We start from the raw sequence: 144179 nt of genomic DNA on the forward strand, positions 1-144179 counted from the left end.
GGTTTCCACGTCAAAAACTTATGGTGTTCTTGTGTGGAATGTTTTTCATGTAATGTTCTTGTTTATTTCATTCATTATTTCTGAGACACTGGTTATGATGTTTTATCAGAAGTTTATCAAAGGTTACTGATACTGATAAGAATTTGCTTAAGAAAGTTCTTGATCTGATTGATAAGGTTAATGAGTTGGTGAATGATCAAGTTTATGTGATTGCTTTGGTGGTGAAAGTATTGATACATGATTTGATTAATGTAATCTAATAAAGAGGTTATTAGATCTGATTATAGAAGTTGAGATATTTATTAAATGGTTTCAGATTTGAGATAAGTTTGTTTTTGGGTTTAAAGTTTCAGTTGGTATTAATACTGATTCACCCCCCACCCACCTCTCAGTATTAACTGGATCCTCATAGGATTAACAATTGGTATCAGAGCTTTGGTCCTTTGTGTGCAGAAAACCTAACCACTTGAGGAAAAGATTCTGAGGAATTCAAGATGATGAAGAAAGAGGTTCCCAAGTTCAACAACAAGAACTACAAGATCTGGAAAGATAGAATGAAGATCTACATCAAAGGTCTTGGTGCACAATATTGGAAGCAAGTTGAAACAACATATGTTGCTCCTACCACTACTCCCTTGACACTAGATGAACTCAAAGAACAACAAGATAACATGCAAGCCCTAGAAGCTATTGTAAGTACTTTATCTAATTCATAATATATTGATGTTCAAGGATTGGAAACTGTAGGTGAGGTTTGGGAAACGTTAGAGACAATCTATGGAGGAGATGAGCATGTTCAAAGAGTCAAAGATGAAATCTTGAGAGGAAAGTTTGATGACATGAGAATGATTGAAGGAGAGAATATTGGATAGTATGGTCAGAGAATCAAAGAAGTTGTTGGCGGCATAAAGAGTGTTGGAGGTAAAATAGAAGATGATACAATAGTAAGTAAGATGCTCGGAATCTTCAATCTTAGTATGATATAAGAGTATCCGCAATCCAAGAACTTAGATCTATTTCAAAGGATAAGGTAATTGTTGATTCATTGATTGGTAAGCTTACAACTTTTGAGTTAAATAGTTTTGACAATAGTGTGACAAAATCTACTAAATCTGCCTTTAAAGCTTCTGTTACTGGTTCATCTGCTAGAAAAGGAAAAAATATATGTCAAAATCATGAGTACAGTACAAGTCATGGAAGTAACCGGGAAAATGAAGATAATGAAGATCAAGTGATGGAACTTGAGGCACTGTTAGCAAAAGATTTCCAAGAGGCACTAGTAAGTATAAAGGAAAGCTACCTTTGAAGTGTTTCTATTGTAGTAAAATTGGTCATATTGTTGCTAATTTCCCTAACACCGATAAGAAAAAAAAGTTTAGATGATTCAAAGGAAAGGGCAAGAAAAATTGTTATGTTGTAGTAGATGAAGGTGTGACCGATGAGGAGTCAGAAGAAGAAGATGACAATGAAGAAATTGTGTTTGTAGTCATGAAGGAGGAACTTTCAGATGAAAAGGCACTAGTATCTCATATGGAGAATAGTGATGAGTGGATTATAGATAGTGGCTGCTCACACCACATGACTGAAGACAAAAGTAAGTTCATAACCCTTAATGAATTTGATGGAGGTGTTAGATTTGGAAATAACTCTCCTTGCATAGTGAAAGGTAAAGGTTCAATCTCTCTAAATGGAAAGAGTGATGCTGATGATGTATTTTGGGTTGATGGTCTTAAGCATAATCTTTCAAGTGTTGGTCAGCTCAATGATAAAGGTTATTTGCTTGAGTTTAAGAGTAGAGTCTGCAGGATACTCAGAGGTAATGGTGAATTGATTGCTATCGGGAAGCAAACTAGAGGTAACTTATTCCATTTGAATAGTAATATTAATAATTGTCTGGTTGCAAGAATGGAAGACAATTGGTTGTGGCATAAAATATGTTGTCATGTTAATTTTGATAATTTGGTTAAGATAAGCGAGTCAAGTGTTGTAAGAGGATTACCCCAACTTGTCAAATTTGATAGTGCGATATGCAAAGATTGTCAAATCGGTAAGGTGACCTCTATTTCTTTCAAGAGCAAGAATTGTATTTCTGAGAATGCTTTAGATTTGGTACATATTGATCTCGGTGGCCCTATGAGAACAAAGAGTTATTATGTTGATAGGTATTTCATGATCTTCACCGATGACTATTCTAAAATGATGTGGGTAACATTTTTGAGAGAGAAATCAAAAGCATTTAATAAATTTAAATCATTTAAAGCTCTGGTTGAGAAGGAAACCAATAAGAACTTGAAGTTTTTAAGATCAAACCGAGGTGGTGAATTCACATCTGATGAGTTTGTTAAGTATTGTGATGAATAGGGTATAAAAAGACATATATCTGCTCCAAGGACACCACAATAGAATGACATAGCAGAAAGGATGAACAGAACAATAGTTGAAGTTGCAAGAACCATTTATTACAGGGTAAGGTATCCAAAATGTTTTGGAGAGAAGCAGTCAGTACTGCTATATACACATTAAACCAAGAATTGGTAAAGAGAGGTAACAGTAAGACATCATGTGAGCTATGGTATGGAAAAAATCCTTGTGTTAGTTATTTTAAAATCTTTGAAAGTCAATGTTTTATCAAGAGAGATAACTACACTGAGAAGTTTGATGCAAAATCTGATGAGGGAATTTTTCTTGGTTACTCTTCTAAGAGTAAAGCATATAAATATTACAATAAGAGAACTAAGAAAATTGTTGAAAGTGCTAATGTGAAAGTTAATGATCCATCTAATAAGTCTAAAGGTACAAGCAAATCAGAACTTGGAAAGGATGATAATGAGGAAAAGTTTGTGATCATTGAACCGAAAGAAAAGAATAATGAAGAACTGACAAATGTAGAATTGGATGCTCAACCGGTGAGCGATGACAGTGAGGAAGAAGATGAAGAACTTGACGAAGAAGATGCAGAACTGACATAGGCAATACCTCGATATATTAGATTGAATCATTCACAAGAGTAGATAATTGGTGGTAAGAATGCAAGCATGCAAACCAGGAGAAAGATTTGAGAGAACTCATGTTTAATATATACAATTGAACCCAAGATAGTTAAGGAGGCACTAAAAGATGATGATTGGGTGAATGCAAAGAAGAATCAAACATGGTCACTTGTTCCTAGACCGGAGGATAAGAATGCAATTGGAACAAAATGGGTCTTTAGGAATAAATTGGATGAAGAAGGAAGAATTGTAAGAAACAAGGCAAGGTTAGTCTGCAAAGGGTATTCTCAAGAGGAAGGTGAGGACTATGGTGAAACATTTGCACCTATTGCTAGATTAGAAGTTATAAGGATGTTGCTGCCATTTGCTACATATAAGGGATTCAAAGTTTACCAGATGGATGTCAAGTCAACCTTTCTAAATGGGATTCTAGAAGAAGAAGTATGCATTGAACAATCAAATGGATTTTCTTTGACTGATGATAAAGACATAGTGTGTAAATTTCATAAAGCTCTATATGGTCTTAAGCAAACACTGAGAGCATGGTATGAGAGATTACATGCACATTTGATCAAAATTGGATTCAAACGTACAAGTGAGGACAGTAATATTTATTTGAAGACAAATGGAGACAAGATGTTGATAGCAGAAGTATTTGTTGATGACATATTTTTTGGTGGAAATGATGATATGTGTATGGACTTTGTTGATATAATGAAAAGGGAATTTGAAATGTCTCTAATCGGTGAAATTAAGTTATTTATTGGCTTACAGGTTCAACAACTGGATGGTGGTATCTTTATTTATTAGACCAAGTATATCAAAGAGGTGTTGAAGACTTTCGACATGGAAGACTGCAAATCGATAGGAACATCGATGGTGACTAGCTGCAAGTTGTGAAAGGAAGATGATTCCCCTGTTGTTAGTGAAAAAGAGTACAGATCTATGATTGGCAAGATACACTATGTTGTCCATAGTAGACTAGACATTGCTCATGTTGTTGGATTAGTTGCTAGATTTAAAAAAGAGCCTAAGGAGAGTCACATGGTGGTTGTGAAGAGAATTTTTTGGTATCTCAAAGGCACAATAGATTATGGTTTATGGTATCCCTATAAAGGGAATTTTACTTTGGATGTATTTACTGTTGTTGATTGGGCAGGTAATGTGGATGACCAAAAAATATCAACCAGTGGAGCTTTTCTACTTGGAGGAAGATTAGTGGCATGGATGAGCAATAAACAAACTTGTGTTTCTCAATCTACAGCTGAAGTAGAGTATGTAGTTGCATCCATGAATTGCATGCAGACAATATGGATGAGACATGTGCTAGAAGGATTCAAGATACATATGTCAGAACTAGTGGATATCTATTGTGATAATACAAGTGTAATCAACTTTTTTAAGAATCCTGTACTTCATTCTAGAACCAAGCACATTGAATTGAAGTATCACTTCCTAAGGGAAAGAGTTCAAGAAAAAGAAATGAAGATGGAATATGTGAAGAGTAAAGATCAGTTAGCTGATATCTTTCCTAAGCCCTTACTGAAGGCTACCTTTGATTTTCTTAGAGGTAAACTAGGGGTTAGACCCCTACACCAGAAGAACGAGAATGATGGAGATCCATCAATCCTGTGGATATCACTTTTATTTTTTCACTAAAGATTGATGAAGGTACATGGTACTCCTTTGGGGGAGCAAGTCTGATGTAAAGTTTTGATTTAATGTTGTGTTATAATTTTCTAATTTATGTAGCAGAGATGATGGAAGAAGCAGCAACAAAATTGAAGTCCAGTGATGCATTTACATCTTTGGCATTATTGTCAAAGGGGGAGAAGAAATGAATAGACATCAGATATGGTAGACATGTGAGAAGTTGAAGATCAGATTGAGTCAAGCATTGGTTAAGGGGGAGATGATAAAAGTTGGAGAATTGGTAGGTGATATGATATCGACAAGCAAGTTGTAGATGATGATGTTACTCTGATTGCATATTTGATTGGTGTTGCCATCAATGCCAAAGGGGGAGGTTGTTGGCATTTGGCATAACTGATACAGATGCAGGTGATGCAGTTGAAGATGGATGACTACACCAGTAAAGGATAGAAGTCTATTTGTGATGAAGAGATTTAGATTCTATGAAAAGCTGACATGATCAGTTATTTGTGTTGTCATTGCTGGCAACTGATGTCAATTGATGCTCTTGATAGTCCTGATGTCTTGTTTTGTCATCTAGTGATTTGGTTTACTGGTAGACAGGGTTTACCAATAGATAACTAAAGTCTATAAAATAGGACTTTAACCGATAAAACATAGTTGTTTTGATTGGATTGGTTGATCAGTGATGATTGGAGTATATGACCAGAACCGAAACTTGTGAAGATTACCAGAAGGCGTGTTTCAAATTTCTGATCAAGTTTTGCTAAGGTTTTAGTAGGGTTTAAGGATCGGTGAAGAAATCATCAAACCGGTAATGATTTATGTTATGATGGTGATCGACAACGAGTCTACATGTAGTTGGTAACACGACACAACCCACGTGAAAGATTTAATTGTTGTTTTGGCGCGATTCAAGCAAGAATTTCTTGGGAATCATTGAAATGCTTAGTAGAGTATTTTGAGGATAAATATCAGATTTTCGTGATGCATTATGATCAACCAACGGTTGATATTGCATTGTAATGTGTTGTAATGATCTGTATAATGATATGTGATTATCTCTTATGATTTGAATTATAAATTCATGATGTAATTAGGTTTTGTGGCCAACCTAGTTGAGATGGCTATTTAGGATGACACAATTGATGTTTATTGTGTTAGTGGTCTTAGAGATTGTGTTAAGTTGTCCAAGTGAAGTGTGAGATCTTCTTGAGAGTTGTAGAGTGTTGTGTATAACTGGATCTGATCAAGCAAGAAGAGAAGTGCAAGTAATAGATCATTCTTTCATTATTGTTCCCTAATAGATGCAACAGGTTAAATCCCTTAACCGGGCAAGTCCTAACAGACCTTAAACATTTAATTCCCCTAACAGGGAAGCTCTCAAAAGAGTGTTAAATCCTCTCATGAGGTTGATCCTAACAGATCATCAAGCTCTTAATCGGGTTGCAAGGAAAACCCCCTAATCGAGTGACTCCTAATAGGATCTGCTCCTAACCAGGCGTATTGTAAGCTCCTAATAGGGTGTACTTCATAAAGAGTACAAATACTTGTGGGTACCAACTCCCATCGTGGTTTTTCCCTATTTGGGTTTCCACATCAAAAACTTATGGTGTTCATGTCTGGAATGTTTTTCATGTGATGTTCTTGTTTATTTCATGCATTATTTCTGAGATACCAGTTATGATGTTTTATCAGAAGTTTATCAGAGGTTACCGGTACTGATAAGAAGTTGTTTGAGAAAGTTCTTGACCTGTTTGACAAGGTTAATGAGTTGGTAAATGATCAAGTTTATATGATTGATTTGGTGGTGAAAGTATTGATAAATGATTTGATTAACGTAATTTGATAAAGAGGTTATTAGATCTTATTATAGAAGTTGAGATATTTGTTAAATGGTTTCAGATCTGAGATAAGTTTATTTCTAGGTTTAAAGTTTCATTTGGTCTTAATACTAATTCACCCCCCCTCTCAGTATTAACAAGATCCTCATAGGATTAACAGAGAAGTCTAACATGCATGAAACAAAAGACAAGTCGAGGAGGGACACTACAGGCCCGTAGTTGAGATGACACATCTTTTACAATGAGCCACCTAGGAACAAACATTGGTAGGATTTCATCATTCAATATATCTAAGAACCATTTTTCCCTAAATTGTATCATTTCCAACATTCAAAAATTTCTTTACCAAGGCACTCTTGCATAGCGTATAATTTGATTTTTTTACAAACAATCCTTTTTGAATCATGCAGTAGAAGGTAATGTGAATCCCTAACTTATTCTCCTAAACCCCTAAGAGCCACTCATCAAGTTTTTTTTAGCAGACAACTTATTATTATCCAAGGCAATAAGAAAAATTGCAACATTTTAAATCTTTGTTCTTCTTTATTCAAAGCCTCAAGCATATCAAGTCATTTAGAATCACAACTAGGGTACTAGGGCATGGGGAAGAACACTTACCATTAATGCCTTTAACTTCACTATTTTCATCAGGCACTCCATTACTATTGATATCAAACTTAGCTTATTCTAGAACTGTCTCTCTACATTCACCAACCATCACTTGAATGTTCTATAATCCACAATACCACTTTCTTTGGCAATAATATTTTTTTGACCCTTGAACTTACCTTGGGTTGTCCCCTTGAGATAAAATCTTGTCTAGACATTAAATGCCCTAACTAGACACCATAAATAGTCAGATTTATCAATTCAAAATTTTTAAAACAAAAGATACACCTAAACTAGTACGGGAAACACAAAAAGAAGCAAAACAAAGAAAAACCAATTTCCCAAAGCCCTCCAAAAAGAACTTAGGATGATACCAAGGCCAACCAAAGGAATAAGAAGATTTAGAAGGCTAGAGCAAGGTCAAACTAGATCAACAATGGGAGGCGACTCTTCACCTCCCCAAGACTTGAGAGCAGCCTCAACCTCCTTTAGTTAGCAAATGATATTTGATGTTTCAAAAATGAAGAATGAATTTTGAATGATTATAATTATTTTTTGGTTCATAATTCTACACACACTACCTAGTCTATTGTGTAGGGTTATGATCTCTGGTTCATAATTTTTTGGTTAGATCCATATTACTTTTTTGGAGATAATTTTTAGGAGTTATGATTATGCTTATTTTTAAATGCTTGATAGATGCTAATCATTGGATATTTTTCTTCTATGATTGCTAGTTCCCAAGATAGGGTACTCATATTAAGGAGAGTATACACTACCAACATCTAAATCTATATCTAGTTTATATATTTCTAAAATATATAATTTTCATGTTGTTTGCTTATTTTACTCTTTTATGCATCCTCATAGTAGTCCATATGCGAGTAAATATGGGGGCACTATATAATGGTAAAAATTGCTTTCCCATGCAATTGTCCTTAATGTTTTAGACCCATGATAACTAGGTTATCCTTTATGCATTGATTAGTGTGTAAATTGGTATATTTTTATGTGGAAGTTGGAAAATAACCTTATCATAGCCTATCCCCAAATATCCTTAGAGTCTAATGTTGACCACTAAATCTATTATTCGCCACCCTAGTTAAGGTTTTCAAGTGTGGAATTAACCCATATAATTTTCATGCCTTTTGCAAAACACCAAAATTTAAAATTTAGACCTTGTCACCCTTTTCCTACTACTCATTATGAACCAACTAAATTGTATATTATTTCAAATTATTTTAAATTTATGTAATTAAGGATTGATCCTAATTCTTTTGATGATCTAGGAAGAATCTACTAATAATCAACTAATCAAATTGCAAAGGGAAATCTAATTGTCACATTGATGTTGCATCCACATCTTAGGAGAATAATGCATGATTCTTTGTTATCTTCACTTCTTGTTCATTATCATTGAATTGACCCACTAAGGGCTTGACCAAAGGAGAACTAGTCCTTGCTTAACAAATTCTTAGATGATAAGCACTTGAACTATTTTCACAAACATAGGTGTAGTAATCATTAAGAAAAATGTCAATTACATATGTAAAAGATGATCACATTCAATAGGTTCAAATTTACAAGTTAATGTTTACTTTTACACATAGGTTTGGTTCCACACTCGTAGAAGCACCATAGAAGTAGACTTGATAGTCATACACTCATTATTTCAATTCTACAATAGTCATCTATTAAAGCTTAATTTTTTTTTGATAGAGGATTTTGTATCATCCACAAGATTATTTTAGCCACCTTATATGGGAGCATGAGCCTTGGGCTAAAGCCTCTCCAATTGAGAACCAAGGATTGAGAGGCGTTTTTCCAAATTTTTTTGAGGCATGATCTCGATCTCATCCCTTAAAATGTCAAGACCTTGTTGCAAGGTGTGCGCCCTTGGTCTCCTTTTGCTGGGCAACGTAGTGCTCGAGTTTGTGACATGGCTTAACCGCCTCCCATGGATTCATTAAATCTCGCGGTTGTATCTGACATTAACATGTCGACCTTTTAGTGCAACAACAAGTGTGTTTCTAATAGACCTTTTAGTCAACAAGACTTGATTACTAGTAAACTCATCTTCAACTCTTCAACTTCACCAATAGATAAAAAATCCACTAACACTAAACTTTAATTTTTTTCTTTATTCACAAATTAATTTATAAAATCTACAAAAGAAATCGAAATTTATAATTTTTTATATAATTTCAATATTATTACATTATCTCTTATCAATCCTTATATTAATTTTAATATTGTTATTAGTCTCAACTCTTTATCCTAATATTCTCTATTAATTGTTATTATTTAATTAATTAGTGTAGGATAGATCTTTATGAAGGTACGATTTGTCTATTTCCTACAATGGGAAACAGCTTCTCGAAGAATATTTTTAACGCCCGACAAAGTAGAAAGAATCTCAACCGTCCGATCAAAATGGCCTGGAAAACATCGAATGCTTTCCGCTCTCGTTTCCTCAATAATAAAAAATAATAACGTTTTTGATCTGGATTGCTACGGTTCTGAAAATAATATGAATAAAAATATACGTCGTCGTTTAGAAGGATTCGAACCTTGAATCTCTCCAACGCAGGGGCTTCAAAACAAAATGAAATGCAATTGATCGGACCGAAAGTGCGAATAAAATGCAGAGAAAACAGAGCAAATGATTATTCTTTTGTTCGAAGCTTTTTCTACATTTGAGTTTTTTTTAAGGATTTGTCGCTGCTGTAGGTTTTTTCAGGGAATTACAAGAAGGCACTTATTTACGAGGTAATTCAACTCCATTTTAGCTATTAGCGCGATTTTTCTACAATATTTCAAAATGTTGGGGGTTAACAATAAAATGTAAATATATTGAGCTGCTTGTGGTTGGAATGAACAGTTTTTATCAGTTTTTTTTGGCTTAATTTGAAAATTTAAAGAATTTAACGGTGAACTCTGGTTTCTGTAAAAATTTCCTGTGAAATGCGAGTTAATTTTCATTTTACCTTTAAAATAGAACTCTCTGCTCATTTCTCCTCTGTAACGTCACTTCGAGATTTTTTTTTGAATTGAAGATCTAACAGATTTTGAGTCTTTTGATTTCGATTGTATTATTACAGACGGTCTAGTTTTGGAAATGTGAGGTTCATGTTTTATACAGCATTTAAAAAGGTTTTGAGACCTTTTGATGATTTCAGTTTCTTCGTAGACATAATATTTAATGTGATTTGACTGATGGTCCTTGCTATATTCCTGGTGCTGTGCCGTTATTATCGCCTAAAAAGCAAAATTGCTCCTTATGTGGCTGAGATTGCTTGTAAATGGTTGTCCCACACGTTCTTGAACTAGAACTGTTTGCAACTTGCTATGTCCGCGTGGACAGTACGAACTTGCTACACCATTACTTGTATGTTACAAAACTTGCTATACCATTACAGTACGTTTGCTTTTAGTGATAGGTAGAATAGAATAGAAGAGAAGAATTTTAATGATTTACCTATCTATAGGTGATATTGAGTACCAAACCGTAATCTGCATTTTCGTTTATCGCTTCTACTTATTATCTTTACATTTTAGCGGGTCTCTTAACGTCTTGCCTTCACTGATGTACAATTCGCATACAGAGTACTGTAGTCTTCATGATTCTGTTAAAGGATTCTCTGTGTACGTACCTAATTATTATTATTGATGACAGTAAAAGACAGAGTGGTCGCCACAAAAAGACACACACTTTCTAAGATTGATCCTCTTTGTTATAGAAGGATGTCGCTAAAATATAAATGCATGCCTGAAATTTCAAACCTATGGTTGGAAAAAACAAAATTCGTTGACGACTGCAAACTTTTATTGTGTTAATTTTACGTTTTTTATTAATATTAAATAATTTCAAAACAATCTCAGTACCAGTTTATCAATTTTTTTATTGATGATGGTTATAGGTATATCGAGTGGTTATGTATAAATATTATATAAATTAATATTATTTATTTTTAAGATCTTTGTGAGGCTTCTATTAGGTTGGGGTTTGATGAGGGGGGCTTAAGATCTATTTCTAAAGAGCGAAAGATCTCATGAAGTCAACAAATTTTTTCTATAAGATTAATTGGAATCTTTTATTAAAAAATAACAGCCCTAGTTTAGGGCTGTAGATTTGAGCTAGTGGAAAAGGTGAGGGGCTAGAAATTGCCCCACTAGCTTAGGCTTTTTCCTGCCACTTGTCAATCATATGAAGTTTTTCAATTTTCATCATTTTTTTTTAATATTTGCTTATAAGACACATAGAGATGGTTTTCAATTAGAGGTTATGTGGTGAAACTACTTTTATATGTTAATGATTTGATCCTAATTTCTAAAACAACTCATGGTTTAAGAGAACATTTGAAGCCCTTAGAACACTTTTGTTGGGAGGTTGGAATCCAAGTGAAATTCACCAAGACCAAGCTCATGATTTCCTCAATTAAAAGAAAAGATAAGCAAATCACCTTTCTTTTTTAAGGCAATATGTTGGAGATAGTGAAAAAAATACAACTATCTTGGGATTGACTTTCACTATAAGCTTAGTTAGGAAACTTGTAGAACAAAAAGGATTTAGGGGGGTTGGAAAGCTTTATACTTACTTAAAAATAGGTGTAAAAAAGTTGAACTTTGGGATTGGAAAACCAAGAAAATCATTTTCAATTTACTAGTCACACTTATCGTCCTTTATGGTTGTGAAGTGTGGTGCGACAATATGTCAAACTGCAGTTAGAGACAACTAGAAAGAATTTAGAAACATCTAATAACAAGCAATCTCAAAGTTAAAACCACAGTCCTATAGGAAATTCTATAAGTTGAAGCAAGTACTTTTCCATTGGAAGCATCAATGCTAACTCGATCGATATGTTACTTAAGGAAGGTTGAAAACACGGATAAACATCGCTGGCTTAACATGGAGATGCTAGATCAAAGGAAGAAAACCCCGATGAAACATAACAACAATTGGATGAACAAGTGGGGTATCAACTTGCATGAGTGTTCTAGCACCAATGGTGAAATAAAAAGTTGTGTGATCAAAAAATTTCAAACTACCATTTGGACAAAGCAAATTGGGTGAAAAAAATCACAATACATTATAGAGTTTAACCCAACAAAAGACCACAATCATAAAAAAATGATTAGGGGCAGCTATTAAAGGGAAAGTGAGGATATTAGTTGCACAATTGAGAACAAGATCACATCATTTTAGGTGTGAGATTGGTAGGTGGAAGATACCCAAGGAAACATGGGAAGAAAGAGCTTGCATATTTTGCAATAAGGGGTTAGTGGAAATAAAATGACACTTCATCATAGAGTGCGTGACTTATGAGGATATCCGTACTCAATATGAAAATGGTTTGAAGGTAGACAATATGCACCAATTATTTAAATAATTTGAAGATAAACTAAAGTTATTCATCTTAGTCCCATAGACTATTTAGTCTCATGGACGTTATTAAATCTTTCATTCATCCATTACTCACATGAATATAATATACTAAATAAATAAATTCAACCACCAACTTCATAAATTTCAAAGATTTAACTTTTAAGCCTAAACTTCATGAGACCATCTGTTTAAAATAATCCTAAAATTCCCCAGCAACACCCTAAGCCCGCTCCATGTGACCCCACCCAGAAGAATAGAAAAGAAGAATATAAGATTTTGAAAAAAATCAAATCTTCCAATCCGACATTTCATTGAGTTTTCATTTTTTATTTATTTTCTTTTCACATGCCAAATTTTTTTATTTATTTGCTTTTCACATGTCAAAATTTTCTACTTATAAATGTATTACAAAATAAACATTTGTATTTTAATTACTTTTCACATGTCAAAATCTTTGGTTTCATTACATATATCAAGTTTTTTTGTTTTTTTTTTACTATTTTCTTCATTTTGTTAAAATTAGTAAAACTTTACTTTACTTTTAAAATTGTTAGATTTTAATCTTCTATAAATTAATGGGCTTGCTTCCTATTATCTCTTCTTCTCTTGAATAATTTAAAAAAAAACTTTTTCCATTTTTAATATTTTTTCGTAGATAACTTTCATTACAAACAATCATTAATGTTGTGTGTCTATCATAATTGTGAAATATAATTTTATTCAATTATTTCAAAAATATATTATATTTTATATATTTTTACGCCGAAGGTGTTTCATTATATGAAACGCACCGGCTAACTTTAGGCATTCACGACACAGAATGCTGGAGACGGGTTGCAAGACGATGTAAACAATCCTGACCGTTAAATTTTCACTGTTTTCATTTGTCAAAACAAAATATTGGTGACGTCACTGCAGTCTAATCGCTGTAATAGCCTGCACAACTACGAATCAACTATAGATAGGCCTCCAGTGCCCCTGTCTATATAGCTGGAATCGAAAGACAATCTTGGAGCAGGTCGAGTTGGATAACCCCAATCAAATGAGATCTTCACTACCCCGATTTCTTGAAGTGCAATAAGCAATGCCACGTCAACTGGTAAGACTACGGATCTATCATTCTATCTCATCTTCTGTTCATTGGTTTTCTTTAGGCCTATATGTTGCCCGTCACATTTTTCTATTCACCAATACAAAACTGTTTTTGCGCTTGGGGTTTTTATCGTTCTACTCCAATCTTGCTGTTAACTTGGGGCCACGTTTTTTGATTTCATGATCCATTCACAGTGCTTTCAAAAATTCACTAATAAAAATAACAATTATAATTTGTTAAAAACGGTGACCTTTCCATGTTTGTCCATTGTACATCCTTCAAAAAATAAGTAGTATAGATACTTGTGTTGAGGAAATTTAATACATCTGGGCTCTCTAAATATTTTGGAAAATGGACTGACATTTTGGAAAATGATCTATGTAAAAGATTATAATCCTTTAAAAAGATATTATAGAAAGGTAAGAGAGATATTAAACAAATAATACCTGAAAAATAAGAAATTAAGGATTCACACATAATGTATGTATTTATTATATATTTATATTATATTTAAGTTATTAATAATAAATATTATACAATTTTTGTTAAATAATAATGTATACATTATATAAATATTATTTAAAATTTATTTAATATTGCATGATAATTATTGGATTAGTTTAATATTATTTTTTAGAATTTGTAAATAATATATAGATATAACTAAACAAATCAAATAATATAATGCTTATTAATTTTAAAACTTGATTATCAGCACACAAATTTCCTTTTATTAAAAGCGTGCGAGGTTGCATGGGCCTTAGGAGAACTTAACATCAAAATGTATCAACATTTAAGAACATCTAATCAAAATAGTATCTATATACCTAGGTTGTATGTCAAACTAGAGAAAAGCTAATATGAGTATATCAAAAGTAATGACATAATCTAATTTGAGACTCCCAAAGGTGTAAAAAAGTGTAAACAAGAAAAGTGAGAAAGCAAATATATTGGGTCGTTCATAAGGGATTCAATTCAACAAACATTTAATAACATATTAAATATTTAATGAAAAATGGCGAGTCTTATGCAGCTTGCAAGTGGCTTCCTCCCTTTACCCTCTCTCTAATCAAAATTCCAACTTACCAATTAGTGGGTGTCTCTCTTCATCTCCCTCTTCCCTCTCTATATCTCCTTCTCTTTTTCCTCTCTCTTTGTTCTTTATGTCTCAATCTATTTTATTTTTTGGCGTGTTTGTGTGTGTCTATATATATACATCTCAAGTTTGGTTTATATATCTCCCTTCTTGCCCCTTCTCTCTCCCTCCTCTCCCTATCTCCCCTATTCTCCCTCTCCATCCTCTGCCTATCTCAATTTCTCCCTCCCTCTATGTGTCACCCCTCTCTCATTCTCTCCACATTTCAATCCCCTCACTCCCTCCCTATCCCCTCTATCTCCCTTCCTGATGTACAATTTATTTGAAGCTATCACTTCTTCATTAAGATCTTTGTTGCACAAACAACACCATTTGATAAATAGCCTACCAATTGATCTCGCATATGACACAAATGTATGAAAAATAATTATTTCTAATTGACCCTCCAAATCTCTTCAACATACATATCTCCCTCCATCTCTATCTCTTTGTATCTCTCTATCTCCTTATTACTCTCTATCTCTCTCCCTATCCCTTTCTATCTCTCCTTCTATTCCTTTCTATCTATTTATATAACACTCACTCTCTTTGGGCTCTCTATATCTCTTCCTCTCTCTCTATTATTTACTCCTACTCTAAATCTCTATTTCTTTATCTCTATCCATATATTTCTCTACCTCTATCTCCCCATCACTTTATATATCTCTCTTTCTTATCCTCTCTCTTTATATTACCATCTATATGCATATCTCCCTCTCTCCTTATCCTTCTATCTCCCCCTCCCTATTTATTGACCTATCTCTCCCTCTTCTCCCCATTTCTCTCTTCATTTCTCCTCTTCTCTATCTCCATTTTTTACCTATCTCTTTCACACACACACACTCCCCCTCCATCTCTCACTCACTCCCTAGCCCTATTTATCTCTCTATCTCTACCTCTCTATCTATTTGTCTCCCTCTTCCTCTCCCACTATATCTTTATCTCTACTTTCTCTCTCTCTCTCTCTCTCTCTCTCTCTCTCTCCCTATTGCAAACATAACACGAGGTTACATTTCTTATGAAACCTAATCATCTTCTTGATTTAGAGGCTTTATTGTATTTGTGTTTGGATCACTCTAAGTGGATGCATAATTAATTTTCTGCTATCACTTATCCATTGAGACCTTTTCTAAACAAATAACATCATTTTTCAAATGTCCTTCCAATTTCAATCTCATACACTACACAAAAAAATTCAATAACTAACCTTCCACACCTCTTCGGCGTACCTATTGCACACCAAGATGCAATTGCTAGTTTAAAATTTTAATTAAATTATTGTAAGTTCAGCCCATGTTGCCTACCACATGCATCCCGAGTAAATCCAACTTAAATATCCCAATCTGTACAAGCGAAGAGTTTGCCCAAAATTTCATCCTAAGGGCTATACTTCTGCATACTTTCATTGTACTTGACCCTGAAAAAGCCAAAATACTGTTTCGACATTTAACTCCGAAGGACGGGACGCAATTGACAAAGTCAATGCTAGATCGTGTGCTAATTATGGCAAGGAAATAAACACATGAAATCTTTTCCTATCCACAATGGTCACTAGTTCGAATCCCTACATTTTCACGGCAAACTCCATGCAAATCTACACCTTTGGTCAAAGAAGGTTTGCTTTTGTTATGACAAGGCACTTTTTGAGAGAACTAATCATAAGGCTTCCTGGAGAGGAGTAATCGTATGATATGCTTTTTGGAGAGGAGTAAATCGTATGATATGCACCCAACTTCCCATGGCCATATATCATTTGTTTTTTCCTGATCTCTATCCGGGAGACATCTGTCATCAAAATCATAATAAGCCCATCTTGAGGGATTTTTTTCCTGTGGTCTAAACTAGGTACTGTGTTTTTGTTAACTAGGTACTGTGTTTTTGTTCACATTTCCCCTGAATTAAAGAAAATCCGTATTTCATGTGAAAGTATAAAATTTGAATAAAATACCCATTAAATTAATACACATCAAGTGGCTTTTAGTTATATGATCGCAGTATTGCAGTGTGTAACATGACATAATCAGAACGAATACTTGTTAGGTATGTCTGTCACATTGTGTTTTAATCTCACTTTTGTGCGGAAACAGCGGGAGTGTGAAAATATTTAAACAGAAAGAATCTCAACTGTTTGATCATTCGAATGCCACGTAAGTGCCGGGCAAAAAAATATTTGAATAGTTTTCGGCAGGAATTAAAAATAATAATATTTATGAGCCGAGTGATTGCTCGTCTAGATCATGACCTATATTTTTTCTATTTTCATTATCTAATGCTTATAATTATATAGGCTATTTCGTTTTAATTTGAAGTTATTAATATTATTCTATATTACCGTATATGAAAAAAATTACTAGACGGAGATCATCGTGAAGGCAGTGGGGAAATTCTCTGTATGTCTCCGTTGGTTTGGACCGCTGGATTATCTGGAGGTGCTCCGTATTTAATATTCATAAAGCTGTCGTCCTCTGCAAAGTAGGGGCGTCTGTCTTTTATTATTTCATTTTTAAAGCGTAAAACATCTGATCGGACTGAAAACTGCGATTCAAACGCATCAAAAACAGAGTAAATAAGCGCTTTTCGTTTCGAAGATTTTTCTGCATTTGAGTTTTTCGAGGATTTGATGGCCGATATAGCTTCAGTTGAGTAAATTACAAGAATACAGTAATTTACGAGGTACTTTGCCTCCATTTTAGCAATTAATCTGATTTTTTCTCAAAAGTCAATGCTGCTAATCTACTATGAAATTTGGTTATTAGACGAAGGAAGTTTTAGGAGAAATTTGTTATCCATTTGATAATCCTAAGAAATTAATGGGGAAAGCCAAGTTTCGGTAATTTGAATCTAACTCATTTGACCACAAAAATTTCAGTATGTGAGATTAGTAGATTTTGAGTCCGTCGATTTCGATTGAATTTTTACGGATTGTTTGGATTGTGGAAATGTGCGCATTTACATTTTTTGAGCAATTTAAATAATACGAGAACTGATCTCAACAGCATTTGCTGATTTCAGCTTCTTCGTAAACTTCTTGATTAAAACGATAGTATGTTTTATTTCAAGCATTTGAAATTTATTTTGCCTGGGCAACTGATATAAGTATGATTTTTTGTTGATTTTGGAAATAGTTTTGGCTGCTCTTTGTGCTGAGCCTGAGGTTTGAGATTCCTTTCCACGCAAGCTAGGCATTTCTGGAGTCTTCAGGAGTGATCTTTTAACATTTAAACGTCTTAGGCTTGCAAGACGTATTTTTCTTGGATGTCAACATGAGATTTTTTTGCCAGTTAATATTAACTGCCATTGGGTGTAGGCGTTGGGTTTAAGCTCGATAATGGGTATTTTCCAGATTTCTTTCTCTCCATATCACTACAGTTTGTTGCAGCTTGATGCTATCGAACACATATTTAGACCGCAATTCTCCGGCCGTTAGTTATGCTCCAAATTAGCTTTCTTTTGAGATTTCATTCACTGTTCTGAAGTTCAGGACTGGAGTTCTAGCTTTTATCATGGGCATATTCTCAATCTATACGATTAGGTTGAAACACTTTAAAGTACTTCGGGGAACTTAGAATAGGCCAAATTTAATATCACAAATGAACAGAAACTTTCTGTCCTGGATTCAGGAACTGGAAATGCTTTTCAATCTTATATTTATTTCTCTGAACCATGGTATTGCTTGTAGCCTCATGGGTGTCCTAACTTTCAAGTTTTAATGTTCGTCTCATAAAATGATGTAAGATTCATTTCTTTTTAAACGAGAGAAGGAGAATATTCCTCTTTATTGTGCACATTTTGAATATTGAATTTTTTTGGTTAGTCAATTTAAACCTTCTAATCTGAATGAAAGCCCTAGTCTGAGCTTTCTTTAACACTATAAACCATTTCTTGCTGAGTTTACAACCCAGCTTTAAGCTGCATGGCTGCTGTGTAGAACTTTCCCTAAATATTGGATACAGGAGCTATTTTGAAAATATCCGGACCTTTTTTGTCAGTGTCAATTAAATTTTGATTGGATTGGAATTATTTCTGAGCTTGGATGATCAGTTCTTTTTTTCATTCTATTCAAGGACCTGAATCACTCATCAAGGAGTTATGAAAACTACAAGCTAATGAATTTACTCCCAGCTCCTTTTTCTACAGCCGAAATTTACAATTATCATGATTTAAATGCTACAGAGACAAATGATCAGACTGGAGATTCCGTAGAAAATTTGAACTTCTAAGCAAGTCTGAACTTTTAGTCTGGGTTGTGATTAGGTATATGAATTTTAAGTTTATCAAATCTGAATATATGCTCTATCTTTGCTAATGTTCCACAATGCTGCTTGTTATCTTGAATCTTAACTTACAGTTCACTGCTTTTTTTTTCGATAATTAGATTATTTCAGAGTATTAATCTTGATTGTCCCATATTGTAAACCATTTTGTGTTGTACTGTTTTAACAATGTTATGCCATTTTAGTGTTTGTGATATTTCATTATCATTTGGCCTAGGGTTATTCTGACTATTTTAAGCATTCTCTTACTAGTGAAATCTTGTTTGCTGTGCTAGTGCCTTATTTGCTGACAATGGGAGATCAAAGTGAATTCTTATGAGTAAAACAGATCTATCAATGGCTGCAATCTTTGAACTGAGTAATTCAGAGGAGATAGTAGAAATATTATCTGCCAGATCATATTTTTGAAGCGAGATTGGCTGTTTTGTTTATATTATCTATCTAAAAAGAATTCAAGTTTGCAACTTATAGCCTGGATACTATTTTCCCAAGTTTGGTCATGGTAATTCATCCTGCTGAGCATCAGAATCTTTATCTATCACTGTGATGAAATGAATTGTTTTGCAATAAAGTGTGGTCCTTAGCAGCTCATGGTACATATGACATTTGTTACGAATTAAGGTCAAATGGATAGAATGACATGTTCAGTGATTTGTTCTTGGTCAATCAGCTGAATGCCTGGCTTTTCTTTGCCATGGTTATAATATATGGTTGGCTGTGTTCTCAGCTTCCACACAATGCCCATCTTTTTTGTTTTCTTGTATTCTCATTTTCTTCTCAGATTTATCTTGAGATCCGTTGGAGGTCTGCTCATTGCAGGACAGCTGTTTTACTTGTATCATGACAATAGCATCTAGTGGCATCTCCAAAGTTCTCTCTGAAAGGGATCATAGTATCCAAGATCACGTGAGAAACCATGCACATTTGACTAATTTTATTCATTTGAAGAATCACATGCATATGGACAAGTCAAAAGCCATGTTGGATAAGCAATTTTCAGGGGAGAGCTCTCTTATGAAAGATTTAATCACTCTTCGACGGTCACGATCTCTGCGGGACCCCTCTACAAGTCCGTCATTGAATTCTCCTATTATGGGCTCTGTAATGAAGAAGCTACAAAAGGAGAGTGCAATTAATCTAAATAATCTTCAAGGCATAAAGCCATCTGTTGGTGATCATAGGAAAGAGCCGAGAAGGGCAGTCAGTGCCTCACCACTTTCTCAAAGTGACACATCAAGGCAAACAGCATCTGTATTTGCAGGATATGGTGTGAAAGATTCAGTTGAAGACGATAGAAGACTAAGGAGAAGAAGGAAACTCATTGCTAATGCTCTTGCTGATAGTAGGCTGAGAAATAGAGACTTAAAAAGTAGAGGAAGGAGAAAGGGATGGAATGATGAAAAGTGGAGAAGCGATTCTGAGCTCGCAAGGAAGCCAAAAGTCAGTAATTTGAACAGAAAAGGGTTGCCTTTGAGGGATGTGAAGAAAGATGTAGTCCAGAAAGAAATAGAGGTAGGTTCTGCAATTGGTAACAGGGATAATTTAACTCCTCAGTTTCACTTACATGTTTCAGCTAGTGGGGTTAAGAAATCCAAAAAGTACAAGTTAAAACGGATCAAAAGACCTCATTTTCACAGCCCTAAACAAGGACAGCATCATGATACTCCATGTCTATCTGATGCTTTGGATTCTGTTGGTCATAGAAGGATTAGTACTATAGATTATTCAGACTCACATAAGTCTGCAGTTCAAACAGGAAATGAGAAATCAGCAGTTGGCAATGCTCCTAAAAAGGGCTGTGGGATTCCGTGGAAGTGGTCTAAAATTCATGATAGAGGCAAGAGTATCTTGGACATGGCGGGTAGGAGCCTATCTTGTGGGCTCTCGGATTCAGCCACTCGAAAACTTGAAGGCCTTGACTCACAAAGCCATTCCAGTTCTCATCACGAGCCTTCTACTGCATTAGAAACATCTGATGCCTCTTCCTTGTCCTATGATTCAGATTCTGAGTCTCTTCCTTTATTGATTGAGCCAAGTGCATCTCAACAAAGTGCAGATACAGATGCACAGGGAGGAAAGTTTTCAGGTGAGTTGGATCTCTATGCTGACCACCAAGTACATGTGAGACAAAACAATGATATAGATTCAGAAACCAGATCAACAGGTAATATCAGACATGGACGAAATAGGAAGGGTGGTGGTTCTTCTAAATATGAAGAAAGGAATCAGAGCTTGTCTCAGAAGTATGCTCCCAAGACTTTTAGAGAGTTGGTTGGGCAAAATTTGATAACTCAAGCTCTTATCAATGCTGTAGTCAAAGGGAAAATTGCCCCAATTTATGTGTTCCATGGGCCTCATGGAACAGGTAAAACTTCATGTGCTAGAATCTTTTCAGCAGCCATGAATTGTCATTCTATGGATCAGTCTCACCCTTGTGGACAGTGTCATTCATGTTTAGCTCAGAGTCTTGGAAGGAATTCACATGTAAGGGAAATTGGTGGCATTGGAACACTTGGATATGATTGTTTTCAGAGTTCCCTCAACAATGTGGCTATGCATCCTCAATTATCTCGCTATCGAGTGTTTATAATTGATGATTGTGACATTTTGTCCAGTGATGAATGGAATGCACTTTATAAAGTTCTTGATGAAGTTCCTTGGAATACAGTTTTTATTTTAATTACATCAAAACTAGACCATATACCTCATGCCATTCTCTCCAGGTGCCAGAAATATTTGTTTCCAAAATTGAAGGAAACTGATATTGTGAGTAAGTTGCAGATGATTGCCTTACGAGAGGATTTAGAAATTGACAATGAAGTGTTAAATCTCATTGCATCAAGGTCAAACGGATCCATGCGGGATGCTGAAATGACACTTGATCAATTGAGTCTTTTGGGGCAAAGGATATCTCTGTCCTTGGTTCAGGAGCTTGTAAGTATGTGTAATCCTCCAATTATCTACTTTACTTTTATTGCAATGGTCAGCAAAGGAACTGTGTCAAAGAATAACCTATATTTTCCTTAGAAGTCATCCTTCTGTTAAACTTAGATAAACATTGAAAAATGCAATGCCAACTTGAAGTAGAGTTGTTTGTTGCTTTCCAGTTGTTTATTGTCCTTATCTGATAGTTTATGCATTCTCATGTATTTTAAGATACAAAAGATAAGCATTTCCAATCACTACGACATATGCCCAAAAGAATAGTCTTCCTTATATCCAGACATCCATAAATAAAACTTAATAACATTAAATAAAACTTAATAAGATACAGAAACAATGAATAAGGCAGAAGGTAAAAGGATATTTTTGAAGGCATTGAAATGTGAAGATCAAATTAATTTAGCTTTTCTTATTAACAAGAGAAAAAAATAAAACAGAGGCAAAAGGTATTTTTATTTTGTTGTTTTGTGTTTAGATGTTTATTGGATAATGAGTGATTTGAAATTCTTTAGAATCAATATTCTACTTATGCCTTTCAGAATCTGAGCAGTTAAAGTGACAAAAGTTTAAGAGAAGGCATTAAGTTGATTTCCCTTTTCAGTGTTTGTTTTTCTTTTAAAGGTCACATCTCCTCTTAAAACAACGTTTCTCCTCATTTTTGGGCCTGTGACAATAATTGCAACTTTCTGTTTGTGATTTCTTTTAATTCGACTGCTTAAACTATTTATAGAATTTCAATCCCAGCTTGGTAGATACTTGAAGGCATGTCTCTCCTACTGAAATGAGAAAACCTCTGGACAAGACTGCACTAGGGATCGAATGATGAATCCTTACACCACAACATCTTAAGGGAAAATATCACAAACGAGTAAAATACAAATATGAATTTGAACCAAATTGATGGCTCTGCTGCCATATTGATATGAAGTGCACATGATAGAGAATACAAGAGAAGAAAAGTACATATGCAGTGTGCACAAGTAGGACGCTGCTAACATATGCATCCACATGTAGAAGTTTTGCAAAGTATGCACAAGACGAGCAGAAAATTTCTTAAACATGTATAAGCATGAACAAGCACAAGCATTAGATTTCTTGGAGCATGGAGAAGAATTCACAAAATGCTTGAATCTTGCAAAGATTGAAATATAAAATGAAATAAGAGCAAACAACTAAATAAGAATAATGTATCATGTAGTGCGGGTACATGACTATTTCTAATATTTAAATATTCAATAAATGGTTGTCCCTGCAAACATGTCAGCTGAATATACAAGCTGGTGCATTGTCATTGTTGCATTAAAAAAACTATATACTTGCGAAAAAAGATGGCTTATTACATAGCAGAAAATATTATGTGCACGTGTAGGCCTATAGAACAAGAAAACTAAAAAGTCATGATTAGTTTATTCAGTAATCACTACATTTGCAATTAATCCTTCTGTGTACCATATGTGTTCAATTAAAATTTGGTTGGTAAGATGATCCTCACGGAGATCTATTTATTTGAAGATCTTGTACAAGAGTTATTGTGTAACCAAGATTCTGTTGTTGAATGGTAATTGGGCTGCTTATACTACCATTATTTAACAAGGATAGTTAGCTGCTTCTGTGCTTTGCCGTTGAACAAAATGTGCATGACTGGAAACATCAAAACTTTAATCTGGCGCTGCCCATGATAGAGTTCTGTACCTATTAGAGAAAGCTTCCTTCTGAGATATCCAACATCTCCAATATTGACTATAAGCAATGAGGTTTGAAAAAACAAGAGAAGTTGAACATAATTGAAATGCAACTAATTTATGATTAAAACCATATATTCATCTGATAAATGCTTTCTATTAGCAAGGTATAAGCCAATTGCCAATCACATAAATAATTTGTTTTTTGTTTCCAGTAATTGGGATGAATGTGAGCATTTCAAAGATCAAGTAGACAGGGTGTTTGATAAAATTGCCAATTTTCTTGCATTATCAATTGAAATTTTCCACTTATTGTTTGACTTCCAATAAGGATTTTATACACTAGTGCATCTGTAACACGCTAGTTGCACTTCCTTTCAGGTTGGGCTGATACCAGATGAGAAATTGGTAGACTTACTTGATTTGGCTTTGTCTGCGGACACTGTGAATACGGTGAAGAGTTTGAGAGAGCTCATGGAGGCAGGGGTGGAACCGCTGGCTTTGATGTCACAATTAGCAACATTAATAACTGATATTCTTGCTGGCAGTTACAAGTTACATAAAGAAAGACACAAGAGAATGTTTTTTCACAAACATACATGTAAGTGATTTTTAAATGACTAGTATGTTTGTGCTAAGATTAATATCTGTTTTCAAACTATATTCTAAACATGGTTCTTAAAGTTGCCATCTTATTAAATCACAAATATGGATTACAAATTTAAGAGATCTGCACAGAGTACAGAGGTAGTATCTAGAAAGACATGCATACTGATTCTGATAAGTGGTTACAACTTACAACTTTATTGCATTTATTTAACACTTGAAAGTATTTAAGTTGTGCTTAAATTCTAACATTTGAGTGAAACCACTTATTAATTTTGGCAGTATCTAAAGAAGAGATGAATAGGCTGCGACAAGCTCTTAGAACTCTTTCTGAGGCTGAGAAACAGCTTTTATTGTCAAATGACCGAACGACATGGTTGACAGCTGCTTTGCTACAACTTGCTCCAGATCCATCACATAAATTTCGTAGCTCTTCTTCAGGAACCAGTGCCATTCAGAGCCCTGTAGCATATGCAATGGAAAAAGAAAAAGTTGGTCGAGAAGTAATTGGTGTTCTATGGAATAACCTGGAGAAGCATTCCAAGTCAATACAATATGCAAAAGGTTCCCCCATGTTTGAAAGTGGTGGTTCTGGCATGAGGGAGAGGATTCCTACTAAGATATCAAGAGAGTTTAATTTAAGCAATCATGCAGGAAATGTGGCAAAAACTCAGTCTTTGGAGATTGCAGGAGGAAGGAAAGACATAGCATCTTCTGAACATAGTGAGAACGTCATATTACATGGTGAGACAGATGTGCTGATATGTTTGTTTGTTAATTTTTATGTGAACTGTAAAGCAGATTGGGGATGATCTGTAAGTACTTGTCAGAACTGCACGATTTTTGCAATTAGTACTAGGAAACTACATTCTAGCACACTTAGCAAATCATCCTTGTACAGAACACATAAATCTATTTATTTATTTATGAAAAATGCTGATATAGCATTCATGCATTTGCTCTGTAAACATGCATTTCTTTGAAAACGTTACGAAAATAGTACATTTGAGACTACCTTCTACTGTAAATCATCATTTGCATTGTAGTATTAATAGAATGTGGAACAGATGCTGAGTTATGTAAGATATAAATTCTGAATATTGGAGGTTTTGTTCGTCCTTCATTTCAGGAAATAACAGCCACTGCTCTAGGAATCTACTTCTCTATTGGATTATTAGGAAAAGTAATTTGTCTATCCATACTAGAAGTATATTACAGCGACTTTGTTAAAAAAATTAATAATAAATTGACATTGTGGCTTTGATCTTCATTAATTTCTTGTTATATAGTGGGTCACCCCTTAACCCGTCATTTCGTACTCCATAGACCATACTGGTTGAGGTTCAACTATTTTAGGTTCACCCTCGTCTAGCTATATATGCATGAAAAAACATGACTTTGAAAAGAGCTACATACTTCATGAACAAGCTCAGAACCTTAAAATGTGGATGGGGATTTTGTTGTTGAACTTGAAACTATAGTGCCTAACTTAATTGTATGCCACAGCAAATTGTAACTGCCCTTGATCATTGAAATGCCGCCATATAGTTTTACATCTTACTTGCTGAGATTTAATTTATCAAGTCTCACTGCCTGTTTAGATGGTAATACTAAACATGTTCCTAACTCGATCATACAAATCCTTGGGCACAATTGCAAAAAGATATCCTCTTATTCCACTTCAAATCTCTCCAGTATGGAATTGATCTAGAAAATAGAAACTCGGGGAATTCTTCATATTAGAAATCTTTTGGAAAGCAGATTTATCTGGGTTAGTCTAATTTTAAGCTTGAATGAATTCACTTCATGTATGGCACTGGCTTTGATCATTAATTTAAAATTAAAGATCTCAACAGAAAAGTCATCTTCTTCCTTGGCTTTGGCCAATCAAGAAGGATATGGGGCCAAACTGACCACACACAAAGTAGAATGTCCATTTTTGGGCTTTTTGCTAAATCCAAAACATCAAATAGTACCTCAAAATGCAACTAATGTAAACCAACTACCAAACTGCCAAGCTTCTGAGATAGGCTCAATTGCAGCTGATCTTGAAATCATAAACCATGGCATTCCAACTTATGTCACTACTGTGTAGGTCCCTGTTGTGACCTTTTCACACATTGCCCCATTGCTAATGGGGACCCCCTCTTTTCCTGCTTTTTGTGTTGTTAGGTTAGGGTTTTGGCTGCTTAGTTGGCAATTTTGTGTTTCTTGTGCCCGAGTCTCGGAGTTTTGATCATGCCTAGTGCTATTTAGGGTTTTGAGGTTATAGGATCAAGTGTGTGAAAATTGAGATTTTTTCATTTTTTTAATTATCCTAGTTTTGTCTAAGTGTAGACCCTTTTGGAGCGTTAATGTGTTTTTAAATGTCCTCATTGGTAATTTTAAGTGCTAAGGTGTTTTCAAACCTTTTGGAGTTGTTTTCTCGCTCCTAGGGAGTTGTTCAAGTTGATTTCACGGTTTATCCCGATGGATTTCCTTGTGTTACGCTCCATTGTTTGGTAAATTTGCCTAAGTACAGTTGAGTTTTATTGAGTTTCGAAGTTTCTAAGTGATTCTGAGTGGAAAAATCATCATTTTCCGGATGAAATTCTATATTCTAAGGTTTAAAAGGTCAAAATTCCATACTAGAGGTGCTTTTCCCCTCATATTCCTGACTACCCATGGTTTTCCCCTCTTAGAATCCAGATTGGACATGGATTTCCCTTGAAATCCATACTTGCTCCATTTTTCCACCACTGTGAATCCATACTAGGGTCGTTTTTCCCCTGGAAGCATTAAATTTGACTAATTTTAAGAATACCCATGTTTTTCCACCAGGGAAGTATGGATAGGATTGCGGATGACATTCCACACCTGGGTCGATTTTCCACCAGGTCTTTTGTGACAAGTTTCGAGGATTTTTGTGCAGACTCCTAGTCCAAACTAAAGGCGGTTTTCCAGTGAGAGCATTTTTTACGGTTTTAAGTCCGGATTTTCATCTAGATTGAGGTCGATTTTCCACCAAGGGGTAGTTTGAATGAATGAAGTGATTTTTAAGTCCGGATTTTCATCCAGACTGAGGTCGATTTTCCCCTAGCCCCATTTTTTGTGCATTTTGATGGATTTTGTTGGGAAATTTTATCTAGACTAGGATTGATTTTCCCTTATAGGGAATATTTTGATGTTTTAAATGATTTTGATGGGATTTTTTAATTCCTACTTGGATTGATTTTCCCAAGTGGCTCAAATTTTGATTTAAATTGCAATATTTTAATAAAGCGAGCCTTGTTTTAATTGTTTTTTAATAAAGCAACGATTATTTAATAAATTTTAAAAATAATTAAATGATTTGCAATAAGCATTTAATGTTTTAACTTTTAACCTTCTAGAAGCAAATCAATTTCACCCAAGCAAGTAGAAGAACAAAGTGTTTTATCCCACATTGCTTGTGTGGTGAAAATTGGTGATGAAAGCAAGTTTAAAGAGAGGAGTCCAGTATTATTTTATTATTGAATTTGCCAGGTGTCTCCATGCAAGGGCGATTTTCTCTCTTATTGGCGATTTTTGATGAAGTGTTTTGGAGAGGTGTTTGATTGAAGACTTATATTTTTCCTCCATTTTTCCATCTTGGCAATCCACTTGATTGCTGCCATTGGAGTTTATTGATTCCATTGTTTTCAGATTTTCGATTTTGGAGAGCGGTTTTTTCCTAAGTGGCGACTTTCTACTTTGGCAACTTTTGGTGATTTTAGAGGATTCTTATTGCGATTTTCCCTCAAGTCCGCCATTCAACTTGCTGTTATCAGACCTGATTCAGACTGATTGGAGTGCATATTGAAGATCATGTGCCACGATTTTGGTAAAGTTCGCCATTTTTGGGTGAAATCCATGATTTTGGTGAAAGACAATTTGTGTTGAATTCCTACACTCCAAAGTTTGAAGATTTTCCCTGATATCGTGTTGGTTATTTGCTGTTCTCAGACCTACATTGTTGGCAGATTGCATACATATTGAAGACATGTTTCAGATTTGAAGGTGGTGCCATAGCTGGGAAAATACAATTTCTATTTGGCAAGTGTTTTGTGACATATTTTGGTGGATTCATGCATGCTTGATACTGCCATTGCTTCCTACTTGCTTTCATTGCCTCAGATCTGAGCCTAAAAGCCATTATTGCAGCAGGGGTGACCTCCATTGTTGGCTGTCCATCTATTTTCAGACTTAAACTATCATTGCTAGCCAACTCCAAACTTAACGATTTGCCTTTTGGAGAGTTTTCAAGTCATTTTCAGTCAATCACTTGACCAGTTGAGGGCTGTTACAGGTCTGCAACTTCGCCATGGCTGCTTGTCCTCAGAAAATTTACCTTTTACCAGCCATACCATTTTTCCCGGATTTGATTTGCTTTCATTATCTAAGTTGTTTTCCATCAAATTTATGCACATTTAGGTGATTGCAACTTATTTTGCAAGGCTAATTTGTACAGTTGCAGGTTGTCTTCAAACTTTGTTGACCTCCATTGTTGACTTCGGAAGGTGTTCTCAGACATAATTTTGTGTGAAAACACAATCTTTCACGCCTTTCCTTAGTCACTCTTGATCCGGTATACTCCTTTGCACTATAATTTGCACAAAATTTCTAAGTATAAGGAGGTGTTGATTTCATGAGGGTTTCATACCCTACTCTTGTCATACTTTGTATTTAAAATTGTTAAAATCTCCCTAGAGGGTGGACTATTTTCTTGATTTCCATACCCTAATTGATCTAAATCATTAAGAAGTCAGGAATTTTATTAAGAATATTGTATTTTTTTTCCCAAGTTCTTACTTCAAGCTTCGTACAGGTGCGATGTCGAAGTCTGGATTTAAGGAAAGAAGAGAACAACAGAGAATTGTGGAGATTGGATTCTATCCAGAATCCAAGATGTCATCCAGATGGAAGGAGATTGCGGATACGAACATGCATTTCCTGAGCCTGAACCTGATGCGACAGCAGATGTTCAAAGTTGGAAATCAGATTCCTTCCCCGGCATATGTAAACATTATGAAGAGTGGTATTTTTCAAGCTGCTGGATTCCCACAGTCCATACAGTGCAGTAAGCTTATCCTGGAGTGTGCACGATGTTATGATCCTCGCCCGCGAATGATCAAGACTCCTAAGGGTGTTGTCATTGCCTACCTTGTTGAGGATGCGATTGCTGAGGTGTTTGGAATTCCACGTGGAGCAGATATGAAGAATTTAACTAAGGATGAATATGAAGATCGATACACGAAGAAGATGGATGCGTGTAAAAATGTAGTGAATAAAGAGTGGATGATCGAGCCTAAGCTTCATCATTCCAAGGCTCCCAAGACACTCATGTGCACAGACTTCAAAGAGGAATATAGTGACTTAGTATTCCTTCTTAATCGAGTGATGGGGATGCCGCAGGGTGCAATATACGATGGATGGATGTTCTATTTCATCTAGGATTGTCTTAGAGGGACGTTGATAAATTGGTCTAGAATCATAAGTGACAATTTGGACTTCCAGCTGAAGAATGTAGAGTAGTCCAAGTCATTCGCCATGACTTCCTACTTGGTATACTTGCCTGCACGGTTTGTTACATACAAAGGATTGATATGCAAAGGTAAAATCAGGAATGGGCAAGGACAATTCAGGAGTTATGAGTGCTATCCCTAGCTGAACATGTATAGAATTGAAGATTATAAGAGAGTGAATGATGTATTCACAATGTACACGCGGATGTTGCAAGGCGAAATCCACAAGAGGTTGTCCAAGGAGGCAACAGAGCTAATAGAGAAATATAGATCGTGATATATTCAGTTTCCCACTTTCACATACCTTAGGATTCATGGGTTTCAATTTGAACCCTACAGGCTTCCTAGGTATCCTTCCGACAAAATGATCTTGTTGGAAGTGGTGAGACAACTTCTAGAGTTTGATTTTATTCAGAAATAGAAGCATAGGACAGGCATGACATTCCCTATTTCAGTTGGGAAGACATTGGAGGTTTGCCAGTCTGCCTTATCCGCTAGCATTGCGAGTGAGGAGCTTGTATTCTATTGATTTGCAACCTTCAAGAAAAGAGAGATTTGATCCAGATAAGAAAGTTGGAAGGATCAGGGGAGAGAAGTTCATCCACAAGGTAGACATAGAAGATTATTGGGCCAACCTGATGGACGAGCAGGCAGTGAAGAGACGAATGTGGTCCAGAATGTCAGTGGATTTCATGAGGAAGTGTGGATTTTTCCTCATTCTTGATCAGGTGTTAGATGACAAATATCATATGCATCCACAATATGAAAATGAAATGAAGAAGGCAATCTTATTGCCTAATTGGTCAGAATCAGAAGAAATAGATTTAAAGATATTGATGAGAGAGGTCTTAAGTTTCTCTCGTACATGGGTGGATATTCAGATGAATAAGTTAGTTGACATGGGCGTTTCCTTCACTTATGAAAAGATGAAGCTGGAAGAGTCTACTTCCGAGGATGATCAGAGGACTATCAGTGATGTCAAGATTCATGCAGATAAAGAGAGTCAAGCTCCCAAGAGAAGGAAAAACACACCAGGAGGAGTCAAGACCAGGGGGAAGAAGATTGAGGAGGTCAAGAAAAAGAAACAAAAGACTATCATTCCTTCACCCCCTCTTAGTGTCTCATCAATTAAGGAAGTTGAAATAACAAAACAGAATAAGGAGACCCAACAATGTTCCAACACAGTGATACTACTAGATAATATTTAGGATTTACATGCCACAACGACATTTGCTCCACCAAATGAGAATGATGATCAGCCGGGATCCCCTACCGTCCTTTTGGAGGTTAGTTTGGGAAATGAGGTATATGATTTGACCAAGAGTAATCTTGATGGTGACGATGATGTTATTGCGGCATTGAGAGGACTCGATCGAGATATGTGTCTCGATGATGGTATGGAGATGGCCGCTATTCCTGATTGGCTGATGAAAAGTATGGAAAAGAGAAGAAGATGATAGAGGTATAGCCTATTGATAACATTGATGACTACCTAGATAGGAGCAATAAGGAGCAATAACCCAAGAGAGATGAGATTTTGTCGCACATAGCTAGAGATGAGACAGGAATGCGGATTGCGCAGGTGGCTGTTCCTATTGGAGGTGTGACGATAGGCATTGCTACTCCAATGGATTTCCAGATTACTTCAGTTGCCCTTGGCCGTACTACAAGAGAGCAAGAGTTTCAGGAGGTTGGTGATAACCTTAGGGCGATCAACGCAAGGTTAGATAGAGAAATTGAATAGAAGGAGAAGTACAGAGAAGAGAATATCAGACTTAGAGAGTATATTGCGGGGATAAGGCGTGAGAATCCCACCCTTATTTCCCCTATTGTAGTTGATCATGGACTACATTCACACTATGAGGCAGCAAGAGATACACTCTCAGAGGTGGAGAAGTGGATTGAGAGTTCAAGAAAACGGGCAGATGATTTCCTTAGTTTGTCCAAGCATATGATAGGACACCAAGGCTCATGTTTAGAATCCAGTATTTGGAGGGAGTTTGGGAAGAATTCCAGCCTATTCAGGAGAAGACTATTCCACACCTCAGAGCTTTGAAGAAGATTCCTACGTCCACATTGATCAGCGAGAGCATTGTGCACAGTGGAGACAAGTACGATTTCCATGGCTGGTATTGTTCATTGGTTGTGAAGAAATCAACTTATGAGAACGCCTAGTTGAGTTGTACAGAGATGGAAGGATTGATTGAGGACATTCAGATGAAGATCCTTGCCTCGATTGAGGAGTTATTGGGTGTTGATATTAGTGATGCGAGTGGTTTACACTTTGCCGAATTAAGAGACAAGATGAAACTTATGTATTTTTGTCAGTTGGGCTCTTTAAAGAAGAGTCAGATTGATGATTTGGTCTCTTTGTTGATTCATGTTCATAGTTCGTAGAAGCTCATGCCAAATTGGGAGAACACTTTGGACGCTTGCTCGGATTCATTGGATGTGATTGATTTGCAGCAAGATACCCTACCTAGCATTTCCATGGAGGAGTTAGATTTTGTATTGGCTAGATTCTTGTAGTATGCTAGGAGAGAGAGATGCAGGGAGGAATCTTCTAGAAGATTCCCTATTTGATGACTAGGTATCTTTTTATTGGGCCATATGTTTGTGGCACCATTTTTTATGTAAACCCTAATTAGGGCAATTCTAAGGTTTTGTTGGCATGATCTTGGCCTTTGATTTAGTTTAAATCTTGGTCATCCATTTTGTAAGAGACTCTATATATACCTCCTTGTCTCTCATTTGTAAGAGAGAGTTTTTGTAGAATTGTTGGTATATGCTGCAGCTATTTGGATCTAACTCATTGTTCAATTGTTGGTGATTTTGCTCTTCAAATGTTGTCTTTGCATTCATGGTTCTCAATTCCTCCAAGTTAGATTAGAATTTATTTTCATGTTTATTAGATTGAGTGAAAGATTTGTTGAATATATTTGTGTGGAATCCTTAATCCATACCACTAGCCTCTTGCCACTGGTAAGTGCGCTTTGTGTGATCGACTAGAAATTTGAGTAAGCTTAACTTCAACTATTACGGGTCCCTTGACAAGCATCAACTTGGATGGTGTCAACGTTTGATGGTGATAGTTTGAAAATCCTTGAGTATACCTTAGACGGTTGCACTAAGCTTGTGTCAATACCTGTCTGTGAGACCTTGCCTAGTTTGATTCCACTAAATTTGTTCATCATTTCCTACATTCCTAGGCCTAGAATAGATTTCCTGAACCCTATTCCTTTTGCCCATTTTTTAGTAAGAATTAAGTCCGGAACTACATTGCTAAATCCTAAGTTGTCAGCACACCTATTCCACATATTTCATGATCGAAGAAGATAATCCTAACATTTGTGTAAGTCCCCAAGTGAACACAACAATTCACATCGACCATTGAGTTACCCACTCATCAAGACCTGACATGTAGAAACCTTGGAGCCATTTTAGTTGATCTTACCCTTAGCATTTGAGGTGATTTTGTTCAAGAGAGGGTAAATTACTTTGGTATTTTATTTTGAAATGTTATGTGCATAAAACACACATCAACAGTCCCCAAATCTCTAATGTAAGGATAGTTGATAGAATATTGAGCTGGCTTAAAATTTGCAAGTGCCACCCGTCTACTCTTACAAATAACTTCCCTGCAAGAACAAGTCCTTGAGTTCCTGTATTAGGGAGACACAAGTCACCTCAATCTCTAAATTCTTTACTTATTTTGGCTCTAACAAAACTATTGAGCACTTTCTCTCCCCTTTTTTAATTTGCCTAGGAAAGGAAGTGTAGACACCTAAATTTGATTAATTTAATTAATTGAATTTAACTATCCTGAATGCCTTTAATTAAATAATTACGCATTATTTCATTAATTAATGTTTCCTCTTTCTAGATAATTAATTTATTTTTTATGCTATGGTCTTCTTTTAATTAATTATTTGACAATCATAAATCATTTAATTAATTAAATCCACTTCTTCTGTTAAATAAATCAAATACATAATTTGTCAATTTAACTCATTTTGTCCTTTCCTCCTAATTCTCTCATATAATTAATTAATTAACTCTATTTCCCCCACATGTCTCCTATCCTTAACCCTCATCTAACCCTTCCTCTAAACCTAACCCACCTAGCTAACCATAGGTTTTGGTCAAACTTATACTCTTTCCCTCCCCATATGTGTGCACATTCCAAAATATCTTAAATATCCTAATATTTGGAAATGAATCCTTTTATTTGAGAGTTTCTCTCTGTTGTGACCTTTTCCACACATCGCCCCATTGCAAATGGGGACCCTCTCTTTTCCTGCTTCCTAGGATTTTGTTAGTATCCTGTGACCTTTTGCTACAGTTTCACCAAGCCTTGTCTAGTTCAGAGCATTTCAGGCCCTAACGATTGAAAGTTAGTTTTTGCAAGTTATGTGATTCCGAAGTGTGAACACCACCAGAATGCTTAGAAAGGCCAAAGGACGAAGATCGCAATTGATTTGGACGAATTTGGACAACTTTCTATTTTTAGAAAGTTTGCATTTTTGCTTTTTCCTATTTTTTAGGAAGTTTCATTTTTGGCATTTTCAGCCCGATCCTTGGTATGGCTATTTTTAGAAAGTTTTTCCTATTTTTTAGGGATGTCTGCTTTTTGCTTTTTCGGAATGCAAACCTAGGGTTTACACTTGCACCATCAACCAGCTCCGACCAGATCTCGAAAATTCCAAGTTTTGATCTAAAAAAGCTAAATCCCTAGATTTTAGGCTTTTTGCTTTTTCCGGGATGCAAACCTAGGGTTTACACTTGTACTACTGGCCAGCTTCGATCGGAACTCGAAAATTCCAAGTTTTGATCTAAAAAAGCTAAATCCCTAGATTTTAGGCTTTTTGCTTTTTCAAGATGCAAACCTAGGGTTTACACTTGCACCATCGACCAACTCCGACGAGATCTCGAAAATTCCAAGTTTTGATCTAAAAAAGCTAAATCTCTAGATTTTAGGCTTTTTGCTTTTTCCGGGATGCAAACCTAGGGTTTACACTTGTACTACTGGCCAGCTTCGATCGGAACTCGAAAATTCCAAGTTTTGATCTAAAAAAGCTAAATCCCTAGATTTTAGGCTTTTTGCTTTTTCGGGATGCAAACCTAGGGTTTACACTTGTACCACTGACCTGCTTCAACCGCGATCCAAAATTTTCAAGTTTTGACCCAAAAAGCTAAGTTCCTATATTTTAGGGGGTAATGGCACCTTCAAAGGATAATCAGCTCGAAAAATCATCCTGATCCTCAAATGTCCTGAAATTTGGCTAAGTCTGGAATGTCATCCTGATCCTAAAATTTGACTAAGTCTGGAAAATTGGAGAATCCTCCAAAAAGTAGATTTTGCATTATTAGTCCTAGAGGCCCGAAACCACTCTCAAACATCTTGACAATATATATGAAATATAACTTAAAGTATAAGAAATTTTTTTCTCTTTCTTATACTTAAATGTTATATTTCATATATAGTCCGCCCTCTTGAGAGCCTCCAAAAGTCCGCCTTGAAGAGCAAAGGTCTAGACGTCCGCCCATGTTGGAGACGTCTAAAAGTCCGCCATGTTGGGAGGTAGACCAAAACTCCGCCAAGATGGGAGAGATGCTTGAAGTCCGCCTGTTGTGACCATTTCACACATCGCCCCATTAAAATGGGGACCCCCTCTTTTTTGCTCGGTTTTGCCTGTTTCTCTCTCTGCTTTTAGGGTTTTTAGTAAGTGAGCAAGTCGTCTGGATTAGGGCTAAGCCTTAGGGTTTCCTTTTTTGATATTTCAAGCCGAAGTCCAGTCAATTTTGAAAAGTTTATTGAGCATTCTCGCATGGATTGCAATTTTGAAATAAGACGAGTTTGTCAGGATGTCCGGTGTGTCTGTCTGGGTCCAGTCGGAATTTTGAAAGCAAGTTCAAATTTTGCCTAAGTGTTAGTGATGGAATTGTGCAATTTTGTCCGGGTGAATTTTGACCAAATTTTGGAAATTTTGATAATTGATCCCTAGCCTTGGAGATAGCCTAATTTTGCCTTGTGAAGTAGCTGGAAGCCTAAATTCTTGATATTTTGGCCTATAGGGGTAAAATCGCTCCTGTCCTTCAATCAAGGACCAGGGCGAAATTTGTATTTTATGCATCTTGGTTATTGACTTGGTTCATTTGTCTTGTGCAGGGTCGCCAGGAGATGCAGTCGAGCGTAAATTGGAAGTTTTGAAGATTTTGGGACTCGAAATTGGTCAGTTTTTCAAGGTTTAAGGTCAAATCGCTCCTGTCCCTCTCCCAGGGACCAGGGCGAAATGGCTTACTTAGACCATTTTTGGTCTTAGTTGATCAAATTAAGGCATCAAGGACGCAATAAGAGATGAAATCAACCTAATGGAGCATCCAGACTTAGTCATTTGCAATGAAAGTTGAACATTTGGCCTTAAGGACAAAAATCGCTCCTGTCCCTCACTGAAGGACCGGAGCTTGTTTCTCAAAATTGCACTGTCTTTGCAGGACCAAGACGATTTTTGGATTGGAAGAGATCAAGGAGGACATCTTTTGTCCATTGAATATAATTTGAAGTAATTTGCAAACAAGGAATGTGCCAAAATGATAAAATCGCTCCTGTCCCTCACTGAAGGACCAGAGCTTGAAATCCAAGACCGCCTTATCCTTGCAAGATTTAAACGATTTCGCGATTTGAGAAGAACAAGGAAAGTATGCTTTATCCATTGAATATAACTTGAATGGGCCACCATGGAGAAAATCTATCCAAATTGGTCAAATCGCTCCTATCCCTCTGTCAGGGACCAAGGCGAATTTTAAAGATAGCTCCTGTCCCTCTCCAAGGGACCAGAGCGATTTTCTTAAAAGACAAGTTTTTGGCGAAGGTGAAGTGAATTTTAAGTTCGAGGCAAATGAAAGAGGGCGTAACCACTCTATTGAAGATAATTTTGAAGAATGCAAAGCACAAGTGAAACCTATTTTGTCCTAGGCGCTCCTGTCCCTCTCCAAGGGACCAGAGCAATTTCCTCATGAAGCAAATTTCCCACAAAGTTAGAACAAGTTTCATGTTGGAGACGAGTGAAGGGGAGCATAATGAATCCATTGAAGATACTTTTAAACGTTGGCAAAGAAAGATTGAGCCTATAATTGCCAGATCGCTCCTGTCCTTCAGTCAAGGACCAGGGCGAAATATAGATTATCAAGTCGTCCCTTCCAAGTTTGGTCGGACCCAAGCCAAGGCACAAGGTGGCGAAGATGTTGGAGGTGCTTCGAAGGAAAGCAAGGTTACAGAGACCATGAAAAGTGATGAGAAATGACTAAGGCGCTCCTGTCCCTCTCCAAGGAACTAGAGCGAAATATGCAAGTGTGTCCAATTTTGAGGTGTCACTTCCATTTCAAACGTTCAAGAAGGAATAAGAGACACTATTTTACATTTTGAAAGCAATTGAAAGTTGATATGATCAAGGATTAGCCCAAGGAACAAAAGTTCGCTCCTGTCCTTCACTGGAGGACCAGGGCGATATTCATTGAAACAATCATTTCCTTCCTAGACCACGTCAAGGCAAGGACATGCAAGATCGAAAATGTCTTTAGGAAAATGATGAACAAGGGGTTAACGTCGAAAGTCAACAATTTTGAGCTCAAACACAAAGTTCGCTCCTGTCCCTCTCCCAGGGACCAGAGCGATATTGTTAATATTCCAAAATCCTCCCATGATTAGGCGCCAATATTTTCAAAATGCATTAAATGCTAAAAATCGATAAAACTTGAAATATTTAATTAAATTAGCATTTAAAATAGCGCATGAGGCATTTAATGATTAATTTAGCCTTTTTTAAAAAAATCGAAATTATTAAATACAGAGGCATTAAAATTAATTAATTATTAAATTAAATAAAGAGAAAGCGCTTGGGTTTTATTTTAAATGTTTTTACAAAAGTCGGCCTCCTCTTTTTATTTAAATTTTGTTATTATTTGCCTTATTTCCAAGTCGGCCTATAGGGATTGCAAAGAGGTGAGCGCCTATATAATGAAGGTATGTGAGCATGTTTTAACCATCATTCAATCATTGTTCATATGCGATTTGGAGAGGTGAATAAGGAAGTGCGAGATCTCATCAAGAGGAGTGCGAACTTTGTTTATGGTGGAGCGAATTTGCCCTCAAGGTGGTGAAGTTAATAACGGAGACGCATTTGCTAGAGGAAGCTCACGTTGAAGACTTCAATCTTCATTTTGCCTAGGCGAATTTCCTAATTTTGCATCCTTTTGTTAGAGTTAGCTCTCAAAGTGAGGTATGGCGAAGTTCCCTTGTTCAAATTTTGAATTTTAATCGTCCTAGTCTCAGTCTTGAATTTTGAATTTTGAAAATTTGAATTTCCGGTAGCTCAATCGTATTTAGGAAATGATAACTCAAAGACTTATCATGAAGTTTCCTAAATTCTATCTTTAATCTAGTCTATATTTCTATATTGCAAAATCTATTACTCATTATGAAATGTTGTGTAGGTGTCACGATGGCGACCCCAAAGGCAGGAGCATCTACCAGTCGTCCAGCCCTCACGAAGGAAGATCAGAAGAACGAAGAATTGGAGACCAAGATCGTGTCTAAATGGAGCAACATTGGAGATACCAACTTGGGAAACTTCAGTGTGAAGAAGTTTCGAGAGGTCCCTTACATTGGCAAGCCATCACCTGTCGCAAGAAGAATAATTGAAAGTGGCATTATCAAGGCGGCCGGCTTCCCTCCAGCAATCCAGTGCCATGAGTTGATGATCGAGTGTGCTCGCCATTATGATCCGCAGTCTAGATCGATCGTGTCCAAGGAAGGAAACACTTTGGCTTATCTTTCAGAGGAGGCTATCAGTGAAGCTCTTCACCTGCCCGAACATAAAGATATGATCTATAAAAGCTCAGAAGGAGCCAGGTCCATGTACGAAGATGATCCAGACACTTGCTTGAGCATCATCAACAAGAATTGGCTACTCAAGAGTCGTCCTCGCCTGAGCAAGATTCCGAACACACCACATAGGATCGACTTCCAGGAGGAGTATAGAGATTTGATAACATTACTCAACCGAGTTACAGGGGCTCCTCAAGCCTTCTATTTTGAGAAGTGGATGTTCTACTTCATCCAAGTGATAGTTCAAGGAAAAGGAACAATTCATTGGGCTAGAATGATTAGCCATTGCTTGGACGTGCAGTTAAGAAGACTGAAGGCTACCAAGTCCTTCTACATGAGTTCATACATCATATATGCCTTGATCAGGAGTTTTGAATATGCAGGATTGCCTCACAGAGGAGTGATCGGAAGGGGGCCCGGGGAAGTCAGAGTTTGTGATTCCTATGTTCATTTGCATCATCCTCCACGAAGTAACTACAAGTTAGTCAATGATACCTTCACGATGAACATCACCAAGACATTGCAAGGCGGGATTCACAATCGGCTATCTCAAGATGCACAAGAACTTGTAAAGAGGTACGGTGCTTGGTTCATCCAATTTCAGAAGTTTACATATATTAGAGTTCATGGATGTCCTTCACCTCCCTATATGTTGCCGAGATATCCGACAGACAGAATTGTGTTACTTGAGGTAACTAGACAGTTGGCAGCTTATGCGAAGGCATTCAGACACAGACATGGAAATGGAGTTCCTGTTCCTATCATACTAGGAAATTCAGTTGAGGTATGTCCTAATGTTCCAGCCATGGATGATGCAGAAAGGGAGTTAGCTTTATATTCATTTTCATTCTTTGCCATGAGAGAGAGTTTCGATCCTTATGGGTATATAGAAGAGACAGTCGGAAGGAAATACAGACATGAACCTTAGATAGAGGATTTTGTGATGAATCTCTCAGATGATCTTGAAGTGAAAAGAAAGATGCATTCCAGATTGCCTTTAGACTTCATCAGGAAATGCAAAATTTATAGAGTGGCCGACCAAGCTCAGGACAGTGGCAGACATCTCCAATCATCTTATGACCGAGAAAGCAAAGCAGTGAGGCTAGATTGGAATGAACCTGAAATTTTGGATCTAGATACCTTGATGGCTCCAGTTTTGTCTTGTACTCGCAGATGGGTTGATGTACAACATCAAAAGTTGAGAGAGTAGGGCATATCTATGACTTTTACTCTGGAGGAAAGGCCAGGCGAAGGAGGAGCAAGTGTGAGTGAAGGTAATCCTAATCCCAGAAACACAAGCGAAGGCAACCTTCGAAGCGTAAGTGAAGGCAATCCTCATCCTAGAGGATCGAAAAGGAAAGAGAGACCTGAAAAAAGAGAATCCTCCAAGAAGAAGCAAGAGGCCAATAGAGATCGTTCATTCGGCACATCTTCTCGACAAGAGAAGAGGACACTTGAAATGGAGGAATCTATGGAATCAATGGTACAGAACGATAAACAGGAAGAAGGACAGGCACCTCAACATTCGTCAAGTCAAGTCAATGAGTTACATGAAGACAAGAATGATGACGAAGCGACATCCCCTCTCAGAGAAGAAGAAACATTGCCTAAGGAGATACAAGTTAAAGAAACAAGATCTGCCATTCCAGATTGGTTAAAAGAGAGATTAACAAGGGTGATTGTGATTGAGGACGAAGATAATGTGATTGATTTAGAGAGCCTTGTTGGAAATTCTCAGGAAATGACAGAAAAGAGGAAAGCTACTAAGATGTCCAAGATGATCAGAGATGAGACAGGATCCAGGAAATTACAGATAGCTACACCAGCAGTGGACAAGTATGAAGGTGAAATCCTTGCACAAGAATATGATGTAGAGACATTTGAGCTTGGTCCACTCACAGCCGAGCAGACATTGGATGATGCCACTGATTCATTTGAGGCACTTAAGGACAAGCTTGAGCGAGAGGTCAGTGCTTGGAGAGGCTACTTTAGCCATCTCAATCAGCCTTTGAGGCGTCAGGATCCAGCAGTATCTCCTGCGCAGGCACTTCCCTTTGAATCAATTGGTGAGGCAGAGAGAGTCAGGAGTTTGGTCCAGCTTATGAGTTCTTGGATTGACAAATCCCATACAGTTGCTATTGAATTTGCAACAAGAATGATGCAGACTATTCATTGGGCTATTCAGGTTCTTGAGATCATCCACAACTTAGTGGTAATTGTAGCTGCTTTTGCTCATACTAAGGATGTTATCATTCCTGTCCTGCAAGTAATCAGACAAACATCAAGGAAAGTCCTAGCTCAAGAAAAGATAATGGATGGAGGACCTCATAGTTTACTTCAATGGTCAACTTTACTCCAGATGAAGGAAGTCCTTTTTGAGGACATCAGTAACAAATGCAATCAAGTTGAAGAGATTATTCATCCGATCCAGGACAAAGTGTTTGAAGTATTATGTACTATTCTTGGCAGGAGGATTGCAGTTGAAACAGATGTGGATTTGCAAGAATTAGAAGATAGAGTAAAGGTCATCTTTTGCAAAGATGAGAATGTTATCACATATGAGCAACGGGATCAGATGTTTGCTACCATGCTCTTGATTGAGAAAATCAAGGAACTTGAACCTGGATGGGACGCTGCTCTTCTCAAGGCTTTTGATCAGGTCCTCCACTTGGAAGAACGAATGAGGAATCTTCCTGAGATTCCAATTGCTGAGATCGAAGGAATCGTGTCTAGATTCATTGCATATGCTAAGAAAGAGCATTGGAAAGGGAATAAGATTCTAGAAGAAAGATTGTTATAGATGATGTGGCGCCTTAATTTTCATTGGTCTATGTCTCCTAGGTTTTTGTGCCAAATTTAATATTTGGCTATGCATTTAATATTGTTCAATAAAAAGGGGGCTATTTGTAATAAACCCTAATTAGGGTTTAGGTGTCATAATCTTGGCCATTGATCTTCTTCTGATCTGGACCGTTCATTGTAATTGAGGATGCTATTTATACCCTCATTCATTTTCATTTTGATATAGAGAGATATATAGATAGAGATAGATAGATATAGAATTCAGAGAGAGCAATAAGAAATAGTTAGAGTTTTGAGAAGCAAGTTATTTTTGTAGCAAGATTGAGCTTTGAAGAAGGAATTTCAAACAATTGTTGTTCATGATGGCTTTGAGATCAATAAAATATTGAAGTTATGGTGTTTTATTGCAATTCTTGTGGTTATCTTCATGGTTGTTTACTTTCTTGAATCATTCTCAGTCAAATTAATATTTAAATTTGAAAGACCAAGTGTTGGGCTTGATCTTTGGTGAGATTCGTACTCCAAACCACTAGCTTCTTACTGATTGTAAGGACGCCTTGTGTGGTCGACTGGAAATATTTGGATTGCATAAACCTTCATTCATTATTGAGTCATTGATATGTACCTTCATGGTAGTACTTATGATTCTTGATGATTTGAAAAATCATTACTCACCTTAGAAGATCGCATCAGTTTCAGTAAAGTTGTAATTCCTTGGCGATACTGAAGTTGGTAGAATCTTGCCAAGATTAGTCTACGTTGGGTCATTCTTAGGATTAGATTAGAGTTTACCTCTTGCAAACCTTACTCTTTTGATCTTTTTTTGGGAATTCGTTAGCATTAGGAAAATCTTATTCCTGCAATTCTGATACGTAAGTCCCCTTGATGAAACAGCAATCACAACGACCACTGGTGCTTATCCACACGTAGAGACCCTACATAAAAGAACATTGGAGTCACCCTGATTGATCCTTTTTTTGCGACATCTTCAGCAATCAGAGACTTTATTCAAGAGAGGATAAGGTACCTTTGGGTATTTTATTCTGTGTATGATTGTGTACAAAATACACGTCAACACCGCCCAAGAGGAGGGATGCCTAAAGTCCGCCCTAGGAGGTGTCTCCAAAGTTCGCTCAAGGTGGGAGAGATGCCTAAAGTTCGCCCTAGGAGGTGTCTCCAAAGTCCACTCAAGGTGGGAGTGTTGCCTAAAGTCCGCCTTGCATGGAGCAACTCCAAAGTCCGCCATAGGTTGAAGAGGCCATGGTGGCCAACACTCAAAGTCCGCCATGCCTAAGGGAGCCTATGTGGGTGCCTTGCTTAAAGTCCGCCCCACCTAAAGAGGTCATGGAAGAGCATGGGTTGAAGTCCGCCCAAGGCTTAGGAGACCAAGGAGGAGCAAGGGTTGAAGTCCGCCCAGATCAAAGGAGGTCACATGGGTGCAAGGCTTGAAGTCTGCCCAAGGCATAAGGGAGGTCACATGTGGGTGCCTTACTCCAAAGTCCGCCATAAGTTTGAAGGGGCCATGAAGAGACCAAGGGTCAAAGTCCGCCCAGCCATGAAGAGACCATGAAGAGGCGAAGGTAAAGTCCGCCCAGCCAGAAGGAGACCATGAAGGGGCTAAGGTTGAAGTCCGCCCAAGGTTGGAGAGGTCACATGGGTGCTAAGGTTGAAGTCTGCTCAAGGTGGGAGTGTAGTCCAAAGTCCGCCCAATGAGGAGAAGCACTAGAAGTCCGCCCAAGATGGAGAAGACACCAAAGTCCGCCATAATCATGTGGAAACCTTGCTAGAAGTCCGCTCAAGGTGGGAGTGTAGTCTAAAGTCCGCCCAAGATGCTAAGTCAAGCAAGAGGAGCCTTGTCTAAAGTCCGCCCCACCTAAGGAAACCATGGAGGAGCAAGGGTTGAAGTCAGCCCAAGGTTGGAGAGGTCACATGGGTGCTGAGGTTAAAGTCCGCCAAGGTAAAGGAGGCCATGGAGGAGTCGACATCAAAGTCCGCCCCAATGCCTTAGTCAAATTTTCACGTTAATAGAGGCCACGAAGGAGTTCTAGACAAAGTCCGCCATACCTTGGAGAGGTTGGCTAAATTCGCCAAAATTTGAAAAAGATAGAAATAAAATTCGGAAAATCAACCTACACATGGAAGGTCAAACAAAGTCAACATGATGTCACAAAATCCACAGAGATTTCAAAATTAAATTCAAAATGAAGAAATATCTAAATAAAAATAAAAAAAAAAGGCCTCAAAATAAATCCAAAATGGAACGTTTTTTTTGAGAATATTGAGGGAATATTAAAAATTTATTAAGATATTAATTCAAAATGGAAAGTTTTTTTTTGAAAGGGAATATTGGAGGATTAATGAATATCTTCAAACTTAAATCAAAATGGAAAGTATGAGTTGGATGATTTTAGGGGTTTTTCTTAAAACTTGTCTACAAATACTTCGTTATCAAATTCGTTATTACACCAAGAAGTTCAAAATTACTAAGGAGAGCTTAGTAAAGTATGTTAGTTTGAAGATCATCTGGAGGAAATTCTAGATATTGTTGGAAGTCGGATAATATTTTGGCAGAAGGCTTACAGATTTCTGGAGAAAGGCATCTTTTATGAATTTTCTCAATATTTTGGAGAAAAGCCTAGCCAAGCCAGAGGTAAAATTAAAATTGTGAATTTTCTGGATATTTTTCTAGAATTTAATAAATGATTTTGGAGAAAGAAAATTCAATTTTTTGGCTAAGTATAAATTTTTTTCGAAAGTTTTAACACTTGATGGGGACTTCAACCAGCTTCAAGGCTGAGGGTCTGGAGGTAAAAATTCAACTTTTTTTGGCTAAGTATGAAAATTTTCGAAAGTTTTAACACTTGATGGTGACTTCAACCAGCTTCAAGGTTGAGGGTTTGGAGGTGAAAATTCAATTTTTATGGCTAAGTATGAGAGTAAAAAATGGAAAATTTTCCAACACAGCCATTTCGCGGCCTCGATATTTTTTTCGAAATTTTGCAAAAATTTTCTAACTTATTTTTTCCTTTGGTTTTACAGGTCGCAGGAGGAAGTAGAGGCGGGATCATCATCATAGAGATCGCAGCCGGATAAATTTCAACATGGGCCTGCCCATCATTCCTCCTCAACCAGGCAGGGAACCTCAGCCAGTGCTTCAGCCTGACTTGGATTTCAGCGATGAACAAGAACACGTTATCTCTGAGCTGTATAGCTTGGCCTGGTCTATGAGAAGAAACACCCCTGATTGGTATTGCATGAGTTTTATCCTTGACGAGGAGTTAGACATTGCCGCACGTATTGATGCACAAAATCAGAGGGAACAACAAGAAGTTAATCCACCTCCCATACTCGCTCCTACACCGCCTCAGCAAGATTAGAAGTGGCTTATGTTGAGATGGCGTCTCATCATCTTTTCCAGCCAATCAGATCGCTCCAAGTTAGCATGTCCAGATTCAATGAACCTGACTCATCCAGAAACTTCTAGAAGGGCATACGTCACAATGTAACAACCTTCTATTTTCATAAAAGATTTATTTTTAGCAAGAAGGACAAGTGTCCCAAATGTAATTGGTCGAAAGTAGTATTTTGGGGAAACCCTAATTAGGGTTTGTGATTATCGATCTTGGCCCTTGATCATTGTTCGATCTCAGCCATTCATTGATTTTCAAGAAACTATATAAGGTTGCCTCTTCTCATTTGAAAAGGGTGAGGTTTTTGATGTATTGTTGCTTAAGGTCATTTCCAGATAATATATTGCATGTGCGCTGCTTTGTAATCTCTATTATTTGAATGATTTGCATGGTTTCAATTGCCTCAACACTTAGTTAAAATTAATCTAGATTTGCTTTCATTGTTGTTAATTTGAATGAAGGATTTGATAAGTATCAATTGATGTTGTATTTCCGCTCATACTTTTGGTAAATGGATGATGTCCATTCTACCGTGCAAAGTTAGTCTGAGCCCATCCCCTGTGCATCCCAACATCTCGATCATAAGCACAACCCATTGAAGATTGCACTGGCCTTGTGTAGTTGTCCCTAGTGTGGCGAAGCAAGGTTTGGTTTCTCAAGAGCACCCAGTTGATACCGTCTCCCGAATTCATAGGATTAGATTAGCCTTCCTGAACCCTATCTCTTTTTCCCTTTCTTTTGAAAGTCTAAATCCCAAAAAATCCCCAAAAAAGAAGAGCCTAAAATTGCTAAATCCATCTAAGTCCAGAAGTTCAAGAATACTTGTCAAACGTAAGTCCCCATTGAAAATTTCAGCATACACTACCCAAGAAGTTATTCCACTAAAGTCGCTTGTTCGCACATATAGACCTTGGAATCAGTAGTGATTTTTCAAGAGAGGATAGAATACCTTCGGGTATCCTATCCTAATGTTTGGTAGATGATAAAACAGACACCAACACTTTCCCTTTTAGTCAACCTTTCATAAATCATTTAATTACTTAAATTCACCTCCTCCTATTAAATAAATCAAATGCATAATTTGACTATTTAATTCATTTTTTGTCCTTTTCCTCCTTTTTCCCATTATTGAATTAATTAATTAAATTAATTAATTCTTTTTCTTCCACACGTCTCCTTAACTCTAACCCTCCTCTAACCCTTCCTGTAAAACCTTACCCATTGGCTGACCATAGGTTTTAGTCAACATTATCCTCTTTCCCTCCCTATATGTGTGCACATTCCTAAAATATCTTGAATTTCCTAAAATATAGGGAAATATTTCAAAGCAGGCCATTCAAGCAGTCACATGCTTGAGTGCATCCGGTGAGATTCCTAGCTTGAGGAAAGTACAAAACATCACTGTGGCAGCTGTTACCGGTACCCCATATGACAACCGGTTGATGGCAATCAGTGACAGTCGAGCATGATGTAAGATTTGTTTCAATGGTGGTGGGCTACAAGGTATATCAATCCAGCAAGCAAAACTCACTCTCCAGTACTGCTATATTCATTGCATATCAGATGCTCAAGGAGGATAAAAGGTGTGATCTTTGTTCAGTACTTCTAAGTGAATTGATGAGCAACTTGAAGAAGATTAAGCAAGATAAGAAACATATCTTCAAGTTTGGATCCTTAATTGTGTGCTTAGCTCTCTATTTCTTGAATGAGATCCCCGGTATAGGTAAAGTCCAATGGGCTTATGACAAACCAGTGGCTATGCAAATTAAGGAAGGATTGTTGGGTATAGGTGACAATGTAATGAGGATATCTTCTTTATGGGGCTATTTCAAGAATTTCCAAGCTACTATGAAAAGCAGAGAGAGAATTCCAAAGACCATAGTAGAAAAGTGTGAGAAGACTATCTGCTTCATGGTGGACAAGGACCAATGTTTGATGGAGGCAGTTGAGCTGAGAACTATGTGGATCATGCCCATGGGGTATGAGGTTGATGCTGACACGCTTGATGCATATGCTCAACACATATTGAGCCAATCGGTGGACCAAAAAGAGAAAAGATTTGGGACATTTAAGGAGAAAGATTTGGACTTGCATAAGAAATTCACTAGACTGGCAAGGAAAAGGAAAGTGAGAAAGGAGGTTGAGGAACTTGCTGAGAAAATGGGCATTACCAGAGAAGTAATGCAGAAAGCAAGAGAGAAAAGCATTCTGAAAGAGGAAGATGTGGTGAAGCCACAAGCTAAACCGGTTCCTCCCATGTAGTCCAAGGCCATACCCAACAAATCTACACCTACATCTGGTGTGCAGAAGCCAATATCTCCACCCAAGCCTAAACCAACAACATTTATCGGTGGAGCTGAGAAGAGGAAGAAGGAAAAATCTACAAGGTGATATGTTGCTGTAGAAGAGGAAACAAAGTCGGATGAAGAGGTGAGGGAAGTAAAGAAGACTACCACCTATGCAAGGTAGTTTGGAAACCTACATTCGGTGATGCTCCTCCTGCCAAGAAAGCTAAGTCACAAGGAGAGCCATTTGGAAAGGCTAGAGCGAGCAACAAGAAGAAATCTGAGATAGATCAAGCTCTTAAGTCCGGTAAGCTTGAAGGTCCATATAAAATTGTGCCTCCTATGACTTTACAACAGTTAACTAATGAGATTTTGAAAGATGGAAATTTGAAAAATGTTTCTATATATTATGAGAATTTTGAGGACAAAGACCAGCGTGTTGTAGAAGAGGCTATTGTAGAATATATGGATAAATTTAGTAAGGTATTAATAGAATTATCATCTATGATCCCCAAGAGCTTGCATGACATTTTGGATGGAAGGAGACATGCAACTTCACTTAAGGATGAGAGAATAAATGAATATGTGCTAGTAAACCTATCTTCTGTTATTTCTAGAGAAGAAGTCACTCGGTTACTGAAACTTGCCAAGGATAGATTCTGAAGCAAGAGAAGGGTAAATAAGCTTATGATAGGGAAGAAAGATGAGGTGATAAAGGAAATAAAAACAATTTTGAGACAGGTTTTGATTGATCAGAGAGTTGATGTGAATTCGGAAGAATCTTCTCAAGGGAAATCTGCTTTGGAAGAACATGTAGCAGTTTCTGAGCCTAAGGATACTCCATCTATCCCAGATGTGCCTGCAAATGTTCCCGGTGGACAACAAGATCAGTCATTTGTAGATCTGGTTGGACAGGAAGCTCCAGTTGATGCCCCTGATAATCAAGTAGTGGATAACTTCAGTGATGCTACTCAGGATCCTCCAAAGATTGAGATCATTGCAGAAATGATAGCTGAGGAGTTAAGTGAAGCGAGAAAGACTAAAGATGATGGGAAAGAGGGTGAAAAGGATAAGATTGAAGAAGTTGAGAAGGAGAAGGGTGAAGAGCAACCAGACAAGGCTCCGACAACCATGATAGCAGCCACTGTTCCTGATAAAGGAAAGCAGGTTGCAATTGAAGATGATCTTTCTCATGGTCTGGTAGACTTAAGTACCCTGTCCCCTCTTCAAGCACTAAAATAAACCACCCTTGTGCAAATCAAGGCCAGTGAGGACTTACTCAAGTCCGCATCAAAAGAGAAAGAAATGATATCTTTGGCAACTGTAGTTTTGGAGAAATTTTTGCCTAACCTTAAGCAGAATTCCAATGACTCACCCTCCGGTAAGCTTAAGGATATGTTAAATAAAGTAGAATCCGATTTTGTATCATTAGAAAAAGTTGCAGATATAAAGGTTTTGAATAGGTTCAATAAGATGAGGCTTCAAACCTATTTGAAAACAATTGAAGCTAATAGGGAGGTTTTGAAGTCTGCGGTGAAAAGTGTAGAAGATGCATTAGATGTAGGCGGGAAAATATTCAAATCATGTCTCTTTCTGCCCAAGTTTACTGTAGATATTGATAAGCAATAAGAGATCTTGAAGGGAAACTAGCCAGTATTGGTCATTCATTTGCCCCTCATTTAGTTTTTCGAAGTTCCCTTGATGCCCAAATAATGGATCTTACTGACAAAATAAAGGGCTTGAATAAAGAAAAAGAGCAACTGTTAAGCAGAGTGGGAGAACTAAGAAGTTTGATCACTCCTCGGATGGACACTTTACTTGGAGCTCTGCAGGATACAGTCAGTGCCTTAGGTAAACCAATACCATCTGATCTCAAAGGCATTGAAGTTCATGCATACATGTTTAGTGCTCTGATTAATGTTTTAGATTGCTTCCTGAGAGGATGGAATGAGTACTTAAAATCCTTGAAGGTCACTTATGCAAACATTTTTAAATTCATGTAAATTATTGCACTCATTCGTACATAAGTTTTGACAGATTCCTACCCTTTGCCATTGATGTCAAAGGGGGAGAGATTAGTAGAGAGCAGTGAAAAATGATGCTCATTCTTAGGGGGAGTCACTTGAGTGTACATAATTCAGATTATCGGATTGTTTGCAGTTTTTGAAACACTTATCATTTTTCACGGTGTTGCCATCAATGCCAAAGGAGGAGATTGTTGGAAAAAGACACTAGTCTGGTGATGCTCCGGTGAAGATTGGTGATGTCTGGTGCATGATATTTCTTAGGAGTTGTCATTGACGGCAACTCAGCCTATTGATCTTATCTGGTATGGAGTTTGGGATATCTAGAAGTCTTGAGTAAGTTTTGATATGTCTGTCGGTAACTCTTAGTGGACAGTTTGGTGATCAGTTCTCATTTTTCGGTGATGTGTTTTTGGTTTCAGTCATTTGAGTTAAGTTGATTGAGTATCAAAAGCAGATCATCACACAATTCTATCCTCCGATGTTGTTTCTTAAGCATGTTAGATGGTCGGGTATTCAATAGAGCAGTAAAACAGGGTTATCTTCATTCTTGGTGGTGTAATGTATGGACTGGATGTCTTGAGGTGATTTCGGTGGTTGTTGGTAAGTTCGAGGTAACTGGATCGACTTATGGGAAACGCGTGATCATATGTTTTGGATCCGGTATGTGGTTTTGTGAAGATTTGAGACGACTTGAAGTTACATGTTTCATATTTTGATATTTTGAGAAGTCGACTTGTGGGAGATCTATTTTGGTGGTGCGGATATATATGATGGTGTTGGGTGATCTTTTTGTGAGGTATGTATGTGTGCGAAATCATTTTTGGTGCGATTGAGCGTAGTTTCATGTGCGCATCTTGAGAGTTTAATGATCCGGTAATCAGTAGTAGAGCAGAATAGAGCAGTTTATCAGAACAACAACAACGGATCATTCCTGAGCCTAACTGGAACTGATTTCTGGCATTTGTAGATGCTATACTCCAGTTCACACATCGTATTAGCTTCTATATCACATTTGTAGGACAGTGAATCCTCCGGGGTAGCAACCCTTTTGTAATTGAGCAGTGAGCTCTAGGCAGTGTGCCTGAATGCATGTGTATTCCTCTTATGTAATATTATTCTACTATTGGCCATAGTATAATAATATTGTGGGTTCAAATCCCACCGTGGTTTTTCCCTTTTGGGTTTCCACGTAAAAATCTTGGTGTTATGGTTGTATGCTTATTTAAGTTTTGTTTTTGCACTTTGCTTTTAGTTATTTGCATCCGGTGGTTGAAGAATCAGATTAATAAATTTGTGAACTGCAGAACATTGAATCACTCCCCCCTCTCAGTGTTCATTGATTCCATTAGACACCTCCTTCCATACAATGCCTCAAATGGCGCCATCTTAATGGCTAACTGATAAGAGTTATTATATGCAAATTCTGCTGAAGGTAGATAATCCTCCCACTTGTACTCTTGATCCATGCAATACATTCTCAGAAGATCTTCTAAGACCTGATTTACCCTTTCTGTTTAGCTATCTATTTCGGGGTGATAAGCTTAATTGGTCTTCAACTGGGTTCCTAAGGCTGCAAACAAGGTTTGCTAGAACCTTGATGTCGTCCTAGCATTCTGTCTGATATAATCTTTTTCTGCACCCCGTACAATCGAAATATTTCTTGCACAAATTTCTAGCGATAATAGGTGCTCGATCTGTTAAATTTTCAGGTATGAAATGGGCTACTTTGGTGAGGCTATCCTCTATTACCAATATGGCATTGTTTTTGTTCCTTGACATAGGTAGACCTTGAACAAATTCCATGCTAATGATCTGCCATTTCCAATCTGGAAAGACATGAGATTGCAGTAGTCCTGCCGGGTGTTGGTGTTTTGCCTTCACCCTCTGGCATTCGAAGCAACTTGCCACAAATCTTGTCTTATCCTTCTTCATTCCCTTCCTAAAGTAAAGAGATTTAACATCTACTAATAGCTTGGTAACCACTAGATGATCTGAATATGGTGCTGAATGCACCTTTTCCAAACCAATTTTCTCAATTTTGTAGACTATGGCACATACATGCAGTCTCGATATCTCAAAAGACTGTCTGATTCAAAACTAAACCCTTCATACCTTGGATCTTGAGGATTAGCTTGAAGGGCTTATTTAACTTATTGGTAATATTCATCCCCTTCTAACTGTTGTAAAACTTGAGCCCTAAAATCAGTGCGTAAGGAAACCATGGAAGATATATGTCTTCTACGGCTTAGGGCATCTGCCACCTGGTTTTCTTTCCCTTTAATTTAGCCAATTTCAAAGTCGTAGTTGGAAATTAATTCCAATCACTTTCTCTGGTGGGAATTTAGATTAGGTTGATTGATAATATATCTTAACCCTTGATAATCTGATCTATGTTTGAAGGGTTTGCCTCACAGATGGTGTCCCCACATTTGAAGAGTGTGCACAATTGTTGCAAGCTTGAGATCGTCAGGTGCATAGTTCTGCTCATAATATTTCAACTTCCTTGATTCATAGGCAATTATTTGTCCATCCTGCATGAGAACTCCTCCCAATCCTTCTCTCGAAGCCATTTGTAACTACTACGAAGCATCCTTTTGGATCCAAAACTTTCAGGATAGGTGTTGTTGTCAACTTTTCCCTAAGTTACTCAAAGGACTTCTAGCATTTCTCAATCCATTCAAATCTTTTGCCTTTCCTCTGGAGTGTGGTGATGAGATTAGCTATCCGTGAGAAATTCATTACAAATTTCCTAAAATATCCTGGCAGCCCCATAAAACTTCTCACTTCCTGAACATTATTCTTAGGGGTCAGCCATTCTAGTATGGCCTTAATTTTAGCTGGATCTACCATTATGCCTTCAACAGAGATAATTTGCCCTAGGTACTGTACTTCCTTTCGGAAGAAAGTATATTTAGATAATTTACCATACAACTTATGTTCTTGTAATTGTTGCAGAACTATCTGCAAATGTTGGAAGTGCTCTTCCTCATTCTTGGAGTAATTTAGTATGTCGTTTAGGAATACTAAAACAAACTTGTCAAGGCAATCTCTGAACACATTGTTCATGATTGGTACTTTTCTTTTGTGAGGCATTCATTGGGGTCTTGGAGAAGTGGAATATGATTTGATTTATGTTTTCAGATAATAGGATGGAACATGATGTTACGATGGAACATGATGTTTTCAAATTTCTACAGTGTAGTCTTCATTATCAAATAATAGGATGGAACATGATGTTACGATCATGTAAAATTTTGATCTGAAGTATCCTAATGGTTTTTATTCTAAAAGTGTTCACTTCACCTTGAGTGTCATAGCTTTGCATAATTCCAATGGTACTCCATGTTAACAGAAACTGTCAGCTTTAATGTGAATCATGATATATTACTTATTACATAACCTTTTCTATTTGTGGATCATAATAGTAAGTTGAGTTTCTCTTCTTAGAGCTCATATATGCTGATTATAATATAAAATTTATAAATATTCTTTACTACCTACCCTACAATTTCGTCACACTAACTGACAACTGTAATTGCATGTATTTTTTATTCTTTTAAGTTCTGTATACCTGGGAACTAAACAATAGTAAGCATGGTAAATTATATCTCCGTCCATCTCATATCGCTTGCAATAGAAATGATAATAATTTCTATATAGTATCATTCTTTAGTTGATTTTCTAGTAGTAAATAGCAGACCTATTTAAATGTTAGTTTTTAATGCATATTTGTTATATAAATCTGATATCAAAAGCTCCAAGTTATGTTTAGATTCCCATGCTAGAGCTGAAAATAGTTCCTATTTATGTTTGATTTCTGAGCAGTGCATGTGGATATTTGGACTGATATTTTCCTTTTGATATAGGTAAAGTAGATCAGATGGAATTTCACAAGAAGCAACATAAAACAAGACCAGTGGATTTTATTTCATCTTGTTCACAACAATACCAGTCAACGGCCAGCTGTCCAATTGGAGTTCAAAATAATTTTTCACCTTCAAATAAAGGTACTGGTCCAGTGGGAGTTGTTTTGGCACTTGATCAATCAGTCAATTCAGGTGCTACCCAAAAGGTTGCTTTTGACCCCAATCAAAGCAGATTACAGCTAGGTGCATCTACTATTGTTGCTGAAAACAATTCAGTGGTCAGAATTCAGGCCAGTGAAAAGGAAACTTGTCAATCCCATAATGAGGATTCCTCAAGTGAGAATGTTAGACCTGAATTTGTTTATTCCTCTATTCAAGCAGCTGGTTGTGGCCAGCATGTCATACCCAGAGCCCATTCAGATGAACACATGGAAAACACATGGGAGCAGGAAGCTCATTCTTCTTCACTCTGTACACCTCTGGATGGACATTCATGTTCAGAGGCATACACAAGAGAACAACTCCACTCACAAAGCATGCTCAAGAGTAAATCCTCGCGTGGTAGTGCGATTGAGCAGTCACAGAAAAGTACTGATGGACTTAATCAGAATTTCCAATCTAATAACTTATATGGCTCATCTGAACAAAATAGCAGAGGGGAACAGGGAACTGATATTTTGACCTTTATTTCCAAGGAAGGAGAATCCATTGCTGAAAAAATTGAAGAAGAAAACTTGTAAGTATTTTGTCACTATTTGTGCTTGTAATGAGACTTGATATTTGAAAATAATATGCACATGTTTCTATACTTTTTTTTTGCATTGGAAAAAATTGTAATACTTTTACACATGGTATATTGATTTCTCATAAAAATTTAGAATTAAAAGAGTGTTGTTTGTTAGAAACAGTAATATAATACTATAAAACACTTTATCTAAGACATGATAAATAGTTTAAAAATATACATACAAATGAAAAAGGATATGATTTTGAAGCTCGTGTTGCACCTTTTAAAACTACTATACTCATATCTTCAAAATATGACAAGCATCATTATAGGAACACATGACAAACACCAGAGAGAAGTAATAAATTTATTAATACTTTATCATAGCGGTTAAGCACTATATGGTGGGGTTTGTTCTTATCAAGTTTTTAAATAATCCTTGATTTGAATGAGATATTTTGAAGGGTCACCTAGTTACTCAGGATTTTTTTGGGGGGACAGCCAAAACCATGTTTCCATAAATCATAGTTACAAGACTCGGACTCTGCTCAGACGACCTAGCAAGCTGGTTTTTGACCCAAACGCGAACTTGGTGCTTAGACTTTGCAAATTGAAAAAATCATGAAATATAGAGAGTTTTAAAGATTTAAAACTACTATCATGCACCTTAAAAGAAAAAAAATTAAAGACACAATAAACTGATCAAATTGAAAGCTACTTCGATCAGATGCACATGCATACATTGACCACGAGTATAAAAGTGTATTTTAACTATAGGAAACAACATTTTTAAATATAAAAATATTGTCAAGCGTTTTAAGTGTACAAAACATGTGGATTATTATATTCATGGCGTCAAAAACAAAAAAAAACCAATATGTGTAGTCATAAAATATGGTGGAGAGGAGCTCCTATCCCTCACTCAACCCAACATTATTAGCTCTATCTGGAGTCATGTGCTTGTATCTCAGACAAGTTTGTAGATGCTGCTATATCCTTGGGAGCATTACTTAGTATATGGTTTGAGTTAGCAAACTAGGATTATAAATGTAATTTAATTACTAGGAATGTAATTGGGAAAAAGTTGAATGGATAAAAACTATTTTCTTCCATCCAACAGGGCCCATAAAGTTTTTTTTAATAAAAAGAGTAGAGTTGAGATTTGGGGGAAGTGTCCCTAGTAGGGTCAAGGGCTGGCGCCCCATGTGGGGGTTTGGGGGTAATCCCCCCACGAGGTTTGAGGGGTAGCATTCCTAGCGTACACCTTGTCGTGATATAGGGCAGGGTTGAGGGACATAGCTCTCCTCACCAAGCCCAAATTAAAGCCTTTGAGACCTCATAGACCATCATGCACATGCTATTTTTTATAATTCTATTGCTTTAACCATCCTCCAAAGCCTTCAAAATATGCTTGACTTTTGTGCTTTTACATTTAAGCATTTCAAATTTTTCTTCCTTTTTTTTTTCTTGATTTTCATAGAACTCTCTGGTTCTACTTGCCGACACACAATGAGTCTGGCAGACTTGGCAAGTTTGACTAGACTCACTGGGTATTCAGATCATGAATCCGTAGGCTTTTATTTGGTCTGCTCGGCTCAAGACTTACCAATTCTCGAGGAGTCCCAATGAGTCTTGTAACTATGGAATAAATTGGGAATACATGCTGTCAATTGACACTCAGCTCCAATGCCAAATTGATTTTATTTTTAAATTGCATATTTCTCAGATTACTTGATCAACTGGATTTTTTGGTAAAAAAAATGCATTTTGGTTATTATTCTGATTTTTTCAGTATTTTTTTTCATATATTCCTTTAATTCTAGTTCTAGCCTCATCCTTCTTTTTTTCTTAACCCTAATCCCAATCCTAATTTGAACCCTAACCTCAACCCTAATCTGAACCCTAAACCCAACCCTAACTCTAACCTGATTTTTTTTATTAATTGAAAAAATATGGTCTTTTGTGTCATGTCCCCTCATTAGCTAGGAAAGCTAATGATGAATAAAAAGGTGTATTTTAACACCCATTATTTAATATATATTTAAAAAGAAATAAATAAATAGAATATTTAGATCTAGGTACCATCAATTTTGGACCGAATGGGTTTGCATGAAATACAAAATAATAAATAAAAATAAAGATAGTTCCAAGCTCTTGGTCGGCCTAGTTTTAGGTCCATTAAACCTACCTTGCAATTCAATATAAAGGAGTTGAAGGTGCCATTTAGAAAAGTACTCTGGTCATTTTTTATTGTTGCAATTTGCAATATGCTCTGCAGGGACGAAATCCCTTGGCATTGGGCAAATTTCTTGAGATAGGATGGAAACCCTAACCTCAATCACAATATTTTATATTTTTTGCATTAAATTTTTCATAGATCTAAAGTTTAGGTGCCTTTCTCCTAGTGCTTAGTCAAAGGTAGCACAGAGAGAGTGATCACATATTCAGACCTGGTGCACCATGTTTGAAGGGATTTGAGCTCTATTTCAGATCTGGTGCATGTTATTGAGTTAGATTTTGAATCCAATCAATCCCACCACCAGTTACAACTGACATACAAGCCACAGGCTACCCATATCACCCTCAAGGAGCTCTTAATAGCAACCACCAGCCATACATATTTGAGTGTCCACCAACCACAAATTCAAATGCATTGTCTATTACATCACATATGTTTATGGTTATAGATCACAAACCCCAAGAAGAGTACAACTTTTAAGGCATCAGAGGTGGATACATCCTTTCACCATGCAGTAATCAAAGGCCAGGTGTGACACAAGACAGTGTAGGACATATCTGAGAAGATTGAACTTCAGGCAACAGAGGCATAGCCATTGTTATCACCCAACCATTAACACCTGTGAGCTGTGGACATTGTCATGATTTTCTTTTGATTGTGGGGGCAAGCCATTGCAAAGGATACTGCCAAACATACCCAGGCCATGCAAAATCTTTGCAACAACTGATTTTTGTAAGATCTGTATCTGATTTAGTACTCATGTTTATCTCAAGAAATTAGTCAACAATGGAGTCTATGGCAGAGATTGTGAGGACTTTGAGGGGAATGAATCAACAATGAATTGCTAGAAGCTCCAATCCCAATGGTGTTGAAGGAAGTCTCTCAGCAAATGATGGAGTTTCAGTCCATCCACTGACAAGACATTCACAGCCACATTTTTGCAGAGAGAGGAAGAGGACCCATTTGATGAAGAGCAGCAAGTACCACCTAGACCTAATGATGAGATGGCAAGATATCATGCTGATTATAATGCTCTAAGCCCAGCCATCCATTGTGACATGTCATTCACAGAGTATTCTGACATGAAAACAAGAAATGATCATCATAGGGGAAGAATATACTAAGACCGACCAAGCAGAGATATATGATAGCCGATGGGAAAGATCACTATACCCACCAATGTTACAAGACTCAAACTTTCCCAAGACTTGACAAGCTGATTTTTGACTTGGATGTGGACTCGGTGCCTAGACTTGACAAATTGAAAGACCCATGAAATTTAGAGAATTTTAAGGATTTAAAACTTATTTCATGTACCCATTAATAAATAAACCTTAAAGACACAATAAATTCATCAAGTAGAAGCTACTTTGATCACATATACAAGTATACATCAATCGCACAAGTATAAACGCAAATTTTACTTGAACAAAATAGCACATTTAGATATATAAATATTGTCAAATGTATACAAAAATCATGGAATATGAAATCCACAACATCAAAAGTTCAAAGCAAATATCAAAACAAGAATTGGAAGTCATGGCTCTCCATGGCTCACAAGCTAAGTCACCAGGTTCGAATTCGAATTCGAAGTTCGACAACTTTGAAATTCAAATGAAGTTCGATGAGGAAAAAATTCGAAATGTATAAAATTCAAATTAAATTCGCCATATGTAATTTTTTAAATTTCTTAATAAATATATGTAATATATTTATAAAATTGCCTAAATAGTTTAACATTGATACATAGATTTGAAATCATTACAAAAAGATGACATATTTATAAAATATAAACCATAGGTAACATATGCTTTCACGATTGCAAAGATGTTCTTTTGTCAAAAAGGTACAATAACAGTCAAAGACTTTAGAACTTTAAAATAACTCTAAGTCATCAAGAGCACTTGGCTAGGATGCCAAATCATCATCATCTGTATCACTACTCAGTTCATTATCTGCAAAGTCAGGCTCATTTGCATCTGCATCTGACATTGCTATGCCTTCAAGAGTTTGTTCTAAAGAAGTGTTCTTTGTTGATTTGTTCATCAGCAATTTCAAATTGCTGCGAACATAGACAAGATCTCCCAACTTTCCAGTCAACAATTTGTTCCTCTTTTTGGAATGGATGTGGTCAAAGCAACTCCAGTTCCTCTCACAAGCTGATGAAGTTGCTCCCTGACTCAAAATTCGAATAGCAAACTCTTGCAGTTTAGGAGTTGATGATCCATAAGCGATCCACCATCTATATCTAGGCATGTGTGGCGAGTCATATTTGTCTTTTGCCCCTCCAAATATCCCTTCTCTTGTATTGCCAACTTTGATATTTGATTAGTGCTGCAATTTCTGGATCTAGTACATACCTGCTAATGGCTTGGTAAAGCCTTGCCATGATTTCATTATCACCCCTTCTATCAATAGAAAACAAATTAGGCTCCAAAAAGCAAGCTACTGCATGTAAAGGTGTCTGCATCATTTTCCATCTGCAATCAACTGTCTCCCATATCTACATATATTCCGCTTCTTCATTATTTAGTGCTTTTTGAATAGATTCCTTACACCGGTCCATGCTTTCATAAAGCATGCCAAGGCAAGGAGTCTCACCATCAACCATACGAAGCACTTCAACAATTGGTTCACATACAAGCAAAACTTTTGCTGCACTTTCCCAGAAATTTCTGTTTAGGATGATTTGCTCTATGTTCTTCCCCTTAGGGCCTTTAGAAAGCACTGAACTTTCCCACTGATTGGAACAAATAACAGATCTCAAAGCCGCTTTTTCTTCAACCACTCATTTCAAAGTGATATAATATGAAACAAATCTTGTTTCACAAGGCCTTAACAATTCCTTTGATGCATGTTGCCTATAAATACAAACGTTGGCCTCTCATTTATAAAAAAAATCTGAAAGAAACCCTAAATCGCTATTTAAAAAATATTAACAGAAAAAATAAATCACTTTTTTGACCAATCAGACTTCAACGATTTTTATTGCATGTTTTAAAGTTCGGCAAATTTCGAACTTCAAGGATGAAATTCGGCCGAACCTGGTGACTTCGCTCACAAGAGCTTGAATCACTCAATGCAATATTATGTCAAGTCCAACGTAGGCATCTAAGATAGGTATTGGATGATGATGCAACTATGATATCTGCTTGTGTCTAAGTGACACACCAACATCACTATCCATATCCTTCTCTTCTACGATGGCTACTACCTCTTACTCTCTACCCACTCGATCAACCCAATCAAGGTCCTCATTAAAGACAAGATACTCAACCTCAGTGATCCAATCTGATTGTGGATCAACCTCCTCTAGTGCGATGGGTGATAGGTCACTGCCCAAAATCTATATGTGGCAAAGGCAAAGGCAAAGGTTGTAATGAGAACAAACTAGATCATTTAACCTTTGCACTAATTGTGTATTGCGCTTCTTAAAGTGTATGTGCTCAAACATACCCCAATTGTGATCACAACTTGAAGCACTAATGGTTGGCTCAAGACTCGAATTGCAATTCTTTGAAGATTTAGTACCTTAGCACCAAATCTTTCCCACCATGCATCTAAGATGAAAAAATAAAAAAATCAATTTCATTGTCCAACTTTAAGTTCCAATATTTAATAATAATGTAAAAAAACGAAAAGTATTAATTTTTAAGCTTAAATTGTGCCCTTAATAGATTTTTTATATGGTTGTAATGCCAACTAAGTTGCCTACATATATGTCATGCAAAGAGGTCTCCTTGTGCAAGTCTAAAGATCTCAATCTCGATGACTATTTGTGCTTCAAGAAGAGAATCAAGCACCATCCACTTGACTATTTATAACTGTAGAGCCCACTTGATACCTCGTCATCCACCTTGAAATCTGGGCAGAATTGAAATGCTAGATTGAGGAAATAAGCAGTTGCATATAGGGACTTGTGAAGCCTGAGGTGCCATTGTCTATCAATGATTTCCCAAATAGGGCAATAATTATCTTCAACTCCCATATAAATGGATGTAATGGTCTCCTTGGTTCTATCCATTCCGTCATATATGTAGCCCATTGTGGGCTTCTCCTAATCAACAAATTGTAGGAGAACCACTAAAAGCTCTGTGAATTGCAATTATTTGGAATCATTAACACAAATGTGAAAAAAATAAGCAAACAAAATAAAAATATGAACAAAAGTATAATATATATTTACCTCTACAATCTCTATGGTTGCTACCCAAAAGCTTTGCTGGTCATAAATCTATTTAACCACATCAACCATTGCATTGGTTTTAGCATATGATGAGGAAATCCACTCCTAAATAACAATCATGCACCTCAAATCTCCCTTTGCTTGAAGCAAGGATTGTAATGTAATGAAATTGCTTGCAAGCCGGGTTATTCCAAGATGAGCCAACTCCTTCCTTGTAAAATGCCTTATTAGGTTGAGGATCCAAGTATGATTGTACACGTATTTACAAATATTTTTGGCTATCTCCACACATGTTTTGATTTGTGGAATCTTGCCAAGATCCTCCAATATGAGGTCGAGTGAGTCCAAAATAATGATGGATGCCTATCCATGAGTAGTGTAAATGTAACACATAATTTTCTGCATTATCTATAACTATTTGCGCCACATTCTCCTCACCCACCTCAACCAAGATTCTCTCCAACTCTTCACAAAGGAATTCAACATTTTTGTGTTTTTAGAAGCAACAATAGATTTTATGAACATTGTGCCACCTAAGAAAGAAACAAAATCAGTGATTCAATACAATATAAGTTAGATATCCTAATCACTAAATTGATGCATTTTAGGAAGTACAATCACCTAAAGAAGAAATAAGAAAATTTAGCAATGATTAATTTCTTCTATCCATCCAATCATTAGTCATGATGGCGCAACTCTTCCTCCATATCTTTTGTTGCTCATCAATTGTGTCTTTCACATCAACCACCATTTGAGACAAAATGAGGCCCTTTATCTTGTCATCATTAGGGGCTTTGAACCACGCCCCACAAAACGGTAATGTCATCCACCATGTTTTGCCAATAAGGAGATGTAACACAAAAATAAAAAAATAAAATAAGTATTGTAAAACTAAGAGTTCAAACTTGAATTTGACATAGCTCTAAAACTAAAAATTAAATTATATATTTAAAAAAAAAAAATATTTTGTTGCGTGGAATGAAATGGTCCAATAGAACCAAAAGTCTCCAATTGCACCTTGAGCTGCATCAGTTTATCTTTGTTACAAATCATGCTCTCAAGTGACTGTTTGGAACTCGGAGTAGTGCATGACATAATATATGAATCTAGCCTAGATGCACAAACTCTAGGCCCAATGCAAACACTACCAATCCCACTACTCAAAGATGGATGAAATGGAGGAATGGAAGAAGATTTTCTAGTTCCACCAATAGTTGCCATCTTGTCTTTTTGCCTCTTTTTAAGTATTTTTTGCTTCTCAAAGGTTTCTAATTGAACTTGCATTTCATGCATAACTTCAGCAGGTACTTTTGGGTATGGTATATGTGCAAGATGATAATTTAATCTATTAATGCCTCCCCAATGCAAAATTTGTTTGCAATGAAAACAAGCTATCTCTCCTTTCTTTCCCTCAGTGATGGCACATTTCTAACAAGGGTCTGTTCTAATTGGGGTTTCGACTGACATTGTGATAAAGACAATTTGTAAATCTAAAGAATGCTACAATAACATATAAATAGAAAAAAAATTAACATTTATCATTTATAGCTAAACTTATATAAAAAAATCTTGGGTTTGCAACTATAAAACTAACCTTTTTACTTAAACACTTGAGGCCTGTTCAACAAAAAAAATTAGGCACATCTAGGTTTTGTTCTTGGTCCACTAAAACAAAATACAAAAAAGATAAAAGAAATGTAAAAAGGAAATGAATTTTTTATTAAAAAATTGAAAAGCCTTCAAAATACAAACTTACCTCAAGAATCTTGCTTGAGATAAATGGGGAGCTCTTCCCAATCCTTTGTAGACTCCTTTAGATGCACCAAAAGTAGCTATAAATCTATTCAAACATGATTCAACCACCAATTTTTGTTCAATCTCCTTGCTGTTTTCGCTTGAATGCAATCCAATTTTGACTCAGAACTCTCTATTTTCCTTCTTCTTTGGCTTGAAAATGAAATGAAATTGTTTTTAGGGTGTAGGAGTAAAATATAAGACACTTTTGTTCTTAGCGAATTGCTTTTTTTATTTATCCTTTCTCTGATGGTGGGTCCAGTAGAGAGACCTGAAATGTCAGAACCTGATCATGCCATGCTGTTCATCCTAGAAGAACATTGCAATTTGATACACTGCAAACAAAAGATTCTTAAATGAAAAATAAAAATGTAACAAATCAATTTTAAATAATGGATGTATTTTTTTGATGAAGTGAGAAACCATGAAATTGTTGGAAAAAGAAAAGCAGTCCACTTGACACAAACAATGCTCAATTGAGTTTCCGGCTAGTCATCCATACCTGGCCAGCAAAATTAGCAATCAGAATGCCTTTATCTTTCTAAGACAATCTATCACATCGCTTAGGATTGAACTATGTCAACTTAACATTTAGAAAGTGTTGAGACATGGACCAGCTAGGACTCGAACCTAGGACCTTCCATACGCTGCTGGAGTGCTCTACCACTGAGCTACTGGCCCCTCTTGGACCAGTCCATCGTCGGTCCAGGTGTGGCTTATTTCCAACACCAACACCCCCCCTTAAGCCACACCTCTCGTGTACTTGGGGCTCCTAGCCTGGACCTGGCTTTGATACCATGTTGAGACATGGACCAGCTAGGACTCGAACCTAGGACCTTCCATACGCTGCTGGAGTGCTCTACCACTGAGCTACTGGCCCCTCTTGGACCAGTCCATCGTCGGTCCGGGTGTGGCTTATTTCCAACAGCAACAGAAAGAAAGGAACTCATAACGGGACAGGCATCACTCCTATGATCTTCTTATTAAATTGTGATTTGCCACCTTGACCTGTGCTTATTCCTCTCTATGCTTCCCGTGATTTCCACTCTTGCCCTCATTGATTCACTGTGCCTGTTCTTTAATTTCTCAACAAGCTCCTTAAGGTTTGAAACTTTTCCTGTAAATATCACCTATAATTTGGATTTGTTCCACTCCATATATAGGTACAATAATTATAACTGCTGCAACACTCCCTAGTTCATTCCTTTTTCTGAACATGAGTGATTAAGATGCATTGGCAAGTTTTTTAAATGCTGATTATTTCTTCTAGTATTTTCTCTAGGTCCCATCCATCATTATATTCATTTTCAAACTGTCTTTAATCTACTGATGTTTGTGAAATATTTTCCACAACAAGATTATTCAGGTTTTTGTACTTCGCTATGTTGACTGCTGTTAGTTTTTTGGCAAACTCAACCTTATAATTTGAACTCCTGCCCAGATTCAAGTAGAAAGCAATTATCTCTACCTTCTCCTTTAGGGGTTTTTGAGACCAGATCTACCCAATATGTGATGATATTACCCATTGACAATTGACTTCACAAGATAACCAATACTGTAGTTTGCTTGAATAGGCAAAGGGTTGAGAAATAATCTATAGAAAGAAGGATAGTATTGTTCATTGGCATTTGGCTTGCAACATACAACTGATTCTAGAGTTTGCTTGAATAGGCACAAGTAACTAGCAATGATTAGTTGCATCTTCATTTTGCCAAAGACTTTGTGCAGTGAGAGTGATGTTGGAAACCTTGTCTTCTCAGGTTTGAATTAGAATTTTGTTTTTTTAAGCTAGCCAATTGAACACCTTCATGTTTGATTTAAAATTCGCTTTTCAAATGCAGATTCAGATCTCTTTCTGATTGATATCCTTTCCCTGAAGAACTTTTTATGCTTTGTTGACAACATTACGAACCTTTTTTTGGCTTTATCAGATACAAGTTTGTCTCTACCTATGCTCTAAGAAACTCTGTACCCTCCCAGAATTCCTTCATGTCTTCTTATTCTACATAATCTAAATCCCCAGTTAATATCTGATTTCATTAATTTTTGGAGCTTTTGCTTTTGATCTTATTCCAGTAATTCTTAACTTCCACCCCGAAACTCTTTTGTTTCCTTATGCAAATTGAAGAAAAAGCCTGCCACTCCAAGGGCCCTTATGGAAACCAGGAGTTGTCCAAAAATATTACCTTCAGACCTTGCCTTATATCCTATCTAAAATGATCATCAATGAAGCTTCTGCACAAAAAGTTTACCAAAAGCTGATCTCTGGGGCTGTTTTCTATCTTAAAAATGTGACAATGATGAATATCATCTATGTCTTTACTTCTCAGAACCTTAATCCATACCCTATCCTTTTATTTGTAGAGTCTCCATAGAATTTTAGCACTGTGGGCCTTATTCATCTTACTCACGTCTTGAACCCTTCCCTTCCTTTCTACTCTGGCCTTGCTTGCACACAAATTTTCAAGCTACAAGAGGTAGTCTATTCTTGTCTTCAGTTCCTGACAATACAAGTCTTCTTGGTTAGTCTTGATACTGTCTTTGATATGCAGGCTTTGTATGATGGACAAGAATCTGTTCGGGCTACTTGTAGAACTGATGAGTGCAATTTGAAGCTTTTTTTCTTATAATCGCCATTGTCATTGCTAGTCTTGTTATATGCTTGAGAATTTATCCATCAAATTAACAGGTAGCTTTTTCTTAATTTCTCTTTTAAACAAAGGGATGCACAGATATTTGTGAGGATATGATTTAGCTCCAAATTGTGGAATTCTCCTTATGCTTAATTTTGTTCTTGGGGGGGTGTTAAGAATTAACACATTGAATTTGGTAGAGCTTGCAAGTTTCCCAGTTGCCTCCTCATGCTCTTTTAATATGGTTTGTAACTTTCTTTTCTCTGTAACTGCAAGACCAAAACAAATATTTCATAGGGGAGGGCATACGGGGAGGGCATACTCAAGGTTATTGGGAGTTCAATTATCCTGTCAATGCATGCATATTTTTCTTAGGAGGTGGTTGGATTTTTATGTCTAAAATAACACTCTTACTATATCATTTATAATTCAACTTTCAGTTTTGGTCCTTCAAAGTGGAAATATTAGAGTCTATCATCACGGGGTTAATAATTTTAATTCGTTGCTTCTTTGCAGGAGACTTGAATCCAAATCTAGAGGACTTCTTTGCTGGAAGACACCCAAAGTCAATAGTGGGAAGGTATTCTTTAGTTTATTTCTTTTGCATGTATGTAGATGAATTACTAATCATCTGACACCATGGTTGCAATTTTGCATTTACTTTTTGTATTTGCTTTATTTAACTACTGATTGTTAATTTTAAATATCATGTTTCCATACATATAAATGATGTTTAAATATTCTTTTGATACATAAGATTAGGAATTGTATTAATTAAAAGGATGAAGAATACAAATCAAGATGCTAAAAAGAGATCTCAGATGGGCATGCTAGCCAGTGTCAGACCCTACAAAAGAAATGAGGCTACACAGGGCCAATAACCAATATAGCATGCAGAGTCCCACTGCAAATGAAGGTCAAATGAGGTTGGCATATAATGCCTCTATAATAATCCTGTTCTATACATGCAGAATCTTTTCCTAGCTACCAGCGCAAGGTTACACTGTCGTTTAGTGAATATGAAACACTCACTGCCTCTGCACTTGGAGCAACAAACCAGCAAACATAATACCATGCTGATACCAAAATCCTCAGCCAAAGGAAATCCCTCGATGCTGCTCATGCCACCACCGCTTCAAAATATTCTCTTACAGATAAACACTTACAGCTGAGACAACCCTTGCCAATGCCAATAGTGCAAAAGACCACATTCTACTACTACAATCCTAAAAAGACCTCAGCCCTGTATAAGCCCCTCAAGTTTTTAGTTTTTGTCACCTCACAAAGCCTTGAACAACACTTCCACTTACTAAGAAGACAACCATTCCATTTTCCAAATGCATTGGTGACACTGAATTCTCAAACATGCTCAACTCGCTGGTCCAACCTTGCATTCTATAATATCTTAACTGAGCTCAATCCCCTCAGCCACCTGATTAGCCAAAGAGTCTACTTCAACATTAGCCTCTTTGTAGACATGATTGGCAATGGAGGATTCAAAAGTTCCTTCTATTTCAAAGGCTTCCTCCAAGAAGGCCTGTAGTTTCCAGTTTGGCATTGATCCTTTTCTTACTGCATTGATTACTATAGCAATATCTCCTTCAACCACAACCTTATTGCAATTGAGTTATTTGTACTTACAAAGCCCCAAGATTAGGGCTTTAAATTCCGCTTCATTGTTCATCCCTACTTGAAGAGGTGGAACTAATCTACTAATTGCAGACCCTTTTCAATCTCTGATTAGACAGCTTGCTCCAGATCTTCCATGGTTGCCCCTTGAATCTCCATCAAAATTCATTTTTATCCACCCTAACAATGGGCCATTTGGCTTCCTCTCTTAGCCTCTGAGTTTCTGCACCTCCAGGGCCCACAATTGGTGGGTTTCTCAATCCATGCCAATTCTTCTTCATACATGCATCCCAATCACCAAAATGAGCTTGTCTCTGAGTTTGATCTCTAACTTTGATGTTGACCACTTTTACCACCGTTACTTAAACCTTATTTAGGAAGGATTCTGTTGTGACCTTTTCACACATCACCCCATTGCAAATGGGAACCCCCTCTTTCCTACTTTCCGCTTTTGTTAGTTTAGGGTTTTTGGCAGTCAAGTGACAATCTTGAGCTCTAAGTGCACGGGTCTCATTTTTTATACGGTCATGTTCAGAGGTCTTCAATGCTCAAGCAATGACAAATTTTTGAGTTTTGAAGTCAATAGGATCAAAGTATTGAAAAATGTTAAAATGTTAAGGTGATCCTAAATTTTTCTAAGTGTTGAAGTTGCAAGTAGCCTTCAAAATGTGAGCGAAAATGTCAAAAATGTTGCAAGTTGGTATGAATTTTGTGCTAAGGTGCTAAAAGTCCCTATAGGAGTCTCTTTTCCACTCCTAGGAGGTAAAATAGGTTAAAAATGCACAAAGTCCCAATGGACTTCTATTTTCCACCCTTCAAATCTTGTCGAAATTTTAAAAGTCCTGATGCAAATAGAATTTCCATTGCATAAAATGATGAAATTTGATAAGTTTGGGCTTTTACAATGTGAAAATCATTAGTGTCCCAATGGAAAACGTTTTGGTTACTTTTCTATATGTTGGATAGCTCATATTTGTTAGAGGATCAATTCCTAACATTTTGTTGTGTTTAGATATCAATTTCCTATTGTAATTTGTAAGCTAATGCTCTCATTGTAACACTGAAATCAGCAGTACTGATCAGCCTTTTCTTATGGCATTTTACTTTTTGTATTTCCCACTGTAGAGGTGGAAGAGGATGGCTTGATTTTACTTTCAGTATTGTAATAATGGTCCTCCCGCTGAATAAGTGGTTGAGTGATTTTATTTTCAGTTTTTGTAATAGCTGTCCTTCCACTGGAATGTGGTAGAGTGATTTTACATTGAGTTGTTCTTGCCCGCTGAGTAAGCGGAAGGGGCTGGCTTGCCGCCCAGTATTGTACTTTAGTTTGTCTTTGGAGCTAACAATCCCCTATTCACCGTACACTCTCACCTTCCCATATTGGGCTCTTGGTGAACAGAAAGTAGAAGGGTTACCTTTCAACAACATTGTATTTCACTTTCCTAACCTTAACGGGTGCTTTGAGTTGTTAAAAAATAAAAAAAAGTAAGGGGGTCATTTCCTACTTTTTCACACGCCAAAGAGGGTTGATTCGTCTCTACAAATAATGTCTAATCTGAAGAGTACAACTCTGTATCTGTTTCCTGCACACAGAATGAAAGGGAAATAGGTTGGGAATAGGGGCTTGCCTTAGGTCAAACCCCTGTTTTGGAATTTACCATGAAATTGAGATAAAGATAATTGAAATTGCTACAATGGAAGATTCTCCTTTTGAGGGAGATTCTGAATAATGATTGAAAAATCAAATGATATACCTCCTTGTGAAGTTTTGTCTGTCTAAACATGGAATTAGGGCTTGATGAAGTCTTCAACAAAATAGGATGAAAGATGTCTACTTCAATGCTTGATTCTTGTCTTTATTGCTGCTCCAAGGCTTGAAGGAAGACTGATTAATGCTCAGTTTCTCTTGAATGCTTGATTGCTTGATCTCATGTGATTGTTGGATGCTTGATAGATGATTGATGGATGTCAAAATGAGAGGGGAAAACCTCCTTTTATACTTGCCTAATGGATAAATTGCTAATCTATCGACATGAACCGACACAGAGCAAGAAATCCCGCTCAAATTTGAAATAAGGCCAAGGGTTAAAAGGGGGCCTGTTGACGTGTATTTTGTACACAATCATACACAGAATAAAATACCTAAGGGTATCTTATCCTCTCTTGAGAAAATAGTCTCTAACTGCTGAAGATTCGCGTAAAGGATCAGTTAGGTAGACTCCAAGGTTCTTTTAGTGGGGTCTCCACGTGTGGACAAGCTCCAGTGGTATGATGTGATTTGCTGGAATCACAAGGGGACTTACATTGAACTTCCGATCTGCTTTGCTGGACACAGGCTCGGACTAACTTAGATTAAAAAAAATGGGAAAAGGATAAGGGCGAAGAGAGGATCTAATCTTAATACGAAGAATGTAGGAGCAATGACTTGATTTTTGGTGAAACTCTAACTAGATCTTGTTTTGACATCAATGGAACATCTACACAAGACTAGTGCGATCTTCTAAGGGAGCTTTATGATGTTCAAATCATCACCGCAGGCATAGATACCATCCAAGTTGATGCATATCAATGAAGAGGCGACAAATTGAAATTGAGCTTAAGCTGAACGATTCCAGTCGACTACACAAGGCAAATTTGCAATCAACAAACTGCTAGTAGTATGGATGTACGAATTCCACCATCAATCAATCACATTCCCTCCATTCATTTAATCATCTACCATCTAAGATTGAAGACTTCAACAAGAAACCATGCAAATTGCAAGAAAACGACATATTTCACCATTACTTCAATGAAAATGGAGTTTGTTTACAATCAATGGCAACAATTTCTTGCCTTGTCCTCCTATTCTACTCTCTAACTACTTTCAACTATTTACAACTCTCTCTAATTCTCTAAAATTCCTCTTTACAAAATGAAATGCCTGGGCTTATATAGTGCCCACAATACAATTTGATGGCTTAGATCAATTCAAGATCAATGGCCAAGATTTTACAATGAAAACCCTAATTAGGGTTTGTTACAACCATTACATAACATTTAATGCTTGACCAATGATAAAATTGTATTGCTTGGACACATGTCCCTTTTAGAAAAATCGACCAATGGATAGCCGGGGTAGGTACATCGGAGTTTGTGCCACCTTCCATGAGTTAAGTACATTGAATCTGGACATGCTGAGATGGACTTCACTGATTGGAGAAATGATGACTAGGACGCCACCTCATTTGACACTTGGAACTTGGTGGATATTCATCTTGATATTGTTGAGAAACTTGCTTTAATTAATTCCTCTGGATCTATTTTGCTTCTTCAACGAGCCCTTGTTCTAACTCCTTGCGTCCTTGATGTGCAGGAAGATGATGTACCTCGCCTTGGAACGCTGGATTGGAAGAGGTCGCCCTTGTCTTGGCTTGATCGTCCTGGCGAAGACCGTCCTTGATCCGGCTTGATTTTCCTTGAAGAGACCTCCATTTGACGCCTACACAACATTTCAAAATTAGTAACATGATTTTGCAATACATAACATAAATTAGAGAGCAATTTTTTAGGAAACTTAATGATAAGTCCTTTATTAATCATTTCCTAAAAACGACTCTTGAGCTAGGAATTCAAAATTTCAAAATTTCAAAATCTAAGCTATAACGATTAACAATCAAAATCAAAACAATAAATCCATATCGCCATACCTCACTAGAGAGCTAACTCTAGAATGCAAAATGAGGAATTTGCCTAGGCAAAAATCAAAATTCGATAGTCTTGATGTGATCTTCAAAAAAACGTTCCTCTTATCAACTTCGCCACCCTTCAAGTCTTGGACGTGATCTCCTCTTCAAGTTAGCAATTTCGCCATCTTTGATATGTCTTTGACGTCCTAGGCAACTTCGCTCAAATAGAAACTTCAAGTTCGCCTCTCCTTTGGATAGTAGTTTCGGACCACCTTTGATTGAATTCGCTCCTCTTCTTGAATGATAATTTCGCCCTTCCTTTGTATGAAATTCGCTCCTCTTTTGCCTTCTCCAAGTTGCATATGAGAGATGATAAATGATGATGTGAAAATGAAATAAACACCTTCCTTTATAGGCGCTCACCTTCATATTGACCTTAGGCCGACTTTTTGCAAAATATAGCAATTAAAACGATTTTTAAATAAATAATAAAGGCTGACCTTGACAAAATAAACCCAAGCGCTCCCTTTTTGATTTTTATTAAATTAATAATTAATTATTAAATGCCTTTATTTTTAATTAATAAATTTCGATTTTTTACAAAGGCAAAAAATAATTAATAAATACATACCATGCGCTATTTAAATGCTTTTAATTAAATATCGATTTTTTTTCTAGCATTTAAATAAATTTAAAAAATGTTTGTTTAGCGCCCAAAAATGAAAAAGTGGGAAGATACGTACCTCATCGCCCTGGTCCCTGACTGAGGGACAGGAGCGATTTTGCTCTTGTGGGCCTCATTTCACTTCATCACCTTCGAAAATTATATTCAACGGATTCGCAATGCCTCCTTTCATTCATTCATGCCTTGAGATCGGTTGAAATTTGGCAAGAAAATCATCTACAACAAAAATCGCTCTGGTCCCTTCCTGAGGGACAGGAGCGAACTTAAGCATTTTGGTCCTTTGTTGACGTTTGATAATCTTCAATTTGTCTTCAACGGGTTCGATTGACCTCCTTTCTTGCCTTCGAACATAAAATTTGCTTGATCTTTGCCCAGATCGTACCTTATGAAGAACTTCGCTCTGGTCCTTCAGTGAGGGACAGGAGCGAATTTGACCCTCTAGGCAAAACTTCATCATTTCATTGTTTTTTGATCAAGTCTGGATGTTCTATCATGCTCATTTCGTCCTTCACCATGCCTTTGATGTCTCGATTCGTCCAAACAAGGTCAGGAATGGCTCAACTAAGCATTTTCGCTCTGGTCCCTTGGTGAGGGACACGAGCGATTCGCCTTGGTCCCTTGGAGAGGGACACGAGCGCATTTCGCTCTGGACCCTTGGAGAAGGACACGAGCGAAATTTGACTTTTCGCACTCTCGATCAGGACAATTTTAATGGAATATAACATTTCCTTCTATGTTTCTTCTTTCTTATACTTTAAGTTATATTCCATATATACTTTCAGGATGTTTGAGAGTGGTTTCAGACCTCTAGGAGTTATATTGCAAAATCTAGTTTTTGGAGGTTTTTCAGTTTCCAGACTTAGTCAAATTTCAGGATCAGGACATTCCAGACTTAGCCAAATTTCAGGATCAGGACCTCACTCAAGCCGGACTTGCTACCCTGTTGATCTCCCCGACAGCACTTCAAGTTATATTCATTTGATAAAATGCACCTCTTTGGACCTTCTAACATCGTCAAGACGTTAAAATCTTGCAAGGACAAAGCAAAATTGGATTTGTAGCTCCGGTCCTTCACTGAGGGACAGGAGCGATTTAGGCAATTAGCACTGTTATGGACGTCCCAAAAATCTTCAATTTATATTCAACGCATTTATCTCATGTTTTTCCTTGTTTTTGAACGTAAACTTGCCTTGACCTTTGTCTGGATTTTGCATAATGAAGGAAATCGCTCTGGTCCCTGGGAGAGGGACGAGAGCTACAAGGTACCTCGCCCTGGTCCCTTGGAGAGGGACAGGAGCGATTTGGTCAATATAGGTCATTCTCCTTCGTTTTTGCATCTCAAATTATATTCATTTGGCAAAGCATCTTCCCTTGGACGTCCTCAAATCATTAAGTTGTCGAAATCTTGCAAGGACAAGACGAAATTTGAATTGTAGCTCCGGTCCTTCATTGAGGGACAGGAGCGATTTTCCTCCTTGAGGCATTTCTATGCTTATGAAAATCTTCAATTTATATTCAATGGAAAGATCTCGCCGTTCTCCATCACTTCAAACGTAAAATTTGTCTGGACTCTGCAAGAATGATGAGATATTTGAGATTGAGCTCCTGTCCTTCACTGAGGGACAGGAGCGATTTTGCTCCTACAGGCCAAAATATCATGATTTTACACATTTTATCACTTCACAAGGCGAAAACAAATCAATTCCAATGCCCAGGATCAAACTTCAAAAAAGTCAAAATTTGGTCAAAATATTCAATCAGACAAAAATTCATATTGACGGTCAACACTTAGACAAGTTTAAGCTCTGCATGAACATTCCAATTGAAAATTAGACCATTCTGGCGAATTCATTTCATTCAAAATTTGCATTCTAGAAAAGGAAACTCAAAAGCCCTCAAAAACGACTGGATTTTGGTCCGAAAAGACGGTAATTAGAACCCTAAGGCTTGACCCTAAATCCAGACAACTAACAAACTAACAAAACCCTAGAAAAAGCAAAGCGAAAACGAACAAAACGAGCAAAAAAAACATGGGTCCCCATTTGCAATGGGGCGATGTGTGAAAACGTCACAACAGGGCCCAAATTAGGGGGGACTAGAGCGTGGCGCCTTGGTCCTAATTAGGATGACAGCGTGGCGCCCTGGTCCTACCCCTATTTAGGGCTAGGATAAGATGCCACATGCATAGGAAAATTCAAGAATGATGTAATTCATGAGGGGTATGAGCAAATTATCAGGCCAAGGGGCGCAAACACTAAGGTAGGGACCCAATGCAGTCAAAATTGTACAAGGGTGCAATTTTAGGACACTACACCAAGTTAACCAGTGCCCTTTGTAAGAGGCTGGCCTATTGGAAATTTGATCACAAAGGTTGTCCCATAGCTTATTTATGTTTGTTCCTTTGTCCAAGGGAAGCCCTAGATACGTACAAGGAAGGAGACCCTGTTTGATGTTGGAGTAATTTTAGGACAATTATCTAATTATTTATTAATTAGGTCCTTTAATTGCTTTTTCACTTAAGTTAAACTTAGGTGCTTTTTATTATCTCTAGTTTTCATTTCTAGTTTTAGTTCTAGTCTTCTAGATGTAGTTGAGCTTAGTTTAGTTCCTACTTTGCATTGCTTTAGTTCACCTAATTTTAGCATTAGGGTTTCATTTATTCATTGTAATTGTACCTCCAATATTGTATCTTCAATCATTCTTTGTGCATAATACGAAATTCTCTAGTTGTTATAGAGCATTTATCTTTGCTTGATCTTATTTGTGTGATAGGTGTGCTGCTTGCAGATGATTCTTGGCGCATGTGGTTGATCATCAACTTCTACATGGTATTAGAGCATCAAATCTATCAAGTTCTTGTTCGCATGCTTGAGGGATCCAACCTGAGGTGAATTTTCTATGCACTTTGGGCTCAAATGGAGGTTGTCATTGGTTTTACAACATCCAAAAACCCTAATATCGATTGTCATTTCATCGAAAGTTGAGCAGTTGAAATTTGGGGTCAACTAAGCTGAGGGCATGCTTTTCGAAGCAATTTACGAAGGTAGTTGAAAAATATGGGCACTTTGGAGTGAAACGGAGGTCACCATGTTGATGTGTTTTTTATGCACATGGGAACACAGAATAAAATACCTAAAGGTACCTTATCCTCTCTTGAATAAAGCTCCCGAATGTTGAAGATATCACAGAAGGATCAATCGGAGAAGCTTCAAGGTTCTATTATGTAGGTTCTCTACGTGTGGATAAGCTCTTTGCGGTACGATGTGATTTTGCTGGAATCACAAGGGGACTTACACTCGATGACCTGAACGTCTGATTTACTGGAATCACAAGTCCTATTTACTAACTGGAAGACAAACAAATGGTAAAAGATGCAGGGTTCAGGAAGTCTACTCTATCTAGAATGCGAGAAGATGGATGAATGACTAGGTGGAATCCTACTGGGCTGGGTCTCACCATCAGGCTTGAACAGTCCGACACCAACTTAGTGCGATCTTCACCATTTCACACATTGCCCCATTGCAAATGGGGACCCCCTCTTTTTGCTCGTTTTTCGCTCGTTTTTCACTTTCGTTTTAGGATTTTGTTAGATTGTCAATTTTCTGGATTTAGGGTCAAGCCTTAGGGTTTTAATTACCGTCTTTTTAGGCCAAGATCCAGTCAGTTTTGAGAGCTTTTTGAGCCTTCTCTCGCAAATTTTGAATGCAATGTTTTCGTCAAAATGGTCTATTTTCAATTGGAATTTTTGAGTGCAGAGCTTAAATTTGTCTGTGTTGAAGGTGAAATGTGAATTTTGTCCAATTGACTAATTTTGACCAAATTTTGACCTTTTTGATTTTTGATCCCAGGCATTTGAAATGATTTGTTTTTGCCTCGTGAATTGATTAAACTTGTGAAATCATGTTATTTTGGCCTATAGGAGCAAAATCGCTCCTGTCCCTCAGTGAAGGACCGGAGCTACAAATCAAATATTGCTTTGTCCTTGCAAGATTTTAATGATTTGACGATTTGAAGAGGTCCAAGGAGATATGTTTTATCAAATGAATATAACTTGAAGTGCCGACATGAAGGAGAGTGGTCCAGAATGCCAAAATCGCTCCTGTCCCTCAGGAAGGGACCAGGGCGAAGTACATTGTAGCTCCTGTCCCTCTCCCAGGGACCAGAGCGATATTCTTCATAGGGCATGTTCTGGACGAAAATCAAGCAAGTTATAAGTTTGAAGGCAAGAAACAGGGTGAAGTGAACTCATTGAAGATAAATTGAAGATTACCAAATGTCAACAAAAGACCTAAACACCTAATTCGCTCCTGTCCCTCAGGAAGGGACCAGAGCGAAATTTGCATAAAGGCATAAATTTTGAAAGATTAACAAGCATTAAGTGATTAAGTAAGATCAAGGGATCACGTTTTACCCAAGGAGGACAATTGCAAGTTGGAGAACGCAAGCATGAACCCAAAGACTTGAAGTTCGCTCCTGTCCCTCAAGAAGGGACCAGAGCGATATTGAATATATTGGCCAATTCATGCAAAAATCACGTTAAGTTAATGTTTTACAAGGTCGTAAAAGGTTCAAGGCGTCCTTTGAAGGTCATATACCAAGGTGTTGAACGTTAAAATGCTACCAATTTGTGCAAAAGGCCTATATCGCTCCTGTCCTTTGGACAAGGACCAGAGCGATTTTTATTAAAATACCCATGTTCCCTCAAAACCAAGACAAGGCAAGGATAGGCAACGTCAAAGATGCTATATGGAACGTGATGAACAAAGAACCAAGATCAAAAGTTCGCAAATTTGACCAAGGACACAAGGATCGCTCCTGTCCCTCTCCAAGGGACCAGAGCGATATTATTCATATTGGCTAAATCTCTCAAAAATCACGTGAGGTCAAGGTTTTTGCAGATCACACAAGGTCTAAGGCATCATAACAAGGTGATATGCAAAAGGGTTAAACGTTAAATGATCATCAAATTGAACAAAGAGACTATATCGCTCCTGTCCCTCAGGAAGGGACCAGAGCGATTTGCATAGGATCCTTCATTTTCCTTTAAATGCATGTCAAGGCGAGTTCATGCAAGATCAAGGACGTCCTTCAAGAGGCAATGAACGAAGAACCAAGTTTGAGAGGTGATGCATTTGGACTAGAGCTTCAAGATCGCTCCTGTCCCTCTCCAAGGGACAAGGGCGATAATCTTTCTAAAGTCTAAATGCCTTGCAAAAATCAAGTGGAACAAGCATGGAATGAACAAACAATGTTATTATTCGCCCTACAATGAAGATTAGAAATTAAAGATGCCAGGTCAAGGAGAAATTATGAGGATCGCTCCTGTCCCTCTCCAAGGGACCAGGGCGATATTTGCCAAGACACATGTTATCCTTCGAAGATCATAGCAAAATAAAGTTGCAAAGGGTCTAAAACGCCATTTGGAAGGCAATGAACGGAGAGTTAGAATCAAAAACGATGAATTTCAAGCTAGAAGACAAGGATCGCTCCTGTCCCTCTCCAAGGGACTAGGGCGATATCACATTTAAAGACATTCCTTCGCACAATCAAGTCAATCAAATTCGAAGGACCCAGCTAAAATATCGATTCGAACGTGGAGATGAAGACTTTGGACGTCAAAAGTGCAAAGATTAAGACCAAATTGATGGATCGCTCCTGTCCCTCAGTCAGGGACCAGGGCGATGAGGTATGTATATTTCATTTTCAAATTTTGGCGCCCAAAACAAATGTTTTTTGAATTTATTTTAAATGCTAAATCGATAATTTTTGAAATTCAATAAATTAGCATTTAAATGTTGCGCTTAACATTTATTAATTATTTTGCCTTTAAAAAATCGAATTTGATAATTTAAAAACAAAGGCATTTAATTAATTATTAATTAAAAAATCAAAAGAGCGCTAAGATATGGAGGTCGGCCTTTATTACTTATTAAAAAATCGTTTAAAAATTGCTTTATTTTACCAAAGTCGGCCTATATGGTGGTAAGAGGTGAGCGCTATAAAGGGGAGGTGAAAATCATTATTTTCACATTATCATTTTCATCTCATATGCGATCAAAGGAAAGTGTGAATTGATATCCAAGGTGGAGCGAATTTCATTCCAAGCAAGGTGGTGCGAACTTGAGGTTTCCATTTGTGCGAGCTTGTCAAATCCATTGGAGATCACGTCAAAAAAAACTTGAAGGGTGGCGAACTTGATAAGAGGAACGTTGCTTTGCCAAGGATAGAGGAGATCACGTCAAAGACTCAAAAGGTGGCGAAATTGATATTTTAAAAGGAGAGATTGCGTTGAAGACTATTTATACGTCAATTTTGCCTAGGCGAATCCTTTTTTATTTTGCATTCTAGAGTTAGCTCTCGATTTGAGGTATGGCGATTTGGTTTTATTGTTTTATTCGTTAATCGTCATAGTCTAAATTTTGAATTTTGAATTTTGAATTCCTAGGTCAAACGTTTTATTTTAGGAAATGATAACTCAAAGACTTATCATGAAGATTCCTAAAATTTACTCTCTAATCTATGTTATTTATTGCAATATCTAGCTTCTCATTATGAAATGTTGTGTAGGTATGGCGACCCCAAAGGCGGGAGCATCCACCAGTCGTTCAGCTCTCATTAAAAAAGATCAAAAGACCGAAGAAGTGGAGACCAAGATCGTGTCGAAGTGGAGCAACATTGGAGATACAAACTTGGGTAACTTCAGCACGAAGAAGTTTCGAGAGGTCCCTTACATTGGCAAGCCATCACCTGTCGCTCGGAGAATAATCGAGAGTGGCATCATTAAGGCGGCCGGCTTTCCTCCAGCTGTTCAGTGCCATGAGTTGATGATCGAGTGTGCTCGTCACTATGATCCACAATCCAGAACGATCGTGTCAAATGAGGGAAACACTTTGGCGTACCTTTCAGAGGAAGATATAAGTGAAGCTTTCCATCTTCCAGAGCACAGGGACATGATATACAAGAGCATAGAAGGAGCCAGATCAATGTACGAAGATGATCCAGATGCTTGTCTAAGCATTATCAATAAGAACTGGTTACTCAAGAGTCGTCCCCGTCTGAGCAAGGTCCCGAACACACCGCACAGGATTGATTTCCAGGAGGAGTACAGAGATTTGATTACCATGCTCAACCGAGTTACAGGAGCCCCTCATGCCTTCTATTTTGAGAAGTGGATGTTCTACTTCATCCAAGTGATAGTTCAAGGAAAAGGTACGATACATTGGGCTAGGATGATTAGCCATTGCTTGGACGTACAGTTGAGGAGACTCAAGGCTACTAAGTCCTTACACATGAGTTCATATGTCATCTATGCCTTGATTAGGAGTGTTGAGTACGGAGGACTACCTCACAGAGGAGTGATTGGAAGAGGACCCAGCGAGGTCAGAGCTTGTGATTCCTATGCCTACTTGCATCATCCGCCAGGGAGCAACTACAAGCTAGTTAATGATACCTTCACGATGCACATCACAAGGGCATTGCAAGGTGGAATTCACAACAGATTATCTCAGGATGCACAGGAATTCATAAAGAGGTACGGTGCTTGGTTCATTCAGTTTCCCAAGTTCACTTATATTAGAGTGCATGGATGTCCTTTACCTCCATACATGTTGCCGAGATATCCGACAGACAGAATTGTGTTACTTGAAGTAACGAGACAGTTGGCAGCATATGTAAAGGCATTCAGACACAGACATCAGAATGGAGTTCCAGTACCTATCATTTTGGGTAATTCAGTTGAGGTATGTCCTAATGCTTTAGCCATGGATGACGCAGAGAAGGAGTTAGCCTTGTATTCTTTTCCATCTTTTGCTTTGAGAGAAAGCTTTGATCCACATGGACATTTAGAGGAGACAGTCGGTAGAAAGTTTAGGCATGAGTACCAAATAGAAGATTTTATGATGAATCTCTTAGATGATCTTGAAGTGAAACGGAAAATGCATTCGAGATTGCCTTTGGATTTCATCAGGAAATGCAGGATTTACAGAGTGGCCGACCAAGCTCAGGACAGTGGCAGACATATCCAGTCTTCCTATGATCGAGAAAGCAAAACAATAAGGTTAGATTGGAATGAGCCCGAGGTCGTGGATTTAGATACTTTGATGGCACCAGTCTTGTCTTGTACTCGCAGATGGGTTGACATACAACATCAGAAGTTGAGAGAACAAGGCATAGCTATGACTTTCACTTTGGAAGAGAAACCAGCCGAAGGTGGAGCTAGTGTGAGTGAAGGCAATCCTAATCCTAGAAATTCAGGTGAAGGTAACCTTCGATGTGCCAGTGAGGGCAATATCCATCCAAGAGGTTCGAAGAGGAAAGAGAGACCTGGAAAGAGAGAATCTTCCAAGAAGAAACAAGAGGCTAACAGAGATCGATCATCCGGTACATCTTCTAGACCCGAGAAGAGAACAATTCAAGTGGAAGAATCCATGGAATCGATGGTACAGAACGATAGGCAAGAGGAAGGACAGGCACAGCAAGGGTCACCAGATGGATCTCTCCAAGATTATGATTTAGATGAAGATAAAGAGGACAATGAAATGACATCTCCTCCCAGACAAGAAGAAATAGTGCACAAAGAGATTCAAGTTCAAGAAACAAGATCGATTATCCCAGATTGGTTGAAGGAAAGATTAACCAAGGTGATCGTAGTAGAGGACGAGGACAATGCAATTGATTTAGAGAGCCTTGTTGGACATTCCCATGAAGTAACAGAGAAGAGAAAGGCTACCAAGATTTCCAAGATGATTCGAGATGAGACTGGATCCAGGAAATTGCAGATAGCTACACCGGCAGTAGACAAATATGAAGGTGAGATCCTAGCAGAGGAATATGATATACAGACATTTGAGCTAGGACCATCTACAGCAGAGCAGACTTTAGATGATGCCACCGATTCATTTGAGGCATTGAAAGACAAGCTTAGAGAAGAAATGGAGAAGAACAGAAAGCTTGAGAGAGAGGTCGGTGCATGGAGGACTTATTTCAGTCACATCAATGAACCTTTGGGACGTCAGGCTCCAGCTAGATCACCAGTGCAAGCACTTCCACTTCAATCAATCAATGAGGCAGAAAGATTCAGGAACATGGTCCAACGTACAAGTAGTTGGATGGATAGATCTCATACAGTGGCCATAGAATTTGTAACAAGGATGATGAAGACTATTCATCAAGCTATCCAAGTTCTTGAGATAATCCACAATTTGATGATAACAGTAGCCGCATTTGCCCATACCTAGGATGTCATCATTCCTGTCTTGAAGGTAATTAGACACACATCAAGGAAAGTTTTAGCGCAAGAGAAGATCTTGGATGGAGAATCTCACAGTTTGTTTCAGTGGTCAACCTTGCTCCATATGAAGAGTGTTTTCTTCGAGGACATTAGTGTTAGATGTGGCCAAGTTGAGGAGGTGATCAATCCGATCCAGGACAGAGTATTTGAGGTACTTCGTACCATTCTTGGCAGAAGGATCGAGGTCGAGACAGATGTGGATATGCAGGAATTAGAGGATAGAATCAAGGTCATCTTTTGCAAGGACGCAAATGTTACAGATGAGCAATATGATCAAATGTTTGCCACCATGCTCCTGATTGAAAGAACAAAGGAACTTGAATCTACTTGGGACGCAGCCCTTCTAGATGCATTCGATCAGGTCATCCACTTGGAAGAGAGTATGAAGAATCTTCTCGAGATTCCAATTGCAGAAATTGAAGGAATCGTGACAAGATTCATTGCATATGCCAAAAAAGAACATTGGAAAGGGAATAAGATTCTAGATGAAAGGTTGTTATAGATGACATGGCATCTTATTTGTCATTGGTTTATGTCTCCTAGGTTTTTGTGCCAAATTTAATATTTGGCTATGTATTTAATATTGTTCAGTAAAAAGGAGGCCATTTGTAACAAACCCTAATTAGGGTTTAGGTGTCATGATTTTGTCCGTTGATCTACTTTCGATCTGGACCTTTCATTGTAATTGGGGATGCTATTTATACCCCCATTTTTCATTTCATTTGGTAATAGTTAATAGTCAATAGTTGATGTAATAGAGAAGAGAGATAGCTAAGAGATTAGAAGTTAGAAGCAATTTTATTTTGTAGCAAGATTGAGTTTTGAAGAGAGGAATTCAAACAATTGTTGTACATGATGACTTGGAAATCAATAAAATATTGAAGTTATGGTGTTTTGTTGCAACTTTCTTGGTTATCTTCATGGTTGTTTAATTTACTTGAATCATGCTCAATCAAAGTAGTGTGTTAATTTGAAGGACATAGTGTGAGACTTGATCTTTGGTAGGATTCGTAATCCAAACCACTAGCTTCTTGCTGATTGTAGGAACGCCTTGCATGGTCGACTGGAGAATACTTTGAGTCCCTTAATCTTCAATCATTATTGTATCTTGGATATGTACCTTCGTGGTAGTATCTTTGATCTTTGATGTATTGAATATCATTTTGTTACCTTAGAAGATCGCACTAATTTCAATTGAGTTGTTATCTTATGGCAAAATTGAAGTTGGTTGAATCTTGCCAAGTCTTGTCCATACGAAGTCATTCTTAGGGTTAGATTAGACTAGACCTCTTTCAAACCCTACTCTTTTGTTATTTTTGAAAAGTTTCTTTAGTTTAGTAAAATCTTGAACTTTCAGAATTCGTAAGACCCCTTGAAGGAAACAGCAAATCACATCATACCGCTGGAAGCTTGTCCACACGTAGAGACCCTACTAACCAGAACCTTGGAGTCTTCCTAACTGATCCTTTACGCGAATCTTCAGCAGTTAGAGACTATTTTCTCAAGAGAGGATAAGATGCCTATTGATATTTTATTCTGTGTATGATGGTGTATAAAATACACGTCAACAATTACACAGTCATTTCAAAATTTGAAAATGACTTTGTATTACATAGTCATCAGTCATTTGAAATTTTGAAATGACTGTAATGACTGTGTATTACACAGTCATTTCAAATGACTGATGACTGTGTAATACATAGTCATTTGAAAATGAATGTGTATTACAAAGTGATTTGAAATGACTGTGACTGTGTAATGATGACTATGTAATACACAGTCATTTGAAATGACTGTGACTGTGTAATACACAGTCATTTGAAAATTTGAAATGACTGTGTATTACACAGTCATTTGAAAATTGAAATGACTGTGACTGTGTAATGATGACTGTGTAATACACAGTCATTTGAAAATTTGAAATGACTGTGTATTACACAGTCATTTGAAAATTGAAATGACTGTGATTGTGTAATGATGACTGTGTAATACACAGTCATTTGAAAATTTGAAATGACTGTGTATTACACAGTCATTTGAAATGACTGTGACTGTGTAATACACAGTCATTTTCAAATGATTGTGTATTACACAGTCATTTCAAATGATTGATGACTGTGTAATACACAGTCATTTGAAATGACTGTAAATTGTAATTACTAATGATTGTGTATTACACAGTCATTTGAAATGACTAAGACTGTGTAATACACAGTCATTTTCAAATGACTGTGTATTACACAGTCTTAGTCATTCGAAATAAAACAATACAAAAAGATACCTGGTCGTGCGTGCAAATGCAAACAATACAGTCATTTTGACTGTGTAATACACAGTCATTTCAAATGACTGTGTATTCGAAATAAAACAATACAAAAAGATACCTAGTCGTGCGTGCAAATGCAAACAATACAGTCATTTTGACTGTGTAATACACAGTCATTTCAAATGACTGTGTATTACACAGTCAAAATGACTGTGTATTCGAAATAAAACAATACAAAAAGATACTTGGTCGTGCATGCAAATGCAAACCCTATGCAAATCGCGTGGCGTTTTTTGCCTTCCGGAGTCGCGCGAGCCGCGAAATGGAATAAAGACTTCGGTTTTTTTTTTGCCTGCGACTTAAGTCGCGTTTTTCTCGCATTTTGTGCCGCGTTTCGGGCGGGTTTTGGCCATTAACGGCGATTATTTGCCAAAAAAATCGCGGCGAGTATATAAAAAAATCGGCCCGAGTATTTCCGCAATTAACTCGCGCGGCATTATGGATCGCGATTACTCGCGAGTTTTTGAATTGCTCGCCGAGTTTTGCAAGCCTGGTACCTCCAATATTATATCTTCAATCATTCTTTGTGCATAATACAAAATTCTCTAGTTGTTATAGAGCATATTATCTTTGCTTGATCTCTTTTGTGTGATAGGTGTTTTGTTTGCAGATGGTTCTTGGCTCTTGTGGTTGATCATCAACTTCTACATTTGAAAGTTTGAAACACAAAACTTTAACAATCTTTTGCACTTTCCTTGCAACCATGAAGAAAAATAGAATTTCTGATTTGTTTGCCCCAACATCCTATCTCGAAGCAGCTGTGTATAAATTTAGAATTCCCTTAAAGATCCTTGCTTCTTGTCTCTTGACTACTCTAAAGAGAAGAGTATCATTAGCAAATTGCTGATGAGAAACGAGCAACAAATTGCTGGTCAGCTTGATTTATTGCTCTACCTAAAGCCTCCACCATGATAATGAAAAGGAAAGGTGACAAATGGCCACCTTGCCTTATGCCTCTAGATGCTTCAATAAACTCCTCCAAAAAACCATTGATCAACATTGAGACCTGGGACTTGCTATCTGTTGTTGTGCTTTTTGGGCACATGCGAACACAGAATAAAATACCCAAAAGTATTATCCTCTCTTGAACAAAGTCTCTCAAATGCTATGCTTCGCGATCAACTGAGACAACTCCAAGGTTCCAAATGTCAGGGCATGACATGTGGATAAGCTCAATGGTTTGATGTGATAATGCTGAAATCACAAGGGGACTTACGTTGTATATTTGAATGCTTGAATTGCTGGAACTTTATCATATGATGTTGCAATCTTGTGATGCTTTCTTTCCTAAACTATCTTGGATTGAAAAAAGGACAAAAGGGCAAGGGTTAAGAAATTCTATGCCACTCCTAGGAATGTAAGAGAAGAGTGAATGATTTGATGGAATCTTAATGGGTAAGGTCTCACCATCAAACCGAATAGTTTGACACAAGTTCAGTGCAATCTTCTAAGGTGCAATTCAAAGATGTTCAAATAATTATCATCAAACATTGATTACCATTCGAGTTAATGCATAAACAATGGACCTATAACAATTGAAGTTAAGCTTATATAATTCAAGTTGACCACACTAGGCACTCTTACAATCAGCAAGAGGCTAGTGGTATGGACTAAATGGATTCCATATAAATGTATTCAACAAATTCTTCCATTCAATTTAATCAACATGCAAATAATGAGAATTAGAAACCATGGGACTTGTTGAAATAACACATTTCACCATAACTTCAATGAAAAGAGAATCTCCATTTACAAGTCTTAACAACAATTCCTCCTAATCCATTCTAATTACTTGCTATCTAATAACTGTAAACTATTCACTATTGGCTCTGAACTATTAACCTCTATTTTATTCTATTCGCCTTTACAAATGAAAAGCTTGAGATTTATATAGAGAGCTCTTTACAATGAGTGGCTTGGATTGATTCACAATCAACGGCTGACATTACAAGATGAAAACCCTAATTAGAGTTTATTACAACAACTCCCTCTGGCCAATGAGAAAATTACATTTAGGTTCAATGCTGAATGTGAACCAATAGAGAACGGGGGTAGGTACATTGGAGTCCGTGCCCTCATAGACGAATCAGGTGCATTGCATTTGGACATGCTGATGTGGAACCCTCTAATTGATGGAATGGTGACTAGGATGCCACCTCAACTTTCACTTGCAGACCTCATCTCTCATCACAAGCAACATCCCTTGATACTCAACGTTAGTCACTTGCTCAATGGGGTGATGATGGAGGCGTGTTTCCAAATTGTATCATGTTGTTTGAGCTAATCTTCTAACTTTGATTAACTCTTTTGAAACTATCTTCCTGAATATCATCAAAGTTGAAAGCCATGAAGGTGCAAGGTGTAGATGTTGACTCCCTCTTGGTTTTGAACCTTGATATCGCCTTGGAATGAACCTTTGATGCCATAAGTGCTTCTTCACTCCTTAATTCTTTCTTTGTGATTACCTTCATGTTGTTGATTCTTTCATCCACATCCCTAGATGTCTGGATCATGTTCTTGTATAAGTGAATCCTTCTTATGTAGTCACCTTCCTTGTTCCTCTTGTGTTTGTCGATGAAGTCTTGCTTTTGAATGCCATGCTTGCCTTGGGGCTATGTTCCATCTTGGTGTAATCTTGAATGTGCTTCCTCACTCCTCACGTTGATTCTCCAATCGGACTTGGAAAGAAGACATTTTGAATCATATTGATGAAATAACAAAATTAACTGAATCAATACACTCTTTATTAAACTTAAAAGAAGAATTTCGGACTTTTGAGTGCAATTGGAGGAGGTTCGCTCGTACAGAGGAGCAATGGAAGTAAAATTCACTCCTAGAAGGGAGCAATGGAAGTACATTTCGCTCCTAAAGGGGAGCAATGGAAATTAATACTTAGCCACATTTTCATCTACTCTCTCCATTCCATCAATTTATGTGTCAAATTGACTCCAAAGAAGGCGCTAAAATCAACTTCGCTCTCATGAGAGAGCAAAGGAAGGGAAATTTTTGAGGAGCAATGGAAGCATAATTCGCTCCAATTGGGGAGCAATGGAAGTGACCCTTAAATTCACCACTTAGCTAGGTTTTATCAATCTCTCCCCTTTTGTCAACTTAAATCTTGTGGTTTTGCTCTCTTAGTGTGCAGATGTGTCAAATTATCATTAAGGGAGGATTGGGAAGCAAATTTGCTCTCATAAATGAGCAAAGGAAGCAAATTTCGTTCCCAAAGGGGAGCAATGGAAGTGTTTTTCACCCCAAAAGGGGAGCAATGGAAGTAGTCTCAAATTTGCCACTTAGCTTGGTCACATGAACTGATGTCCTAGTATTTAGCCCTCAAGCCCAAAAGGACGTATAATCACCCCTAAGGAAGGTCTTAGAATCAACTTCACTCCTAAGAAAAGGCAAAGGAAGGGAAATTAGCTCCTAAGCAGGAGCAATGGAAGTGAAATTCGCTCCTGAGAGGGAGCAAAGGAAGTCATTGCAATTTGGACACTTAGCTCAATTACATTCACTTACCTTCATTCCATTGACTTAGACCTTAATTTTTTAGCCATCCATGCGTGAAAATGTGTCAAATTGACCTCAAGGAAGGCCTTAGAAGTGAATTTCGCTCCTAAACTAGGGCAATGGAAGTAAAATTCGCTCCCAAAGGAGAGCAAGGAAGTGAAATTCGCTCCTGGAGAGGAGCAAAGGAAATGACCTTATATTCAATACTTAACTTGATTTCCTCCATTTACCCTTCATTCCATCCACTCAAATGCATCAAATTACCTCCATGTGAGGCCTTAGGGGTGAATTCGCTCTCATGAAAGAGCAAAGGAAGAGTATTTCGCTCCTAAGAGGGAGCAAAGGAAGTGACTTGAATTCACCCTTAGATCTTGATTCCATCACCTCATTCCTTAGGTTTTTTTGGTTTCCATGCATAGAAATCATCAAATACCTCTCAACGAACGCCTTGGAGATGACTTTGCTCCTATGAATGAGAAAAGGAAGGGAAATTCGCTCCTAAAGAGGAGCAGTGTTTTTCGCTCTTGGAGAGAAGCAATGGAAGTCACTCTAAATTTACCACTTCGATCCTTCCTTTTGTCCAAATTATGATGTATTAATCTCTTTCCTTGATCAAAATAATATTAAAGGAGCTTAAACTTGTTTCTTACCCATAAATATGCAAAGGAAGGTGATTTCACTCCAAGATGCGGGTAATGGAAGAGGATTTGCTCCTAAGGAGCAAAGGAAATGACCTTTATACTTAGCAAAATTCTGTTGGATATTGGCTGATATGTTGTCATTGATGTCAACATATGTGACATATGTGGAGATTGTTGGAAAGTTTTTTTCTATGTATTCCAATGTGCAGTTTGATTGGATGAGTTGGTTTAGCCTGTGTATTGCAGATGAGTTGATGCGGTTTAAAGGGTTTCTGGTATGCTGTCTGTAGATGGTTCATTCCCATTTGCAGAGGTCCGCGTAATGATTTGATCGAGTTATGAGATCCGGTATTTAGGATGTTATGTAGTTATTCATGTTATTCGGTATTCTAGTTTGTGCTTCGTATTGCTCCGGTATTGCTATATCTTTGGTTGTGGATGTGTGAAATGTGTTTTGGATGTTGATGTGTGTCCTCAGTTAGCTTGGTTCATGATTTGGATATCCACAAGCGAATTTTTTAGGTTGATAGTCAATTATGTTGATGTTCTTGAGCTCTGGTAGAGAGATGATGATGATTCTGATAATCTGAGTTGTTGCGGTTGTTGTGATGCAATTCACGTTGCTTGTGAATGTCTTTTGATTGTGTTCTATCCGTATTGGTGGTCCGCATTGATTATTGTGCACATTATTGAATATTTTCCTTGTCCGGTGATGTTCTTCATGTTATGCGATATTCTTGGAGGTTTTGCGTGTTTGTGGTATTGATTTGGGTCTAGACTATGTCTTAGCCGACATTGTTTTGGTCCGCATGTATTGTTGTAGCATGTGAGGATATTATTTTGTAATTTGTATTGAGGGTTTAGCCAACCTTGAAATATAGGTTGAAGGGTTTGTATAAATATATGCGATAATCATGTAAGATGTATGTTTGCAAGTGTCTGCGTTGTATATGCGATTGAATGATCGAATTAGATGTGCAAACAAGTGATTTGATCTTTGGAAGTGTGGAGAAGAGACGTGTTGCAGATTGTGTGCTTAACTGGAACTGTACTCAAGTATATGGAGATGCTATTTTCACAGTTCATACGATCCGGATTGTAGTCCGAATACTTTTGTAAGTCAGTGAGACTTCTTGTAAGGCAGTGAGTCTTCCCTTAAGGTTGTAGCCTTTCTAGGTTTCTTATTTTGAGCAGGGAGCTCTAGGCAGTGTGCCTGAATGCATGTGCATTCCCATTGTAATATTCACATTTACTCCCAATAGGGTATTATCTCATTGTGGGTAGGTTCCCACCATGGTTTTTCCCTTAACCGAGTTTTGCACGTCAAAAATTTTGGTGTTATGTGTGTTCTTGATGTGGTGTTGATTAATGCTTTAACTGTTAATTATCAGATCTGTTTTGTGGTTTAAGTTGCAGTAGTTTTTGGTGCAAACTGATTCACCACCCCTCTCAGTTTGTTGCATTGTTGCCAAAAAATTCATGACTATTGCCCAAGGGTTGAATTCATTGCTCAAACTAAGACATCACATGCTGATCCAATGGGGTTTTAGATGCCATAGGAAGCTTGGAGAGGAAATTCGCTCCTGAGAAGGAGCAAAGGAAACAAAATTCGCTAAAAAATTGGAGCAAAGGAAGTGAATTTCGCTCCTAGGAAGGAGCAAAGGAAATTTTCATGTACTTAGTCAAATTCTGCCCTAGTAACTTACCTTTTACTGAAATATGATCAGATCACCTTGATGACGAAGGAAATACTTGCAAAGTTGAATAGGCTTGAACTCCACCACCAAACTCTTGTTTATGCCATGCAACCACTCCACTTTGATTGTCAAGGAAGAAATTATCTCCAATGTCTAGGCAATGGAAGTGAATTTCGCTCCAACTGAGGAGCAAAGGAAATCTTCATATACTTAGCCAAATTTTGCATCAAGCCGGGCTAAAAGATCAAACTCTTTGCTTTACCAAAGCTCCACATTGCAATTTGTGATGACCAAGGGTATCTTGGATCTCCTAGAGGGCAAGAGAAGGAAATTCACTCCTAAACCGAGGCAAAGGAAGTCACTCAAAACTTAGGCCATGGAAATCGCTCTTGCCAGAGGGCAATGGAAATTTTCCCTTACTTAGACAAATTTCACCCTATGTGACCCTCTTGATTTGATTTCTCATCTCACATCACTTCATTTCACCCCTCACAGGAAGGGCTATCCTCCTAACTTCTAGCCTCTTGACCAACTATACCTCTCCAATGCAAAGGTCAATAGCAAAAGACTCTAACCACTACCCTAGAAAGCAAAACAAAAGTGGGGGTTCCCATTTGCAATGGGCCGATGTGTGTAAACATCACAACACTATCCAATTATAATTCTAATCAAGCCAATCACTCGTGAAACTGGAAGGTTCCATTGACTTTACCAAAAATCTCCAACCCACTTGATCATAGGCCTTCTTAATGTCTAGTTTGATCACCACTATTGATGGTTTTGTTTATGTAATGAGTGAATCACCTATTGAGCTATTATTACTCAATCTAAAATGGATCTGCATTGGACAAACGTTGTTTTCTCTTTTGAAATGATATCTAGAATGCCTTCTTGAGCCTATTTGCTACTGCCTTTGCTAAATTCTTGTGAAAAGCGTTGCAAAGAGAAATAGGTCAATAATCTTCTAGTGAAGAAGCTCAATCTTTCTTGGGTATGAGGGCTAAAAAAGTATTGCTTAGTTCTCTTAGAGTCTTACCTAAAGCTCTTGAGTCTTCAATTGCTTCAAAAAATCTGTGTCGATGATACCCCAACATTTTTGGAAGGAGGTTGGAAAGCCTTTTGGGCCCAAAGCTTTATCATGATGCATCCAGTAAAGTGTCATTTCGATCTCTTCCTCAAAGAAGCAAGCCATCAACATCATATTTTGTTCCTCTGATACTACCTTGGATATGTTTTCCAAAATCTTTCTTTGTGCCAACAAGTGTGATCCATCCTAGTTATTCAACAACCCTTTGAAGAAGTTTACTAATGTTGCTTTGATCTCCTCCAAATCTTCCACATACGAACCATCCCCTTTCCTAATTTTCGAGATCTGATTTACTATCCTTCTAGCCTTAGTGTTGTGGTGGAAAAATTTCATATTCTTCTCACCATCCTCTAACCACACCTCTCTAGATTTCTATCTCCAATAAGTTTCCTCCCTAGCCAATAACACTTCATTTTCACCCATCAGCCTTTTCTCCTTCAAAACGCTTTCTTCGTTCATGCCCGCAACCAAAAACTTCATTATTAAGGTTCTCCATCTCATCTTCTACTGCTTTCTTGGACTCAGATGTTACTGAAATGAAATTTGTTCCATTCCTTAAGCTGCTCCTTGGCATACTTTAGTTTCAATGCTACCTAAAACATCTTCAAGCCATCCACTCTACTCTCCTACCACCGTTTCTCCACTAGACCAAAAAAGTTTGGATAGTCTACCCACGTATTTTCAAATTTGAAGGGATATTTGTAAGGCTTTTTGTCTCCCAAAAGACTTAGTTGGAGAAGTGGTCTAATCTGGACCATGGTTGTATGTTGCTCTCCAACGTAATGGGAAATCTCCCAAGTATCCTTTCTAGAAGAATCTATCTATCTTTCTTGCTATGTGATTGAAGCCCAACCATTATTGGTCTAGGTGTAAGAGCCATTGCAGAATTGAATTTCCATTAGCATACTTCTTTCCAAAGATGAAAAACTCTTAATCGGCAACTTTATCGAACATTTGAAAATATATAATTTCTTAAAATATTCTTAAAAAAATACACATATACACTAAATTTATAGAACATAAATAACATATTACTGGTTATCATATATAAATCATAGTTTGAGCCAAATGCATACCATATACCAAAAAACAAGTTAAGTTCTAAATAAGTTTGAGTCAAATACATATTGTAGATTCTAGACCACAAAAAATATTGTATCATTCTATAATGAAAACAGTGATAAAAAATATTAGTATCACTCTATAATTTTTATAAGGTCACTATAAGGCTGAATAAAGTCTTGCATACGGAAGGAACAGGTGTAAATATTAGTATCATTCTATAATGAGAACAGTGATAAAAAAATATTGATACTAAATATTATGAAGGTTGAATAAAGTCTTGTGTTTTTTTTTTGCATCGGCCATCGGGGAGCTCTGTGCATGGATGAAGCTGAAATCGTGCATTCTTTTTTCACGTGCGTTATGACCTTTTACCTTTTAGGGTTCCAGCAAATGTTAGTGCCATTTTAAAATGTGATTTTTTAAATTTCAATCGTGATTTATTCCGCCCGAAATTCGTGATTTTCAGCAAAAAATCTTTCGCTGGGACGTTTGACACCCGAGAAATCGCGATCTACACGATTTTTTCATCTTTGCTTCTTTCAACCCACTCTTCAAAGTCTCATTGGGACTGCATTTTCCTTCACACTACTCCCTGTTTGTTAGAGTTGTGCAAGATTGCATTAAAGTCTCCACCAATGATATGAAATCTTGAGGCCTAGATGTAAGGAATAAATCAATTTCTGTCCAGGTCTCCCCTTTGCCAATGCAAGAATTCAGCCCATAAACCTTTGTCAATATGAATTGGATGTTTGAAGACAAAATTCTAACTTTGCAACTCATCCACTATCCACCCTCAACAATCTTTTCTGTTAACACAACTTGGGGTCTTCTTATCATCACCAGACCACCCGAAGCTCCTTCAAAGTGGACCCACTCTCTTGGCCAAAATTTGAGTTTCTTCTTAAAACAATCACTTTCTTCAGCACTTAATTTTGTTTCTTGTAGCATTACTATTACCTAACCCTCAACATCCCCGTCTACCTTACACTTCTCTTGGAGAGATTTCCTACCTACCTTCTTCCTTTCTCCACAGTCTGGAGCTGTTTTCTCTTCTTTTTCTGTCTTATTCCCAATTTTACTCTATAGAGGCAGCTACACACTCCTCTCCCTTTTCCTCTTGGGTTAACAAAGTTTCTTTGTCTACTCCATCTTCCTTTGCCTCTGAGGGGTCCCAGCCTTCATCCTCATCAAAGGATCCAACTCAACAACTTCGTCTCCTTTGTTGAGGCGCTGCAAATTAGGAGTCCCAAAGAGGTCTTTGATCAAATCAATCGTTTCACCATCTATCTTTGTGCCCATTCTGCTTGGAGTTCTACCTTCTGCATCTAAATTTTCTTCAAGAGTGTCCTCATTCATTACTGCTACTAGATCCTCCTTATCATTCCCAACCTAGGCAAGAGTGGCTTAAAAGCTATTGGCTCTCATCCCCTTCTCTTCTTTGCGAATTGTGCTTCTTAGAGGATCAAAAGGCAGCAAAACTTTTTGCTCAAAACCTCTTAGTTTTGTTTGATCTGGAGTTACAACTATGGTCGAATTAACGGTCATTATTGCACTTCTTACCTCTCCTTCTAGCCCCCTGTTAGCACTATAACAACCTTGTGCAAATTCCTTAGAGCATGGTTCTGCTGACCCCTCTTCCAAAGAACTCCCAACAATATTTTTTTTTTGATCGGTAAAGGAAAAGCCAGATTTGTATTAATTTGTTTAAATACATAGGTTAATCACTGAATTCCAAGACATTCAAAAAACACCTACTCTTAGAGAGCACAAAGATCCCACCAAGAGCTGAAGACCTTTAAGCTTATGGTTTCGCCATTTTTTCTAAGCCATCAAAAGTTTAATAGTCTAGGAAAAGCAAACAGACTATTAACGATGATGGCAAGTTTCCAACTGCCTAGAACCAGAGTTTTAAACATGAAAATTAAAACCTAATAGAAATATACAAATATAATTGAGTATCCAGTAATCAAAATGAGATATCAACAGAAAGCCTAGCTTGAAGAGGGGAGGTCGAGTTGTGGCAGCTGCTTCCTAGGACGGCCTCGACCTCTTCTTTTTGATGAGCCCCGGCCACGACCCATGCTCCTTCGACCTCTGCTCGAGCCACCTCTGCAACTCTGCTCTGGTTTTGGCTCTGCTTTTGCAGCATTCGTAGGCAAGAATCCGTTCAGCCTTGCAAATTGGAAAAGAACCTCCTCTTTTTCTTGAGCCTCTAGGTCGTCTCCTAAGAATCTCCACTTGAGGTAGCTCAGTCCTGCACTAGCACATGCTCTGTGCCTATCCAATTCTTTACCCTTCAGGTCCAGTAGGAATGGGTAGTAATTGATAAGTTCACCATGGGCATTAAAGAGAATTCGGTCGCTTGGTCTGGGCGCACCAGAGTCATGGAGGGCCTTATTCAATACATCTTGAAATTCTTGAAGAATTTCTTCTGGAAAGAGTTCCCTGGTGAGATTCCAAACCAACTGCTTGGGTAGCTTCTGGGCCAGCAAAGACGCCACGAATCTGGAGGAGATACTGGTGTTATCTCTTGGGTATTCATCCCTGCTCAAATGAGCGCTACCCAGAATCAATTTGACTGCGAGTAGAGCTGGAGGGTCCGCATGGATAAGGAGACATTTGAGTCTCAAATCCGATATCCTTTTGAAAGAAACCTGGCTGGCAATATTTATTTGCTTTTAATTTCATTCCCTTGGAAACTTCTCAGTCTCCTCCCTTCTATCACTTTCCAAATCTACTCTAACCTTTTGAATGGATGGGATATCCAAGGGCCTTGCTCTATCCCTTGCCAAATGTTGTTCTAAAACGACTTTTTGTTTCCAAGCACCTAATTCGGAGATGATTTCTAGTTCCCCACAACAACCATCAACCAGATCTATCTCCACACAAATTATTGTGAAGGTTCCATCCTCTCCTTCAAAAAGTGCCCTATCTATTTTTTATGGATGAGCCTAGTTCTTCACCTATAATTCATAGTGATTCCTCACTCCAATATTCTGTAGGTAGATCGTAAAGCCTTATCCATGTCAGGGCTTTTCCTACCTTGTGCACATTTGGGTTGAAGTGTGGCGCCCATGCCTTAATGTAAAACTCTAAATCCTCCATCATTATTGGGCCTCCCTGCAAAATTTCTCCTTTTAAAACTGCTGACCTACATTCGATTAGAAAATAATCATTCAAAAAAGCCCTAGCAGATACTTCATCTCCCCAAACTTCTTTCTACCAGTTTGAGATTTTGTTCTTTGAAGCTCCTTGCCCTATTCATTTAACAAAGAAAACTCTATCTTGCAGTCAAGCCTTGCTACTCTCCAGATATTTTGATGGCAATATCATTTCTTTACTCTATGGCCGTTTGAAAGTAAACTTTTCCTGATTAGGTTTCCTTCCTTTGTTACCAACAAAATTTTGGTTCCTCCAATACCCATTGTTGTTATAATTCCTCTGTTGGCGGCCAGTGTTTCTTCCCTAGTCGGGGCCTGTTGTGACCATTTCACACATCGCCCCATTGCAAATGGGGACCCCTGCTTTTTGCTTTCTAGGGTTTGTTTTCTTGGTCTTTTAGGGTTTTATCTGTTAGCCTTTAGCTTTCGAGTGTCACCAAGGGGATCACCTGGATAGCAGGTTCTGCTTGAGTTAGGTCAAGTTGGTGAGTGCTGAAGTCTGGAATGTCCTGATCCTGAAATTTGGCTAAGTCTGGAATGTCCTAATCCTGAAATTTCACTAAGTCTGGAAAACTGAAAATCCTCCAAAAACTAGATTTTGCAATATAACTCCTGGAGGTCTGAAACCACTCTCAAACATCCTGAAAGTATATATGGAATATAACTTAAAGTATAAGCACTTATACTTAAATGTTATATTCCATAAAATGATCCTGACGAAGAGTTCAAAAAGTCAAATTTCGCTCCTGACCCTTCCAGAGGGTCCAAAGCGAATCTCGCTCCTGACCCTTCCAGAGGGTCCAAGGCGAAAATCAATCTAGGACTCATTTCTTGCCTTATTTGACCAAATTTTTACTTAAAAGGCATTTTGAAGGGAAAACTGGAAATGTTTGAAAACCTTGGAAAAATGATGGATTCTAGCCTGGAAGAGGAATTTCGCCCCTGACCCTTCCAGAGGGTCCAGAGCGAAATTCATCATAAACTTCATTTGCCACCTTGTTTGAGCTTGAAACTTTGTTCCTAACTTGGAAAATGGTCTAACTTTGCCTTGTGAAGTGGTTTGAAACTTAAAGATTGAGCAGTTTAGCCTAGATTGTGAATTTTGCTCTTGACCCTTCCAGAGGGTCCAGAGCGAAAATCTTATTGGAGCTTATTTTTCACTAATTTTGGCTAAATTGTGATGTGCAGGGTACCTTGGAGGGAAGCTTGGACATTCTTATTGCCTTTGAAAGGTTGGAAAGCATTAAAGATGATGAATTTTGGGCAACAAAGGCATCAAATGGCGGCCTCGGAGTCGGAAGATCAACTACTTGGAGGACCCTCATCAAAGAAGATCAAGCCAGGACAAGGGCGACCTCCTCCCGTCTAGCATCGACAAGGACGGCCTTCTTCGGTCAAGCATCATCAGGAATAACCTCTTCCAGTCCAGCATCATTAAGGGCGACCTTCTCCATCTATCCTCCAGCCAGCCTTTGAAGGAAGGCATCACCAAATTGGCATCAACCAAGTGTTAGATAAGGTGGAATCCTAGTCATCACTCCTCCATTCAGATTGGTCCACCTCAGCATGTCCAGATTCAATGTACCTGGCTCATTAAAGGTGGCACAAACTTCGATGTACCTACCCCAACTATCCATTGGTCGAATATTCCAGAGAAGACACGTGTCCAATTAATACAATTATTTCATTGGTTAGAATTGAGTTTGTTGTAACAAACCCTATATAGGGTTTTCATTATAGAATCTTAGCCATTGATCTTAAATGGATCTTAGCCATTGAATTGTATTAAGGGCACTATATAAGCCCCGACTCTTCATTTGTAAAGGATAATAGAAAATAGTTAGTGAATAGGAGTCAACAATAGTTAGTCAGTAGTTAGAAGGTGAATAGTTAGCTAATAGTGGATAGTCAATTGATAGAATAGCAATTAGAGTAGAGTAGAGAGAGAAGGCAAAGATTGTTGCCAAGATGTTGTAAAAGACTTGTAAAACTTCATTGAAGAAATGGTGAAATCTATGGGTCGATTCAACAATTTGCGTGGTCTCTATACTTCTCAGTTTTGATTTCATGTTATTAGATGAGTGAAAGAAATGTGTTTGATTGATGGTGAAATTCGTATGTCCATACTACTAGCAGTTTGTTGATTGCAAACTTGCCTTGTGTAGTCAACTGGAATCATTCAGCTTAAGCTTAACTTCAATTGTCGCTCCTTCATTGATATGCATCAGCTTGATGGTGTCTATGCCTGTGGCAATGATCTGAATATCATAAAGCTCTCCTCTAAAGATCGCACTAACCTTGTGGAGATGGTCCTAGGATGTCAAAACAAGACTTAGTTAGAATTTCATCAAAGATCATTCATTGCTCCTACATTCTTAGTGTTAGAATTAGATCCTTTCCTTGACCTCGTCCTTTTTCCTTTTTTTTTTCAAATCTAAGCCAGTAAAATCTTGTGATTCCAGCAAATCAGACGTTTAGGTCATCGAGTGTAAGTCCCCTTGTGATTCCAGCAAAATCACATCATACCACAGAGAGCTTATCCACACGTAGAGATCCTACAACAAAGAACCTTGAAGTCATCCCGATTGATCCTTTCCGCGACATCTTCAGCATTCAGAGACTTTAATCAAGAGAGGATAAGGTACCTTTTGGGTATTTTATTCTGTGTTTGGTCGTGTACAAAATACACCTCAATAGAATTGGCGCTAGAAGGAGGGCAAAGCATTATCATGCCGTGAGTAGATGAAATCGAGATCCTAATTCGGAAGGAGTTATCCAGGACTTTTGTCCCTCCTCCCGCGCTCAACAGAATTGGCGCTAGAAGGAGGGCAGAGCATTATCATGCCGTGAGTAGATGAAATCGAGATCCTAATTCGGAAGGAGTTATCCAGGACTTTTGTCCCTCCTCCCGCACTCAACAGAATTGGCGCTAGAAGGAGGGCAGAGCATTATCATGCTGTGAGTAGATGAAATCGAGATCCTAATTCGGAAGGAGTTATCCAGGACTTTTGTCCCTCCTCCTGCGCTCAACAGAATTGGCGCTAGAAGGAGGGCAGAAGTTATCATGCCGTGAGTAGATGAAATTGAGATCCTAATTCGGAAGGGGTTATCCAGGACTTTTGTCCCTCCTCCCGCGCTCAACAAAATTGGCGCTAGAAGGAGGGCTCAACCAGGTCGCAATGAATTCCTAAACACCTGAAAATCCAAATTCTATCACTTCAAAATTTGCAAGGAGTAATCTTAAGGACCTTTTTTTACCCTCCACGCTCGACAGAATTGAAAAAGAAGAAAGGTGAGTGAATGCGAACTCTTGAATCCAAGGAAGATCAATGGGAAGTCATCTTCAACACTCGACATAGGTGGTACAAAGAAAGGAGGTGATCGTTGGATCGTCAGTTGGACTTGCGAAAACAAGGAAGCAAGTTGGAACCAGTTGAACGTTCAAGTTGAATCTGAGATATTCAAGATCTGCCTTATTCCAGAAAATCCAAAAAAAGTGAAAAAATAGAAAATCCAAAAAAGGATGAAAATAGAAAATCCAAAAAAAAAATCAAAGAATCAAAAAATCAAAAAGAAAAGATTTCTCAATGGAGCGGCAACAGTTTCACGAGCAGCAACAAGTTGATTTTCCTCAACTTTGGTGGAGATTAGATACACAGCTTTATCCACACAGATTGTCCGAGTTTGCAAGACCAGGGCAGTGTTGAATCCACGAGACAGAGGAACATGATGAAATGCATTGCTTGAAGTACTTATCAAGGATGGAATTAGCAGCGCAGGGAAAAATCTTCTTTTGGGATGTCCCCAGGCCAGAAACAGAAGAAGGCAACTTCAGTGTCCCAGAGAGCAAGGATCCTCTTCTAAGCTTCTTGTGGATAATCGAGAGTCAGCTCATTTTGAATGGTGAAATACATTTAGAAAACATATTGCTACCATTGTGGTGTAGAATTCACAACTCACCTCACTCTGAATTTACTTACTCAGTATGTGAAATGGCTATCAATCAAGTCAGAAACCAGTTTGGAATGCCAACTTTGTCTGAGGAAGAATATATTATTAACAGATCTTGGGGTGCACATCTTGCAGTTGAATTTAGGAGAACCTATGAGCAGGACATTGGTCCAGCCTTTGATTGTGAGAAGGATCAGTTGTACGTTGACGATACAAATGCACTTGAGGGACAATGTATTACAGTGGATAGCTTGCCATGCCTTGCACCTGAAAAGGAAAACCATGAAACAAAAGTTGAAGAATCAGTTGAGAATACTCAAACAATAATAAAGGAAGATCTAGGAGTTGAACAAGCAATTAAAGGAGAAGATGACTCATTCCTTGAGGAATTCTCATTTATACTACAGAAGGAAATCCTTGAGAATGAAATACAAGAGGTTTCGAATGGCATTCTTAAAGAGGACAATCAAGTTGACATATTGAACAAAGAAATACAAATCATCATAAGTGAGACCAGGTATGAAGAACAATTCAAAGGGGCGCTTGAAGATTTCATCACCATTATGCTATTTGAGGAAGCATTGAAAGATCTTGTAGAGGAAGCACAAGTGGAATCACTACCCAAATTTTTTCAAGACAAGCAAGTTACTGTGAGTGATATGATCCATCATCAGCTCCGACCTCCCGAGACTATGCATGAAGGAGAAAGGCCACCAGAGATTATATTTGATCAACTAGAGGAGATGTTTGAAGCTCGATCCATCAAGGAGACTCTCATTTTTGAAGGCATGCTCACAAAATTTCATGAAGATGCCTGGTTTATGCAAGATATCTTAGTGAAAACAGACAATCTTGAGCTATTCAAAGGGGCGCTGAGCTTGTTACAAGATGATTTTCCTAATCAAGATCAACACACTGTGAATGCTCGTGGAATAGTTCATCACCAATGGCGACCTCCTGAAGCGGCTGGTGACCTCGCTTCCGACAATACAATTCCGTCTGAGCCAGAAATGTGTCAGGTTGTCTCTTTCCTTAATTTTAGCCTTGAAAGTTATTATGATTTTGATTATGGGGATTTTGGGAAAACAACTTACATCTGGATTGATCATGGTCCTAACGAATTACCTCAGTTGATTATTTTAAGTGAAAATTTGCTTGAGTATGAGAGATGCATGGTGAGAGTTTGCTTTTCTGTATTTAAGGATGAATTTGCCCGACTGAGAACCATCATGTTTGCCGTGCTCCTGTTGCACAACCTGAGAAATCATGTGAAGTCATGTATATATTTTGCTTCTTTGAGTCGTGTTGAGTCTGGGAGTCTTCTATATAGGTTTAGAGTAGGTTTTCCTTTTGTGTGTCTTTAGTTAGAGGTTTTTTGAGCCTTGTTCTTAATTTGCCTTGAGTCATTTGACTTGTGATCTTGAGTGGCTCAGTTTGCATTTGGTGTGCGCTTTAGTTTAGTTTGCCTTGAGTCAGTTCGTCGGGTCGTCTGCTTTAGTTTAGGTGTCTTGAGTGGGAGCCTCCATTCGTGAGCAAGGCGTTTGTGTTGTTGCTCGCACACTGGCAATATCTTGGATCTTATGTTAGACTCATTTCTTAGATATCTATTCATGAAGTGCTTGGAATCCGAGGTTGTTCCTCTCTAGCTTTATCATCTGATCAGGACTTGTGCTTGACTTGGAAGGGAATCATTTTCTGTATCTTGTGCCAACATCTGTTGATTACTATATCTTTACACATTAATAGACTCCAGGGGATCACCTGGATAGCAGGTTCTGCTTGAGTTAGGTCAAGTTGGTGAGTGATGAAGTCTGGAATGTCCTGATCCTGAAACGAAGTCTGGAATGTCCTGATCCTGAAATTTGGCTAAGTCTAGAATGTCCTAATCCTGAAATTTGACTAAGTCTGGAAAACTGAAAATCCTCCAAAAACTAGATTTTGCAATATAACTCTTGGAGGTCTGAAACCACTCTCAAACGTCCTGAAAGTATATATGGAATATAACTTAAAGTATAAGCACTTATACTTAAATGTTACATTTCATAAAATGATCCTGACGGAGAGTTCAAAAAGTCAAATTTCGCTCCTGACCCTTCCAGAGGGTCCAAAGCGAATCTTGCTCCTGACCCTTCCAGAGGGTCTAGGGCGAAAATCAATCTAGGACTCATTTCTTGCCTTATTTGACCAAATTTTGACTTGCAAGGCATTTTGAAGGGAAAACTGGAAATGTTTGAAAACCTTGGAAAAATGATGGATTCTAGCCTGGAAGAGGAATTTCGCTCCTGACCCTTCAAGAGGGTCCAGAGAGAAATTCATCATAAACATCATTTGCCACCTTGTTTGAGCTTGAAACCTTGTTCCTAACTTGGAAAATGGTCTAACTTCGCCTTGTGAAGTGGTTTGAAACTTAAAGATTGAGCAGTTTAGCCTAGATTGTGAATTTCGCTCCTGACCCTTCCAGAGGGTCCAGAGCGAAAATCTTATTGGAGCTTATTTTTCACTAATTTTGGCTAAATTGTGATGTGCAGGGTACCTTGGAGGGAAGCTTGGACATTCTTATTGCCTTTGAAAGGTTGGAAAGCATTAAAGATGATGAATTTTGGGCAACAAAGGCATCAAATGGCGGCCCCGGAGTTGGAAGATCAACTACTTGGAGGACCCTCATCAAAGAAGATCAAGCCAGGACAAGGGCGACCTCCTCCCGTCTAGCATCGACAAGGACGGCCTTCTTCGGTCAAGCATCATCAGGAATAACCTCTTCCAGTCCAGCATCATTAAGGGCGACCTTCTCCATCTATCCTCCAGTCCAGCCTTTGAAGGAAGGCATCACCAAATTGGCATCAACCAAGTGTTAGATAAGGTGGCATCCTAGTCATCACTCCTCCATTCAGATTGGTCCACCTCAGCATGTCCAGATTCAATGTACCTGGCTCATTAAAGGTGGCACAAACTTCGATGTACCTACCCCAGCTATCCATTGGTCGAATATTCCAAAGAAGATATGTGTCCAATTAATACAATTATTTCATTGGTCAGAATTGAGTTTGTTGTAACAAACCCTAATTAGGGTTTTCATTATAGAATCTTAGCCATTGATCTCAAATGGATCTTAGCCATTGAATTGTATTAAGGGCACTATATAAGCCCCGACTCTTCATTTGTAAAGGATAATAGAAAATAGTTAGTGAATAGGAGTCAACAATAGTTAGTCAGTAGTTAGAAGGTGAATAGTTAGCTAATAGTGGATAGTCAATTGATAGAATAGCAATTAGAGTAGAGTAGAGAGAGAAGGCAAAGATTGTTGCCAAGATGTTGTAAAAGACTTGTAAAACTTCATTGAAGAAATGGTGAAATCTATGGGTCGATTCAACAATTTGCGTGGTCTCTATACTTCTCAGTTTTGATTTCATGTTATTAGATGAGTGAAAGAAATGTGTTTGATTGATGGTGAAATTCGTATGTCCATACTACTAGCAGTTTGTTGATTGCAGACTTGCCTTGTGTAGTCAACTGGAATCATTCAGCTTAAGCTTAACTTCAATTGTCGCTCCTTCATTGATATGCATCAGCTTGATGGTGTCTATGCCTGTGGCGATGATCTGAACATCATAAAGCTCTCCTCCGAAGATCGCACTAACCTTGTGGAGATGGTCCTAGGATGTCAAAACAAGACTTAGTTAGAATTTCATCAAAGATCATTCATTGCTCCTACATTCTTAGTGTCAGAATTAGATCCTTTCCTCGACCTCATCCTTTTTCCTTTTTTTTTCAAATCTAAGCCAGTAAAATCTTGTGATTCCAGCAAATCAGACGTTTAGGTCATCGAGTGTAAGTCCCCTTGTGATTCCAGCAAAATCACATCATACCATAGAGACCTTATCCACACGTAGAGATCCTACAACAAAGAACCTTGAAGTCATCCCGATTGATCCTTTCCGCGACATCTTCAGCATTCGGAGACTTTAATCAAGAGAGGATAAGGTACCTTTTGGGTATTTTATTCTGTGTTTGGTCATGTACAAAATACACCTCAACAGGGCCCCATGGGTGATTAAACCCTTTCCTCTCAGCTTCTTCATGGGCATGGAAGCCCCCTCTTCTTCCCACAAGGATGTGATTTGCCACTATAACAAATGGTGGGATGTCTTCCATGCCATTATCATGCTGAATCTCCCTCCTTTCCGCACCTTCAAACCTCCCTTGTCAATGGAAACCTGCAGCCCCTGCCCTGCCGTCCGCTCTGCCTCCAAGGCACACCATTTCAATGATGTAAAAGCTAAATCAAGTTTAAAATTTACGCATCCTTTAAAATTTATATTTACTAATCAAAATATTGACTTGTAAAGAGACACTCAAGATGAAGGAAATTTGTCTCTTGCTTCTATCTTTAAAGGAGAAAATGACAGTAAATGATATGATGGGGATTTGACAGTTGCAGAAGTTGCATGCGTTAGTTTGATTCATGAGATATTGGTAGTTAGTAACATCTTTGTGCCTTATACAATAAAAATCTTACTCATATGCACAAACTTAACCCAGTTTTCCCATAATTAACTGATTTCCATTATCTATGCAAGAGGAGGACTAGGGTAGTTTATTGATTTTGTGTTTTTAATCATCAACAAAATACCACATCACTAATTTTCCTTCCTCTTCTAATGGAGCTGTGAACTACTCGTAAATGATCCAGGATTCTGCAACATTATTACGATCATTTTGTAAGTCTGTAAAATTGGTGAGACTAAAAAGTTTGGAGGAAATTATTGGTATTATATTAACTTGAAATATATTGGGAAGTCTCTATCAGGAGCTTTACAAATGTGTGTATGTTATTGATATTCATCAACATCAAATAGATTTCATGCTTGTTCCTAGGTATGAAATCTTTATCTTGAGAAAGGATAGGATGCCTGTTAGTCCAGACATGTCTGTGAACATGTTCAAAATGTCTCCATGTTTATCAAGAGGCTTCTTTTAGAAAAAAATCTCTTTGTTTCGTGTAAGATCACAGCGCTACAAGTATCCACAGTATGCTGTGTGAAAGAAAGAATATGCACCATTTGATATTTATAAGAAACAGGCATTTGAAACTTTAAATTTTCAGAATTTGCAGTCCCAAAGCCGACCTTCATTATTCTCTATTGGAGAAATCAAAGAGCTTCACATTTGCATAGTTATGAAAACACAAATAATGATTTTTATTTTTATTTGCAATGTATCACAATATGATTTTATAAAGCCTTTCTAACAGAATTTCCTGAACTACCATTCTAGTGGAATATAACTAATTATTTTAATCACAATAACTACAAGTCAATAAGGTGACTTTACATATGTAAACCTTAATATTCCAACAATCTACCTTAAGGTTTACATTTCACACAACTAAACATGTTGATCGAAACAAACAAATACATATTCTTTGAAAGATTTTATTTGAAAAAGCAGTTTCTGAACAAGGTAGAACTCCATCAAGCTGCCTTGTAACCCTTGGAAGGGTGTGGCTCCTGATTTGAATCCTTGAGGTCCTGGATTACCACATCCTTGAACTCTTGAATCACATATCTTTTGAATTATTGGATTGGACAATAATCCATGTCGAGCTACATCCACATTGCTCTGTAAAGTGTTGTCTCATGATCCTTGGAAGGGTATAATTCTCTCAATCCACAGACTCTTGAACTATTTGGACAAAAACTCATGTTCAGTTCACCAGATCCCTTCTTGTTTTCAAAATAAAAAAAACTTCACAATATACTTGCTGATGATGGAAATCCTCTAGCACTAGATTTAACTTCTTAGTCCTTCCCACAACAGATAGCATCTAACACTATCTAAAATCCCATAACCTGTAATTACCCCATATGCTTTCTGCTAGTTTTCAAGGCTCCTTTCCTGTATTTCTTGAAGAATATCAGTGGCCATACTTCTTCCAGACTTAATAGCAGGATGATCGCCTCCTAAAACAATGTAACACATCTAAGTGAAGTCGATGGTTGGAAGGGTGAGGATTTTGTCCATTTCGAACACTATCCCTATCAGGTTTTTCTTTCCATTGCAAAAGGGTTGCCTCAATCAAACTTTGGGGGCCAAAAGGTTTTGTTACAAACATGCTGCACTCTTGTTAATTGTTTCTTCTTCTATCAAACCCTCCTAGGTTACCAACATCAAATAGATGAGTTGATTTTGCTAATGATGCAAAGTTGTTATGGGAATGATAGGAGATGCTAAGGGAATGATGATAGGAGTCACCTACACTAAAGAGAGTCATCTATGTAAATTTGTAATGTATAACTACATTTTTACATACCAGATGGCCCATGTTTCTTCACTATATCAGAATAAGATTACTCCCCATATATATTCACTGGCAAAGCTTAATGATTTTCCAATGGGCAACAACTATAATAAATAGTTCATTGAGACTCCTGATTGTATCCTTTATGCAAATGTTTTCTCTTCATTAAATGTTCCTTGGACTCATACCATATTGAGAAAATCATAAAGCATCAAATTTACGTAGTAATGAAAACACAAATAATGATGTATTATTGAGTTGATTTTCAATGTATTACAATATGACCTTTATAAAACCTTTCTAACATAACTTCGGAAACTACCATTCAAGAGGTTGTAGCTTATTATTTTAATAACAATAATAAACTAGTCACTAAACCTCTTTTTTAGAATCAACCTTAATATTCCAACATTCTCTAGAGGCAAAGCCACAGAGAATGCTTTTAAATGCCCGATTCAAGTTCCAATTAATATTTAGAAATATTTATTTTGTTTTTGTGGATGTATAATGTCCATAAGAGATTTGTTGGCATTTGTATTTTAATTTTGAACATGACCGTTATAATGATTTGAAATTTGAATCTTTTTGTTGTGGGTATGTGTCCGGGTAAGTTATTTTCAAGTTTGTCATCTGAACAAAGTTAGTTTATTGCAGAGCATGAAATCCAAGAATCAGACGAGAAGACCAAGGTTCTTTCAAAAACTTGTTCCATGTGCAAAGCAAAGACCGTAATCTACAAATTTTGTCTCTTTCATGTCTAAACCAAATGTTGTAAGAAATTAGGCAACATGTAAATTCATCGAGAATGATCAATGTAAAAGGTATTTCAATGGAATGTAATATCTTATTTAGAGAGGGAAATGCACTTAGGCAGGTGTATGCATGCCTCTTATTTAATTCCGCTTTTCTTTAATTTTAAGCATTTAGAGTTTGTGATGTAAGTAAATTTAAATAATCAAAATTTATTTGGTGGGATATTGGAGGATCAAGGTGCTATCATGTATTTGTTTATTTGTCATCATAATTTTATTTATTTATTTATTTAAAAGGTTCTTTCATGAATAATTTACAATTAATTTAGATGTGCAAATTCAAATTGAAAATATTATGATTTTTACACATATTTCATACAAATAAAGTTTCTTTGAATTCTCATATTAGAAAGAAAATATTATCAGTACAAGTGTATTATATGTGAATTAGTGTATTACATTTTTATATAACTTAATATAGAAAGTTGGCTATTCATTATTAAAAGTTGTTTGAAACAACATAATTTTTAGTTGAAAAAATAGTAAAGGGGTTAATTTTTCATACAAGTTATTATTAATATTTTCTAGTTGGGAAATTAAGAAACTAATTATAGAGGGTTAGGTAAACAAGAGAAATTATGAGTGAACCCATTTACAAAAGTAGAACATCCAAAAAATGGCTCTATATAGAAAAGCCTTTTAAAAGAAAAAAAAACAAAACAATAACTATATCAAGAATTCTTATAACTACGGCTTGACAGGGTGGAATATAATAACATGAGCACATTAACAAAAACTAGTAAAGAGCTAACATATATTTAAAAAATAAAAAAACTCATAGGTAAATAAAACAACATGAAACAATTCTTTAATAAATAAAATAACTACTAAATTAATATACAAAAGTAAAATAGCTCTTCAAATAAAACAAAGCCACCAATGTAGACATGGGTTCATCCATTCTACAATATACATTCTACAACCTATATGTCTTTAATTTTTATTTTCTTGACCACTTAGATTGGCTATTCAATTGAGAAAATGAGTTTCAACCCTAAAATTGACTTTTAAAGACCTTAGAAGAAAACCTTACTTTACCTCATTTGGAAACAAAAGATTCAAACTAAATACTTTCTTAACTTCAATTTTTGCTTGTCATGGAACAAATAGAGTTGAAGATTGATAATTGAAGGCTTCTAAACAATTTGATTTCTATACCTATGCATGAGTAAAAGTACATTCGTTGCCAAAGAGATCATGAAGGAAGATTATTAGATTAGATGTACATTTTTTACAAAATTTCTTTGTTTCAAAAACTATGAATTAGTATGTGTGGAACATATTGTTTTATGAACTGTTGGCAATATGTGTTGTCATTGATGTCAACTTGATGTTCAACAATATGCGTTGTCTTTATTGTTTTGTCATTGATGATATGGTAATTGGTTGAATAGAGAATTGTTACAGTTGTTGAGGTAGTGATGATAAAGCTAGATGTTGTCAAAGTATAAGGAGATTAATGGCAGTCGATAATCAGTTGTCATTGAGATAGGGATGGAATGGTTATTGGTTGTAGATACTTTGTGTTGTGGATGTCCACCTTCTTGGTGTCTGATGTCTACACCTAATATGATGTATTGATACAAATGATGGTGTTGATAATTGATGTGGTTGGTGATTACAGTTTGTTGATAGTCTAGTTGTCTATCAAAATTGGTTTGGATAATGCTCTAGATTTCTTTGCATTGATGTTTTAGGTTTTGCGGCTTGGAGGACATGTTCATAATATTTGTATTGTGTCTCAGTTCAAGTTTCAAGTGTTGGTGTTGTCTGCAAGAGTTGATAATGACATTTTGTTCATGACTAGTCTTTTTGGTCCTCTTAAATGAAGTGTTTTGTATTTATTGTGATATGCCAGTATGACTTCAATGTGACAAGGAGAAAGAAGTATTTGGGAATATTGTTGGATGTTCAAGGAATGTCCTTGCATTCTCTACATGATGCTAGAGGGTTTGTTTGTTGTTTTTTATTAAAATAAGTAGCAAAACAAAGGTGCTAGCCCTTTATACAAACAACCCATAGGCAGCAAAAAATAAAGATAACAAAACAAGGGTGTTGACCCTTAACAAACCTAGGTCTAACAAACTTTTAACAGCAAGTCAAAAGACCACTACTAAAAGCTTGCCAAACCTTCAATTGCCAAGAACCCTGACTCAAGAGTGGGGAGACACCCAAAACTTGACTCGAACGAGTTTTTTTTTTTTTTTTAATAATAGAGAGGGGGGTGGGCAAGGGGGGGGGTGTGTAGAAGGCTTACCCTTCTGCTTGTGACAAACAACAGTCCAAGAAATACTATTACTAGGAACATCATGAGAAGGATCAAGCAAGGAAATCCCCACAGAGTTATTGTTTGCAACAAGAGTAGACTGTTGTTGTAAAACCACAATAGGAGTAGATTCACTAGAAGCAGATTAGTGTTGTAGAATAAGAGTAGTAGGTGAAGGATCCTTGGGACCAGAGGAGGCCACAATAGTAGCAACGAAAGGGCCAACAGGGGTTTGCTTGTTGTTGCATTAGTTTTGATGTCTATGTTTCATGGTAATTGCTCTAGTTTGGCCAACAAGATCTGTTATCTTGCTTGCAATGTATCCTTGGGCACCTCTACCTACATTGAAGGCAAAAAAAACCCTCTTAAAAAATTGTATAAAATCTTAGCGAATATTTAATTTTTTAAAAAAGAAAATAATAATTTTTATTGGCAAATCTTTCCTTTTTTAATAAACAAATATTAATTTTATTGGTGATTTTTTTAATATCAACTTATTTTGGTAGAAAATATTGGCAAATATAGGAAAATAAGAGTATGCATTAATTACTATTCTAAATCCTTTCATTTAAAAAAATAGTTTTTTATAGAAAAGTAGAAGGTTGAAGGAGGAAATCATTAATGAGTTTAAGGGGTGGACTCTACTTTATTTAGTTTCTACCAATAATTTAAAATAATATAATAACCCTCTTTGTATTTGGTGAGATAAAATGTACCAACAATTTGTAACACTCATGGGGCCAAAAATTGCTTTTAAACCATTGATTTTCTCTGGATGCTTTCTTGGAGAACTTACTTGTTCTCTACGGCGCGAAAAAACTCTACTACTGATGAGTTGAGCCAGTTAAGGTAAGTTCCTGAAAGGAAGGACCTTATCTATGATCTATCTAGAATGTCAATTGTAGAGCGACTATCTATATAGATTGAGGTCAACAATTCAAAAGAAATTTCAACTCCCATGAGCATTACAACTTGTTGGTACAATTTATCTCATGGAATACAATGAAGGTTACTAGATTATATTTTAAATCAATGTTGGCGACTAAAGATTGTTGATATAACCCTAAAGTAACTAATAATTATGATATATTATTGGGAATTGATTTAGATTTCTACAATAAATTATAAAATATCGGTGAATCTGATCTGATCATGTATCAAATATTGTGGCCAATCTTTGAGTTAAAAAAATTAATAAAATAAATTATCTGACGATTGAAATGACACTAAAATAAAAATTTGTAAAAATGCGGCGATTTGAGTCACCTTAAAAGTTGAACTTATTAGCCAAATTTTGATTCCCAAATTTTAAAAAAAAGTCAATTGGTGAATATTAGCCACTAAAATTTTTACTAATTGAAGGTTGTGTTATGTTGTATTTGTGTCCTACTTTGGCATGTTGGGATCTGCATTGAGTTAATTTATCTGGAGGATATGTTTTTGGGCTGACTAGTTGTGTGCTACATGGTTCATCTTCACATTACCCTATTGTCGACTTTGAAAGATGTGTAATAGCATGTGAATTGGTTGAGATAGCATAGAAAGAATTGATATGATACATTTAGGTTGTCTCTATCTCCTAGGTTGGACCACTTTCACCACAATTGTGTTTTGGTGGTCGACTTAATAAGACCTATGTTTGTCCTCTTCTTTGGTCGACCTAATTGATGTTTGGAATGAGGAAGATGGTATATATTGAAGATTAAATCAGTTTTGATTGTGTGGATGAGTGGGTGGATCAATATGCGTGTTGCACTTACATGATTATATCATTTGCAAAGTCAGTTTTGCAAAGTTGGGAAAAAATAAGTCTTGAGGATTGCTTTGAAGTTGGATGCTTGAGATAGAGGTTCAAGGACAACTTCATACTTGGAGATTGTCAGAGATAACATTGTTGAAGGCCTATTCATCTTGATTCATATATTCATGTACCTTGCTTAGTGTGAGAATTTGCCAAGACCTAGAGGCAATTAAAAGCACAAATAAGAGAGAACAAAACGTGACAAGAATAAACTGCATTCCTATCAATGACGCAAAATGTGATCAACTGGATCATCAAGCGTTACATACAATAAATATGAGCCTGCTTATATAGGCAAGGCTATATGGATATATGAGCACACAAACATGACATGTGGATCAATAAGAAACAAGGGTAGGTAGGGATAAGTAGGGGTAGGTAGGAGAAACAATATAATATTCCACATGAGGTGAATCACCCACCAAATGTGGAATGTAACAACAAGACCACAAAAGCTGGAAGTTCCCCTACACACACTATCACAACCCTCCTTTATCACCTTTGGATTAAAATACAAACTCTATTATATTTCTTTTCGCTAAACTATTGAATGAATATTATAAAGGAATAAAAATAATAAATCACACACACACATGGAAAATATACTTTTTTTTTTTGTTTATTTAAATTTCCTCACCCAAATTATGGCACATGTTGTAGGAGAAATAAGAAGCTTCTAGAGGCTTCTCCACCACCTTGCATGTAACTGCTCCCACTAAGTCTAATCAATTTGCATGAAGGCCAAATTGGGAGAGAATCTCTATTTTTTTAAATTAAAAATTAGGTAGTGGAATTTGGAGTTTTTTCTTATAAAAGATGCACAAGTTTTCAAAAAAAAGGAGTTGGTAATTCCATAAAGAAATTCTTCAAAAAAATTTCTCTTGTAGTCATGTTTTCATTTTTTAGCTAAGATTTTTGCTTTGGTGGACTTCTCTTCAAGTTTGAAGGATCAAGGGAGATCCATAGAGGATTCTACACCATTTTCAAGCACCCAGGTTCTTTCAAATTTAGTTTTTTTTCATGCAACTTATTCTTGCTGCAAATTAGAGTAGATTAAATCATTTGTTTCAAATTTTGATGAGAAATAGATTCATTTATTTTCAGATTCTTGATAAGAATTAGAAGTAGATTAAATTGTTTAAGAAATTAGAATCATTTGTTTCAAATTTCGATGAGTATTAGATTCATTTATTTTCAGATTCTTGATAAGAATTAGATCCATTAGTTTCAAATTTTGATAAGTATTAGATCCATTGTTTAAGAAGTTAGATCCATATATTCCAAATTCTTGATAGGAATTAGATTAAATCGTTTAAAATTTCTTATTAAGTTTAGATTGATTCTTGCTGAAGAACTAAAATCAGAACTATCTTTATCTTCTTTCTCCAGAATCATTTCTCCGGTTATTGATTTAAAATCTGAAACGTATATTTGAAGAGATCTCGTTGTGATCATTCTCTCTGTGATTTCTCATTTTCTGGTTATCTAAATCCTCTGTAAAAATATAATTAACATTTCATCTCTGTGAAAAATTTTCTCTGTGTGTACAAATAAATTTATCTCTCTTCTCTATGAATAAATCTCCCTGTGTAAAGAACAAAGGAATAAATAATCCCTCTTTGGTTACTTCTCTATTGTATGTTGTTCTTGGAACTTAATCTGTATTTTCTCTAACATTAATATGTTTTTTTACATACCTGTTATCTATTCTTCTCTATGTGAATTTCAATAATCTGGAAATGTAATTCTCTTGCATATAAAAATGCACATATATATATATATACACACACACACACACATATATATATAAAACATAAAAAATTATTTTCAAACTTTAAACCATTGTAATGCACGACATTCAAAAATTGCCATAGGCATGCACGCACAGTATTTAATACAGCCACCGCAAGTTTTATTGGAAACTGTGGGGTTAATGGTACCCCCACTACCCTGCGGTCACCGAAAGTGGCTGCAGGGGAGTGGAGGGGACCACGCGGCCCCCTCATTCCCTATGGGTCTGTGCATGCAGGACCGTAGGGGATGATGGGACCCGTGGTCCCCACCTCCCCCTAATTACTACATTTAAGCAATACACTTGTTAATGATTAATTTCAATGAAATTTTTAAAATCGTTTTTTTAATTAAAAATTTAAGTTACTTTTTTTATATCGTTTCAAATTTAATTTAAGTTAATTTTTTTTTTATATATATAATTGGTTAGTTAAATTTATTTCTTTTAAAAAAAATTAGCAAAAGATGGAAATCAAATTATTGTTTCAATTCCTTTAGGGAATTATTGGATTTTTTGATCAATGATTTTGATTTACTTAAAAAAAAACAAATAAGTCTTATTATTTCAATTTGATCCAAAATTTCAAAAGTATAAGCTAATCCCTCATGGGGAATTTGTAACTCTATAATTAATTAGTCTTGCGATAAGAGAAAACATTTATGTATTTTGTATGTAAATGACGTTACTTTTGCATTGCATTTATATTATTTCGCATTTCTTATCTTCATGCAATTACTCATAAGTTCACAATTATCATTACCATGCCAATACATTTATTAATTCGTTTAATTGTAGAATAATGATATTTCTCTTTTCAAATAGTATTTAAAGTTTAAATTATGTGCATCCATTTCATAATTATACTTCAAGCATGATGTTCATAAGCTCTTAGTTTAGAAACTAAACAAAGGAAGTTGGAAAATCAAAACTAGCAGCGTTTGGTATATACGGTGCCTCTGGGTCACACTTACGGGTAATGTCGTCATGTTGAACTACTGCACTTAACGCCTAATAAAGCTGCATTAACGACGTCTATGGCATCGTCCCTATAAATCATCGGAGAGTAATAAGGGACACTTGGAAGTTAAAATCCAAGGGGCGGGTAATCCCCCTTGGATCGATAATTCAATAAGATAACTTTTAAATGATTTTCACATCCGTTGAGATAAACCATAGTAAACCCCTTTTTTAGGGATGGTCAAGTTAAATGCTCGCATAAAATTGATTTCCTTTTTTTTATCTTGAAGGGATATTGGTGATTTGCAATTGGGTCAAGGGTGACGCTCATGATAAGAATTAGGATCTAGTTATTTTTAGGCCACAAGCAATAGGCCACCTTGAGCCTTCGCTTAAGCGCTACCATCGTGGGTAGCAACCGCAGAGAAACTGTTTGGGACACTGACCCTAGAAAGGGTTGCGTACCCACAAATCAGTTTACATCAAACCATAGAATAGAAAATAGAACTACATACTTTACGCCTTGATCCCGTGTCAAAGCGAGTATGTAGGCAGTCTTGGGACGGAGTTGTCCCTCGTACTCAAGCATTCGTGGGTGGGGTCTAGGCTTGGTTGAGTAAGAATCCTAATTGAAAGATAAGATAATTAAATTGAAAAAGAAATTCAATGCATACTCAGAAGGAATCCCGTATGGATTCGCTTGACTTCCCGAGGCTTTAAGCCAAATTCCGAGGCGGAATTCAAGCTTGTATTATTTTAATTACTCCTAAGGATGGCGACCTCGGTGCACTCTTGTTAGAAGAGTGTAGTACTTAGTGAGTGGCTCAAGACCTGAATGGTCCCGATGAGTCTAAGTCTCTGGCCAGAGCATCTCCTATCATGTTTGGATAGATGCCTACCCCGTATGGGTAGATGCCTATCCCGTATTGGATAGATGGAATCTTATGTCCCGTATGGACAATTGCCTAACCTGTATGGTTAGATGCTCATCCTGGATGGATGAAAGCCTAATCCTAAATGGATGGATGCCCAGAGTATGCAATTGAATAAAATATAATGATTACATTAAAAAAAAAAAAAACTCAATTTTGTTGATTCATTTATGGTGGGTTATTACACACACTATTCCAATATGGCACAAACACCCAAGTGTCTCATACCCAAACTAATATGATATGCATGTACCTAAGTAAACTTAAGTAAGGTGTAATAATATCCAACATGAATAAATAATTACACCAACACCCCCCTTAAGTGCAACTTAGGGGAATGCACTTAAGTCTACAATGCAACTAAGCAATGCAAGATGGGTCTCGGCTATGAGGCCATGTTAGGTACCCATGTACAAAGGCAAACCAATGCAATCTCTCATAAAGCGGGGAAAGAGAGAAAAACCCAATGGGAAAAAACCCTTCCTCAAAAGAGAGATGCAAACTATACAAGAGAATTCTCATAGAAGTATGTGAGTAACAAAACCCCATGTGAGGAAAAGTCCCCCCCCCCCCATATGAGAGAAGAAGAGAAGCTAGGTAGCCCCCCCCCCCCCCTCAATGTAGAATCTGCACCAATGATAGAAGCTCGAGGATGAATGAAGAAACTGCTCCATGAACATCAAACAACATTCCTCCCCTTGGGAAGAAACAAAACCAAAGGTGTATCCATGAAGTCTCCCCAATCATGAAGGGAAGACGTAGGAAAAAAACTCATGATGAATGAAGTTTCTGAAAACTTCTCAAGTGTCCACATGTCGATGATGAAAGTTACCCCCTCCAAATGTGGTGAACTGCTCCACACTGCTGAAAAAGGCACTCCAAGATCTAGTGGAGATGAATGTAGAATAAGTCCCAAAGAATCACATGTCTCCTCTAAGGATAAAGAGACCTCCTCCAACTGGTGTACATAAGAATCCATAATCATGTCAACCTCGAAAGAATGATCATGTAGAGAATGAACAAGAGGGTCAGAGTGTTCCCTTGCAACAATCGAAGAAGGATCATCTTCATCAAAGAGAAGATGAATATCATCAATGATGTCTCCCAAATCTGCAATGTAGAACTCAACGAACAAACCTGCAATGTTTGTCAAGTAGTCATCCCATGAAACTGAAGCTGGAAGACAAGATATATCATGTTGCACTGAATCACAAGAGGGCAAAACTGTCGCACTATCTGCATCATTAGATGCAATAGGTGATGTGATATCAATAGGAGGAGATGAAACACAAGGCTCAAGAACAGGATCATGTGTGAGAATCCCCAAGTTCAAGTACCCAAAGTTCTCCTAAAAATCTGAATCATCATATGTAGAATCATTATGTGAAGAATCATCATATGTGAAATCATTATGTGAAGAAGCATCATATGTGAAATCAACAAAATCTAAAAAGGAATATAATTGATATGCATGATTAACCACCCCAGTCGCAATGATAGCTCTCGTCTCCAAGTCTCTAATGAAAACTGACTTAGATGTGAACTCCACAATTCTCTTAGTTTCCCCATGTGTGATTTGATAGATGGAAAGGAGATTGTTTGTCAAATGGGGTACACACAACACATCTTTGAAGGAGTTATCCCCAATGGCAATAGATCATTTCCCAATCACATCCATGTATGTATGATTGCCCATCAAAATCTATGGCATGGTGCAAGGTTCAAATGTGGAAAACATAGACTGCGAAGATGCCATATGATGAGAAGCCCCTGAATCTAGAAGCCATCTCCCTGAATCATGACTTGTAGTAGCACAAAGAGCTTTTCCTTTTCTTTTCCAAAAAGAGTGTTTCTTCCCACTTGTTGAAGCCATGAATGCTTGCTCTTTCCCTTTTGAATGTGAGGAAGTGGAAGTTGATGAATCCTCCTTTTTGTAGGCATTAGGCAAATCAATTTGGTGCTTTTTGAGGATGTGTGTGAGCTCATCAATCTTCTTAGAATGGCAATGATGCTCCTCATGGCCAACCTTTTTACAATAGGCACAAGTAGGTCTCTCCTTCTTTGGTGAATAGTCCCTCTTGGAAGAGGATGAATCTCCTTGTTGTGGAGAAGGTGATGCTTTGTCCTTAGGCTTTGATTGCCATTTCTTCTTGTTTGAGTTGTCCTTTCCTTGATTTGCCACTAATGCTTGAGACTTAGAAATCTTAAGAATGCCCATGCAAAAAAACTTTATCAAAACATTTATTTAAAAAATATATTAAAAAGTTTTAAAAAACTTTAAAATTTTTTTTTTTTAAAATTAATTAAAAAAAAAAAAGGTCGAAGCCAAGGCCTGCAGGCCGCAAGTGTACCTGTAGGTACTTTGTGGGGCCACTGGGCTACCTGCAGTTACCCATAGGTACACTGCGGAGCCGCAGATCCTTGCGGTACTCGCAAGCTTGCGGACCAATAAAAGGGTCCCCCCCCCCCCCCCAAATCGAAATTTATATTAAAAAAAAATGAATTTAAAAAAAAAAAATTGCTTCCCCCCCCACCGAAAACCCACTTTAAATATTATTCAACGTTTTTAATAAAAAGCGAATTCAGATTAAAAATGAAACGATTTTACTAAAAAAATAGTTTTTTTAAATTTAAAAAAATTAAAAAATCGTGCTAATATGCAGACGTCCGTACGGTGGGTCAGGAGGGGGAATTTTTTCAACTCGGAGGGATGGAAGCCGATTTCAATGATTTGACAGGTAATCTTGGGTTTTTTGGGCCTTTTGAGCGCAAATGGAAATGACGGATTTGGCCAAAAATGCTCCAAAATTGCATATCGCTGCTTGGACAAGTCACCACCCTCCACCTTCAAACGACTCTAGATTTGGCCTTGGATATCGGATTTGGATGAAACAAAAGGCAATTTTGACTTTCTCAAACCTCCTCAATCCAATGGTGACCTCATATTTGACCTAGCAAGCTCTAATAATAACCTACAATATAAATCTCCAAAATGCAAAATCCCAAATTTCTCTCAATTGACAAACCAATGACACTCCAATGGCTCTGATACCATGTGAGAATTTGCCAAGATCTAGAGGCAATGGAAAGAACAAATAAGAGAGAACAAAATGTGACAAGAATAAATTGTATTCCTATCAATGATGCAAAATGTGATCAATTGGATCATCAAGCATTACATACAATGAATATGAGCCTGCTTATATAGGCAAGGCTATATGGATATGTGAGCACACAAGAATGACATGTGGCTCAATAAGAAATAAGGGTAGGTAGGGATAAGTAGGGGTAGGTAGGAGAAACAATATAATATTCCAGATGAGGTGGATCACCCACTGAATATGGAATGTAACAACAAGACCACAAAAGGTGGAAATTCTCCTACACACTATCCCAATGTGGCACAAACACCCAAGTGTCTCATACCCAAACTACTATGATATGCATGTACCTAAGTAAACTTAAGTAAGGTGTAATAATATCCAACATGAATAAATAATTACACCAACACTTAGAGATAGTGAGTCTCCTTTGCAAGTTTTGTATCTTGCCCTAAGGTAGTGTGTCACATCCTACAAGTCACTTGTATCTTGTCCTAGGGTAGTGCACCTCAACCTACAAGTCCTTCAAGGAGCAGTTAACCAACTAAGGATTATTGCAGATATCTTGACTAAGGCACTTTTAAATAATACCTTCGAGTAGCTTAGATAGAAGCTACAGGTTATTGCTCATCCTTCTAACGGGATGCATATGTTGGTGCATCTATCTAGGGAGAGAATTTCAAGGTATATCTTTTGTCAACTAGATTGATATTGATTGTTACTCTCAGGGGGAGCGGGTAGTTGGTTAATTATTTCTAAAAGGGAAGAATGTAAATCAAAGAGAGTACAAATGAATATGAATGAAGAATCATGTCAAGACATGCAATCTTTGTCCTTGTTGTCAAAGGGGGAGAGATACCAATAGATTCCATGTGGAAGAGATATTGTTGCTTGTCAAAGGGGGAGAAATGTTGATACCATTGTGGGAGAGAATTCAGATATGAAAATTAAGAACATTGCATTATGCTTGCATTAGTAAGTGTTGCCATCAATGACAAAGGGGGAGATTATTGGCAATATGTGTTATCATTGATGTCAACATGATGTCTGACAATATTGTTGTCTTTATTGTGTTTTCATTGATGGTATGGTGATTTATTGGATAGAGAATTGTTATATTTGTTGAGGTAGTGATGATGAACTTGGATGTTGTTAGAGTATAGGGAGATTATTGGTAGTTTATTGTTAGTTTTTATCATTAAGATAGGGAGAAAATGGTTATTGGTTGCAGAGACTCTGTGTTGTCAATGTTCACCTTCTTGATGTCTAATGTCTACACCTAATATGAGGTGTTAATAATGAGTTTGATGGAAAAGATGGCATGTTGATGATGATATTAAGATGAGGATTAGATGGATGACAATGGATGTGATTATGCTATAAAATGATATTTATATTTTTTTATTGTTCTTGAGAATGATGTAGAGACATTCTGTTCATTGGAAGACTGATGAAGTGAGTTGATGCAGAAATATATGCTGATGATATTCTAGAAGAATGTTTTGCATTCCTTTGCATTTGATGATATGGTCTTGCAAATTTGAACTTAATGTTTATGCTTTGTGTACATTGCACCGCTATCTTTTCAAGTCCTTTGTGTTGCAATTGATGTGATTAGTAATTACAGTTTGATGGCAGACTAGCTATAAGTCAAAATTGATTTGAAAAATACTCCACATTTCTCTATGTTGATGTTTTAGGTGTTGCAGATTGCAAGGCATGTTCATAACATTTGTGTTGTATCTCAGTTCAATTTTTAGGTGCTAGTGTTGTCTACAAGAGTTGATAATGGTGTTTGTTCATGACTGGTCTCTTTGGCCCTCCAAAATGAAGTATTTTGTATTTGTCATGTTGTGCCAATATGATTTTGATGTGACAAGGAGAAATAAATTGTAGCGTCCTAAAATTACACCTCTTGCAATTGTTTATCGCATTCGGGTCTTCGCCTTAGTGTTTGCACCCCTTGGCCTGATCGAAGACCTAATTATGCTCATACATGTCAAAAACATCATCTAACTCAAAGTGCACTTCACATGCCACCTTGATCATGCCCCAAAATAGGGAAGGACCAAGGCATGGCACCCTAGTCCTCCTTAATGGGGAACTATTTTGGACCCCCTAACCCATCTCAAATTTGAGCGGGAAAAACCCCTCCATGTCGGCTCATGTCGAAAAATTAGTCAAATAATCCGACAAGTAGGTATATAAGAGGGATTTCCCCTCTCATTTGAAGATAGATGATGCACACACAAGAGGTCTTCAAGAATCAAAGAGATCAAGCATTCATGAGAAATTGAGTATTTTCAGTCCTTTCTCAAGCTTTGGAGCAACAATAGAGCCAAGATTTCAAGCATTGAAGAGGAGGTCATCATTCTAATTCATGGTCCTAATTCCATGTGGAGGAAAGCAAAACTTCACAAGGAGGTATAAGCATTTCATTTTCAGTCAATTCAGCATTTCCTCAAAGAGGAGTATTTCTACTTCCAGTCATTTCAATTACATTATTTCAACCACTTGGTTAATTCCAAAATCGGGGTTTGACTTAAAGGCAAGCCCCTATTCCCAACACATTTCCCTTTTCTTTTGTGTGCAGAAAAATAGGTATGCGGTTGTATCTCTCAGGATAAACTTCAGACATAGAGACGAAAAAACCCTTTTTGGTGCTCGAAAATCTTGTAGGACTAATAGGGGGCGCCCTGGTCCCTGCACATGGTCCCTACTACTTTTGACATTTTTCACAGAGCAGCTCTGAATCATCTCATGCTTCTTAGATCCAGGTGCACGACAAAATCCCAACTCTGCAACTCACTGTTTTCTTAGATTTGTCTTCATTTCTTGCATTTAGTCTCAATTCAACTAGTCAACTTACAGAAGAGGGTCAAACACATCCCATTTAAATCAATCTACTTATTATTCAGTCCTAATCTGATTAGTGACTAAATCTAGTGGATTCCCCCCCTCTTTTGAATGTAAATTCCTCCAACTAAAAATTGACAGTGATTTTTCCCTTCCATGCGGTGAACTTGCTAAGTCCAAAATTTTCTGCTTTACAAAAATATTTGGTAATATTACTGGATGTTCAAGGAATGTCTTTACATGCTTCGAATGATGCTAGAGGATCTATTTATTGATGCATTAGTTCTAATATTTTTCTTTCATGGTAACTCCTATGGTTTGCCCAAAAGGATCTATTCTCTTTCTTGCAATGTATCCTTGGGCACCTTCGTTTGATTGAAGGTTGTGTTATGTTGTATTTGGGTCCTACTTTGGGGTGTGGGGATGCACATTGAGTCAATTCATCTAGAGGATATATTTTTGGACTGGCTAGTTGTGTGCTACATGGTTCATCAACAAATTACCCTATTGACAACTTTGGAAGATTTGTGATAGCATGTGAATTGGTTGAGACAGCTTAGAAAGAAGTGATATGATACCTTTAGGTCCTCTTTATCTCCTGGATTGGATCACTTTCACTACAATTGTGTTTTGGTGGCCGACTTGATAAGACCTATGTTTGTTCTCTTCTCTAGCTGACCTAATTGATGTTTGCAATGAGGAAGATGGTATATGTAGAAGATTAAATCATTGTTGATTTTGTGGATGAGTGGGTGGATCAATATGCATGTTGTACTTACATGATTATATCATTTTTAGAGACAATGATGCAAAGTTGAGGCAAAAGAAGTGTAAGGTGATTTCTTTGAAGTTGGATGCTTGAAACAAAGGTTTAAGAATGGCTTCATATTTGGAGATTACTTACTATTGAAGGCCTATTCATCTTGATCCATATATTCATGTACCTTTCTTGGAGATGGTGAGTCTCCTCTGCAAGTTTTGTATCTTGCCCCAAGGTAGTCCATCTCAGCCTACAAGTACCTTGTATCTTTCCCTAGGGTAGTGCACCTCAACATGCAAGTTCTTCAGGGAGAAATGCACTTCCTTGGCAATATGCCTAAAATAATCTTGTAGTCTTATTCATATATTGTGAGTTGACGCTCACCGTGGTTTTTCCCTATTTGGGTTTTCGACATAAATATGTTGTTCTCTTGTGCATGATTTTCACTTTACTATCTTTCATTGTTACTGATAAGGTTAAAGTTAAGTTGGTACTAAATTGTGGAATACAATTCAAGTGTTTTACAAGATTGATTTACCCTCCCCCTCTCGATCTTCGGGTGTGTTCAACATGAACTTGTTGCCAAAGGGATCACAATATATAATATAATCATTTTCATTTGTTTTGAATGCATTATTTTCCAAAAAAAATTCCAAAGAAATTGTAGTGGAAACCAAGTTTATCTCCATGGGCCAACTTTTCTTTAAAATCAACCTAAACTCACTAGATTAGAATCATGTTCAATACACTAGTTTCTAGGTCATGGGGATAATGTTAAGGTTTCAATAGATGTTGTAATCTTGGAATGGGTATCAAAGCTTTCCCAACAAAGAGTGATGCAATTGTACCGATATTTAAAATGTTGGAATATCAATTTTAAGAGATTTCCACAATCCATCATATATAAGAGTATGCAGTTTCTGGATTCGATTGTGTGTAATATTTTTGCATCAACGTTTCGGATCACGAGTGTCTCTGGATTCGATTGTGTGTAATATTTTTGCATCAACGTTTCGGATCACACTCGTGATCTGAAACGTTGATGCAAAAATATTACACACAATCAAATCCAAAAACTGCATACTCTTATATTGACTCTCTTCATCCTGATGATGGATCACAAAGTGTGATCTGAAATGTTGACGCAAAAATCTTACACACAATTGAATCCAGAAACTGCATACTCTTATATGTTGGAATATATTAGAGAGAAAGAGTGAACAAAAAAAATTGCTTACAAAATACCTCTTCATTTGGCCAGGAGGAGATCTTAAGCGGGTTTTCTCACTTTCCCAATGTATTATTGAAGTTATAGTAAAGAGCCACCCATTTTTTCCACACATCAAGAAGAGCCAACTACACATAAGAGAAGGAATAAAAAAATTGGAGAAGATATCATTGTTGATTGATAAATTGCAAGACGCATCTATGTAAATAGTTTAGTGTTTATGTTATTCATTCACTATTTTAACAAGAAATGGCAAAAAATTAATGATGCTCAAAAAGTGCATGGGCCTAGGTTTTAAGAAGTTGCTTAGTACCTTTATGGGTAGAGGAGGTTAAACTTTTAGAGGATTCATTGAAGCCCATTAGTGTTGTATGTTGAGATAGAGATGTCTATTATTTTTTATGGGTGGAAGGAAGCCAAAATTTGGCTCTTGATTAATGTGATAGCAATGTCCACTATTTAGGGGCAATGTTTTTGAAAGCTACAACTTGTGATGAACAAATAAAGGCTGCAAAATTTATTGTTGATGTCCTTGTAGTGATGATTGAGGAGATGTCGTCAGTAACACTATCTAATTCATAATGGAAAACACAATTTAATATTGTAGTATTTGGTTTGTTGGTTGAGATGTGATTCATACATCTTTTGGACACTTTCAACCTTCTGCTATGAAATATGAGCAAAAAAAATTATTGGTTCAAATGGTTTTATGTCAAGGTAAATAAGATCTAAATGTTCATCACCAACCAACACTTCCTAGGTCATATTCAAATCATTCTAAAAATTGAAGTTGTTGAAGGTAAGTGAAATAATAATTGCATATTTCACTTTAGTCTTTAGTAAATTGTTAAAGTACAATTTGTTTATTTTATAATTTTATTTTCAAATAGGTAGTCAAGACCCAATTTTCCTCCAACATAATCATCTTGAGATGACTTTTGAAGGTGTGAGAGCTAATCTCTAACATGATCATCAACTAATCTTGGTTTGTATGAAGGAAATCCAATATTTGAGAGCATGATCAATATTAGGTAGTGTAGTGTCGTAAATTGTACACCCTTGCTAGGGTGGTACAATTTCACACTTAGGTTAGCACCCGCCTTAGTGTGTTTGCATCTTGCATTTCTAATTTCCCTTTAAGAATTTAATTAATTAATTAAATTAAATCTAAAGTCATATTTCATCACTCCTCACACCATAAAATTGGGCCCTTTACCCTAAGTGTGCCCCTTTTTATTTTATTCCTTCAATAAATCATTTAATCATAAACCCTAATTATGTCCTATTTCGACCTTTAAGGCCTGATTTTGCAAATCAAAACACCTCAAAATCAGCTGTAACTTTGGGATTTGCTCTAATATCATCATATCTAATGACCCTAAAAATTTGGTCAAAAGTTGGTCGGACCATGTGTGTTCCCGCCACGGTTCTCAAATTTTTTCCCGAAATTTTGGGAGCACAATTCTATAATATTATAATGCTTAACCCCAAAAGATTGGTGGGAAATTTAATTCCTAGGTCAGCCTAAAACTGGAATTAAGTCAAAATTAAGATCTAAGGTTTCATACATAAGAGCTCTCTTTCTTCATTTGAAGGCAACTAAGATCGATCTAATCTAAGGGAGTTTTCAGCAAAGAAAACATAAGGAGCCTTCTATGTAGTGAAAAAGAATCCTATGCGGATTCTTCAACAACATTCAACAAAATTCATCAAGAATTTGTCAAGCATTCATCATCAATTAGGAGCCTTGAAGACATTGAAGAATAATAAGAGATCTAGTGGCAATATCTCTCCCTTGGGGATTGGTATGATTTCATGTTATTTTCATGTCTTTGTATGAGCTTATTTGTATCAATTTGCACATTTACATTCATGCTTTAGATCATTTAGCATATTTTGTTTGAAGCATTGTCATTTACATTCACATTTACATTTAGGGTTTACTCTCACGCGTAGGATAGCTCTAGTGTCTTATCATTTAGGATCTTGCATACACACAAGGTTCTAGCACACACATTTTCAGTACATTATCAACTATTTGTGGAGGTGGAAATCACCAAAACAGGGGTTTGACTAAGGCAAAACCCCATATAGCCACCCAAACCTTCCCTTTTTAGTTGCAGGTGCAGAAATAGGTACTCGAAGGCACTTTCAGCTCAGCAAAAGGCACAGGAACCACCCAGAATCATCAGATCTGCCCTAATCTGCCTGGGATAGGGGTGTGGTTCCCTGTTCCTACCCAGGACAGAGGCGTGGCACCATGGTCCCTCTATTTTTCAGTGTTCTATAGCAGGTTGCAGCTTCAGGTCATCATATTTGCAATCTTTCAGTTGCAGCCTCCTGTCTGCGGAAACATGACAATGGCGTGGCACCCTGGTCTAGTTCAGTTTTGTTCAATTTACAACATTAGGTACACATCCAGAATCCTCCCTCTTTCATGCTTTCAGTATATCAGTTTTAGATCTACAAGTTTGTTCAATTTCAAGTTCATTTATGCTTCATTCTTTATCTCCTAGTCTAGTTGATCATTTAAACCCTTGTTTTTCCCATCGTTTGCAACAAGAGGAAGTCACTAAGAGGTAATCCTTGGCTCTCTCTTTCTCACAAGAAGTAACGAAAGTGATATACCTCCCTAGGATCTTTCATATTCCCAATGTGTTGGAAAAAGTGGGATTAGGTCCTAGTCACCCGATCTCGCTTTTCCCACCACCACAGGTAGACAATCCTAGATGACACTAAATGGGATCATGCAAAATATTTGATTATTTTCACTTAGTCCCTTGAATAAAATCCATAATCTTCACATGAATAAGCCATGTTTGGGAGAGGTGTACAATAATATTGATTGAATGATTGAGAAGACAAAGATTGTCATCAATAAGAGAAATAAAAATCTTGAAGAAAGATTCTTCAAATAGAAGCAAAAATTCTTGTTGAGCCATGGAATGAAAGGACCTCTCCATTTCATTTTATTACCTTGACATTGACTCCAAAACAATACAACATTGAGATGTTTTCTTTTTCAAGGATGGTTGCATCGTACACAGATGTAAAATCAGTGGAACATACATGATATTGTTTAATAGACTATTACTTGATTCTAATTTGGAGGATGCAATCACACAAGTTTGTTGATTTTGTATACTTCAATGGGTGCTCTGTGATAAATATGAGAATGGTTCATATTTGGTTGTACCTCCAATGCCTAACATTCCAACACCTACAACTTGTCATTAATGTTTTTTTGCAAGTTTTTTTTTTTTTTTTAGAACTCCTTAATTTTAAATATATTTTTATTTTGAAATATTTTTTCTAGTTTGAAAATTTATTTATAATTTCATACTTCTAACTCTCTAACTTTGCCTCAATAGGTTGTCATTTCATTTTCACTTGAGAAACATTGGGGTACACTCTTTTATTAACTTTGTAAAGTGTAATTTATTAGTATATGTTGGAATCCAAGAACACTAAAAGGGAGGGGGGCGTGAATTGGTGTTCTACTAGAATGATCAATTTTAACCTTATTAAAACATGCATTCACCAACCGGTATATTAGTACATAGAATTGAAAGAAGTAAAGAAACCAATAATCCAATCACACAAATGAATACCATAACACACAAAAATTATATGTGGAAAATCTCAAAGAGGAAAAACCATGCTGGGATTTGTGACCCACAATATCAATCCACTAGCCATATGAAGAGATATTAAAAAATATAGGGACATGCACTTGCAGTAAGGCTTACATCCTAGAGCACATTGCTCAATCACAAAAGGAGCCTCACTCACGGCATACAAATCCAAACTACAATCTGGAGAAATGATTGAACTGTAATGATAGAATCTTCTATGCCCGAATAAAGTTTCGGTTAAGCTCTGTTTGTTCCAATTTGAAACCCTAAACCCTTACCGAAATAACCTCTTACATAAATATCCCCACATACATGATCTCTCTCATATATTTTGCATTACATAACCTTACATATCCATATCCTTGCCTATACATTCATTCTACAAAATGATCTAATCAACTGACCTATATACCCCTTTACAATCCATCATGCCTTATGTCGGCTTACAAGGATAATTACAATATGAATATACATGTCAACTCAATAACATAAACACATGAATATCAAAAACAATTGTTGATGTCGGATCTCCCAAATGATCAGCCTCCAATACTTATAACCTGATGAATTCATGTCGACCTGTATTGTCAATAACCAAATAATTCCTTCCAACCTGTCGGTGTCATTGAAGTGTCTGTCGGTACACAACTAAACCAAAATATGAAGTTGGAACATGTTGCCATGTTTCCATGTTGCCCTCAATGACAACATAATGAAACCAATCAAATTCAGTGTCAATCGCCAACAATCTCCCCCTTTGGCATTGATGGCAACACTCATGTGAAAAACGATCATGGTTTCCATTTGTCGGTTTCATCCTGAGCCTGCTCCCCCTGAGTTGAATATCCATCTGAACAAAATACTTCATATCTCTTGAATATTTTTTACGTATACTCCCCCTTTGACATCAATGCCAAAAATACCCAAAAGTACCCAAAAATACCAAAAATCGGGACAAAGAATAAAAAATTGTATAGTGAATGTCCCAAAATACCTTACTGGAGCTGAATGTATTTAAAAATATCTGGATAGACCTTCTCCAAAATCTCTAGATAGGTATCCCAACCAGATTTGAAAGTGTTGAAAATAGATACAAGTCCATTTAGCATATGGGCATATGACTCTTTCTCATTAAGCTCTGACGGTGTGGGGTTACCAACCATTTCTATACGCTCCTTCTTATGTACACTTAATGAATCCAACCAGGGACTCACCAATCCTCTAAGACCTCTGTCTCTCCTTATGATTTTATCTTTTTCCCTCTCAAGAGCTAAAACTTGGGCTTCCAAAACCAAATTCTGACCATCTATAGATGTAGTCAATGAGTGTGAACCATCAAAAGAATTGACTATACCTACAATCTCCTCCTGAATTTCCTTAATCCTTTTATCTGTCTTAGCTATGACTAAACCTGTGTTACAACATACTCTATAAATATTAGTACACTGCCTTAAAGAATTATCTATCAGCTTCAACTTATCATTAATCTCCTTCCTCTCAGACTCAATCATCTTATCAAATGTAGCTCTCTTTGCCTGTGTAAACCTCTCCAATGCCTATCAGTTTGATATTTGTTGTAGAGATTGAAAATCCTTTGAAATGTGTTATGTGATTACCTTAAGCTTTCCGGATGGGCTCGCTTCTTTGTCAAACTTGCACTCTGGGACAAGTCTATGCAAAACAGTGATAGACTGATCAATAACCCCTTTATCCATAGATCCCTCCATCATTTTCTATGCAGCCACCATCACGAGTTCAATAAAACTCATCTCCGTTATGCTTTTCTTTTCAACCTATGAGGTGTCAATTGACAATATTGATGGACTCACTACCGGTTCCCTACCAAATTCCCCTTTCTTCTCCTCTAATGGTTTAACTTTTATAGCTTCCTCACTTGCATCAGTGGCTTCGCCACTTGGTGCAGTCTCAGTTACTGTCGGTTCCTCCTTAGGAACTATGTCCTCATCCTGTACATTCTGATCCAGAGGACTGTTGTCCTCAACATTAGTAACCTGTACACTTGCAACCTCTATACTCTTTGATTCTATCGATATCTCAACATTTGCATGTACATTAGTCTCTACTGGGGGCTCTATATCCGATATCTTAATGTTTTTCAAAACTGAGGGTGAAGTACCCACAATACCTTTACCTTTCCCTTCAACCGGGATGTTTGTAGTATTTGTCTTAGGTTCCGGTGAAGTATAAAAACCACGGTTTTCTTCAAAGAACTTAACCCTTGCCTTGTGGGTGTCCTTGACTATCTCATTGACCCTACCTAACATAAGACTTATTATTTTGTGTTTGTTGTGAAAGACCTTTCTATCTGCAACCTCAATGTCTTGTCCATCTCCTCTAGAGTAATAGAAACACAAACAAATAACAATTCCTGTATCTTTATATGCCTGCCCTCTTCCATTGCCGATAATCTTCTAGCATCTAATATGTCATATAATTGTGTCAGTATTAATTTCTAACAAGGCTTTCTTATATATATCCAAATATAACAAAACTGATTCCTCTACTTCTCTCTATTCAACATTATCCAAATGCTCATAATAAAATTGCACATTCTTCAACATACCATCTTTAGTTATTTCATCAACCAATTCTACACAATTCTTGGGTGGAATGATAGTTACATTACCATATACAAGTGCAAGATCGGTGTCATCCTTCTTCTTCCTTCTTCTAGTACCGGATGGGGTTGAAGGTATTTCTTTTGGTGCTCATTTCTATGTCAATACCTTGATAGTAACTTTCCTAACCAGTTGCTTCTTTGATTCTACCTTAGTCTCTTCAGTTTTCTTCCTTAATAGCCTCTTGAATGCTAAGGGTGTGTCATCATCATATCCAGACTCTCCTACAATTGTCTCAATGGATATTTCTAGCTCTTTCCTCTTCCTCTCTTTCTCTGGAGCAACATCAATCAATGCCTTAATGTCCTGTGCAACCTTTTCAACAAATTTACCCCTAAAGAACTCTTATGATCGCTGGTGAAATCATTCAAGAAGATATCGACCGCAATGAATCACCTTAGACTTCCTTTGAATCGTTGTGAATCACTCTAAATGCAAATTGATCATAAATGAAGTGAATTCATTCTTTTAACCTCCAAGAAACCCTAATTGTCATTGATATGAATGAACTCTGGTGGAAGATACAAAATCTCAATCAAAACATCTCCATGCCGGATAAGCATCTCCAATGTCTAGAATATCTTCTAGAACCTCTTCCCGGGGCATATGCACTATCTTCATGAATTTTTCCTACCCTTAAGGCATCTGCCTTAGTTACCGAATGAGCTTCCTACTGGTGCAGGAGCAACCTCCTCTATCGGTTGAGTAATCGGTGCATTTCCATCTGACGATTGTTCTTCTAACTTCCTGACCCATCTCTGGGTATGATCTTGCCAGATTTCATTAACCTTCTCCTTCCCTTTCTCATTTGATTCATTATTACCAACCGGTGGATTTCTGCTTCTACAAAACTTAGCAATATGTCCAACCTCATTACATGCATAACATGTAACATTGTTCTTTTGAATTTCTTTGCTAAAATTGGTATAATTGCTTGACCTGCACCGATTAGCCATATGTCCAAATTTTCCACATTCATAACATTTAACATTCATTTTGCAATCTTTTGTCTTATGACCATACTTATTACATTTAGAACATTGACCGAGAGCAGAATCAAGGTTCTAATTTTCTCTATTTCTACATCGCCTAGCCATGTGACCAAATTTATTACAAACAAAGTATCTACCATTAAATTTGTAAGCATTAAGCTGCCTTACCGGTGTCTTATAGTTTTGATCTTCATTTGCAGTACCAGAACTCTGACCTTGTTCAAATCCAAGTCCATTGGAATCTCCATTTTGCCTTTGTCTTTTCAATAACTCATCTAGTTGTGCTGAACTTTTTCTTTATACTCACTTGTAATAGACAGATCATCTCTCAGAATTATCATTTGTCTCTCAAGTTCTTGTTCATTACTCTGGGCTTATAATAAATCAGTTCTCAGCATATCATTTTCATGAACCAACCTTCCACATTCTTCAAAAAAAAAAATTTAGAGATACGACAAGATTTTATTCCTGTCCTCAATCTCTTTAGACATCCTCATAGTTATAGCTTGCATTTCATTCCTCATAACCATGTTCTCCTTACTCATCTTCCAACATATCTCATTAAGTGCATCTTACTCTTCATTATCCTTATTCTACAAAAGTTCCTTCCTCCTAGCCTGAACAAATGATAGTCTCTCCTATAGGACAAGAATGAATTCCTAAGTAGAATTCAATTCATCTTGTAACTTCAAGTTCTTCATCCTTTCAGCATCATAATCTTCAAGTGCTACCTCAAGTTGCTTCTCCAAACTCATATCCATGGATTCCGGATTTAGGATCTTCCTCAAGCTATTAAACTTCCTCCAAGGCACAAGGATCTGATACCAATTGTTGGAATCCAAGAACATTGAGACGAGGGGGGTGAATCAGTGTTCTATTGGAATGATCAATTTTAACCTTATTAAAACATGCATTACCAACCGGTATACTGGTACATATAGAATTGAAAGAAGTAAAGCAACCAATAAGCCAGTCACACAAATGAATACCATAACACACAAAATTATACGTGGAAAACCTCAAAGAGGAAAAACCACGGTGGGATGTGTGACCCACAATATCAATCCACTGGCCATATGAAGAGATATTACAAAATATAGGGGCCTGTACTTGCAGGAAGGCTTATAGCCTAGAGCACATTGCTCAATCACAAAAGTAGCCTCACTGACTACATACAAATCCAGGTTACAATCCAGAGAAATGATTGAACTGCAATGGTAGCATCTTCTATGACTGAATACAGTTCCAGTTAAGCTATGTTTTTTCTGGTCTGAAACCCTAAACCCTTACTGGAATACCCTCTTACATAAATATCCTCGCATACATGATCTCTCTCATATATTTTGCATTACATAACCTTACATATCTATATCCTTGCCTATACATTCATTCTACAAAATGATCTAATCAACTGACCTATATACCCCTTTACAATCCATCATGCCTTATGTCGACTTACAAAGATAATTACAATATGAATATACATGTCCGCTCAATAACATAAACACATGAATATCAAAAAAAATTGTTGATGCCGAATCTCTCAAATGATGTCGGCCTCCAATACTTATAACCTGATGAATTCATGTCAGCCTGCATTGCCGGTAACCAAATAATTCCTTCCAACCTGTTAGTGTTGGTGCCAATGTTGGTGAAGTGTCTTCCGGTACACAACTAAACCAAAATATGAAGCCAGAACATGTTGCCATGTTGCCATCAATGACAACATAATGAAACCGATCAGATTCAGTGTCAATTGCCAACAACATAAATAATTGAAGAAGTTGAATTATGTGCATTCTAATTTATGTCTTCTTTCACATAAAAAAGATGCTACACTGGGAGACAAAGTTGTGGGATATAGAGCTAGAGGGTATTGATTTAGATGCTACTTTTGCTCAACAATCTTCATTTTTTATGAGTTAGATAGCCAAATAATTTAGTGCAATCACTAGTGGCACTACTTGTGTTTTTTCTAATCTACCTATATCATCATCATCATCATCCAATGATGATGATGATGATGATAAAATTTGTTGACGCAATCATGCTTTGGGAGTAATGAAGGATTAACTATCCATGAAGCCAAATAAACAAAATCAAAATTAAACTTAATTGAACAACAAAACATCAACACAATCTCTATTCATTTAAAGTCAATATAATTAGTTATATAGTTACAAATGGGCAAGTTACAAAATTAGAAACATATTGTAATTAATGTCATACCAGGCTATCTTATCATTTATTTTCCACCTTCCAATGATGTTCCATAATGTTTATAGATCAACTTATTGCCCTAAGAATGATCTTAGTTTGTTGCAAGGTGGCACAAAGCTCAATGCCACATGAAATATGTAATCAACCAAACATTTAAATGAATCTTTTAGAATGAACACAATGATTAATGGTCAATACATATTGATGTGGTTCATACCATAAGCTCCCCTAGGTACAATGTATCTAGGAATGTATTCCTTTATGATTTGAGAAGCTGCCACAAGAAATGATAGTGAAACTGAGTGTAAGTTGATAATGATTTAGCTCTCTTAGGATTTGAATGCAATATTGTAAGATCAATTTGAAACATATATTCTCAACTACAAGGTGAGATGTACAACTATGGTGAAATAACATAGGATCCATGTTGATTTGAAATTATTGTAATGTGAATGAAAAAAACAAAGTGGTTTTTTGGGGTGATGCAAAATTTCCATTACACCCTAAGATGTTCTTGCATCAAGCACTGAGGCTACTTGAAAAGTGAGTTCCTTAATTTTTTATGGCTAGTGGAAAATGAAGATGGTCTACTTTTCCTTTGAAATCAATTACGAAATTTATGTAGGCCTTCCTCTCTATTTCACCAAATACTCATATTATCCATTCCATGTGATTCTCCCAATCATACTATTCAATATTGCTTCAAATTCTTCTTTCGGTTATTGTGTTATTTGATTTTCCCACTATACTTCTAGGCTACTATCTCTAGATCTGCCTCCTAATATTAACAAAAATATATGGAGAGTCATTTTGGTAACTTTTACATCCATTGAATTAGACTTCTTGACAATTTTGCAAGGAGCAAGCATCTCAATCTTCAACTTGTTATAGGTAGATCTCAACTTAAATCCACATACATTTCATCCAACAAATTGATAATTATAAGATCAATTAATAACTGTAATTTCAAAGGAGAACTATTAACAAATAATTATCGTAGATAAAACTATTCATCAAACATCGGGATTACTTGAAAAGTGAGTTTCTTACTTTTTAATGACTAACAAGGAAAGAAGATGGCCTACCTTAACCTTTGAAATTAATTTCAAATCTTCTCTAATTCTTCCTCCATATTTCACCAAATACTACTCATATTACCAATTCTTTGTGGTTCTCCCAATCACACTATTCAATATTGCTGATTTGATTTTCCCATTATACTTCCAAGCTACTATCTCTAGACCCCCTCCTAATATTAATAAAATATCACTCTAGTAAAATTCGATAATATCCACAATCATTTTGGTAACTTTTTTTAATTTGCATCTGTTGTTGACAATTCTACAAGGAACAAGCATCTCAATTTCCAACTTATTCTATGAGCCTTTATTGTGTTTATCCACTCTCACCCTCCCTTTATTCTTGTGATTCTTTATTGGGTAATGAGTCTTCAAACTAGAATGGTGCTCATGAATTTCTTTGTCATGATCAGAAGTCGATATCTTCATTCTTAACGTGATTCTTGAAGAAAATAAAATAGCACACAAGATTGTTAAAAACTAGAAAAAACTTTTGATTCATTCAAATTGATTACATAATTTATAGATCACATGATAAAGGATCAATGATCAAATAATTAGAGATGAAGATTGTGGCTAGAAAATATTGCTCTAAACTCCTTTTTTGTCACCACCTCCCAATACACAACCCGAGTTAAAAAGCCCCCCTATTTCACCAAATATTGTATTTTTTCATAGACGGAATTTAAAAAAACCCCATATTTTCACTGATAGGCAATATATTGCACCCTCATTTGTGGGATATAAAACCCCCCAATATGAATGCACGTGATATAATATTGCCTAGCCATTGAAGCCCCCATGTGGAAAATATGGTACCAATATATTATTGAACACAATGTACCACTGAGAGGGGGGTGAATCAGTGGTTCCTAAAAATCTTTTCCTTTTAAACCAAGCTTTGAGTACCGGTTAACAACCTAAGCACTAAGAAATCAATCCGGTAAGATATAAGAGGATATCAAAAAAAGTAAACACACAAATGCACAACTCACAACACCAAATGTACAAGGAAAACCCAATATGGGAAAAACGTCGGTGAGAAATGTTGTTGGAGTCTACTACTCCAATCCAACCTCACAATGAAACAACAGGTTACAATGACTTAAGGCACCAACCCATACTGATTTAGGGAACTAACCCAAGGAGCACCAACCCCTGCACCAAGCACCAACTCGGTGTAATGCAATGAAATACAACTTGATACAATAGTAGCACCTTGTTGCAAGTGAGTTTTGCAACACCTGATCAACTGATGTCTGTCGGTGATTAGATTGCTCTCTCAGATCACTTACTGGTTACTATTTGTCTTTATTCTCTTTCTCTGAACCTCACTCTACACAATACCACACTTGGATGCCTTCCCGACCGTTCAATCTTTACCAGTACACTTGACTATTAAGACTACAACAATTCACCGGTTACTCGGTCTCTGTCGGTTAGAACCTCTTACCGGTTTTGTCTGCTAACTCCACACTCTGACTCTCTGTGAAAGAACTCTCAAACAAATTGTCTCTCTTCTTTCTCAAGCTCTCTTTTCTCTCACAACTCGCATCCAGCATCAATCATCTTCAGTCTCGAGTTCACATATTTATATCTGAATGTTCTCGTCAAAAGAAACATTCAAATGGTGGTGTGCTAGGGTTTTCCTCCACCAACTCAATCCGCATCAAATTTGATCGGATCTTCTTTTTTGGAATGATGATCTGCATCACATCAATCAACATTGTCATCGCCTCGCCTTCCAATGTGCGTTTTCTATTTTTGGATGTCTACAACATGCTTTTTGGCGTTGCTCTGTCAATCACCATTAATGGCTCGGTTGTTTCCTTCAGCCAACGAGTACAAGGATCAGATCGTCCTACAAGATCGACCAAGACACAACATCCTGCCATCATCCCATGATTTGAGGGTTCTCCATTAATATCGTCCTGCTCGTCAACTACCACGTCGATAAACACTTCACTGACCTCTCTGTGCTCGCCACCTGTCATCCTTGTCGACATCCACCTCTACTTGGACTGCTATGTTGGTTTGACATCCTTCATCAACCAAGACTCATAACCGGTTCAACTAACCTTACCGGTATAACCTAACCTCATCGGTGGACCTTCATACCTGCTAACATCTCCTCTGTCGGCGGATCCACTTGGCCTACCATCAAACACAACCAAAACACACCAATTCATCCACTAAGACTATTTACCGGTGATGTTGCACTTCTCTCTGTATACCAGTGATCACTTCCCTATGTTATTCTTTCCTTGCTTGGCGGTGGTCCTGCTTAACCGGTAGATGCTACACTTCATGTGTACCGGTAACATACCTTTTTTGTCTACTTACACACTCCATCCTTCATACCAGTTGACATCACTACTTACTTCACCCATACTGGTCACCACTACTTGCTCATTGGTGACCATTCCATATCAGTTGACATCAATGACAACCTAATGCCAACATATATGGTTTTCTTTTGGCGGCTGGCAGAATGAAACGACAGCTTACTTTATTTCTTACGTCCCTATTTACAAGTCTAAAGTATGCAAAAGCATGCTGGGTTAGAATTTTTATAGGCCATCATTTCTATCATCAATAATCTAGGATCTCGATATTTGTTAATTACATATCATTTACTGCACTCAGCCAAGTAGATCATGACTTTCATAAAATTTGGCGACTGTAACTGAAAAATTTGAAATAAGCATCAAAGGAATAGATTAGGCAACCACAAACCTAAATTTCAATGAAATCAAATCCTAATACACTCAATAAAGGAATGAAGATAAAACATTCAAATAACGCAAACCATATGCAAATGTTCCCTTCATTGACCTCCATTGTTCTTATTTCTCCTTCAAATTGTTGTGGGTCTCATCTACAAAGCAAGTGTATTGAAAGAAAGATGATGAGATGATAGCAAAATGATTTAGGCAGCACAAGGATACTTGAAGTGTGGTTGTTAAAAATGAGCAATGTGAGCTCAATTTATATAAAAATTGGGATTTGATAGGATGGCTAAGATTGAAAAGATTTTTGATTAGATGGACAAAAATTGTTTGAGTGCACGACAAAACTACCATTCGGGGAAGGATGAAGATAGAAGAAAGCAAATGGGAAGATATTATGAGAATAAATAATAAAATCTTCGGTTATCTTCTCATAAATACCAAATTAGCAAGTTGAAAATATTAGGAAGATTTTAATAATTAAAAATTATTAAATATCTTCACTTGAAAAGATAAATAGAAGAATTAAAAATAAATAAATTATCCTCTCACAAAAAGCAGATTTTTGAAGATGCATACCTCATTTTTTTAATTTAAAAATTAAGATTAATGAGATATTGCCAAAAAGATCGATTTTTGAAAATCGAGGAAAGATATTAGTTTCTAAATTTGAAAATTAGGAGGATTTATGAGAAGATTTAATAATTAAAAATTATTAAATATCTCCATATAAGAGGATAAAATAGAAGAATAAAAAATTAAGAAAAACGGGAAATATCCTCACATGAGAAGATAATTAAAGATAATTAATAGATAAGATTTATTAATTATCTTCTCACAAAAAGAAGATAAAGATGAATTAATAAATAAAATTTATTAATTATCTTTATTTTGGAGGAAGATAAATATGATAAATTAATAAAAATGATTTATTAATTTATTGCTCATTTTTATGAATTAGTTAATTAAATAAAATGAATCTATTTAATTAATGGACAAAGGGAACAAATAAATAAATTATTATATTTATTTATTTAGGACTTAGAAGAATTGTTAGTGAAAGGGGGCTTAATTAATTAATTAAACCTAAGAGGCCAAATTAGTCAAACGAACATCCAAAAACTTAAATTTGGTCAAATTAAGTCAAGGCTATGCACATGATATGTTAAAAATAGGAGACACGGGTGTTGACCATTTTTTAGTGTCTCAAGTAACCAACGATGAATATTCTACTCTTAATCTACATATTTGAATAAATCTCACAAACAATGGTTTTTGAAGTGTTTTTCATGTTATAATTGAATTCATCACATACTCCATAATCTTTTCATTAGCTTGCTAATTTTATAAATTTGCACTGTGGAGAATTTCTCAAACTTGGAAAGAAATATATAAGTTCAGTTCACTGTTGATCCCTGGATTAAACCTTTCTATTGAAGGCAGAGAGATTTTGTCCTCGACTTTAGCTTTCATGGTTTTCATCCTTGGCTTCAAATTTTTGAAAATTAAATAGTTTCATACATTAAAAAAATAAAAAATAAAATAAAATAAAATGTCAATGGACTTTTAATTTGTTGGTGAAGCTGAATGGTTCTTAATGAGTCCATGAGAAATCAAATCTTGTTGATTGAAAAGAGATGGATACTCCTTAGCCCTTGGCTCTTAGTTGAAGAGATCTAGCCAAAAGGAGCATGGAAGAGGTCCAGTCTAGCCAAAAGGCTCGTGCTCCCATATTAGGTAGCAAAAAGTAATTTGTGGATGACCTCCATAAAATAAAACAAAATGCTTTTTTTTTTTAATTTCTTATAATATTTTAGTTTTTTGGTTTAGGTAAAGTCACTTTATAAGAATGAAATATTCAACTTACTACCACTATTAATTAAATACAAGTTGTGAAAAGAATAATTAAACAAATTTATCTAATTAATTAAAAAGAGGGATATTATAGTGGTGTTTGATTTTTTATTGTACTTTTGAGCTACTATATCTAGACCCCCCTCATAATATTGATAAATAATAAAGATTGATGATATGCACAATCCTTTTGGTAACTCTATGTCATTTGCATTCATTGAATCAAGCTTCTTGACAATTATACAAGGAACACATATCTCAACCTTCAACTTGTTAGTCAATAGGCTATATACGGTGGAGAACTTTCCATCGGATTCCATATTTCTCATGCTTGAAAATTTTATCGGTTGCCAATATAGGTTTAAAAATCAAGTTGAGGTTTTTTTGGCAATAGGGAAATTTTTGATGATGAAATTAAGTGGCTCAGACAGTAATTGCCAACATTGGCCCTTCATGTCCTTTTAGAATGTTCGCCTCTTTCTGTGCAATTGGATAAATTTTATTAATGTTCTCTTTTTCTTTGCGAAACTTTCATGAAATGGATATATTCCCATAAAATAAAGGTTTTTTCAAAAATCAATTAATTTAAAATATTTAATTTTTATAAATTTAACTAAAAAATCTTGCCCTAGAGGATGTAGATTACCATCTTTATGAATTGAATTACAATCCTCAATCTAATGTAAATATTAAAAAATATATACCAAAAGTAAATAATATGTACTTCTTTTAATTGTAGTTAGGGTTAGGGGTAAGGTTGGCTAGGGGTTGGTTAAAATTAAAGTTTTCGTTCTGAGATAAATATTAGGTTAGGGTTTCTATTATGGTTCAATTAGCATTAGAAATTAATTATTATTATAAAATATAAAAAATAATAGTTTTTAATTTAAAATTATTATAATTTTAAAATGTCTTAGCATTTTTTCGTTTAAAATAAATAATAAACAATGTACAACTATTTTAAATTTTGAAAATATAAGTTTTTTCTTTTCGATACATTTTTTATGTTCATCTTTACAATATCTAAAGTGTGCTACTTAAACTTGATGAAACTTAGTTTAAAAAAAAATTATTACCAATTTAAAAATATTAAAAATTTAAATGATTTAAAATTTATTTTGCAATAAAAATTGACTAGAAAATTTATGTAATTATTTTATTACAATATGTAGAACGCCATTTTTTTTTAATTGAATGACAATCCTCGATCTAATATAAATATTAGATAACATATGCCAAAATTAAATAATATGTACCATCTGTTAATTGTAGTTAGACTTAGGGTTAACGTTAGGTTAAGTTTAGTGTTAGGGTTGGTTAAAATTAGGGTTTCCATTCTAAGATGAAGCTTAGGTTTGGTTTATGGTTACTATTAGTGCTCAATTAAGATTAGAGTTAGTATTATAATTCAAGTACAAGATTACCATTCTAGTATAAAGCTTGAGGTTAGGGTTCAATTAATATTTGGGTTAGGATTGGTATTATGATTAGAATTAAGTGTCTTATATTAGGGTTAGGATGTAATTAAGGTTATAGTTCTATTTGAAATCCTAACTATGGTCCTAATCTCGACCCTAACCCTAACCCTTGAATCTAATTCTAACCTTAAACCTAACACTAACCTTGGTTCAATTTATAACTATAACCTTGAACTTCATCATAACTAGACCCTATCTCTAACTCTAATTTTATCCCTAACCCTTACCTTGACCTTAACACTAACCCCAACCTAATTCTATATCTAACCATAACCCTAACCCTAACCCCGACCTTGACCCTAACCCTAACCATAACCCTTGTTTTGTTACTTTTAATATAAAAAACAAAGAAGATATGTCAATGATCAAAGATCAAATCTATTCATTGTAATCGATTTCATAAGTTAATTGTTTCCTTATATTGTCAAAAAGTTAAATGAACAATGAAGGATCCTAGGGGACACAAGAGGAGGATATCAGTAGCTGATTTATGTTTACTATGACATACTATAACTTATTATCTCCATTTAATCAATTTGTACCCTCTAATATATTATTTTATATATAAATTACTATCGATGTAACCATTGCATCTCCTTTTGGTGCAAGTGCTAGTTATATGTCCCAATTGAAAGTCTTTCCTTCTTGAGGCACACCATTCATCTCCAACCAAAAAATCCCCATGCCTTCTTTTCTTATTAACTTCCTCCTTATATCTACCATTCTTCTTCTCTAATTGACTTCTCACTTTTCCTTTTACTTCTTTAATATGTTTTACAAACTCTTTTGCTTCCATACTCAATTTTTTCTTCATTACTAATGTTTCTCAATCCTAATAAATTTCTTTGTAATGTCTCCTTTTGGGGTTTTCCTAATTTTTCCCTAAAACCACAGTTCCAATTAAAATAAGAAATGTAATACATTTAAGAGTATAAATTTACCAAGTGAAATGCCCTTAAAAGAGAAATCCCATTCTAGGTCCTACACACAATATTACTCTCTAGAAATTGACATTAAACCATAAACTATGATAACATTTATTTGTACTAAGCATTAGTAAGCATCATGATATCACATAAACATCATTCATAATGAAATCCAATTAAGGCAATAACCATTCCAAAGTATATTCGATCGTCCTTGTGCTACGAGAGCATGGAAGGTGGGTTGCCCTTTAATCCCTCAGTTCAAAAAATACTTTAGCACCAAGACCTAGGTTGCATTCTCTAGTACCCTTACCTATCACACAACATAATCTTGCTAAAACAATCCATATTAGCATTGTTAGATAATAATAATCGATATATTCAAAAATTAAAGTAGTTAAACATGCCAAATACCCATTTCCAATATGACAAACACCATATATATATATATATATATATATATATATATATATATATATATATATATATATATATATATATATATATATATATATATATATATATATATATATATATATATATATATATATATATATATATATATATTGACAATAACACTCAATCTTCAAAGTAATTATCCACATTCAAATTACCACAAAATGGGATAACATATAATCACAACCAAGTATAAAAAAGATACCAAAATGAGGGATATTACACATACCTACTAAAATAAGTTAAACCATCTTCTTTTATTTTATTTAATGTTCATTAAAGTCAAATTAAACATTAATAGATAGTTAATCAACCACATAGTAAATCCTAAGTTTGGAAAACATTTTCAACATGAAATCCATGAATCAAAACATAGAAATTCACATGCAAGATCCCAAAATTATCTAGAGTTACTTGAGTCATTAAAAATGAGTGGTGTGATTGGAGACACAACATGGTTAGGCCTTGCACCTTGCTTCTCATATTTCTCAGTGCTTGTCTCATACCTCCCTCATCACTTAGCCTTATCATGGGAGAAACTACAAGGGCATCATTAAGGAAAAATACCTTCTTGTTCCTGTTTCCTCTTTGCTATTCCATACTTACATACTTATCTCTTCAAGTTACAAACAAACCTCCTACAAAACTTTAAATCTACCTTATCATTTACCTAGCTTGATTACATCCATTCACATCCTATCAATTTAAGTGGGTATATATATTCTCTTTTGCATTACAAACAAATAACACATCCATAATGACTAAAGTGGTCCTACATAGATCCTTGCACTACACAAACTTCGTTAAAATGGCTATTCATGGGTCCTACAACAACCTATTTGATTAAAGTGATTCTACATGTGTCTTACATCATTCCTTGTTAAAGTGATCCTACATGAATCTTACACCACCTATTGATCATATAGATCATATACTGAATTGAGGCCAATTTTCCAGCAAATCCATGATTGTTGCATATAATATGATTCTCTTATAGTTCTCTTTCCCATTCCCTAATCTTCAATACCATAGAGGCTAGAGTAATTCCAATTGCATGATAGGCCATACCTACTAGATTCAACAACTTAAAATATGAATGGGTTTAAATTCTTCTAGATATTTTCATAGTGAAGACTAACTTCTCCTCTTGTGTGATGTATATTTGAAGACAACACTTAAGCAAAAGACATACAAATGATTCCAAGTGAATCTCTTCAATATCCTTTTCTTCATGTATTCTATTTATTAAGTACAATAAAATTTGTATTATTACTTAAGCATATTTGATTTATTGTAGCTCATAGTAATGCTAAATTTGGAGCAAAAGGTTAAATTAAAAACCGTGTATCTAACACTTCCCCCCTTTAGTTGTGCACTCATTTTAGTACCATCTTTTAATAAGCATGATTTGAACTATTTTGACCCCGGTAGAACAAGAAACATCCACAAAACATTAGCTTTGAATGAAAATGAGCCCTTTTATATCAAAACCTTTGTTACATCGCTATTTTCAACTCTTTTGCCATCTAAACATTAACACACCACACACTTGTCCTCTAGACAAGACTACTCACTTATATCCTCTAGACAAGACCACTCATACTCATATCCTTTGAGCAAGAACACACATTCATGTCCCAAGAATTCAAAGTCGCATTTTTCCCATCCAAACATGTTGTTTGACAGTGTTTAAACCGTAATTCACTTCTAAAAATCAAATTAAGTCCACAATATTTATTTGATTGTTTGGATTAAAACAGAAATTAATCTAACCTGTGTATTTAACACTTTCCCCCTTTTATTGTGCACACATTTTAGCACCATTTTTTAATAAGTCAACATTGAATGAAAATGCACACTTATATATCAAAACCTTTGGTACACCATTATTCTCAACTATTTTGTTATCTAAAAATTAACACACCACGCCCTTGTCCACTCACACTCATATCCTCTAGGCAAGAACACACATGATTCATGTCCCAAGAATTCAAACTCATAGTTTTCCTATCCAAACATATCCTTTGACAATGTTTAAACCCTAATTCACTTCTAGCAATCAAGTCCATGATATTTATTTGATTGATTGGATTAAAATAGAAACCAGTCTAACCTAATTCACCTCTAATAGTCAAATTAGGTCCACAATATTTTTTTAATCGATTGGATTAAAATAGAAACTAATCTAACACCTTTCATATTGACATACTCATTTTAGACATGTAGAACTATTTTTTAGCTCCAAATTAGGTCCACAATATTTTTTTAATCGATTGGATTAAAATAGAAACTAATCTAACACCTTTCATATTGACATACTCTTTTTAGACACGTAGAACTCATTTTTAGCTATTTAAGAATTCCTCTATTGGTGCACACACTAGAAACAGCTATCCAGCCATCAGAATGCACCATGGCATCCATGGCTAGATGCTACATAACTAAAGTTTTGACTTCCCATCGATGAAGATTGTTTGTGGCTTGTTTGCTGTACCATTGTCTCAAATGAATAACAGCAGTCCACACTGATGAGAAATCAAAACTTCAATTATGTAACATCCAATTATTGATACCATGACACATCTTAATGACTGAATAATCATTTTCCCACTTAACTCCATAATATGGTCATCTACTCCATCTAGGACCACACTTCAAAAAATCTAGACCATACTATTGTTATATCAACCTAAGAATTTGACTGTTGTAGGATTTTGCCATTTTCGAATTGAAGTGTTGGAACGGGAGCAGAGCGTGCAGATACCAATGCGACATAGAAGACATTGCCACACAGAAGCCAACATCTATTTAGTTTTATTATATGTTGGTTACCGTTTGCAAAATTTGATTACCATGAGCACTTGAACTTCATTTATTGTTTGCTAGTTCATACATATTATCTTGGAATTCGGTGGTGTTCTATGTGTGTACCCCAATGCACCTGCAATCTGCCTCCACAAAAATAAGCCAAACTCTCCTCTATACATAAGTGATGTCTGTCTAAAGCAGGACAAAAGGCACACACTCCTAACTTTCATGTTATTCAAGATATAACAGGTACTAGAGCTAAAATAATATATATATTCAATCTCTATTTTTACAATTCTACAAAGAAAGAATAGACCAAAGTCCAAACAATATCAATCACCATAAACCATAGGCTCTCCTATCCATGCCAGTGCCTACCCCTGGCATTCTCTGAGAAGGAGGTACTGAAAACTTCATTCTGCCATACTTTGAAAACCGTGTCATTGTGGGAGGCTCCTCTTGCTCAAATGTACCAAGATCATTATTATACTCAGTGTTCTGACCAGGCCCTGTCTTCGATTTTCTCTGTCCTTGACATTCAGGTGGGGCAATGGGATACCTTGAAGAATCTTGACAGTATGAATATGTCATAAATCTCTTCCTTACCCAGTCCATTCCAGCTCGCTGCGTGGCATCCAGGGACTTGAACTCTGGGCCATCAATGGGATTTGTGGATTGTGGTCTGTATGAACACAATGGGGTGGGCTGTGTAGGATTCCAAACACACCCATCAAGTTCAAGGTTGGTGTAAGATGCTACAAATGGTGCATACCTGTAATCAACTGGATACCTCCCTCCTTCAGTGGCCCAGTCTGATCCATCCCAAATAGTTGAGTACACAGACATTGGCTTCGAAGGATACTGCACCCCCCATTCTTTGATATGTTGTATTTCCCTGATTGGGATATTGTCCACAAAAAACCTGTTTACAAAACAAGAAATTGATTGAGTCCAGGTGACCTGTATTGGATCTAGGAGTAAGATAATTTTTAAGGGGAAATAAACTTCAGTATATTACAGACCAAAAATTATACCTTATGACATGAAAAGTTGAATATGCTTATATATTTGCATTCCTCATAATTCAAAAGAAGGGCCCCTGATTTTGCGTCCATACACAAAAGTTATGGGCTTCGGAAGATGAAGGGTAAAAACTATCACAGTGGTGATTTTAAAATTGTCACTGGCTGTTTTCAAAACATTGGCTGGTTCCAAAACTGCCTCCTGTTCCTGTTGAATGTGATGATTTTGTTCTAGTTTTAGAAACAAGCAGAATTTGAATCATTTCAGTGACCATGTCTCTTCAGTTTCCATGTAGAAGGCTTTGTATAACTATACACAAAGTCAGTCTTCCAGAACTCTACAAATCAATTGACAGTCAAAAGCAAAGGGGAGAAGAATTGAATGTTGGATCCCTGAGAAAAAGAAAGCTGAAATAACGATGTAGGTTGTATAACACTTTGTGCTTTAGTCTTGACAATACACTATGATAGAGAGCCACTGCCTCTACCAACTGAACTTTAGACCCCCTCAAAGGGTTTTTTCCAAGATAATTCTTGTGTTATCTTGCATTGTAACATTATAGTATTTCATTTCTTAGTGCAACATTATTTGAATTCCTCCCATTGTTGCCTATCAATTAGATTACAAATAAAACAGTAATGTAAAGTTTGATTACGTATTTCTTGCTAGTTAATGGTGGAAAGTATGGATTACAGGGACTCATTTTGCAGACTCAAATTTTGGCATTTTTTGGTTATTGTAAGCAATGGGAAAAAAGTGTTATCTTTGGGACTCAAGGTATGACTGTAATATGTACCAGTGACGGTAGAGTTCATAGTTGGACCGTAGGAACCTACAAAGATTCTCTTATGTGCCTAGGCACATGACATTATGTACATAGGATTATAAAGTTGGTTTATAGAGTCAAATCCATAACTCGTTAGCTGTTCAAGTCGCCTGTTTGATCCAATCTGACTGAACAAGATTTATGTTTCTTGGATGTCCTGCTCCATAACCTCATACAGATCACAATAGTAGAAAGAACATGGAAAGAAAGTATGGTACATACACAGTATGGTTGTAGTTCCAAAGAATGCTATACTCATGGAATTCAGCTGCAGGATCGAACCAGAGGTGGAATCTCTCTTCTCGGCCCGTGTGAACACTTCCATTCCCATATACATTGGTCTGCAGAACCCACTGTTTGCGCCTGGCATGACCCAGGAATTCAAAGTCTAATTCATCATGTGTACGAGGGAAGACGTCTGAATTTGAAGTCTGCGAAGGTGACAGCGAGAGAGAAATTATGGGATTAATTTATATTGCTAGAATCATGTAACGTCGAAAACGAGTAAGCTAGTTCTTTCAAATAATTGAGGAAAAACAAGGAATTGATGATCATGGAGAGCTTACATAAAATGCCACAACAATTCCTGCAGAGTAGTTCTCAGGAAGCTTGATGGCTGCGCTGAAGAATCCGTAGTAGAAATCATCTTGTGAAATGAATCCTGAACCTTTACAATGCAAGGAAGAGGATGATGCATAGGCACTATTTTAGTGAATTCAAATCATATTTATAAAAGGGACAATTCAAGCAATTTTACGAAGTAAATATTTACATCAAGATCAGACTATATCTATTTCTTCAGGATGTCCTAAAAAATACTATGAATGTATACCAGTGTATATAAATATTAGGGATTGTCGATCTACTGAAATTCTCTTCGTATGTTTACGGAATTCAAATTTCAAAATAGGCGAATCCCTTTTGAACCCTCAAGTGGGTACTTCACATAAACCTTGTAAAACTGCCACTAGCCAGTAAAAGACTGTAACTATCACTGTAAAAGACTGCAACTACCACATGAAGATCAGACTTTGGATCATCACTAATATTTCAGTTGGTTTGACTTAAATAACCAATTGACTTAAATAACATACAATAATAAGATGTTTCATATGAAGTCACGTTAATAGGTGGATCTTAATGAAGAAATTAATATAATTTCAAGTGAGTCACCTAAACAAATCCAAACTTAGAATGTAATGTTAAAGCCGCCTGACCACTTCAGTCATTCCACTAAAACACTGCCCAAGAGAGTAGGTTATATCTTAGTCATTTCCTGACCTTAGTTACATGTTTATGCTTACAGGACGGGACTAACTAAAAGTTCAAAGGACCCATTTTCAGATTGGTTACGGTTTGTATGTCTTGAAGACTATAATCTCAAAACTGAATAGCTACCTATCATGCAC

General features: G+C 36.6%; 2 protein-coding genes across 5 annotated transcripts in view; one reads left to right on the top strand and one right to left on the bottom strand.

The window, feature by feature from the left end:
• Positions 1-16982: 16982 nt before the first annotated feature.
• On the top strand, positions 16983-104622 carry LOC131069448 (protein STICHEL-like 3). Of its 2 annotated transcripts, none has more exons than XM_058004869.2 (7): positions 16983-17383; positions 19260-21918; positions 23991-24210; positions 24498-24959; positions 53015-53750; positions 65113-65176; positions 104255-104622. In XM_058004869.2, the coding sequence occupies exons 2-7, from the start codon at positions 19825-19827 to the stop codon at positions 104330-104332; spliced, it is 3654 nt and encodes a 1217-aa protein (XP_057860852.2). In that variant the 5' UTR covers positions 16983-17383; positions 19260-19824; the 3' UTR covers positions 104333-104622. The 2 variants fall into 2 exon arrangements, with proteins under 2 accessions (XP_057860852.2, XP_057860853.2); XM_058004870.2 differs by having other exon boundaries at positions 16983-17348.
• Positions 104623-141077: 36455 nt separating this feature from the next.
• The window catches only part of LOC131069449 (probable xyloglucan endotransglucosylase/hydrolase protein 33), a 4865-nt gene continuing 1763 nt past the window's right edge, over positions 141078-144179 (bottom strand). For all 3 annotated transcript variants that reach the window (XM_058004875.2, XM_058004874.2, XM_058004873.2), the window contains exons 3-5: positions 143337-143437; positions 142993-143201; positions 141078-141843 (exon numbers count right to left, since the gene is read on the bottom strand). In XM_058004875.2, coding sequence (XP_057860858.1) covers positions 141258-141843; positions 142993-143201; positions 143337-143437 — 896 coding nt within the window. In that variant the 3' untranslated portion in view covers positions 141078-141257. The remainder of the gene's footprint in view (positions 141844-142992; positions 143202-143336; positions 143438-144179) is intronic.

This window comes from Cryptomeria japonica, chromosome 5, assembly GCF_030272615.1.
Source record: "Cryptomeria japonica chromosome 5, Sugi_1.0, whole genome shotgun sequence".
NCBI classification, from domain to species: Eukaryota; Viridiplantae; Streptophyta; class Pinopsida; order Cupressales; family Cupressaceae; genus Cryptomeria; species Cryptomeria japonica.

Coding starts and splice junctions, on each gene's coding strand:
- LOC131069448 (XM_058004869.2), top strand. CDS start 19,825: ATGACAATAGCATCTAGTGGCATCTCCAAAGTTCTCTCTGAAAGGGAT. Junction 21,919..23,990: donor TGTCCTTGGTTCAGGAGCTT/GTAAGTATGTGT, acceptor ACTTCCTTTCAG/GTTGGGCTGATACCAGATGA. Junction 24,211..24,497: donor GTTTTTTCACAAACATACAT/GTAAGTGATTTT, acceptor TAATTTTGGCAG/TATCTAAAGAAGAGATGAAT.